This window comes from Vidua macroura, chromosome 5 (assembly GCF_024509145.1).
Source record: "Vidua macroura isolate BioBank_ID:100142 chromosome 5, ASM2450914v1, whole genome shotgun sequence".
Classification (NCBI taxonomy): Eukaryota; Metazoa; Chordata; class Aves; order Passeriformes; family Viduidae; genus Vidua; species Vidua macroura.
In genome coordinates this window covers 36,395,259-36,539,437 of record NC_071575.1, presented here as the reverse complement: position 1 = coordinate 36,539,437, position 144,179 = coordinate 36,395,259, and the positions used below count along the sequence as shown (strand labels likewise).

The window sequence follows — 144,179 nt, the reverse complement described above, 5'->3', positions numbered from 1 at the left end:
CTGACTGGTGAATCCATCTGTATTAGTGCACATTTTTATTATAGTAACTAGCTCATGATATATGTACTACCCTCTGCTTGGAAGGAAACACTCCTTTTCTGCACAATCATTTATTTATTTTAGCAGGGCCTCTAGTAATAAAATCAGCTGGGCAATGTTTCATGAAGAAGTAATAATAGTGTCTTAGAAAAGTGACAGGGGAAAAATGAAGAGAGGACAAAAAGAAAGGCCTAATATATTTTTACTTTGAATCAAGTTGGTCAACCTATAAAATTTCCATTGCCTTATTTTTTAGGACACAAGACCTTGCCCTGACTGCCCACAACAGCTCTCAGCATGGCAAACAGTAGCAGACTTGGGCTTTTAATAAAACACACATTTAACCAGATGAGACCTTGGGAAAACTTCCCCAAATCCCAACTATCCTGGGCTAGAGCAGCAGGAGCTTTTGTTAGAATTACACAGCCCTTTGGGATGTGTAAGAAAAGCCTTGTGATGTGTAAAGAGTAGCCACTGTGTTTATAAGGGATGGTAAATGAATCCCTTTCCCACAGTGACCATCTGTAATAATGTCACTTTAGAAGGATTACAAGATCTTGCCCTTGCTTTTAACCAGCATCGTTTAGCCATGGAGGCTGTACAACATGCACTTGCATACAGAGCCTAAAGAAAAGGAGCTCTTGAAGATCTTGGGTTTCATCTCTTTCAGATTGCCTCAGCAGGCCTGACAGATAGTTTTCTTTCAATTGCTCTGCGTAAGAAAGCACAGTGCCTTGGCTTTGTAATCCATTGTTCACACAGACATCGCCTGCCACAAGCAGTGCTCTGCTAATCTGCTGGGACACTTCATCATTCAGAGGTGAGGGATGTTTCTTCATGCTTTGGCTGGGGGTGCCTTGGAGGCCTTTGGGTTAAAAAAGCAGAACAGTGAGGCATAAGTGACAGTGGAACTTCAGAGCGATTCAGAGAGCTCAGTCTTGCACACCTGCTGTTGAGAAGAGTCCACCTGTTACGTTTTTGGCAGCCACTTTTCTGAGCTCTTCCACTATGCTTCCCTGATGGGAACAGAATTTCTTGCAGAGCGGGGGGGGGGGGGGGGGTTTCATAGAATCAAAGCTGAAAAGTTTGTTTTCTGCAACATAGTGTAGTCTATCTATTATGCTACAGGCTATTCTCAGTCACATTTATACCAGGGCTGCTTTTCTGCACCCCTTTCTGCCACCTGAAGGTATCAAATCCCAAGGGAAGGTCATACAAAACTGTCACAATATTGCAGGCCATTGTCCTTAATTATGTGTGATTTAAAAACATTGGCCTATCCTCCACACTTTTTTTGAATGGAAAAATCTCCTTCTCTACTGATCATAGAAAAGTCCAATTTAATTTTGTCTTTATAGTTTGTGTGATCAATTCTTGCTTCTTAATAGGTGAAAAGCAATTCTGGTCTTGCAGAAGCAGTTTATCAGCATTCATATGTCCAGAAATAACTGGTGAAAGCAACACCTATTGTAAGAGAGACAGAGAAGAGAGATTTTCAGGAAGACTGAAAATATTTTCTGGTTTTTTACAAAGAAAAAAAAAAAGAGAGACAATATTTGATGTGACTGGCAGGTAAGATTTTGTGTCATCAGGTCACCACCATAATGGAAATGAATTGGCAGATTTTCTTCATGGCTGTGGTTAAATTGATGCAATGGTACCTAGCAACATTAATTCAAATAAAATGTTAAAAAGAAATGCAAAAAATGGAGGACAATCTTTTGAAGGTGGTTATAATATCATTCTTTTATATACATCTATAATGGTAAATTCTCATAAAAGACATTTTTGTGGAAACTGTGTTTATTTTTTTTTTCAGACCAGACATGAAGCATCTGCTGTCGCAATTACCCTAAAATGTAATTCCTCATCATAAAATGAGATTTCTCCTGTGCAGAGCTTGTAAATTTTACTGCCTTTTACAACTCCAGCACTTACTGCATATTTATATTTTTGATTATTCTATTCAGAAACTAACAATCTCATCATTAATAAATAAACCTTTTTTTTTTTTCTCCACTGGGCATCTGTTGCTAAAAGAAGAGCTAATCTTGATATGTTAGGTAAAGACACATGAATGAGACCAGCATGCAGAAAGCTCAGAAATATCCAGACATGTTTAACACTGGCAGCCATTAACGAGACTGTCAAGTGCCTGTCGAATTTCAGATGTTTTCCTTGTGAGGCTTGGTAGTGCCTATGAGCACTGCCAACAGATTGTTAAAATAACCCCAGGAACACACCCTTTCTAGGTCAAAACCAACTGTGAAGCCGAGTGCACTGTAATTATAGTGCACTTACTGAGTTACAGCTTGAGCTAATCATACCCCACTGAACTAAAAAGCTGTAATTACAAGGGAGATAATGTGAGCTTGGCTGGATCTCCTATGGCAGCCTATGGCTTTGAGGGAAGGAAGCTTCATAGTCAGTTTGCTGGTCATTATAAGCTGGGGCTCAACAGGGCAAATTTGTAATTCAAGAGGTAAAATCAAGTTTGTGGTCAGCAGAGAGCAAACGTTAGTAGTATATACTCAGCTAATACAAAAATGTTCCCATTGAAGGTTTACTTGGAATTAATGATTTTTGTCAAGTCAACCAATATGATACCAGTTTTATGACAGCATTGTGCTCTTTGAAGAAAGCTAATATAATTTATTGATGTAACTAAATACAGAACTGGGGCCTCTGTATTGTTCTAGTGTTCCATATGTTCCTCTTATGTTCCACCTATGAAAGAGGTGTCTGGATGAGTTATTAAATTTAGGGCTTCACATTTACTTCTTGATTTCCTGATTTTCTGAAAGTCTCAGTTTTACTTTATGTTTCTGGAAAGGTACAAAATACTATTTAGGCAGATATAACTTGGTGCTACTAAATATTTAATTATTGGTTAGATCTTAATGAGTGGATGGATTTGGTTCTGTTTGTGATGCATATTGGCTCTGCTACAAGTAGAACATTTGACATATAGGACCTCCTTAGTACCACAGAAGTCCCACAGAGAAGAGTTCACAGAAATAACTATACTAATCTTCCACAAAATGCCAGACTGTTTTATTTGAGAACCTCATGGTGACCTCCTCTTTATCGAGGCGCAAAGCTGTGATAAATATAAGTAAGAGTGGTGGTATTTAATTTATAGTTACCAAGTATCAGCAGCCTGATCTAGTTGAAGCTGTCCCTGCTCATTGCAGGGAGCTTTGACTAGGTGACCTTTAAAGGTCCTCCCAACCCAAACTATTCAATGATTCCATGGAAGAGGAAGAGACTGGAGAAGGAAAAGCAATTAATGAAATATTGGGTGGCTAACATAGCAGAGAAGTCATACTGCATGGGATGCATCCAGGCTCTTGTTGGAACATTTCTGAAGACAGACAGGGAGACAGTGGTCCCAGTAGTAATGGCTTTTAGTCTTGATCCACTCTTTTAATGGGTGGAGAACTGAATTTAGACTTTGTATTCATTGACACAGTATCACATGCAAATTGTTCTGCTACAACAGTATCTGCTCCAAAACCTCCTGTCTACCACAAGTACCATTGTTGCTGTTAAACACAATCTAATAACTCAGTCAACTAAAATGCAGCTTTAAATTTAGAGCCTGTAGGTACTTCTTTTCACCAGGAGATGTTGTCATGTCACATTTTAGCTGTCCCCTTTGGCCACTAGATCAGTGCAAGAGAAGTTGCTCTAGTTTTCAGGAAAATGTTCCTTACAGAAAAGGATCAGATGTTCACTTGTGCCAAAAAGCAGAGGATAATGGAGGAACATTATCCTGCAGGAACAGTGGGATGGAAACAGCTCATTGTGCTTCTAAGTGGAAACCTGCATAACCTGCTCCCTCCTGGGGCCATAAGCCTCCAGCAGCAGGAAAGGAAGGTATCAAAGGGAGCAGATGCAGTGGGACATCCCAGGATAAAAGCCACCTGGGCAGAAAAGTGACTATGTGACATACACAGTGCAGAGGGGTCTGCCTGAGGCCAAGAGTGGAAGCAGGGAGAGTCTGAGAAGGTCTCTCAAGAAGGGTTTCTGCCAGGGTGGATTTCAGTGAGATGACCTTATTCTGTGGTTGTTGTAGCTTCTCTCATTCTCAGGAGTTTTGGTTTTTTGTGGTTTTGGGGTTTTTTGTTTTGTTTTTGGGTTGTTTGTGTTTTTTCATTTGTTTGTTTGTTTTTTGGTTTGGTTATTTTTTCTGCAAAGAGATGAAATAGAGATTTGCAGATGAGGTAGGAAGTCCTGCATATACCTGGCAGGTGGTCACCAGGAGATGGCACCTTCCAGTGCAGAAGGTGATGCTCCTTTCTCTCAGTATTGCAACTTGTACACCAGGTTCTCTTGTGAAGAGGAGGGTTTGGTACTGGAATGCTACATCATTCCACCTCAGGAGTAACCAGGAGAGAGAGCCATGTTCGAATCCTTGTGCTAGGAGCTGAGTTATTCTTCAGAATCAGTGAGCTTCTTGTCAGCCCAGGCCCAAGAGGAAAAAGACTGCTATGTGAAGCCATACAAAGATTGGCTATTATCAGCTGGTGAAAAGGACTTATTGAGTCAACAGGTTTGCAGTAGGCACAAGGGAGTAAAGTCTCTTGAAGCCCTCCCACAGGCCCTCAGTCCTTGCATGATCAGTGTCTGCATGTTTTTGGTGAAATGCATACCAGAAGAGAAAGGGCTATGATAACTATTGAGATTTTCATGATGCCCACATGGAAATGAGTGCCCATGAACTTGTATCCTTAGCAGAAGCGATTGGTTAGGACTTTGGTTCATTTATTGAAGTTTTACTTGTTTATAAGTATGAAGGCAAAAGAGCTGAAAATCTAGAGGATGAGAAGTACCATATAAACATGATATTCAACATAATTAGATATTTCCATTTTACATATTGTATTTATAAACCCTGTGTTTGTATTTTGGCATTAAGGCACTGCATAAATGTAAATATTAAGCTAGTCCCAAAGCTTAGGTATTTTTTTATGCTATAAAGAAGGTTGCAAAGTGGAGTTTTCTTTTTTAAAATCTCCACTAAAATATCTGGCTTCATTTTTATATTCTGAATTTTGTTAGCAAAAACACTCAATGTGTGAACAACGGTGGTTCTGCACTTGCCTTCCCCAGGAGTAGTTTCTCATTAACCTAAGCTATAGCAGTTCCCTGGAGCCTCAAAGTGCTACAGCAGCATTGGAACACTGCTGAGACAGGTGATGCAGGATTAAGCCACCTTCACCCATTGCATCACTGGAGACTTCCCTGGTTTTGTAGAGACCACTGTGTGTGTAAGATGACTTTCAAAACATCACTGTAACACAGAAAGGCCATGCTCACTCAAGGCTTTGAAAAGCTTGATTTTGAGGCTGGGGGTCAAAGTGGTCAGGCACTGGAAAAGGTATCCTCAGAGATTAAAGACTCTCCTTCCTTGGAGATGCTTAAGTAACTCTTGATAGGATTCTGAACTATCTGTTCTAGCCATTTGAGCAGGCAAATGGACAAGGTGACCTCCAGAGGGCCCTTCTAGCTTGAATTATTCTATGACTCTATGATCTTGGCAGAAAATCCCTCTCTACTGGGTCATACATAGGAATTTAAATTATTTGTAGATAGCTAATAAAAGATGCTTTTATTGCCTTACTTGTTGGAAATACATTTGGTTTCTTGTTACTGTAACTCTCAACAGTGTCTGTACTTGTTTGACCGCATTGAGGAGGTAATAGAGGTCTCTGAGGCACACTATCCATATATATTTTATACATGTTTAATTTAAACTCTGTGCTGCAGGATGGTGCTAGCTTTTCCAATTTTCTCCTCTACCAGGGCATGTAAGTGTTTATGTCCTAAGCTATATAACATAATAAGGAAAATAGCAAATTAGTTTCTTTAAGAAATTCTCGGCATTTTAATAACAGCACTCAGGCTGGAAATGTTTGAGTGCATACAGTGAAAGTTATTTGGAGTCCAAGGCCATTATGAGAATCAATGACACAGATTTAAAAGCACAAAAGACTTGCATATTGTTCAGATCATTTCAGGATACTATTTCCAATTCCCTTAAACGCATGGAAGAGTAAGATATTTGTGGTGTATCACTCAAGTGGGGTTACATCTAGGATAAGGTTGTCTATCTGTCACTGCCAACTGGGGGGTATTTCAAGCCGAGACCCCAATTAAGTGTACAGTATTCATGAGCTATGCCTGTGTTATTTACACGATTGCACTTCATAATAAACACAATTCTGTATTGCATGGTTAATGACAATCAACATAATTACTGTAACCTGGATAGAAAATTGCTTCTGAGTTATAATGAAGCATTTTACAAAAAGAAAATAAATTTATTCCAAGACTTGAGATAACAGCTTTAATGGAACATTACTATTTTATTTTTTTTCCTCCCTCCTCCCCCCCATCTTTTTTCTCCAAACTCCAGTACTTTTAAGGCAATTCACCTCAAATGTGCAATTTAGAAGACCATAATCAGCAAAGTGGAGGACTGGAAGGCTAGAATTTATTAGGATGCTATCTTTAATGCACTCGCATGTCTCTGGTTCATCCCTACTACAGTAGTAAAAGCATTATCAAAATATAGAGAAGTCTGTGTGTATGTATGTATACAATCTTATACACGCAACAGCATGACCAAATCCCTGTGTTCTATACTTTAAGGAAGAAAGAAAGTAAACTACTTGGTCAAGCTATTACTAGAGGTCCTTCTGTATCAACCCAGGGGGCATTTGATAGCTGCAGCCTGTTTTTTTGACAGGAAAGGGACAACTAAAAGGAAATTACTGGCTATTGTATTCATTTACATGGTCATGCAAGATTTGGGTAGCTTAAAATGGTGTAAACTCATCAATATGAAGAGCACTTCCTTTCCTTGGTCATGTTGTACAGCCAAAGGATGGCAGAAGCAGCAGCATAATCCCCTCAGCCAGCAATTCCCTTGCATACGGAGATGTTACCACCTGCAGCTGGACCCTGCAGCTGGCCTGTCCTCACACAGCTTCTCTCTCTGCTTTTGTGTCTCATGTCAGTTTTACCCATCCAGTTTTTCAAGAACTATTAATGGTTTTTTAACCTCAATTGCTAGGTTATTTCCCAAACTGTATACCAACAGACATGTTTAATTTTAGCTACCAAGATCCTAAGTTTATTAAAATTTTTCAATCCTTGCTTCAATTTGGAAAACAGATGGTCTTTCCTGAAATCCATTTCTCTTCCTTTACCCATCCTAAAAAAGTTAATATTCATGCTTTCCCAATTATTCCTTTTTGCAAGGAAGCAACCCTTAATCTCTGAGACCTTCTCTACCAATATTAAGCACTAAACCACTGCCAAAGATAAAAGTTCTAGGCACCTCTTAAAAATTATTTTATGGAAATTGGGGCTAGATTCCCCTTTTTGCTTTAGTCAGCATAGGGCTTACTTGAGAATGATTCATTTATATGTTTTCAGGATATATCATGAATGACAAGCTAAAAATCTTTCATCTCTTGTTTGTACATAGTGCAGCTTGTCAATAAGCAATTTGGATTTTGCCCAGTTCTAGCAACGAAAGGCTGAAACTTCTTGTTTAAGTGAAAAATATTTACTCTGCACAAATAATGGTATATTAATTACATATGGATTCTGAGCATGCTCATTTTGATTACATTGATTTTCTTCCACAGCCTAAGGATTATTTTTTATCTTACCTAGATATCATACATCTACTATAATTTCTTTTTTATTGAGTCACCACTGAACAAAGTTACCTTTTGATTTTTATTTGTGTGCATGTGTGTTTTGTTTGGTTATTGTATTGCATTTGCATGGCAAGTGCTCTGGTAGCAGGGGAGTGTAGAGGCTCAGAGAAGCTGATTTTAGTTACATCCCCCTCCCCTCAGGCCACACTGCGACCTGAGGAGCTACAGGGGTGACATCAGAGAGAAGCTGCTAGAAGCTTCCTCCATATCTAATAGAGCCAATGCCAGCTGTCTCCAAAATGGACCCACTGCTGTCCATGGCCAAACCAATCAGTGATGGAAGTAATGCCTCTGTGATAACGTATTTAAGAAGTAAAGAAAAGTTATTGTGCAGAAGTAAATGCAACCAGAGAAGAGAGGAGTGAGACTGTGGGAAAAAGGTCTCTGCAGATACCAATGTCAGTGAGGAAGGAGAGGGAGGAGGTGTTCCAAGCACCAGAGCTGGGATTCTCCTGCAGCCTGTGGTGGAGGCAGGCTGTCCTTCTGCAGCTGATGGGGGTCCATTGGGATGCAGAGATCCACCTGCAGCCCATGGAGGAGACCCATGCTGGGGCAGGTGGATGCCCAAAAGAATGTTGTGACCCTGTGGGAAACCTGTGCTGGAACAGGCTCCTGGCAGGGACAGAGCCATAGGAAGAGGAGCCCACACTGGAGCAGGTTTGCTGGAAGGACTTGTGACCCTGTGGGAGACCCACACTGGAGTAGCCTGTTCCTGAAGGACTGCACCATGAAATGGAGCCATGCTGGATCAATTAATAAAGAACTATAGCTTGTGGGAAGAACTGTTGGAGAAGCTTGTCGAGGATTCTGGAGCTGGAGAAGGACTTCAGGACTCCTTTCCCTGAGGAAGAAGCAGTGGCAGAAACAACATGTGATGAACTGACTGTAACCTCCATTTCCATGTCCTTGCACCACTGAGCAGGAGGAGGTAGAGAATCAGTAATGAAATTTAGCCCGGAAAGGAGAGACAGGTGGAGAAAAGCTGTTTTTAAGATTTATTTTACTTCTCATTATCTTACTCTGACTTTGATGGGTAATAAATACAGCTAATTTCCCTAAATGGAGTATGTTTTCCCTGTAATCAGTAGGTGATCTCTTGCCATCCTTATCCCAACTCATGAGCTTTTTCTCTTCCCTGTGCAACTGAGGAGGAGAGTAATAGAGTGGTTTTGATGGATACCAGTCCTTTCAGCCAGGTCAAACCACTACCCTTATGCTTTGTAAGCACTTTCATTCCACCTTTGCTTGAACTTAAGCAGTTGAAGCAAAGTTAATGAACTTTCCTAATTTCCTTGTCAGATGACTCAGGATGTTCATTGTGACACATGCAAGAGAAGAAGGGCATATTCACTTTGGGTAAGATTTAATGTTGACAGCCCATGAAGAGATAGAGAGAAAAAAACTCACCACACAAATCAAGAAAAAAGTAGGATTTGAGTTTGGAGAAAGAGGTGTCCAATATATATGAACAGATTTCAGAATAGTTAGCATAGTGACAATACTCAAAGCATGTTTTCATACACAATTGCTCAAAATGGATGTGCAAGCAAAAAAAGGGTATGAGTTCTGGGGAAAAAAATACACAATGCACACTCTAGGTTTTGGAAAAAAAGAAGTGGCATCCTTGGCTTTTTGCCTGGGATTGAATATTTGTTGTTTCTCAGCAGAGCCAAGTGAGTGAGCACCTTCAGGAAGGGAGCTGAACTCTGTTCAGCTCATTCCAAGTCAGCACTGCTACATCACACTCCATTGTGCTTTACAGACACAAGGGAGACATCTGAGGAAATAGCTGAGGGATTCCCTTAGGGAATCTCTGGCTGAAAGCAAATGAAAGAAAAAAAATATGCTCTTCCAAAAGGGAAAATGAAGGAACAATCATGAAGGAAGGCACAGCGCCTACATGAAAGAAAATCACTGAATCCCTCTGTAGGATAAAACCAATATTACATTTAGCAGCTCTGATGGGTGGTACTTGTTAATTAGTACCAGATACGAACATCTTAACATCACTGTATCCCAGTTCAGTGAAGAATAGGAAAAGAAATAGGCCGAAAAATGTTTACTCTGAGGGTAAAACATGCAGGTGACTCATTTGCTTAATAGCTAGTCAATGATAAAAAAGTTTTTGAGCAACCAAGATGAACATGGATGGTTAGGCAAGGGTCTATCAGGAAAATGCTGGGCTGAGTGGCCAGGAGGTTGGTGACATGTAGGTTGATGACCCGAAAATTCCTTGCTAGAATCAAGTTACACTGAACTTTAAGAAAAGGGAAAAAAAAACCAGAGAGCTTGTTAGGGTAGTATTGGAAGTCTCAACCACCTGTACTGGGCAAGTAAAAGCCACCAAAATTAGGAGCATGAAAGTCAAATTGGATGGTTCTCCCAGTTCATGAGGAAAAAGAAATTCAAGCAAGATACAGCTTTTCCAGTCTAATTAAGCACCTTGTTATTAAGAGAAAAATTATGGGAGCGATGACACCAGTCCTGTAGATAAAGAAGAATACAGACTTGGACACTGCTTTATTAGCTGCTGCTTTGCAGCAGGAGGTGCTAGATTTTTAAAATCCCAGTAAGAAAGGCATTCAGATTCTGACAAACACTGCTATTTATTGGCATCAGTGCTATCGAGAAAGACAGATAACATAGATAATCTCATGTCCTTCCAGATGCTGCAGATGCTGTGTTGCAGAGCTTCAGACAAGCCTCCAGATCCCATCCGTGTAGAAGCTTACACCACCTTTGATTTTTTGTTAATTCCTGCTCTTTCAGGATTTTCTTAAAGCAAAACTGTATTCATTGTTTGTGCTGTCAGATAGAAAGGATATTTCCAGAAGCACTTGTTGCTGCGGTTTCAGATAAAGGCGAGGATATGCAGGTGGTGTGATTACCAAGCTGCTTGCAGGCTCCTCCGTTACAAGCAAGCACCCAAGTTTACCCTGCAGCAAAGGGACCTGTGCAGCACAGCACAGGTCAGAGAACCAAGCTGCAGCAGGGCACACCTCCTCAGGTTGGATGCTGTGTGGATCCTCATGCCTCAATGTATAGTGATCTTCTGGTCGTGAACAGCGTTGGCTTGCTACATCTGCTTTCTGTAAATCAATAGTTGGTTTAGCATTTCTGTTACCATACTTTATACAATTAGGCAAGTTTTATGAGCAAATCATATAAAATTTACCACAAATAAGAAGGAATGTAATTGAATATTAAATAGAGAAGGTAATTGCTTAAGTCAATCTTACAGTTCACTTGGCAGAATGATATATTTGGCACGTGTGAAGGAAGAACTTTAACTGAACCATAAAGATTAGAGAGGTTAAACCTTTGAAACATGGTTGCTGGCAGGTTTGGATGCTTTTCTCTGGAGACCCTTTAATAAAAAGCCCTGTATATTGGTCTACTTGTGCTGCGACAGCCATAAATATGTCAAGAGAAATGCAAGCTAATTAGAAAGCACTTATTTGAGTTCTCCAGAGTGTATTAAGATGGAAAGTTCCACTCTCAGTTTACAACTTACTCCTTTCTTATTCAGTCCTATTTTCCTGTTGTATTGCTAGGATTCTCATCTCCATTCAGTGACAAGGCAGTATATCTAGCAGACTTTTCAATGTAGATTCCTTTCTGTGGTCCTGCTGAGTACAAGTCATTGTCTGGGGAGAGTCAGTCACAAAAGTCCTTGAGGAAGCATGGCATCAGCTCTTTTAGTCCATTCAAGATTGATTACCCCTTTCTCCCCCTTCCCCAAATCAAACACACATGTCTCTTTGAAACTTGGAACTGGTGGAACGGGGCTACCTCCAACTGGGGTTATGGGATTTATTAGACTTGCAAATGGTACTAAGTTCCTGCTGGTACTATGTGCTGCTCCCCAATGGGATAACATGGTACTGACTCCCCTACATTAAGATTACTCAGTAAATTTACTTGGTGCATTTGGTAAAGCAAACAATCTAATGAGACCAGGTACATTTATTTAATGACAAGCAAGTTAGTTGGAGATAGGATGGTGAAATTATTCAGAACTGAACAAACAAAATTAAATTATATTTTATCTTTACATTACTGATATTTTTGAGATAAAATATAAATGCCTAGAGTCCTTATAATTAAGCCACCCTCTTCTACAGCACTATCCTTTCCTGTGGTTCAGTTACTCGAGTAATACTTCAACTTTGGTTCTGTCTGCAAATTAGTTCTAAGATAGACTTGCTTGAGCTATTCCTTACAAGTGAAAATATTGACTCTATTGAAGAGGACTGGCATTTCACTGCAGGTGCAGTTGGAAAACGGATTGTTTGTGCACTGATCTTATTTCTCTTTATCTATAATTATGACCAATGACCTCATCTCTCTTGGGCTTCTTTGAACACCACCAGTTAGAGAAGCAGAAGGTAGCCTAGATTGGGCTGGAGTGTTTGAGTCTTAAAGTTTTGTATTTTCAAATTTAGGGAAATGGAAAGGGACTCTGGCCCTTTTTGCTACTGTTGACGGTTATCTGGCTAGAATTTGATTGGAGTTGGAGCTAGATCTGTGGAGGAGAAGAGAGAAGCCTTTGAGATGGATGGTCTTCAGACTGGCTTTTGGGTGACTGTGAGGATGGGCTGCTTGGATGACTATGAGTCCTCAACTGTCAGGGTATAATAGTGTAAATGAACACAGAGATTAAGTTTATTATTTCAGTTTTACACATTGAAGGCCTCACAGTGGAGGATCTGCAGAGGAAAGAGTAAGCTCCTTCTGGACTGGGTCTGGTGTAGGAACAGCACGGTAGTCACTGCATTGATTATGTGACTGAGTCAGGTTTTTGGGGCTGATGCACAAATCTCCCAGTCTTGCTACGCTTCTGGGAGAAGCAACTCTCAGGTCTGAGCTTGAGCAGGTAAGCAGAGGACAAATGAGGGAAAGTGCTATTTCATATATGCCACAAAATTTGAGCTTCTTATTCCTGATATCCTCTGCTGTGGGGGATATTTGGCAATGCTACCACAAGGTATTGGTACAGAGAAAGGTCTGTGATCCACTTTCTCTGACATGTTATAGGACTGGCCACAACAAGAGCTAGGTCAGGACTACAGTCTGACAAATCTCTCAGGTTGCTGGCTGCAATATCTTGCTCACATTCCCAGGGCCAAACTACTTGTCAGTTTTGGTGTTTATTTGAGGGTTAAATTTTTCCTTCATGTCAGATTGGCAGAGGCTCAGCAGCTTTTTGTTTCCTATAGGGCATAGTGCTGGGTCTGTCTGCTAGAAATTCTCCAGGGATGTTTCACTAATGGCAGTGCTGTGCCTCTCTTATGTTCTCTTTAAAGTGATGGCATGGTATAATTTTTGAGGCTTTTTGCCTTTTGCACTAGTGGTCTTGCATGGTCTCAAAGATTGCTTTGTGGTATGAGGTTTAGGTGAGGGAGAAGATATACTGAGGATCTGTCTGATGCTAATGGTGATGACATGACAGTGTGATTGCAGGCAGTTCAACTCAGTGATGCAGAGGCTCTTTGCCAGTCCCACCTGCTGCCTCACCCACAGCAAACTCACAGATATTGTGTTCCTCTCTCTGTTTAATTTTCCTATTTATCTGATGCTCTTCAATTTTCTCTTCTTTACATACATGCTGCTCTGTCTGATTAGAAGACTACCTAACAGTCTCAACAGAACATTGCTGAAATCATTGAATATGGTTAATAATAGCAACCTTGGAAACTGTAGTATTGTAACAATTCTCACCCATATCTTTAAATTCCTGAATTGGCTTTGGAGCCAGTATTTCCACAGAGTGCTGGAGTTGGAGGTGAATGCTTCATATAGCTTGGAAGCTGTGACTATATGTTTTCAGATCAAACATGGCATTGTTTAGAACATAAATCACTTGGAGGCAGCAGCCACTTAACTGGGTCAGAAGCAGTGAATCAATGCAAGCAGAGAGGATACTAGGGAAAGTAATGTGATTTTTGTCTTCAAATTATCATGAACCACTGAGCCTAGAAAACAAACTGCTGAACATCTTTGGAAGGCTGGACTGGATGATTAGCCTTCTAGTGGCATACTGCATTGATTTTTGCTCTTAAAGATATCCTGAGTCATCAATAGTCAATGAATTTTCAAATCAGGCGAACACATAGACCTTTTTCTGGAGACAACAGGATGTGTTCTGCATCTCAAGTGTCTTGAACCACTTACCGGATATCATCCAGCCCTGGTGAAATAAGGGCTACCCAGCAGGAGTAAATTGATCTTTAAATAAATCAGTTTTGTTCCTATAGTGTGGGAGAGTAAGAAATGCAGACTTAGGTGTATATATATATCTAAGAAATTGTCTGCATAGGGCTTTCTTTTCAAGGGGGTACAAGCTGCTCTTAAACATGTACCTCTGAGACAATGGCACTAATGGCACACTGTGAATACAGTCTTCAGTTTTAACAGCAGCTGCTTGGTTAAAAAGGATGTTCTGTTGCCTGATTTTCTAGTTCTGTATGTATTGGTTTTGGAAATATCCTTTATCTGCAAAGCCCTGGGGAAGAAAGTATATTCTTTTCCATTTTTGAGTGTGTGGGATTTGAGACGCTAGAAACAGGCCAAAGCTTTGATGCTACTCTTGACATTTTTGATGTCAGCTAAGCTAGAAGTCACTGCTTAACCACAGAGAAAGGAAAAAATATAGCCAGTATTGCACTTCAGATGCATGAGACCCCATGGCCTTGTTCCCCTTCTTCAGCCTGCAGGCTGTACACATTCTGTAGCAGAAGATTCAGTACAAGTGAAAAATTACAAAGCAGTGCCTTTATGATTAACAAACACTACGTGAAAAAGAAAACTTTGTTTCAAGAGAATATGGGTGAGAAGTCCCCTATTCTTTCCCTAGCCAACCTTCTTTTCCTCTTTAGTGCCCTTCTTTCTCTGCCATTTGCTGCCTGTTGTAACGGTTTGTCTGCAATTCTGTCTATTTCCTCCAAAGCTTTACAGGCTCATATTGTTTCCTTTCTACTCAACGGTCTTTTCCTGGTTTCTCATGTGCTCCCCCACTCCTTAATTTGCACCTTATCTGTTCCTCTTTTTATTCCTCAGCCTATTTATTCAGATTGCTGCCAGGTTAAGGCAAGGCTACTGGCAGAGGGTAGGATCACACTGGTGAGCTCTTTAAGGAACAAACAACTTAGGATGCCATTAGGCTTCAGTAATCTGCACTGTGCCCTTGGAGAAAGCATTGAGGTTCATTAGTGCCTAAAGCAATAAGCACAATCAGAACGGCAACTTGTCACTGGAGCAAAAGAGAAGAGCAGATGCTGATTTCAGAGCATTGATTAATGGGAGTCTTAAGTAACTCAATTTATATTAATGTTATCATATTGTCTACCAGTGTTTGCAAAGGTACCCACTGATCCTTTTACTTAAGAGGAGACCCCTGCAAATACTGGGCCCGATTCACAGCTATCTGCTGAAATTTTGTACCAGCAGAACTTCAGTGCTCTCAGTGGAGGTAGGGCAATGTGAGACCAGGAGCAGAAAACCTAGCCTGTACGTTTTCTGAGTGTTTTCCAAAGTCTTCAGTTGTGTTTTCAGAGTCTCTGCATTTCTGTTCAAATTCAATTATTCATGTTTGACAGAACCTGCTCTGGCACTATTGTGCTTTTAAAAACAGAAAACTCCTCCAAGGTATAGTACAGAAAAAAACCCCAAACCCACGCTATTGCCCTTGAAGAAAACACTGCAAGGCTGCTGATTCTGTTATTTCAAGCAGACTGATAGCTTTTTGCCCTATTGTGTCCATTCATAGTTGCTGAATATACTCTAAAACATCTCAATTACTCTCTATTTTACAGACATTTTTATTAGATCTATAATCTCATGCCTCATATCCTCAGAGGGTCCTCAGTGCTCTGCCATTGCTAAACAATTATCAGGGGGATGCATTTTCTCCCTGATGGATTATAAACCTTTCTTCCAGAGGCTAGATCTTATTGCACATTTTATGTCAGGACAGCAGAGTCTCGTTGTTGCTTCTTAATGGTACCCACTAGAAGTCAAAAGCATAAATACAGAGAGAAAAGCTGGAGTGATAATCCAAGCAAGAAAGAGTGAGCAATTTTTGATGTCCAACATTCTCATAAAAATTCATTTCATGTTCCTGCTGACCTCTTTCTTGATGATTCATGGCAGATAAACAGAACACATATCTCTTTTTTCCTCTGTCATAATGTATCAGAGAGGCCAGGCTCCTCTCTTCGCCAGCCTCTTTACCACAGAATAACAGGCTACAGGGTGGCAGATAATTTTGCAAACTTTCATATTTTTGCTGTTCATTCTGCCCATGCCTTTTACTTCATCCTCTTCATATCCTGAAAAACTTCACCCACCATAGGTAGTCTTAACTCCACAAAAATCACCACTGAAAAAGCATGTTAATGCTGTCCCCAGAACATGATATTTCAGATGTCGTGCTTGCACTTTCCACAGCAAAACTACACAGAAATATATTCCTGTCTTTCAGGTAAAGGTGCCAAATTCATTAATCAGCTTTCTAATTAATATTAAGTCTAAACCTCCATTTTCTTTCCTCCAGTCATCACAGTAGGAATGTCATAGATAAATAAGACTTCTTAGAAGCATTGCACATGACCTGTTTCATTCATATATGGGCACTTTCAAATAGATATTTTAAGGAATATATATCTTAATGAATTGAAAGGACAGCATGTGAAGGAATCAGGCTAGACTTCTCAGTGTCAGTACTTGGGAGATTTTCTACCAGCTGGCTGCTATGAAGTTGCCAAGACTACAGACTGCTGACATTCTTTAGGATCAAAGGAGAAGATGAGGAACCCGGAAGTCAACAACACTTTGAGAAATGAAACAGCAAGACAATCACCATAGACTTAACATAGTTCCATTCCTTACAGAAGCAAGTAAGAGTGTAGCATTAGATTTTACACTAGAAGGCCAATCACTACAATGATTCTACTGGTTTTGCTGAAAAAAATATAAGGTTTATGTCTGCAAAAGTCTCACAATTTGAGGCTACTGCTGCCAAGTTTTTTCATTTATTCTTCCTTCATTCTGAACACCTTCTTTGCCATTAATTTGACAAGCACTTGAAATACCACTACAAAACAAATGCACACATATTCAAGCCATCATCCTTTTGCATAAATGTATTATCTTTAGAAACACCTACATTACTTTGGAGCCAAAGCAATTTTTAAAAATATCATAAAAATATAGGGTAAAATTATATCACTCTCCAGTGGAGTGGCGAAGGCAGTAGCCTCTGTTGGGGGTCACTCATGAATTCTCCCATCCTAACAAAGCCTCTGGTAGGTTGACGTCTGAACAGTGTTATAGCTTTCACAGGCAGGATGTAGGGTCTCTCTCACCACCATAGAAACTGGCTTTTATCTGCTTTGGGTGCATGAGAGAAGTTGGACCAGTTCCCTCATTAACCACCTATCTCACCAGTAAAACTCTGAGATGCTTCATTCTTGCTAAGCAGCAAATTTGAGAAGGAGATAAATACTCAACGGTTAATATTAAAATATTTAGTGTTTCAAATTCACTCTTGGGTTTTTTCCCACCCAATTTCTTGCAAAGGTTACCTATTGCCTCCTTCCCAATTCTGGCAGCTGCCTATGTGTAGGAAAACTCACGTCTTGGTAAGAAAGGAGCTCATAACCATAGATCTGAAGTGCTCAAGCCCAATAAGAGATAGCTTTCAGGTTTAGAATGACCACAACTCCAATGTTGTGAGTCTTCCTGTACTGCTTCTTTAAAAGAATAATACAGTTACATGTGGCTTCTTTTGGTGTATTTTGCATTTCTGATCTGCCTTCTATTTGAATCTACCTATGTCTTAGGATAGGAACTGAACATTTGTGAAGAGCAAATTGTGAGGGCTGATTGAGTTTCCTGCCTAACAGCACAGTGCCTTACACAACTTAGTTTGCCATGAGTTGTCCTTCTGTGGGGTGACTGCATGCCAGTGTCTGAAGTCTCTTCATTTTCTCCTTTAAATTGAAGATCTCTTTTGATTTGTTGTCTCTGTCTTGTAAAAGTAATGTCATAAAAATGTTTGGGACTTGGTTCTGATGTGCATCTTTGACCACTTGCACAGCTGGCTCTGCATGATCCTGACCCCCAGCTTCACATGAACTGGCTCTGCTAATTCTGGAGCTGGGAGCCTTAGGGTGTTATCCAGCTGGCAGCTGCAGAAGTGCTGCTGCATTACTCCTTGTGCCGCTCAATCAGCACAGTGGCTCCATGCTGCAGCAGAGGGATGCTCAAACTCAGGTCAGCCCACATCAGGGCTCTCTATGCCCTGTTCCATCCAGCAGAGCTCTGCTGTCCCTCCTTGACACAGTAATACACAGAGAGGTTTTTAGGCAGTTGAGCTGGGTTTGATTCTCTGTACTTGGTTTTAATATCCTGCGAGTGGCAGAACCAACCTTGTGATGATGGACAATTGTCTGCAGAAAGTGCAGGTTTAGATTGTGTATTTCTATGGTTTTATCTGCCTCAGTACACTACCTTGGGCAGAAATGGTAGGAAAATATTTGCCATACAATTGTGAGGGAAAATGGAGTCAGAGAGAGGATTTTATAGATCTACTCAGTACATGAGGACCCCAATGGCACCACCAGCCCTGACTGTCCCTGCCCACACTCCTGGGGCTCCTCCACACTGTCCACCCCATGTCAGCCCCGCAGGGCCATCAGCCCCTGCTCCAGAGATGCCACAGCAGCACCAGCCTGTAACATCCTACAACTCTGTCCATCCTGTCCCCATCCCCAGGGCAGCGACTGTTGTTGGTGGCCCCCTGCTCTCCCTCTACCAGCCCAGTGGGTACCTAGGCAGCAGCAGCTCTGCTCCTTTGCCTGAAGCTGTAGGACATGACACTAGGAAAAATTACTGAGTTAAAAACTGGGAATGCCAGAGACGGGCTATCAAGCAAAATGAAGATATTCATAAGAAACTAAGCATATGGCTACTAGGTCTGTATTGTACATGTCATTTCACCTTCACAGAATTACCTGTTCTCCCTGTGAGACAGGCAGGGACTGTGTTAGTGTTACACAGGGGAGCTCACATCTACGCAACTGCCAGAGTATTCTCAGCTGCAAGATGCCGACCTGCAACTTTGCAGATGAAATTATTATTTTTGCTGTCAGCCTCCTCCTGCTCTATTAAAATTCAGTTTTATGGTGTAACTTTCCCTATGGACATGTTTTGTTATTTGTTTCCAAGATGTGACAGAAACATTAATGTGCTTCTAGCAACTGCTGAAACCTAAGAGAAAGAGCTTATAAATTAGCAGCAGCATGCTTTAGTATAATAAACTCCTTACTTCTTTTGCTACATTTGTAGCAGTTTTAAAACTCAGATATATACTCATCTATTAAATACCATTCTGTGTGCCAAACCTTTTACTTCCACTGTATTAAAGCATGAGTGAGCCTTTTTTCTTTTTCTTTTTCTTTTTCTTTTTCTTTTTCTTTTTCTTTTTTCTTTTTCTTTTCTTTTCTTTTTCTTTTCTTTTTTTTTTTTTTTTTTTTTTTTTTTGAGGACCACTAAAAGCACCAGCAGTAAATGAAACCCAAGATGACCTAGGTCCTGCAAGTTCAGAAGTGTTGCCACTTCCCATTACCTTCAACATGTGCAGTTAGAGTGCTGGGAAATCTTTTAAGTGATGATTCTCTTGACAACAGGGGATGAGAGTCTTAAACTTAGCATCAATTCAAGGGAAGTCTGTCTCATCAAGCTGCAAGAATCATCAATGCTATTTTGACCGTGTTACTTCAGCATCTGAAGGGAGATAACATAGTCATTGCATTCAAAATGTCTTAGCATCTAGAGACTTTTTTTTTCAGAGAAGAACCAAGAAAGACGGTTAAATCATCTGCCTCTTTCTGGAATTATCTACATTGCCCACGGTTTTTGATGTTTCTGATCAGGCGTGGTTTTTGACTTTGATCTGCAAGCTCAGAAAGGCAGACTTGGAATAGTGCATCTGTAGATTGCCATCCTCTCCTAATCCAGATCTTTGTACAGCAGATTAGAGCTGCGTAGCACAGCTGTCAGCTTTAATGTGACAGCTCAGTTTGCATGCATTTATTCCAGAAAGAGTGCTACTGGTTCATTCCCCACAGCTTCAAGATTTGATTATATCAACTATGCACCTCCTATACATTTTGATGTCTTTTATGATTCCCAAGCATACCATCTAAACATACAACTTTCTGAACTCCAGGCTTGTGTTTTGTATAATCAAAGCATGATGTTTGACATGGTGTATTGAATATTAGGGATGTTTGAGTTTGCATTTCAGATTAGCCATTTGCATCCAAACCTTATGAATGTTTGATGTATTTTACTTACTTTATTATTTTAAAGACTGGTTATGGGGATTATTTTTTCATTTGGCTATACCTTCAGTATTGTGGCACTCCTTATATGAATCTAATAAAGGAATTTTCCCCCACTGTATCAATGAGTCAGTGGAAGAGGTTGCTGCTATGTATCCTTGCTTAGTCAAGGGCAGAAAACTACAACTCTTTCCCATTAAAACAGAGTCAAAATTATATTAGCCCCTATGCTTAGAGTACTTGCCTGTGTGCAGCCATTATCAATTCACCTTAAATTCAGCAAAAACCTACATAAGATGGTAATTCATGCAATATTTTCCATCACAAATTTGGAAGTTTTTCATAAGTGCTGTTGGCTTATTTTGTCTGTCCTTAATTCCAGTAATATAATAAATCTAAAATACCTGCATGGCATGATTTAAGGACTTCAATAAGCCGATTAATTTTTCTCTACCAAAAAAACTCAAACAAAACCAACCATAGGGAATTTAAACATCTCCCATGGAAAGCAAATAGTTACCCCTGAGGTGATCAGGCAGTTGGACTAGATGATTATTGTAGGTCTCTTCCAACTGAGCACTTCTTGTCTCTTGCTCTTCTCTAATATCAGAAACTTTCTGGATTTAATATTTCATTTTCTTTTTTACTACATTTGATAAAGTTTCCCTCTTTTATATTTTTTTCCTGTACTATTCCTTTTTTCTCCTCTTACATGAAAGCAAAGTACCTTTCATGCTCAATGAATGAGCAGGTCCATCCCTGGCAATACACCTCTTGTGACAATGGGCTCTATATATTTGCTGCCATGACCATGATGACAATTCCTGAAGAGGATTATAAAACAGTAGTATTCTAGGACCATGCTATTTATAGAAGTATCTAATTAATTGATGTTTGAACATCACCTTAGTTGCTAAAGATTATTTTAATTCAGCTAGAAAATTCTCATTTTTAAAGGGGAAGGGTGTGAGTCTACCATGTTTCTCAGAGCTTGCTTTATATCTGAGCAGGGAAAATATTTATTTCATTTGATATAGAGTACCAAAAAGAATTCATTTATTTGCTTTCAACCAAAGACTGTAAATGAAACTCTTAAATGTCATTTTTCTCTTATTTTATCACTCAGCCCACTTCAACCTAAATTCCTGAGGATGCAGTACTTCCATAAAGCCATTGTTGAATATTTATTGCTTCATTCTCAATGACATCTTTTCAAAGTAGTGGAATTACTATTCATTTTATTTTATTGATTTGTCACTGGTTTTCATTTTGGCAGTGAGTTTCTGCCTCAGCAACTGCCCATGTTTCAAAAATTCATTCTTTGGATATATTCTGCACCTTTTCCAAAGACAGCTAAAATAATCAGCCCAAAGCAAAAGATATAAAGAAAGGTGTGGAACAGGACGAAGGATAATGAAGATGAAAATAGAAAAGGAAAAAAGTTCATAAAGTGTAATCTAGTCTTCAGTTTCAAGTCTGTTCATTTTCCTTTAAAAATATGGAGCATAATCCAGTGTCAGCTGTTGTACAGGGCTGCATCACAGTAGTCCTGGGTTTCCCCAAAAAATGAGCACAGTCAGATGTGTTAGTGGAACAAATTGGTACGCGTGGCATGCTACTGAATGTGCCAAGAACAAGCTCTGGGGGAAAACTCACAAGAGACTAACAGACTGAGGTAAGTTAAAAATTATTTTAGTGCACCTATTAGATCTACCTAGTCTAAGTAATGAGAACACTAAGTAATAGCCAATTTGACTGTAATGAACAAAGAAAGGAGAGATGGTCCTTTGACATAAAAGAGAGCAGCAAAGTCATCCATGAGTATGATATAGTATCAAGATCAGATATTTAAAACACGGTGAGTGGGAAACAGAAGCACATCACTTTAAAGGGAAAAAAAAATGGGTATAAGAAGTTAAGTTAGATAACCCCACCCATCTTCTGCACTTTTAAATCAATGCAGAATTTGTCAGCAGTGGAATTGCATCAGCAAAGATAATCACCTAGGGAAATAATATGATTGCTTTATGTCACTCAAGGGCTATACATATTTCATGCTAATGAGATTATTTTGGCAGAAAAGAAATAGACAATAAAATGCAAAACCACAAAAAATGAAGAGCAAGGGTGCTATGCTTAGGAGCAGCTTATGCTTAGTGCTTACCCCTCTGTGTTCAAATACTAAGTAATGTTTCTACAAAAAACTCATTTGAAAGCAACAGAAGTGACAGAAAGAATCTCTCCAGAAAGAGATATTGGATTGACAGGCTGATGTGCTTACTGTTTTGAAAGCACAAGATTAATGTAGACATTTAGGATTCAGCAAATACAATTTATTCAGGGTTTTTTTTTTTTAATAGATGTCTAGCATCTTGCAGATTGTCCCTATTTTCTCTATGTGCTTATGTCATCAGCACTATATTTCAATAACTCTATGGGGAAATCTCTCCGAGTACAATTTAATACAGGGATTTGGTGTCCAATTATACAGTGGGAAACTACATGTAGAAAAGGATCCCTTTAAATGAAAAGGGTGACAATTTCACCACTGGAAGGGCTTTTCCAGCTTCCAGTAGTCAAATGGAAAGCTTGTTCTCTTAAGGAAAGTGAGGGGGAAATAGTACAAATATATTATTTTTCTGATGTTTTATATCAAACATTGCCATTAGGCCTTTTTTAAGACTAGCAACCTCCTGGACTGTTTCTAAGGGAGCAAGAGGCTATGTAGCAAAAGAGAAGACTTCCTTAGGCAGAGTCATCCTGTTCCATAAAAGCACCTATCATTTGCAGACCAGCAGACAATATTATGGTTTCCTATGCCATCAAAAGAAGCTTGCCCCCAACAGATACACTCAGGAGGAGTAGAGAAGAAGGTGACTTTCCATTTTAGGAACCCTGTCCATACTGTGTACACTACAGGCTACAGGGAGGACCCAGACATCGGCTGATAGTTCAGCTGGGATTTTTCCAACATTTTTCTCCCTGTTTCAGGAGGATTGCTTCATGGTATCTAAAACTGCCTGGCATGATACATGTGCTATTTGGCAAGTAGTAAAGGATAGTATAAACACGGCATCTGACTTTCTTCTCTTCACAATAATGTAAATCAAGATGACCACCACTGGAATTCAGAAACACACTGATATAAACTGGCATAAGAGCATTGCCAGGTTCTCTTTGGTGATGCTCGGGAACAAACAGCCTAATGCAGCCACTGTGACTATGCAGAGAAGAACCTGACCACACTTGGTAGTGAGGGAAATCACAGGTAGTGAGGGAAATCACATCACCCACTGCTGCCTTGTATGGCAGCACTGACTGACATGTGGCAGCACATTACATGGTCACATGGCTGCTGTCCCCAGCCATCCTGGCTGACAGATGCTGCCACCGCTGAGTGAGGACACTTAATCCCCTCATGAGTCCTCTCCTGAGCTGCCATGGCTTTCAGCCCAGGATGCTGAAATGTCCATTACCTTAGAAGAGAGGGCTGAAGCCTGCAGTGGTTCAGTATTGGACCTACAGTGAGATCTGATGGATCTGCCTTCTAGGACAGTCACCTCTCTCAAGAGGGCGAGGCAGCCAGCTGGGACCAAAACCAGGTTTAGTCACGCAGGTTTCATTCATATCCACAGAAGCAGTGCCTGCAGCTACAGGAGGCACTGTATTGAAGAATTTCACTGTCTGATTTCTGTTTTCAATCATGCATATTTAATATTCTCTCAATGCACTTGCTTTGAGAGCATTTTCAGCCGGATTATATTTTTAAAAACAGATTCTGTGGAGCTGTCATGCAAACTCACAGGATTTCAGTCACCCAAACTGGTCCAAACTGTGAGAAGTGGATGTTCTCCATGTAGGAGTAAATGCAGAGAGAAATCATAGATTTGGACAAACCCATGCAGAATGACACATTTTATACATTCATTTTAGTATACACATTTAGATAGTTGGGTGTCATTTCCAATACACAAAGCACAAGGCTCAAACAGTAATGGGATTAGAAAATGAAGCATAGATAGAGAATAATAAAGATAATTACTCATAGCCTCTCTGCAAATATACTCAGAGAACAGGACCATGACATGGCTTCTCCAGATATTTCAGCCCTTGATAGTGAAGCTAGTTTTTTGGGCCACTATGCAAGTGACAATTATGGAAGAGAAAATTTCGGAGGCACCTCAGTACGGTGGCAAATCCATCAGATGATTTATTAATTAGAATAATATTAATCAAAACTATGTATGAAAAGTGAAGGATATGCACAACTGTTCTAAAGATACACATTTTTGTAGGGTTAGGTAAGGTACTTTTTACTTACTACATGTTTTTGTACTACTATTTTTACTTTAAGTTTTGACCTGCCACAAGAATAAACATTTACCTTTAATTGCAATATTTCGTTGCCAAGTTAAACACTGCTTATGCACATTTTTAGTTGGTTTAAGTGTTGATAGCATAATACAAAGCTACTACTAAGAAATATGTGTTAAAAGTCTTTTATTTCACTGTCAAATTTCACAGTCTAGTAGAATACAGAAGCTAAAAAAGCTGCACAGTCATGCCTAGTACTGAATCATGTGTACAGATGTGTATTCCATAAATATGTTTTGTCTCTGCCAAAGGGTTTTCTTCCTGATAACTTGTTAAAGAAGATAAAATTCATGTCACAGAATAGAGAATCACAAGACTTTGTGCTACTTACTTCCCAGTTTGGCTGTTGTTTGGTTTGCCTGAAAATTAAAAGGTCTCCAGGCCTTATGCCCCTTTTCACAGTGATTAACATAAAGCAAAACAAAGCAAGAAAATCTATGTGTCTGTGGTACTGGTGAACTGTTTTCCTTTTGTGAGAATATGACCTAAAATCATTTTCTAGTGTGTGTGGTATTTAAGCAATATTACAGACTTGTCCCTGTTGCTTGCCTAGTTAAGTAGAACTGGATAAAACCTCTTGGGTCAATAGGGAGAGCACTTCACACATCAGCTATGGAGCATTCAATGCAATCACATGGAAGAGTATTTCCTGCCATTGATCAATGAACAATTCCTGGCATTTACAAGGCATCTTTAATCAGAGAGATAAAATTGCTCTGCAATGGCAATAAATTCCCAGAGTACCCCCCTGAATGAGATGACAAAGTTCTTGATTTACAAGTGAGCTAAGTAAATTATAGAGAAGTGAAATACTTGCCTAAGGTCAGATAGTAATTTTTTTTGCAAAGTCAAGAAAAACATCTAACTTTACAGCCTTTTAGATTTGTGGGAAATAGGAGTAAACTTTGTTACTATAGCAGATTGCTGGGTTTGTATCTGCCATTTTCTTACACTGCAGAGACCATAACCTCTCTGTAATGACAATGCAAAACAATGAAGAATCATATTTCCATGTAATTATGTTAGATTGTATGTAGATTAAGAAAGGACAGGGAATGCTTGAAGTGTGGAAAACTTTTTAAACTTCTGAACCACTGCTAGCTTTTGAACGAGGAGCTCCAACGCAGAAGCACAGTAGCACAATCCCGTATTCTAGTTCTGCTGTTACTTGGCTGTAAGAGGGACACTTGCTCTGAAGAAAGATATAATAGGCTGCACATGAAGTATACTTACAGATGAGGCCCCAGTTCAAACAGCAAAAATTCTCAGTACAGATATATCTGGGAACAGAATTGGTTTGCAAATGTGTAGATCTGTGAAGAACAGGCTATAAATACCTAGACAGATGTCAGAGTATTTGTTTACAATCCAGTTCAGAGCTATGGGACAAAGCATAACTTCTTCAGAGTTCCAAGGAAAAATAATCCGAATAGTAAAAATACCATAAAGATTTTTAGTTATTTTATCATCCTTGCTTTTATTATAAATAGGAGTGATGAACTGTCATGATTAATAGGATTTCTATTTCTGGAGGTTGTAGGGGATTGAAAACCCTCTTCCTCATGCAAATCAAATTGCAAATTATATCTAAGCCTTAGTACATTTAATAATATAGACAGTTAAAAAAAGATCCTTTCCTGTATATTCAGGGTCTTGTTCTGCTCTTTTAGCACTTCAGCCCTAATGGCTTCAAATATGTGCTTTGAGACCTGTTTCACACCCCTGCTTTCTAAATCTTATGTCATTCTTCCTCACAATTTTGAATTTAAATACATTAAAAAAAGACATTTATGGTTTAACATTTTAATAATGCTGCAGTCAGATTTTATTAGTGCTTCTCTGTTACATTTTGCATGAGACAGGAAAGAGTAATGAAGAGAATATCATTGTAGAGTTTTAGGCTTATGAGCTTAATGTATTATGATACAACAAAATGTATTATCCAAAGGTCTCTTTCTCACAAAGGCAAATGAGGGTACCATAGATATAGCAATATAGAGCAGTAGTCAAAGCAGCAATAACATTCTGTAATTGCAAAATCATTTTTGATTAAAATGTAATTTATTAAAAAAAAGAAAGAAATAAAGTGCTTTAGGATTCCTGATCATGGCTGTATGCACATTACTCAGCCTGTGAGAATAGACATGACCAGCTAAACAGAGCTATTTTGTAACTTGTCCCCAAATCCGCAACCATCTGGGCCGTCCGTGTGTGCTGGGATGTGAGGACCCACCGGCCCAGTAGGGCACAATGGTTGGAAGGAGTTGCTTTCTCAGGGAGTTCTCAGGACTGTTGAGGGGTTTCAAACTTTCCTGCAGCTGGGAGCAAAAACCTAATTAAAACCTTCTTGCTTTCTTCCCATGCTCTCTTTGCTACTCCAGCAGGCATGAAGGTAACTCCCAACGAAAGATGGACAGAGATTGCTTAGTATGGAACCAAATCCCCATGAAAGGTAGAAGGTGAAGGGCGCTCTTTTCGCTCACATTCCAACTTGCAATGAACCTTACTCCTTACTAGGAGTATCTTCGCAAACCTGTACTATACTGAATATGATTCCAGGAGAACTGATACTGGTATCTCCGCAGACACGGGGGGTGCACACACACACGACACACGCTCTGTGTGTATGTATATGTACATCCATAAATAACCTGCGGCCACAGCTCGCCGCGCTCCCCTCCGTCCCTCCCGCCCGGGCCGCGAGAGGAAGCGGCGGCGCGCGGGGGCGCGGCGGGCACGCGCACTACCCGGCATGCAGCGGGCGCGGGGCTCGCAGGAAGATGGCGGCGCCGCTAGAGGAGTACGAGAAGGAGGCGGGCTGCGTCCCCATCCTGCACCCGGAGGTGCGAGCGGCCCGCCCGCAGGGAGCAGGGCGCGGGAGCGGGGCTCGGGGCGCGGCCGGGACGGCGTTCCGCCGTGGGGCGGGGGGGAGCGGGGCTCGGCTGGCGGGCGGGGTGCACGGAGGGCGGGAGGTGCGGCGCCGCCGCCCCCCGCCGCCGGCCTGGGTGTGCGCGGCGGCGGTGGGCCGGGGTGGGCAGGGTCGGGCCGGGCCGGGCCGGGCCGGGAGGCGGGTGCGGGTGGCTGGGAGCGGTGCAAGGTCCGCCGCCGGCCCTCCGTGCGCCCTCGCCGGCAGTCCTGCCGGCCCCCGAGCCGGGAGGTGAAGCAGCGACGGGGGCAGAGGCGCCCCGGGTGGTGCCGCTGCACCGGCCCCTGAGCGGCAGCGCCCGGCGCTCGGAGCCCGCCCCAGCCCGGCTGCCCGGGGGGAAGCGGCTCGGAGGAATAAGTGTTTCCCCTTGGGTTTGGATGGCACTGGTCTGCAGCTCACCCGCAGGTCGGGGCTGGCCCCATCCAGCCCTGCGCTCCCTGCGTGGCGTGGGCTCACCTAGAGAGCCAGCGGTCTGTTTTTTTCCAGTGTGTTGATGGTGGGAGGAGTGTTTACAGGTAATACGTAGAGGTCGTTTCGTGCCTTTTTTTTTTTTACCCTTCTTTTGTGCCGCCCACCTTTGTCAGCAGCACGTGTGTATTCTTGAGGACTGGTATGATTGTTTTGAAAGGTATTTTAAATAGTTTAGAAAAGCTTTTATATGTGGACTTGTCACCTGATATGTTAAGGACCGTAAGAATTGATTATTTTCAGCTTGCAGAACAGATAAGTGCATATGTCAGGCTCCAGTTTTTGCTAAACAGATGGTGTCTTTTCCTTAAACAGTATCTTAAAAGACTGTTAGTTTATTTGATGACTGAAAAGGCTACATAGGCCTCTATATGTGGTCGTATATCTTACCTGCTCTACCTCTCTAAACTGTGCTCATGACTTTAGAATAGACCAGTCTGTTCTGAAAGGTAGTTAGCGAGCAATAAACCCCAAGTGAATGTCTCGATTGTTTTTGTTGTTGGTTGTTTTTTTTTTTTTTTTTTTTGGGTTTTTTTTTTTTTTTTTTGGTGTTTGTTTGTTGTTTGGGTTCTTTTGGTTTTTTTGGGATTTATTTTAAGGGATGTGTGTAGACTGTTGCAGATGTTTTTTCAGCCTAACTGGAGTCAGACCAAATGCAGTACCCTCGGTAGCAGTTTCTCATGATTTTCAGAAGTGACACAAGTTTTCAGTAGTGATCCAGACTGTAGGATGTTGATGTTCTTTGGAAGAAAGTGTTCTTAACTTGTGGAAACTTTAGGTAGGCAATCTAAGATTGAAAAATGGAATAAAAAGCATTTACAGCTTGTCAGAAATTTATTGTGTTTTAAAGATTGAAGACTAGTGTTTGTTAACTTGGAGTACATATTGTATAGGAATAACGAAAATATCTCAATTTAAATTTGTAGTCTAGCTAGTTAATCTGGTAGAATTTTATACTGTTCCTTTGATGCATAAAGTTGAATATCTGCACAAAAGATGGGAATGGAAGTTAATATATATTGTGTGCCGTAACATCAACTGGAATCTTTTAATATGCAATAAATATCACTAGTTTAGAGGGAGTTCTGTTCAGTTTTTCCAGAAGTGCTGAGCGTCTGACTAGATTTTACTTACAAGATAGTGTCTACATGGATTTCAGTGAGTGTTTCCTTATTCCCTGAAGTCTTTGTACAGATAAACTTTAAACAAGAAGGATGTTTTTCATGTTGGTGGTGAGACAAACTGGCTGTTAACACACTTCAGAAACGCTCTTTGAAAAACTTAGGGATTATGTGCCATAGCAGAGCTGTATTGTCACAGACTTGCCCACTGAACAATGCAGTGCATCTGTGTTCAGTCTTTTTTGAAGGTCAGGGGCCCTAATACATGGTGATCTCCACTTTTTAAGAAAATAGCACCATGTCCTTATGTAAGTAGTGACGTTAGAGCATATAATCAGTTTCAACATTTGTGTACATTTAAAACCGATTTTTTTATAGGACTGTCAAATCTTAACCATTTTTTTTGCTTCATAGTGCTGTTGTTTATTTTTGGTATCTTTTTCAGGTATTTTTGTATGCCTTTTATATGAGGCTTTTGCTTCTTACTGTCATTTGGTATTGACTAATTTGGATTACTTTCAAATTGTTTGAAGTTTTTGCAGGTTTTTTTGGGGGTTTTTTTTGGGTTTTTTTTCTTTTTGTTGTTGTTTTTTGGGGTTCTTTTTTTTAATGGATGTGTTTGTTTTTATCTGGGCTCTAAGGCTTTGTGTTTTGCCATGAAATACTATGAACACAATATTAATGTTGTAGGAAGGAGGTTCTAAGGAATAGTGATATTTACTTAAATACCTTCATGCTGGGAGATCCGTTTATTTATTTATTTGTGAAAGACTCAGTTTAAAGTCATTCAGTAATTTCGGTAAGAAGAGGTAGAAACAGATGGAAATATGAATGCTTTAGGAAACTTACAGTGGGAGTGCTTTTGAGGGGGTTTGTGTGGTACCATGCTGAATTCTTGGGCCTCCCTTGCTTCCTCCCTCATGAATGCAAGCTGAACTTAAGTAATAGACTCTTCTTTCCAAGGGTATTTATTCTGCCTTTTGGCAAGTTCAGTTTAGTATGACAATGTAGATCCCACTTTTCTAGCTGTAAGATTGCTAGTGGAACAACAAAGCTTCTGAAGATAATTTTAGTGGTGAAATACAACAAATAATATTAATTGAACATGTGATACTTGTAGGAGGATCTCATAGTATGTGATAAATGCTTGGAGAATTGCTGGCTGATACATCTTGGAAGTAGTTGTTAGGATTATTCCTGAACTTCATTGTTCCTAAAAGTCTTGGAGGAGTTGGTTTACTAGACTCAGATATTTTCTTTAGTGATTTGGACACAATATCAAAATTGTCAATAATAAATCTTGCAGACAAATAAGATGGATGGGTGCTAGGCAGGGATGATGGAACTGTACAAAACCATTTAGAATTCACGTGAAACTATGCTGGTAAAGCAAGGCACACCTTAAAGCAGCTATATTCAAAGTAGTGCACTGAAGGTAAGAAGCATATGCATGGGATTGTATCCCAAAAGTTATTGACTGATAGGATACAAATATGAACAAGCAGTTCAGCAGAAGTGCTTTGTTTAAAAATGTATAAGAGCAAGGAGATGATTTTTGGCTGAACACGTGGTAATGCTCATGATGAAGTTTTGTCTTTAAAAAATATTAAATAGTGAAGAATATGGGGAAGAATTAAAAATTATTTTAATAATGCCTTACAGTAAGTAAAAGGCCTGCAAAAGCCCTGTTCACCTTGGGAAGTGAAGTTGAAAAGCACAAGTGGTAAACTTGGAGGGTGAGTAATCATTATAGTGAAGGAAGGAGAGCAGTAGTGGATTATCCAGCTGTTGATGTTTTCAGCAAGAGTTCAGGGATCTTTCTATAGACCCAAGATTTTATTTCCACAAATGGATAACTGAGCTGTGTGTCAAATATGTGAGTATAGAGGAGTGTAGACTGTGTTGGAGTGACTCTGATTCATATACATGAATACTTAGGAATTCTCAGCAGGATTGGGAAGTGCATGGTCGACCAAAGGGAGCCCAGTGGGTGTTTGTCTCCAAGTGGACATGGCAGTGGTTGACCTGCAGTGTGATATGGTAGCTCCATTATGAGGGATGCAGAGCACCCTGCCATGGCAGAGTAACACTGGGCTAAGTAGTCCCTCCCTGCTGGTTTGCTTCCTTCTCCCAGTGTTTAGGTTTCTGGTGACAGAATAGAAAGCTCTGCTTCCTTTTATACAGTGCAGCCCTGCTATGGGAATGCTGCTCATGCTGATTGTTTGTTGTCCTCTGATTAAATTATTTTAATAGGCCAACAGACCTTCTGACTTTAAATTCCTTGGATCTTCTAAATAAGAGTGAATTCCTGATTCTTCTGTGGTAGGTGATGATAGGTTTGGATGTTTTATTCTGAAATTCAAGGGGCGGGGAGGCAGAAGAATCTTAGAAAATGGATTTTGCTTGTAATGCTTCTTTGTATTTGAAAAATATTCTAGATGTTGGCCTAGTATGGCCCTAACTGCCAAAGGTATTGCAGCTGTTGAGAGCTGCATCTCTTCCTAAATGGTAAGAAGTATTACTGGGAAGGAATATCTGGTTTGTTACTTCAGTGTAGTGCATTTACCAGTGTCAGGCAGTGTGGGATATATTTGGGAAAGATGGAAGTTACTGTTTATTATAGACACCTCTTGGCATTAAAAAAAATTTTGTCCAAGAACAATCTTCCTGCAAAGTTGAAAAGCAATTTTAACAGTTATGGGCTCTGTTTGACAGGAATTTTTCCAGATGGAAGACATCATTCTTATCTTTGTTTCTCTCCTTGTGGTTCAATTTGTAACTACCAAGGAAGTTAGAAGCATATATACTTGTATACCTTGTTGGTGATTTGAAGAAAACAAGTAAACCTACTGTGAATAGCTTTGCTCTAATTTTTTCTGTTTGAAATTTCAGTGAAAGGCCTGACTTTACCATCCAGCTCTATTCTCTGTGGAGTTCTGTAGATATTGTTGGTGTTGTACTGGAGTGCAGATTATTCTTAATTGTCCTGTATGGATGCAGAACTTGCTGTGTGGTTTAGTCAGGATCACTCCAGAGACTAGTCTTGCATTTGTGAGCTCATTCAAAGATCAGGTATCACTTATTATACTGCTTAGAAAGGACAACAGAACTGTGAAGTCTCACACAAATTAGCATACTTTATTATTGAAGATTGAGCCTTACTTTGTATATCTTGTGTAGCTTCAGAGGCTGAAGATGGAGAGGACTGCAGATCTAATCCAACTTTATATCACAGGCGAAAGTTTTTTTAACTAATTATTTTTATTACCAGAGTAATAAATTATAAAGTAAATTATAAAGTAATTATAAAGGAAAAAATAAAATCCGATGTTAATAGGTCATATTGCATAACTGGGAAAGTTGCCCTCAAATTTAATTAGTCTGTTTAAGACTTAAACATGTTTCTAGTCTGAATTTAATTTATTTCTGTTCATTACATCTTGCAAGATATCTGTCCAAATATAGGTCTGTCTGTACCTATTTAATATACTGACGATTATCAGTTCCCTACACTACTGTTGTGGTCTGCAGTCCTCCTGACCCTTTTGAGTCTCAGTGCAGTAGGTGTTGCAGGCACCTGGGAGCAGTGCACTATTCTGGCTGTGGCAGTAAATACCTTCTGGATGCCCTATCCCTGGAAGTCTTCAAGGCCAGGCTGGATGGGGCTCTGAGCTCTTGTGACAGGTGTCCTTGCCCACAGCAGAGGGGTTGAGCTAGATGGGCTTCAAGAGCCCTTCCAACCAAGGCCATCCTGTGATTCCTGCTCATCATTCTCCATAGATATATTTGCACTGGTCTTGTTGGGAACTACGTCACACTGGAAACTTGTACTCAGATAATGACCATCCCTTCGAGGTAGTTTCTAGTGTAGGTCTTTATTTTAGATAGGACTTTGCTTTTGTTGATATTTAAAAACCCTAATTTTGTCCTGTCCCAGTATTTCCTAAGTTGTATTAGTTGTTCCCCTTTTTCTCTCTCCACACACTCCCTGCCCTCCCCTCCCAGTAAGAATTATCTCTAACTGTTGTTTACTTCTGGGTTGCAATGATGAAATAGGGTGGGTCAAGGTAAAGCCTTGACAATATGAAGTGTTTTCATATTGACACTTTTCTGGGGGTTTAAAAATGGGAGCTACTGAAAAAACAAAACGAGCTTTTTTTGGAGCCTATTTCTTAACTAGAAGAGTAGGTATAATAGTCACAAAGTAAATCATAAGAATAAAGCTTGCTCGCCTGTAGTTTTTAATGCATGCAAGATAGACGACATTATCTTTCATTGTATTCTAATTTCTTAATCAAAATATCAGCCACTACTAACCCAAACACTTCGGACATGAATTGTATTTGACCATTGCTACTAATTTATGAAAAGAAAATGCCAGGTTTAATTTTCTGTGAAGCCATGGTACTAGTCTTTATAGACTGCTATATTACTAGTATTTGCTTTTTTGTTAGTTTTATATCAAAACCTAGAAAAGCCAGAAGTAACTTAAAATGGGAACTGTTTATAACCCGTGTGATCTTGTATCCAGACTGCAGGAGTTTCTTCTGGCATAATGAATAGCAATATTCACATCTTTTGGACTATATGGTTGACCCAAACAACCTGTAATTTATAGAAATTTAATACTTGTTGTTCTATAGAGAGCATTTTATTGGGTCAATTTAAATTTTCTTTTTTGTTCTGCACTTACCGAACATTTTCAAATTTAGTAGGTTTGTGTTTTTATTGACAGTTCTATCATTCTTACTTTGTAGTCTTAACTTTCGTTAACTTCTTATTGCTAGGGTGGTGCTGGCCCTTCTAGGGATAGGGAGGTATTGTATCCTTTTGCTAGCATTTTGTTTTTTCATACTTTTCTAATTTGTCATGGTCATTGCCAATGCTTCATTTAAAATTCTTACAAGATTTTTTTTTTACAGTTGATTTGTTACAGTGGCCTTTGTAAATGGTGCAGTTTTTCACCACTCTGGTCTTCTTCTCAATGGTAAAACACTTAAACTAGTTTTCAACTATTTAAAATTTTTGTTCTATGTATCTTCTTCTGATTTGGGCAATAATTTATTTTAAAGTTAAAAATTTGGTTTGAGACAGGCCCTCTTAATGCATAAGAGATAAATGTCTGGTTTGATCCGAATTTCTGTTGATTCACTTGGTTTTTACTTATTAAGCACAGGCCTTATTTCTCAGATTTCACAGAAGATTAGTCTTTCAACAGTGCTTGTTTCACTGTGTTTGCCTGTTTGCCTAGGAAAGTAATAAGACTTTATGAATATGGAAGAAAATTCACAGAATTGAGGAGGAAAATGTTTGTTTGCTGTTTGCTTGAAAACTGAACAATGTTGCCATTGGTACTGACATGTTTAGATAGGAGGAGCCTCAGTAAGTGATATTTCCAGCATGTGCACTGTCCTCTGTGGCTTTTCAAAGACAGTATGAGATAAAGATTTGACTTTCATGGTATCCTTGTAGTTGAGATAAACGCTGGGGTATATTACAAATGAGACTGTGGAGCAAAGTAGAAAGCTTTTTCTGAAGTCAAAGGGAATCTGGCTGAATTGAAGCCTTGGGCCTGTCACATCCAGTACATGGTGTAACATTAGACTACAATTGTGCAATTTTGAGATCTGGTAATTTCTTCCTACACTTATAGGATGCCCTGAGGTATGTAGAAGTGTTTAATTGATTCTCTCTATAAGGGAGGCGGTACCAAAAGTGGAGGGTAGTGGGAATGCCGTGGTCAGAGCTTGGAAAGCTGCTCAAGATCAGGAGGAGATAACTCAAGCAGGAGGGAGCACAGTAGCAAGAGAGGAAGGACATCAGAGTGTACTCTGAGAACGCTTGCATTGATGCATCTGAAGGATGCAATTTTTATGATTGAGTTAATCTGGTCTCAAGCCATGGTGGAACCCAGACACAAGTCCTCACCCTTCTTGGGGTGAGCTTTTGCAATTGTGTGGCCAGTAGGTGATTTGGGTGGTATTTGCTTGGTGAGTCTGTGACCTGATCTGACACCTTTGCTGTGCTGTTGTGAGAATGGGTAAGAGGTAATGGAGAAGGTGCAGCCAGGACCAGGAGTGTGATCACCTGCCTGACTGCAGATCACTTTTAGCTTGTCTTAAGCTGATTGTGATTTAGGTGCTTCCAGCTGCGCTCATATGCCACTGGTGCTTCTCTAGTCCCAGGATGAGCTAGAAAATGCATCCAGTAAAAATAAAACCACTGTGAATGACTTTCTGCCAGTTCACTAAGCCTACTTCTGGAAGGGTCAAGTGCACTAAAGCACTGACAGAAGGTAGATTGTGAGCTGGCAGGCCTGGTTTGAAAATTGAGGAGTTGGAGAGAATGGGATCCTTCTGCAGTGTTAGACCATGGATTCACTGAGCTGTCTCATTTGCTGCAGAAAATTGTCTGTTAGCATGATTAGAAACACCTTTCATGCACTTCCAAGTTGTGGTGGGTTAACCAGCCTATTTTTATTATAAGTGGGAATGGGAGTTTGCTCCATTGGCTGCTAAAAAGTTGAGATGGGAATGGTGAATTGAATTTTTTTGTAAAGATTGAGCACAACTTGTACTAACTTTTTTTTCTCTGTATCTGCCATGGAGAAAAGGGCATCTGTAGCTAGGCTGACTGCTCATTCTGTCGTGTGCACTTGCTGGTGATATAATTCTTGATGGGTAAAAACCATTTACCTTTGAAAAAGACTTTTAAGAATATCCTTTTCTGTGAATTTGAAAAAGAGGACTGTTTTTTTTTCTCCAAGTAGCTGAGTATCAGTGTTGGGCTAGACACATACTTGGGTGCATTTTTGAAGTTTAGGACTTTAAAAGAGTGGAATATGCAAATGGTTTTACATTAATCTCATGACTGACTCTTAATGCTAGGTCTTTCAGAGATTTTTTTTAGGTTGATGGCTCTGTAAGCTTGTGTATTGTGAAACGCAGATCTGTGTAAATCACTTGGAAAAAGAATAGTTTTATTTTTGCCAAAGTCCTGAGTTTTTTGGCTGAGAATATAATTCAACACTCCTTGAAAAGAAAGTCAGAAAGATAAATGTACATGTCAATGTAAGTTGCTGACTAAACAAAAGCTTTATAGTGAGCTTTACACCATAGCATTTTAAGCTTTTAATTTTTTTAACCATTACAAATGCTAATAAATGTGACATTTTAATATAGTGCTTGCTTTTGATGCTGTGTGAGCAAATGCAAAGCCTCTTGAAAAGCCCATTTCTATTCCTAAAGTATAGGAAGCTATAGTTCAATTTAGGAGCATCTTTAAGGAAATTACTAGAAAACAGTTGACTGGTTGTGGGTGCTTGCTTTGAAGAAAGGAAACTTATCATTATCAGCTGTACTTTAAATCACATGAGCTCTGACCTCTGCATAGAGCAGTTGGATTAAGGGCTCTAGCTGAGCATCTCTAACTCGTTATGTAAAAAATTAGATCTGTGTTGGAGAGTATGCAGGATTATGGTCTCTGTGTGATGCCTGACTTGCATGTGGGTGGAAATCTGTAGCAGCAAAAGGACTGCTTTATGGTGTTTGAGGTGAGGCTTTTCTCAATCTATTTCACCACTTTTTAAAGAAAGCATTGTCTACTTAAACTATATATTGATTTAAAAAAGATTGTGTGTTAGGCAATGTTTTTTTCCCATTGTTTATGTATTCTATAATTAGCTACTCTATGGATTTTCATAAATGGATCTTTTTTTGTGGTCAGGAAACTGTGCAATTAGACCAAAATTGTAGGAGGTAAACTGAACAGACTTCACAAAATGCAGTAAAATGTAAAAAGTAATGGAAAACGGTAACAGAAATATTATTGAATGGAAGCTTATTTTATCATGTCATACTCATTTTGTGTAATTCAGTGCTATAATAGGAGTAGGGAGAATCCTAATGTTAATGGTTAAGGATCAACATAAGGCAAGTCTGATGGTATATATTTGCAAGCCAAACACTGAACATTTTTTTTTAAATGCATAATTTGATCAGTTAATCAAACAAGTGGTATGGCTTGTTTTTTTTTCACATGGAGAATGTAGTCTGGTTTAGGTGGAAATTTTCTAGCACGGATAGCTAAACTGAAGGTGTATATGAATCATTCCGGGCCAGACAATCTAACAGCTCATAGCTGCTGAATACTCTGGTGCCTCAAAGTTATGAACCTACATAGCCCTAGAGAATTCTTAACTTTCTGAGCTAGGTGTTTGTGTGAATATGAGAAGGATCAGACTCTTCTCACTTGACGATAGTCAACAGTTAGATTAGCTGTTGCAGCAGTAGATATTGGGAGAAAAGTTCTCTCCCAAGTAGAGAAGAAAAGGCTGCTCTTATGCCTGTAAAGAATTTATGGCGATTCTCTCTAATATTAAGAAATTTTAGCCTCTGTTTTAGCAGCCCTGTGAGTTGCAGAGTTAGCTAAAGGGGTAGGGGAAGGAAGAGGATCTTTCATTAAAAATACTAAAATACCAGAACTACCTCTTTTTTGTTGGTGTGTTTTATCAATCTGCTTGTTTATTTTGGGAGCATTTTTCTATTAATGTTAGGTCATGAGTGACTAATCTTTGTGTATATAAATGAATGTGGGTTTTTATAATATGCAAATAACTATATAGAAATTTGTCTGTATAGATTCTTGCACCTTTTTAAAAGTAGGAGGAAAATGGTAAGAGAAAACTATAAACCACTATATTGTAGTAAATGAAATATAGAGAAACTGAACACACAAATATGGGGGAAGGAATTCTTTAATACTAACCTCCACCAGTCCCTGCTAAATGTAATTCACATACATGAGGGTTATTATTTAGCTTCCCTGAAACAGTTGCAATCACTTCCAATTTGATAATGATTCTCTGACTACAGCCAGATATGAAAATAATGTAGTCATCAATTAAAGAAGAAATTATTTTGTTTCTGTTAAGAAACAGATGCAATAGTATGCAATATTTTATGGAAGGTAATACTTCGATTTCTAAGTTTTTATTTTGAAACCTGTTAGTATTTTCTCTTTAAGTCTCAATGATCTTGGTCACCATTCAGAATTTGAGTGATTTTGATCATGGTATAGCTTCCTTGCAGCAACATTGCATAATGTTAAAGGAAAAGCAGTCCTAGCCATCTGTCAGTGCCTCCCAGAGCCATGTGTGGCAGCTGTAAGCAGCAGTTCTTTCCTCCCTTCCTTATGTCCAAGCAGGTATATTGACCTATTCATATCCTCTTGCTATGTATAATTGTGAATCATGAAATTGTTATCTCCAAATAATTCAGTCTTGGTCATCTTATTCCTTCATGCATAACTTCCTATTTTTTTCTGTAAATACTATTCTCAAAATCCTTCTTAAGCTTGTTTCATTTAGGCTTTTTTATTGGAAAAGAATAAAAACTTGGAGTATTGAGGAGAAATGAGCATAACTTTATTTATGCGTTTGGTTATGAGGAGGACTGATTGGGAATGCTGATATTAGCAAAGCTTCCAAGAATAAACACTTTCCACCCCTCCTCTCCCTTGCACGTCATACTTTTTCCTTTGGAGTTATATTTCATATTTTGCATTATCTTTTCCCCATCTTAGCCGGTCCTGTTTTCCAGAGGAGGTTTGCTTTTTTTCCTGTGTTGTTTCTTTTTTTACCAAAACATGTCTTTTTTGTTGTTGTTGTTTTTAAAGCATTATTCTCTTTTGAGTTTTTTTTTTCTACATTGCATTACTTGTGCATCTGTTCAAGCAGTCTGCACATTTTGTGACTAATGAATAATGACAAAATTGTAACAGATGCACATGAGTTATTAGGGCCTTGTCAAAGGATATCCCACTGAAGTGGGAAGCTCATCTAGAACTGATCCTTGGTAGGAATGGGGGAATCAAATATTCTTAAAGATGAGCAAAATTTGTCTTTCTTGCAACTTTCCATACTACCAACTCTAGCAATTTCTAAGCAGAATAATTTTTTCAACCTGTCAGCCCAACTTCTTGGTTATTTAAAAGTTGAAGTGAGTTGTCAATGATTACTTAATCAAATAAACAATTAGCAAGTGCCGAAATGTTCCTGCTACCTTCTCTTGGGTTGCTTTCCCTCTGTCAGTGGCTCTGGAGCCCGTGTTTCCACTGGACAATCAGATTCACCTCGCTGTCCTACTAAAAGATAGAGTTTTTTCTGTTTCTTGTTGATCCCCCCTGCCCCTTTCCTGTCATGAGAGGTGGGTGTGATGTGACCATAGCTCCAAGTACCAAAGCTGGCTTGAGTTGGGCAGTAGGAGCATGGAACCAAGAGCAAAGAGTGGGCAGCAGAATGACCTTTCTCTTTTAGCAAAGGTCCTGCTTGAAAATGGCTCCTTGAAACAGGATGGAACAACCAGAAATCCAGTGTTTGCAACTTGCCTATTTTAAATCAGTGACATCAGGCCTCTGCTCTGCTACCTTCTTACTGGTTTTCCTGACTCACCTGGGGAAGAGAAATTGTCACTAAAGATCAAAAGAGCAAAAAAACAAATGCACTTGGGTTTCAATTAGCTTTCCATCTTTTAATTGGCTGTTGAGGTTTTTTAACAGCAGATCATGATTGAAAAATTAAATTTTCCTGGAAAAAATATTTTCATCAAAAAAGGGAAAATATTTTAACACTTGGGAAATGTTGTTGAAGCCATTTGTGAATACAGCTTATACTCTAGGCTCAAAATGTTATGTTGCTACTTTATTATCAATCTGTCATATGTTTAAAAAAGTCATAGTAGTTTCAAGAATTTAAAGTATATTCCGAAAATGTGTGTGAGGGTGTATGAATTTAGGGGAGGTTCATTCTTTTAAGTAGGAACTTAAAAGCCGATACTCATAATTTTTCACTTTTTAATGCTTATTTCAGTTCCTCTAATAGTGGGAGGCAGGTGATCTAGATCATTGTAGAATTTAAAAGTTGAACTTTCTCTTCTGTCCAGCAGGCTGAAGGAAGTAATCTCTCTCTGTGTTACTATTTTTTGTTAACTCTGAAAAGCGATACTGTGTAAATGTCTTAAGTGTGATTTCTTTCTGGTTTAGCTGCTAATGCAAAATGAATCACACTGGGCTAATTCCCCCCAGTGTAGCACCACTGCAGTTGGTCCTGCTGGGGCTGAGCAGGCTGTGTGATGCCTGGGCACAGGGAGCTTTGTTCAGGCAGCCTGCTGTCCAGTTAGAGAGGTGCCTGTCTGTGTTACAGGAGTATCTGCTGCAACCATTGTCTGTGGTAGCAATGTGTATAAAAAGAGATTGTGTTTAATATCGACAGGTTTTTAAATGGCAGTCTTTTAAAATGCTATGCTGAACATTTAGAAATGGGACATGTGGCCCCTTGAGCAGATAGCTGATTTGCATTCACTCATTGCAGGTCTTCAAAAGGTCTCCTACTTCAGGTTGTCAGTTGTTCTCCCGTTATTGGTAACTTGCCCAGTTAGTGGTGTAAGCCTATGTTGCATTCTCTTACTCTTTGGTTATTTCTTTCTAAATCATTCTTTCTAGAATAATTAGGGAAAACTACTATTCTGCATTTATATTCCGGTGCTCTAGCACTGCACAGAAATTCCAGAACCCTGAAACAATTATTTTCAGTTCCTAGCTGCTACCTTGCTTCTTTAATTTTTGCCTTGTCAGCCAAGCATAGTGTGTAACAGCATTTTTTGCATTGCCTTGGTACAAATCACCTATCACCAGGTGCATCAAGTATTACTGTGATTCACAAAATGAGATTTTCTTTTCTCCTGAAAGCTTTTTGACTTAGGAACCAGAGGTTACTCTGCAGGTTACAGTCATAAACTAGGCATTCATAATGCCAGGTAAGAGTTACCCCCATGGAATGGCACTTGAAGTAGCCAGCATGCTACTGTGACCTGCATGCAACTGTCAAGGTGCATAGATAATAATGAGTAATAAATTTTGAATCTGAGATTGGGAGTCTGTGTCCAGGCTGCAGAGAATTGACTATATTGGCTGAGAATTCAGATTTTATATGCTTTGCTGTAATTTAAAGATTTACTTCCAAAGTGGTCAGTGTCTGCATATTCTTCTCAAGCACATCTAAAGTCATCCTTTTTTACCACAGTTTACACTATGGTATAGAAGACTCCATGGTATGATTTTGGAGGCTGTGATGTTCATAAAACTTTGGGGATTTTAGGAATTGTTTCAATTATTCCTAATCATAAAATATGAACTCAACTCTGTCACTGAATTATCTATCTCTGGCCTATCTAGTAGCTGGGGAAAAAAGAGGTTTGGTTAAGCTGTTGCCTTTCTCAGATACAAAGCAAAGCTATGTTTCTGAATTGTAAGAGGATTGGTTGTAACATAGGATTTGGATGACAGCAGATGCCGTGTTACATTTTTAGGTTGTCTCTCCTGTAGAGATGGCAACAAAGCAACCTTCCTGCTGAGCTGGCAATGCTTATTTGGTTCATCTAGGTAATTTTTCAGGCTACGAAAGAAAAATTCAAGGTTGCAAAATAACATAGTGATCAAAAAAAAAAAAAAAAAAAAGATATAATCTGCTGATGACCTAGGTACTGTGTGAAATGGAAAAAATTCTTTTTTTTTTAAGGAAAAGTTATACATAAGAATAAGTCTGTTTTGAAAATGAAGACTTGCTACACTAGTTGTCAGTGTTAATTGTGTGCTAGTTTTAAAGTTCTAAATGCTTCAAATTTTTGAAAGTTTTTTTTTTAGTGTATAAATTTTCATAATTTTTCTAACTGTATAAATGACTGTATTAATTTAGTGCAACCAAATGTACTTAATGCATTAGAAATTCTTACTTGGATTTGTTTTCTTCCTGTCTGGAGTAGGTATATTGTATGTAATGAATACAAACATGCTTAACTGAAGTTACTCAGTTTTTAAATAAATATTGAGAGTTTTCAGATTTGCAACTAGACTAATTTCTTAATAGTTTACTCTATAGTTATAACTGATATCCAAAGTTTTTAGACTTTTGCCTAAGTGGTACTTTAGCATGTTGAAATCTAGAAATACTTAAAATGTGGGTTTCTGACTTATTTTTTATAGTCTCTTTAAACGAGATTATGTATGTAATAATTTTAGAGTAAAACTAGTTATTTTAAAATAGTGACCAAGATGAGTAACATCTGAGGGTTAGAGGGCAGTTCACTTAAGCTCCTATCCCTTCAGTGGAGAGCTGGTTAATGCCCAGGAAGCAAGACAACACTAAGGCTCACTAGCCACAACTGGGCACAGTACAAAGTTATTTCTCATTGTGCCCAACATCTCCTTTTGCAGAAATTACTGCCCAGCTGAGAGAACATGAGAGATAGAAAGGGCTGTTCCTGCTGGCAATTGGAACTCTCCCTAGCTGTAATACAATCTCTTAGTCAGTTGAGCTAACAGGACAGCATGCACCTTTAGGGAGACGTAGTAGTGGAGATTTGTGACTTATGAATCCTTGTTAAGGTTAGGTGCACTACATGATCATTGTCCTGACTCAATTATTTTTATTTAAAAAAATAAAAAAATTAAATCTGTAGGGTATAATAATGAACAAGTTGATTGCTCATTTCAGTGAAAGTAGAAGTTGGAACTGTTTTAATTAAACACCTTTCATAAGACGTTTGAAAGTTTTTTCAGGTATAGATGAAAGATAAAACTTATTCTAGTGGAAGTATATGTTGGGGAAAACTGAAAGTAAACCATACATTTTAATGAAATCAAATGAAATAAATTTTTAGAATTTGTAGAGGATTTGCTCCTTTTCTTTTTTTTTTTTTGCCTTTTCATCCATGTTGCAGTTTTCATGCTTTATGTAGCTATGCTGAATTGAATGGCTGATGCACAGAGGCAGTCAGCTACAGCATCTGCAACACATAGAAAATTGTCCAGAAGATGTATAAAATTAATTGTTCAATTTCAGCTTGCTGAGCTTTCATGTGTCTAAAGAAAAACTGTACGTTTCTGTCCTAGTGATATGTTAATAGTGTTTGAATATAGATTCCACCAAAGGAAGCACTGAGCCTGGAAGTGTTACCTTTCAACAACAGAATTAAATCAGAGAGCTGTATCTGCTGAAGAACATGTCATGGTTGTGCCATTTACTTTTGAGACTCACAGCTTAAACATCCACAGATAACCTCTGCTGTTTGAAATGCAACATTTATTTGTAGTAACAGTGAAACTTCATCAGTTTGTGGCAAATAGCTTTTCTACCTGTGTTATGTTGCCTTTATAAAAGCAAAGTAAAGCAAACCAAAAAATAAAAACCCAAACCAAATACTACCTAAAGAAATTTGTGCGTAGTTTGCTTTCTTGCTTTCTTAGTTTGCTTGTTCTTAGTTTGCTTTCTGTAAAAATATAAGTAGGAAAAAAGTGTAGGATTTGGCAGAATCCTGTGATTGTGAGTTGTGTTTTCTGTAAAGTGTTTGAAAAGTATACTGGGTAATATGGTGGCCTGCTTTCCAAAATGTAGAAATGTACCACTCTTACATTTAGGTGGCTTTATAGTACATTGAATTGTGTACTGCTTTTAGTTTTGCTTATAAAATTAACTTTTTTTTTCTCCGAAACTTGCTGATTTGGGTGTTCTAAAAGTAAGTTTGTCTTTTTTAGGAAATAAAACCTCAAAGCCATTACAACCATGGATACAGTGAATCTCTTGGACGGAAAAGCCACATTGATGATTACAGCACTTGGGACATTGTCAAAGCCACACAGTAAGTTTGTTTTTGAATGTTAGATTTGTATGTGTCTGTATCAGCTAGAAACAGTAAAACAGGTTGTTTTATTTGTGTAAAGTAGAAGATAAAAGGTACTTTTCAATCCAGTAGTGGAAGATTTCAGAAGTAAGCTGTACAAAATTACTGTTATGACAAATTTGTGATCATTGTATAAAAAATACGTGAGGACTCGTGGTAAGTTGTAAATATAGGTGGTTGCTGGACAGATTGCTGGAAGAGAGAATGGTACTGATGTTTCTTTTCCATAGGTGATAAGTAAGCAGACAACATTCATATGCAAACATAAGGGTTTAATCAATTTATAAGTTAGAAAGAATGTGTCTCTAACTTCCATTATCTCTGATTCTGCAGTCTCAGTTCTACTATGAAACTGAATTTAGTATTGAAGGAGGACTGTAGGGGTAAACAGAGTGCAGGTTTAATTGCTCTCTTTATGCAGATGTATTATACAGATTTGTTTGTTCCACAGTCCTTTAGCAGACACTAATTTACAAGACTTTCCAGAAAGTTATTACAACACTATTTTTTAGTTTGCTACTGTTTGCCATTCAGAAACCATCACCACCATCCTTTTCTTCAATGAGCTGAGATAGTTCTGTAAGATTTTTATTATTGTATTGTTAATTTGAATGCTTAAACCATTATGTATCTCGCAGAGCTATTTGCCTTTCTCTTCTTAAGAGAAGATTTTCTTGCATCTTTTTTCTAAAAAAAAAAATACCCTGTCTGAACTGAAAGCAGCTTTGCAGCTCTGCATGTGACACAGGCCCAGTTTAGGCATAGGAAATACGTACTTTCCTTCACTTTTTGTTTTGAGTTGTAAGGAGTTTAGCTTCCTGAAATAGATGTCTGACTCTGCTGTTGTTACTCTAAATACTTAATAGTAGCACTGCAACCTATAGTACTCACATTAGGGTATTTTTAGAAATTAAAATATTGGCACAATATCAAACTAGCTGCTTCTTATAAAAGTATGGAAGCATGTTTGACAGCAGAAGTGGTTTTACAAGTTACCTACTTCTATTCTTGTATGCTCATTGCATGTTTGAAAACCCAAAATATCTTTGTCCCTCTTAACCTTCAGATTCAGGCTGATCTGTGCTTTCAGCTGAGTTGTTACACTTCTTTTCTGGTCTCCTCATATAAGAACCAACAGCTCTGAGTTGACATCTCACCACAAGGACTGCAGTTTCCTATTGTAGCCCTAATGGTTATTATTGCAGGGAAGGGGGACTGTCAAGTTGTGGTATCCAGGCAGCACTTCACTGACTAGAAGGAGAATTCACAGAATCACAGAATAAACTAGGTTGGAAAAGACCTTTGAAATCATCAAGTCCAACCTGTGACCTAACATTACCTTACCAGCTAAACTATGGCACTGAGTGCCTCATCAAGTCTTTTTTAAACACTTCCAGTTGACTCAACCACCTCCCTGTGCAGCCCATTCCAATGCTGAAGCACTCTTTCTGTGAAGAATTTTTTTCCAATATGTAGCCTAAACTTCCCCTGGTGCAGCTTGAGGCTGTGTCCTCTCGGGTACGCCTTTATTTAAGCATTTACTAGGTTCTGAGGGCCATGTAATTAAAGATGTCTTTCATAAAGGGAAATACCTCTGAAATTTCAGGTACAAAATAAACCCATCAAATATCATAAGACTTAGAGTAAAATAAATAATGCTGCTGCTATATTAATTCAGTGTTCTTGAAAAGACACACTTTTCCTACTAAAATGATGTAGCTATTTGCATTTACAGAAACATAACCTATCACATCCATGTAGAAAAACAGGTGATCTTATTGTCTACCCTTTGTCCTCAATTACTAATATTCACTGAGATTAAAGTATCTGCTGATTTTTCCTTACTTTTTAGTTCAGTGTTAATGTAAGAAAGATGCCACAACATTTTTTTTTTAAAGGGCCACTTATCTGTATCCTAGAATTCTTCTCCCAAGCAGGTCAGTAAGTTCAAGCAAGATGTAGCAAAATATAATAAGAATTATTTTCAGTCTCTTGGTTTGGATGGGTTTTTTCCCCAAGTCCAGTTTCTCCTGGAAAAAAAAAATTAGTTATGTTATTGTTCCAACATACATGAAAATTGAGAGCATTGTTCCTTAAATCTTAAAAATGATGGTGAGAAAAATGGGATGAAAGCATGTAAAACTCACCTATATTTCATATACGCTGTTTGAGTTTAGAATTCTATTTTGACATGTTTTTATTGACACTAAATTACGCAGAAATAAAACAAAGTTAGTAGAATACTGTGCTCAATTTTGCTTCTCAGCAAGTAAAACCAAGAGCTTGCAAACTCCTCACAGTCTTCCATAAGTATTTGTATGTTGCTTCATATGTTACTGAACTGTTTCAGTGCTTTATCATCTTAATCTGTAGATTGGACACAAATGAACATGCCCATATGGTATGAGCTACAAATATAATAACTTCTTATAATCACATTAAGATTTCATATAGAAAGTAGTGGTTAGGCTCATTGAAAATAATTTATTGGTATTTGTATTTTTTTATCTATTACGTTTCTCATAAGTTCTCACAAAGACCTGGGGCCCTAGGCATATTTTGTATGAAAAACAGTAAGTCTCTGTTTTTTATTTTGCAGAAACTTTTGCTGGAGTAAAAATCATAGTGTTTGGTTTTAGTGCCTATTCATACAAAAAGCACTTTCCACTGACTTTGTTGTAAACATGTCCAAGAGCATCTAGATAGCTTTAAAAGTTTTACTGTCTAGGCCTTTCATGTTGCAGATGTTACAATGTATGTGTAATTTTTTGCCATCTTATATTTGGTTATAGCAAAGTTGGTTGGTTCATAGAAGGTCTCCACTGTGTTTCTGAAAGCAGAAGCAGGCCACTCATCTGTATTTGAAAAACTGTTTTCAGAGGAATAGTAAAAAAATCATCCGTGCTTGCCTTTGGTTTTGTTCCACTGTTACAGTCCAGAGTTGTCACTGGAGCTCCAGGGACGGAATGGAATCTTGTTTAAAAAAACAAAAATAAAACAAAACAGAAAAAAACCCAAACAAACAAAAAACTGTCACAAGTGATTTAAAAGTGAAATTTAATGGTGATATGTTGGGTGCATTTATTTCTATGTTCTGGCAGCAGTAGCCATATGTCATCCAAGGCAGCAGTCATAACCTTCAATATGATGTCTTGGGAAGGGTCCTGTGTTAATTTGACAGAGTTGCTGCCTTTGTTTTGTTTTAAATCTTTTAAGCTGAGAAACTGAGAAGTAGTTAATAAAATGAACAGGGCTAATGCCTTTATTAATGTTCAGCTCTTTATTAAAAAGATCAGCTGGGCAGGGGGCTCGACGCAGAGCTCGCCCCCGCAGTCGTAGCTTTCCCAGGCAGCCAGAAGGAAGGCGGCGTGCAGAGTCGGTCACTGGAGTCCCGAGCAGCAGCTGTCCTTTCTCCTTCCGTGGCACACCGGTGGCCCGAGGATGAGGAGGCGTGGTGTGCAGAGTCTGTTGCTGAAGTCCAGAACAACAGCTGTCCCCGCTCCTTCCGTGGTGGCAGCACCAGGGCTCTCTGTCTCTATCTCCCTGCTTCTCAGAGCCTAATATAGTCTGTTCTCTCTTAGGTGATGGCGACGGTTAAAAGCCAGTCAGGGGATGTGTTTCCCTCTTCGTCAGCTAGGGCATTTATCTAGACTCCTCTGTTGTGTTCAGTTTTTGATTTATATTCATTTTTATCTCCTAAAAATACTCCCATGATCCTAAGGGGTTTTTATTTGCATGTTAGTCCCAGAATGGCAGCGTGGAGGGGTGGGAGGCCAGGTAGTTTAGAGAAAACAAACAGAGCAATTAGCTAATTAGCATTTCAATATCGGTACTTAGCTAGAGTTAGTTGTTTTCTTTTAGTGTTGCTATGGGAACTAGGAAAGCCCTGCCCGTGTCTCTGGGGAACACCTGGAAACTGTTCATAACAAATCCCTCCTCTACTTCTTTGATCGGGCTTAAGCCCGCATCAACTTACAGTCTTTGGCTTTTGAGGGCTAACTTCTTTTGGCTTTTGTATGCTTTTACTCAGGCCTGAGGGTAATTCTAGTGTTCTTTAGAAACTAAGTTTTGTTTTTTTTTTTTTAGGTAACTCCTTTGGCTAAAGGACACATAGTCTTATTAAACAATTACTAAGTACTTAAACCTTTTCTATGGTACTTTAACTCAGAAACAGTTATTAACACCTTACTGTATATCAGCCTCTAGCAAGTCTTCTTTAAAGTTAATTTTAAGTCCTCTGGTTTCTTAATTACTGTCCATGCACAAGAGGAGGCGGGTGACACTGTTGGGTCTGGTCTGGCGTCTGGGGGTGGCACTGGTCCTTTAACTCTGGTGACATGGGTCCAGCCTTTTTCTTAGGTCCATACCGCAGTGTGTGTGGTGAGTAGTACCTGGAAAGGTCCTTCAAATTTGGGGGTTAATGGAGTGGTAGTGTACCAGGACTTTAACAACACCCAATTCCCAAGACTGATGTGGGCATTGGCATCCAGAGGGGAAGTTTGGGAGAGATACCCCTTCTTTCGGAGGCCTTCTAGGGATTTTACTATGACCTCTAAATATTTCTGAGTTGCTGCCTCCCCTTCCAGATAATCTGCTGTACTGAAAGGGGTGATTAAAAAAAAAGGGGGTCCAAACATTATTTCATAGGGAGAGACCCCTGTGTCAGACCAAGGTCTGGTTCTGATGCGCAAGAGAGCGAGAGGTAAACACCTGAGTCAATTCATCTTTGTTTCTTCAATTAATTTAGTTAACACATTTTTAAGAGTTCTATTCATCCTTTCCACCCTTCTAGAGCTTTGAGGATGCCATGGGGTGTGCAACCTCCACCTTATCCCCAGGGCTTTTGTTACTTGATGTAAAGTTTGAGCGACAAAATGTGGACCTTGGTCCAAGTCAATGTTATTGACTAGCCCATATCGTGGTATGATGTTTTCTAAGATTATTCTTGCAACTTCCTGCAGTTTCCTTTTTGGTTGGGAAAGCCTCCACCCAGTGAGTGAGGTGATCTACGATCACTAGTATATGTTTGTACTTTAATTTTCTCTTGCAGGATCAATTTTTTGGGCTTCTTTTATCAGGATAGCTGCTGGTGCTGTGATTACTTTCCTACTTAAATACATTCTTAGGGCTTCTTTGAGCAACTCATTGATGTTCTTTGCTTGCCAGTCCTCTATCTTTTCTGTTTTTTGTCTAATATCGGGTCAGGATTTGGTGGCAAACTAGACCTTTAAGAGGACTTGACCCTCTGGGCTATCTGGGTCTATATTTGAATATAACTGGAAATTTCGTTTTAGTTGGTTAAGCCAAATTGCCAGGGTCTCATCCTTCTCCTGAGTACCATCAAAGGCCAATTTCGTGTTGCTTCCCCTAGGGATACTCTTTGATCCCTCTTATCATGAGGGACCTATAGTCTCTCATGTTTTGCCTACCTTCTTGTTGGCTGGGACTCCAGTTGGGGTCCACCAAGGGCATCCCCTGGTTCCCTGGGGGCCCCAATCCACCCTCTCTTTCCCATATCTTCACCCCTGCTGCTCAGATCATCTGGACCTTTCTCAGAAAGAACAGAATGCTTAGAATAGCTCAGGTCTCCCCAGGTACAAATACTCAGCCCTAGAAACTGGTCCAACTGGCTAGATATTCCAACGGGGTCTTCCACTAAATTTCTTAGCTCTTTCCCAAATCCCCAGACTTCAGAAGCTGCCAAAGGTGTATCCACAAACCTAACTCCCCCAGCTGCTCTACCCATAGGAACCCCTCTAAGGGGAAAGAGCCCCTCCACCCTTGGTGCTTTGGATCGGGTGCTACAATACGGCCCTTTTTCTAAGGCACCAAGCAGGGAAATAGTAGTGGAGAGAGACACTGGAGGCCAGGGGGCATGCCAGGTGATGAACCAACCCTGGGCAAAGGTGGCCTCAGCTCCCAAGTGGGAGGAGGCAAGGAAACTCCAGCTGGAGAAGGGGAAGAGGGAGTTGGGGAGATGGTTGAGGAAACTAAGGGAAGGGATGATGAAACAGAGGTGGGAGAATGGGGGAAAGAAATCAGGGACTCAATAGGAGGGGCTGAAGGACCAACTGGGGAAACTGTTGGGGAAGTAACAGGAGCAGAAGGGGACAGGCAATCGAGGGGGTCCCATTCCTTTATTTTTCTAGTCTCCCCCTCTCTATTCCCTTTGTCTTCCTCTCTATTTCTTTGTAACTTGCATATTCTCACAGTCTCATTATTTATAGAATTCTCCAGCCAGCAAGCTGCATGAGATAGTTGTTCTATATCAAGGCCCTCTCTTCTGATTACACATCCACTGATCTTGGGTTCCATACCACGGCCACTCTCCCCGTAATTCTAACTTCGGCCATACTTCCTATACTGTAAAGTATCATCTTGCTCTTGTCTAGATCCTTCATGATCTCCCGAGAATCCCATTAGTCTAACAGTTGCCCCAAGGGGCTGTTAGGGGGAATTCTCTTTGCTTTGGAAGGATTTGCTCTTTTACTATAACCTCTTCCCATTTTCAGGCCTCAAAAACAAAAAAAATATATACCTTAAATGGTGCTTCTATCTAAAATGGAATATACTGACAGGCAGCTAAAGCGCATCTGACCCCTCCCAACTTCGTATTTTGAATCACTTGACTAAACTTAAATCTCTTTTAACTAAATTCCCCTCTTGGCACTTTACATTGTCTCTTGGCCAGGACAATCACTAGTCATACTCTTATCTATTGTCTTCTGTTCTTTTTCTCTTTGGCCTAAGTTTTGAACTCCTTGATGGACTTTCTTGCCTTGTACCCCTGCTAAGTCCTGCCCAAACTCTTACTTGGCCTTTTGCCTAACCTTCTTACTAGGCTTGGGAAGCTTGGTCTCCCTGCCGAGGTAAGGTCGAACGTCCTGCCGAGCCTTACACTCGAACTCCGGCCAAGCCCCCTTGCCTGACCCTACTAGGCTTGGGAAGCTTGGTCTCCCTGCCGAGGTAAGGTCGAACGTCCTGCCGAGCCTTACACTCGAACTCCGGCCAAGCTCCCTTGCCTGACCCTACTAGGCTTGGGAAGCTTGGTCTCCCTGCCGAGGTAAGGTCGAACGTCCTGCCGAGCCTTACACTCGAACTCCGGCCAAGCCCCCTTGCCTGACCCTACTAGGCTTGGGAAGCTTGGTCTCCCTGCCGAGGTAAGGTCGAACGTCCTGCCGAGCCTTACACTCGAACTCCAGCCAAGCCCCCTTGCCTGACCCTACTAGGCCTGGGAAGCTTGGTCTCCCTGCCGAGGTAAGGTCGAACGTCCTGCCGAGCCTTACACTCGAACTCCGGCCAAGCCCCCTTGCCTGACCCTACTAGGCTTGGGAAGCTTGGTCTCCCTGCCGAGGTAAGGTCGAACGTCCTGCCGAGCCTTACACTCGAACTCCGGCCAAGCCCCCTTGCCCGACCCTACTAGGCTTGGGAAGCTTGGTCTCCCTGCCGAGGTAAGATCGAACGTCCTGCCGAGCCTTACACTCGAACTCCGGCCAAGCCCCCCTTGCCTGACTCTCCTACTAGGCTTGGGAAACTTGGTCTCCCTGCCGAGGTAAGGTCGAATGTCCTGCCGAGCCTTACACTCGAACTCCGGCCAAGCTCCCTTGCCTGACCCTACTAGGCTTGGGAAGCTTGGTCTCCCTGCCGAGGTAAGGTCGAACGTCCTGCCGAGCCTTACACTCGAACTCCGGCCAAGCCCCCTTGCCTTACTCTCCTACTAGACTTAGCTTCCTTGCCTTCCTGCCTTTCTGCTTACTTGGGTTATTGCCTGCTCTGACGGGGACATCCTGCCCTGCCTTCCAGGGCCATTCCCCTATCTGCTCTGACGGGGACCTCCATCCATGCCTGCCATGGACATCCTACCTGCCCTGTTATCCTGTCCTGCCTGCTGGGGACATGCCCTCTGCCTGGCGGGACTTGCTGCTCCTGCTTGCTAGGACATCCCGCCCTACATGCCCTGTTATCCTCTCCTGCCTGGCGGGGACATGCCCTCTGCCCGGTGGGGACATGACGCTCCTGCCTGCTTGGACATCCCACCTGCCCTGTTGTCCTGTCCTGCCTGGCAGGGACATGCCTTTTGCCTGTCGGGGACATGCTTTCTGTCTGCCAGGTACATGCCCTCTACCTGCCAGGTACATGTCACTCCTGCCGTCCTATCCCATCCTGCCGGCGCCGGGGACACGTCCTCTAGGACCTCCACATCCCACCTGCCCTGCTGGGGATATTCCCCTTGCCCTGATTGCCAGGGACTTACTTTGCCCATACGGCACCTCCACACGCTCGGAGGAGGGCCTGCTTTACTTCTAAGGAGACGCCTCAGTCGCTCCTCTATTCCACTCACTTCCCCCCGTTCCCGGCCGGCCCCTTCGCAGGAGTCCGGAAACGCGGTACTAGCGGGTCCCTCTCACTTCGGGGGTCCGAGCTGCCGGCCCCCATCTCACTCACTCACTCATTTGCTCGTCTCCCGGTTTTTCTTACCCATCTGATGCTCCTCTGCGTTGCTCGTCTCACGCGGATCCTAGGGTCCGAAGGTAGCCAGCAACTCCCGAGGGTCCCTCGAAGCAGATGGTTGAGCTGTCCAGCTGTCCGGGGGTCCTCTTCGGGCGTGGCTATCCCGGACGAGCCCCCAAATTGAAATGAACAGGGCTAATGCCTTTATTAATGTTCAGCTCTTTATTAAAAAGATCAGCTGGGCAGGGGGCTCGACGCAGAGCTCGCCCCCGCAGTCGTAGCTTTCCCAGGCAGCCAGAAGGAAGGCGGCGTGCAGAGTCGGTCACTGGAGTCCCGAGCAGCAGCTGTCCTTTCTCCTTCCGTGGCACACCGGTGGCCCGAGGATGAGGAGGCGTGGTGTGCAGAGTCTGTTGCTGAAGTCCAGAACAACAGCTGTCCCCGCTCCTTCCGTGGTGGCAGCACCAGGGCTCTCTGTCTCTATCTCCCTGCTTCTCAGAGCCTAATATAGTCTGTTCTCTCTTAGGTGATGGCGACGGTTAAAAGCCAGTCAGGGGATGTGTTTCCCTCTTCGTCAGCTAGGGCATTTATCTAGACTCCTCTATTGTGTTCAGTTTTTGATTTATATTCATTTTTATCTCCTAAAAATACTCCCATGATCCTAAGGGGTTTTTATTTGCATGTTAGTCCCAGAATGGCAGCGTGGAGGGGTGGGAGGCCAGGTAGTTTAGAGAAAACAAACAGAGCAATTAGCTAATTAGCATTTCAATATCGGTACTTAGCTAGAGTTAGTTGTTTTCTTTTAGTGTTGCTATGGGAACTAGGAAAGCCCTGCCCGTGTCTCTGGGGAACACCTGGAAACTGTTCATAACAGTTAAAGCTCTCATGTAGAGAAGCATGTGATGGGCTGTCACTAGGAGAACAAAATCTGAGAGACATTAATCCTCACATTATGTTCTTCTGTTGAGAGTGAATAGACACTTTCAGCTTGTAGGGAGTTCGATCAAATTCCAGCTTTGTTGAAAGTAAGTTAAATGTCCATTATGAACATGGGTATTAAACATTAATGGTATTAATAAGTGCTTTTGTGACATCTGGAAGATTGATTCCTTGTGCCTCAAGTATTATGATTTCATTATCACAAGATGAACTTTTCTGTTAAGTTTTATTCAATGGGATCATTCAAAATGAAGTTGTATGCATTGCGAAATAGTGCAGCATAAAATATGAACTATGTTGAATCTTGGCAAGGAAAAAATAGTTAGATACATGCTTTTTTCATTACTATTTCTCATTAGTCATAGGGTAACTGATTTAAAAAAAGGTATATATGGAATAATTAAATTGGTAAGAGTTGGCCAAAGGAGCTCCTGGCTCTTTTCAGCTTGTCACATGAGTGGACAGACTGTGACACAGTACATATCCGTTATTCCTAGTTATTTGTGCCCGTGGGGTTGATTATATTGCTGAAAGTGAAATGTACTTGATTCTCCTGTGGAAGGGTGAGACTTTTTTAACCACATTAGTAATATGGCCACAGCTGTCTAGACAATTTAAGGCTTTGGAACAGTATTTAAGAGCTGAATTTCTTTTATCTTTCAACACTACTGTTAATGGCCTGTTAAGTAGCTCTTGAGTTAAACCTTTTCTCTTGAAATCAAAACTGTCTTACTGCTAACACAAAAACCTTGAGAACGTGTTAAAGGCTTTATTAGTATTTACCACTGTTATTCATGGGAATGAGATTTCCAAAGAGGAGAAAAGATCGTTTTTCTGTTAATTGCAGTTTCCACTTCAAACAGCTTTGATTTGAGTTACAATGATAGCAAGATGAGGGAGTGAGTTCCTGGTTTACCTACTCTTTGTTGGCATGGTGATGTGCTCACTGTAGAGAGATTCCTTCCTATTATTGTGACCAAATCTAATGTTAATCGTGCTGCAGAGCTGACAGTGTCTGTTTTCAAGAGTCTATGTATTTGTAGACAAAAGAATAGAATATGGATTACATATTTAAAATGCAGAAGGCAGTAGGGTACTGTTTTTCAAGATATTAAGGTCTGAATATCTGTAACCTGTCATGACAAATAAAATGTTATAGGTTAGTTACTGAAACAGCTTAGAGACTGTGGTAGCAAAATGAGCTTGCACAATGGTATTTTTGTCCTGGACTAATCCCATTTATTTCAGAACAAGACAAACTCAAATAATAGCTTTAATTATGCTCCATATTGATGTTTACAGCATCACCCTCTAGAATTCACTCAGATGCTGAATATTTATTAGATTAATATATCAGTCTCCTGTGAGGATTTCAGTCTTACTCTCCATTACCCTTGAAGGGCATAGAGCCCTTTATAACATTACAAGCGTGATTATGCTGAGTGTCTGAAATAGGTGACTTTGTCATTTTCTAACCTAACAGTGCATCATGAGCCTTTGGAGAAGGCAAGGTGAAGTCAGCTGCAGCAAATTGATGGAACAAGACTGTAGGTTGTATGTGAGAGAAGAATGCTGCACTTCTGGGAGGGATCTGAAGAAACCATAACTGCAGCAGATTCAGTGTTTTATTTAATTGTAGAGAACCTGCTGCTTCCAGGAAGAGGAGCAAATTGTTGTAAATACTTAATGTTTTTTCCAGGCAGATTTTGTCTGTCAAGATCCTTAAGTCCTCTTCTGACAATAAATTGAAGAGTCATAAAATTATACCTTGTGTGCTGCATCTTTAGTAAACGGTTATGATTGTGTTCAAAATACTAAATGTAAATTGCTAGAAATGGACAAACTGAGGGTAACTTAAATTAAAAAAAATTGTATACCTCATTCTCTGTGTCATTTTTGGAAAGAGCTTTATTTTCCTGTAAAAGCTGTTCTGGTGTATTGCAGAATTTCATGTTCTGTTTTGTGGCGAAGTAGTGCCATGTACTGTGACTTCTGGTGGGAAGAAAGGGAAATCTATGATGCTAAGCCGAAAAGAATGAATCCATTCCTACTATTCCTTCTTGTATCTGAAGCCATGCCAGCAGTCTTTGCCCAGGGCTTCACCACAGTGTACGGGTGAATTCTAGAAGGAGGTACTTGTAGACATCAGTGGAGCATAATTGGAGCATTCTATGGGAACTGGCAACAGCATTCTGCATCAACAGGCTGCAAGGTCACTTGTGACAGCTTTCCTTGGTTTTCATACATCTTAAGCCAAGTCCTTCAGAAAGAAGCATCCGATTTTCTCTAAGACTGGAGTTTTGCTTTTAATTAAATAACCTGACAAATAACCTCTCCAACCTCCTCCCCACAAAAATCCCCAAAGAAAAATCACCCCTCTTCCCCCTTCCTCTAAGACTGTCAGGGGGCTTCTTGGTTATTCCTATCTTGGCAGCATGGCCTGAAAAAAACTTGGGTAGCAATCAAAGGTTACTTTCAAGGAGGTTCATGCTGTGTTGTGTAGTCAACTTGATAGGACACTCATCTTCAAGCATATGTGCAGTTTGCCATAGCTGGCCAATAGTGATGTAGTGGTTTAACTGCTATGCAGCTGAGCCTTGCACAGCTGCTTTCTTGCTTCCCTCTGCTGGGATGGAGAAGTTGACCAAAAGGGTAAATTTACCAAAAGGGTAAATTAAACAAAGTTTAATACATAAAGTAAAAGCTGCACACCAAGCAAAGCAAAAAAAAAGGAATTAATTTGCTCCTTCCCATGGGCAGGTGTGTGTTCAGCCATATCCATGTAACGGTTACTTCGGAGGGTGAGCACCTTCACTCCAGATGTCCCTCCGTTGTCCCTCAGCTTTTATTGCTAAGCACACTGGATATCTCTTCGATCAGTTGACATCAGCTCTTCCTGCTGTGTCCCCATCCAACTTCTTGTGCACCCCCAGCCTGCTCACTAGCAAAGCAGCATGAGGAACAGGAAACGTCTTGACCCCGTGTAAGCACTGCTCAGCAATAGCTTAAATATTGGTGTGTTAATCAACACTGTTTTGGTCACAAATACTAAACATAGCCTCACAGGAACCAGTCTGAAGAACAGTAACTTAATCCCACCCAAAACAAATATGTGTAGGGAAAATTCAAATCTATTGCATGAAAGCTTTAGATGATTACCTCTTGCATTTTATAGGAAGTTAAAATTATTGTATTCTTGTGTTCTTTGTATCTTTCTAAAAACTTAGATTATTTTATTTAAAAAATTCCTACTTCTTGTTTTATATTGATTACTTAAGCAGGATGAGAGCCAGCTAAACTCAGCCTTAGGCAATACATTTTTTTAAGCTGGTGACTGTTAAAACTGATAGCAGGGCTTAGGTGAATTATTTCTTACATAATGGTTTCAATTTGTAGTTTAAGTGAAGGCAGCAAGCTATCTCCAGCAGGAAGGAGTGTCCTAACAGCTGACTGGGGTAGAACAGCTTGTCAACAAATGGTTTGCATTGCTATTCTGTATGAATCACTTTCCAGGCTGCCTTCAGACACTATAATATGGCAGTGTGATATTGTACTGTAGGAGGATCAGAATTCGCTGTCCTGGTTTCGGAAGTCCTTCTTTCCCCCATCTCTCCTCCTTTCTCCTGACCCCTTGTTCTTGCCTGACCTGCCTTTTGTAGTCCTAACCTATTTCAGTGGCCCTTCCGGCTGACATGAGAAGTCAGGAATGGGATGTATGCGTTAAGCCATTTGTACAGGCCCTCATCAGGCCACGCTACTGATCTAAACTAGGATTTGGTAGATGGTGTGCTTCAAGGCTGGATTGATTTAGAACCTTACCAGTTTTCTTAGCAGTTGTGTTTGTCTGAGTATGTGTAACTCGTCTAGCTGGTTGCGTATTTTTAAGTCATCATAACCCAAACATCATCTTTCCACCTGCCTCAGTGTATTAAAAAAAAAAAAGCTTTGTTGTCAAAATTGTTCATGGCTGTTGCTTTTTTACTTAGTCTGGAGGACCACATTTTATCAGTGCGTTGCCAGTTGGTATGTACTGCGTGCAATAGTCTTTGTTCTGATGTCTTGTAATGTTTGCAAAGATAATAAGTATGACAACAACTTTCAGCATTTTTCATAGTTTCTCATGCAGATTTCCTCAGAAATTGAAAACAATATAATCAAAGTGGGCTGTTACAGCTAGTACTTTTTTAATAGTGTCCAACTATTTTCTGTGTTTCAAATCTGTGATAGGCTTAGAAAACGTTCCTGAGTTTTGTTGGCTTCAGTCATTTGATCATTCATTATGGGAGCACCATCCAGATTGAGGTTCCATTCAAATACATGAAAGAAAAAGTAAGAATGGTAACTACCCTAGGAAGAAGGTCTCTGCATCAGTTATGCAAGCTGATCAAGTGGAACAGAAGAGCCTTTTCTAAGGCTGTCTCTTCTGCAGAAAGTAGAACATAGAAACAGCATATGAAAAACTTAAGTCCCAACTTTGAGAGGCTGTTAAAATTCTGTTTTAGCAGAAGTTGGATATCAAAAACAATTGACCTTGATTTCAAGGCATTCCCACATTCTCCTCATTGAGACATGAGCAGTCCCTATGGGATGTACAGATTTTTGAAATGTAATCTTTACTTGCTTTTCTGCATTACATTTTTGACACTAAAAATAGGTGGTAAAATAGTGTAAACATCAAGGTAAAAATTATTTAATGCTGGAGTTACTCCTACATTGAATGCCTAAGTGATTTTTATGCTTCCTGATTTCTTTCAACTTTCAGATATGTGCAGAATTTTTTTTTCAGAAGGCAGTACATCACATTTAATAGTTCTCTTTAATAGAAGAATAAATTTTGTATTAATGTACAGAATTTCAAAGTGCCCTAAAAAAAGAAAATTATACTAACTTGTATCAGAAAGATTGCAATTTGTTGTCTTTAGAAGAAAAATGGGAAGTACTTGAGCTGCTTGTGTTTGTGATTGGCTTGATGATCTTATCTTCTGAATTTTAGGAAGATACTGTCAAATCAGCTGACTAAGTTTTATTTGCTCTTCAAGAACTGGAAAGGAAGGAGAAGCAAATGTAGTGGAGTCCCTGCGAAGCAAACAGTTACTTAAATTTAGTATACTACTGAAAGATGTTGCCTTGCTCTGCAGTACGGTTTTCTGTTTTGTGTGATACCTTGATTTAATTAATGTCATTTTTGCCAGTGGAAGCTGCTTGTTGCAAGACATTTGTAATCATATAGAAAAAGAAAGTTAAGTTTCTTCTTCATTTCTCTTCTGTTGAAGATTTCGTATTGTGACCAAAAGTATGGTGCTTGCTGAATGCATTTTAATCTAAGGTAAGCATTTTGACAAATCTTATTTTATTCTTCAAGGTATGGAATATATGAACGATGTAGGGAGTTGGTGGAAGCTGGTTATGATGTTCGACAACCAGACAAGGAAAACGTAACGCTTCTCCACTGGGCTGCAATCAACAACAGGATAGATCTGGTGAAGTACGTATTACACTTTAAGTTACACTTTAAGTTTAAAATTAATTATGTCCTGTTTTTAAGGCAATTGAATGTCTTTAAATTTAATGTGTCTAATTTGTCCTTTTTTCCTTGACAGTATGTCAAATCTCTTGTCCATTAATGCATCTCTACCACTGTGACAAACAGCATTGCATTTTCTTCCCACTGTTTACTAGAGTGCATGTAACTACTGATGTGTATAACTGCATTTAAAATTCCCGTCTCTTGATGCAGTTCTTGCACTTTAGATTCCTCTGTCTTTAGAGGATCTTGTTGTTTTTTTTTTGTATCACTCACCTTATTGTGTGCTCTCTCACTTTATTTTTGCAAGACACTAGTTAATTTTATTTCCTCAGAATTAAACTATTTAGTGTTTTTTTCTTTTTGTTCAAGCCTATCACATCTTTTCTGAAGTGTTCTCAATTTCCCCATTATGTGCAGTGGATAATTTCATTGAATATGTTGGCTGTTAACTTGGTACTACAGAGATAAAGTTGTCTACTCTTGTGATACTAGATCTCAGTGTCTTGCTTAGTGGGTGTTGACTATGTAAGTTCTTTCCAGTGAAGTAGCTTAGCAGCTTGTCTGTCAGGGGTGCAGGCTTTGAATTAGACTTCTCTTATTTTTAGTATTTCTTCATCCCATCTATTTTGAGACTTCAGATTCAGTGTACATAATGGTGAAACTCATTGATAAGGAAAACTACAGAACCTTTTCATATTTCTGTAGAATCAGTGATAAGTGTCTACAACACCATTCTGTTTTCATCATGACACTGATCTATTGGTATGTCTTCAACTCAGCTTTGTAAAAATGCAAAAAATTGGCCTTATGTCTCTACAGTTACTTACTTCCTACAGTATTTCCCCATCCCCTGTGTCGAGCTTTCTCCAGACGAGGATTTCTCTTCTACTTTACCTTTTTCTAATAACAGTGACTGCATGCACTTTGATTCCTCAAGCACTGAATGAAAGCTGAAGTAGCTTTCAAATGCCTGCCAAAGACTTACTGATCCTAATGTGGAGATCAGTGGAAGTATTTTCTTCTTAAGGTGACCTCTTATGAGATCTGCTTACTTTGAGTATAAGTAGTTTGCTTAAATAGAACTTGCATGCCTGGCATCTTCTGTTGGAAGCTTAGATGACTCGCTGAGAGTGGGATTTTCCAGTTCTTTCTTTCTTCAGGGACCTTCTCACCTAGCACAAATTTCCTTCTGCAAGATCTGCTCAGTTTGGTTTTGGAGAAAAATCTTACCATTTTTGTATGCTGAAACCAAAATGCAGTGATAAATCTCAACCAAGTCTCAAAACACCCTTAAAGAAACATAAAATGTTATTTCAATGCACCATCTGGCAGGAGGTTGTTGCCTTGTCTTTTCCCAGTTGTCAAACTGCAAGTTCTTCCTTCTAAATAAAACCTACTAACCAGTAAGTAGTTCTGCTGTCAGTAGAATCTGAACGTATTCTGCATTTCTGCAAGGATCAGTGTTTGAATGAAAACAATCTGTTTAGTGTTCACCTCCCCATGAGTGGCTGTCACATCAGAGAGATGAATCCAAGCTTTGACTGTGAATTTCTCTGTGCTGTCTTTTTATCTAGACAAGATTTCCTTTGGAGCTCCTTCCCAAGGAAGAATAAATAGATCCTCAATTAGTAGCTGATACTTCACTGTAACAAAATTACTTTGTTTCTTTACCATATAATGTGCTTCGTGTTTTCACCTAGGTGGGACAAAGACTTTCTTAAAATCTCTGATTTTTCTCATGGAGAAATAAAAAAAACTTAATTTCCGCAGAAAGATGTCGAAGTTTTGTTCTTTTAGTGTTGGAGACCAGTGGAGTGGACTGTCCTGCATCAATCAGAGCAGATCTTGTCTTTCACACTGTTTCGTTTTACTTTGGCGAATCTGTTGAAGTACGCCCTTGTGTCTAATGGCTCTAAAGCAATTGTATAAAAACTTTTTCTTTAGATGTATTTAGTCTGACATGCATTTTTTAGTTTCTGTTCATAAAAGTTCCTAAAAAGGCTGGTTTTGAAATTTTATTCTCTGAATCAATAAGCACTCTATAAAATGAAGGTAGTTACTTAAAATAATGTTTTTCAAGTTTTTCTCTTTGTTGCCCTTCTTGCCATGTCTTGAAACACTTCGCAGAGTTTGAGATGGCAGAAGTTCAATGCTGGGGATTTGAAGGACAGCTCATGTGGGTGGGAGAGCAGTGTTCATATGTACCTGTCAGGTATTTTGAAAGTGAAAAACTGTAGGCACAGGTACTTGAAATGTACAAACGCTTACAAATCTATAGCTAGGTATAGACAAAGGTTAGACAGTGGTGAATGAAAAGCTAGAAGCCTTCCAGGAAGGCTTGTATTTGGAAACAATAATTCTTTATAAAGCATGCATTTTCTTTTACAAAGGAAAAGTAATACTGTTAGTTTAGTGCCCCAGACAAAACAGCACTGACAACAGTTCACAGAAACAGTACAAATGACTATGAATATGAATTGTTGCAGTTAAAAATAGATAGCTTCTTTTGTTCTTACAGATAGCTCATCTTTTTGTAAATGTTCTGGAGGGAAAAATAATGTCTATCCCATCATTTAGTAATATTTTTTAAATACTCAGATGATTTTTCTTCTTTGATTGATAACAGTTGAAAAGTATGTAAAAATCTGAGTCCTTCACTAAATGTGTAACTTAAGATTGATCTCTGGGATCAATGACTTCAGCAGAGTTATATTCCAGTGATGATATAAGCTGCAAGTCTAATGGCATATAATTTTACAATTTAGCCAAAATTCTCTAAAAATTATAGTCTTCTAGCACCATAATCTTTTACCAGTAATTCAGAATTCTATTCAATGCAACAGCCCCATAATATTTAAGAATAGTTTATTAAATACTTCTGTGGTAGCACAGTTTGTGCTATTGTACCTACTGTACATTGTATATAGCAATTGTTCTGTTTTACCTTAGAATAAAATTAGGAAATAGCATAATGTTTAAAACACTGTAGGAGGCATCTCTTGTCTCCCAACCCATGTCAGAAATGCAAGAAAATTGAAAGTATATGCATGACCTCCAAAAAGGAAGGTTATATGAAGGCAAGAAAAGATTCTGGTCCTCTGATCTCTAGCTGCCTATTTTGCGTAACATCAAATGTGCTGACTTATGTCCTTTCTATTTAACCAAAACTATCAATAATGTTTACTATTTCTGTTATTCCAGGTACTATATATCAAAAGGTGCTATTGTTGATCAGCTCGGAGGAGATTTAAATTCTACCCCACTTCACTGGGCAACAAGGTAGGAAAAAAATCTGAAATTTTCTTCTCTCTCTTTTTTTGCTTAACATGGAGTACTGATGGTTTTATGGAATTGTCGTATTTTATGGAAATACTTTGTACTAGAACTAATTCAGTCTTTGATAACTGGGCTCAGTGTGAATGTGGTATGTTTGAACTAAAAGAGCTTTCAGCATATGGTTTTTTCTGATATAGAGGAGGATGGCTGCTGCAATAGGAAAACAAGTGAAGTATAGGCAACTTACCTTACACTTACTTCTGAGATCATATTTTTGTCAAGCCATCTGAAGTTCAGTTAGCACTTCTGCAGATGGGTTGTAGGATGATTTGGTGTGACATTGTCTTTGCAGTGTTCTATTGCATATGTGGATTTTTTAAGAGATGAACTTAAAATCAGGGTTCTTATGTAGAAGATGATCAGAGAATGATAAATGGCTGGAAAAATTGAAGACAGCCTTCAAGCAGTACCTGCTCCTTCAGACAACCACCTAGAAATAAGTGGGAAAGAAACCATGTCCATATTAATATTTTTAACTGTAGATGGCAAAAGGAGACTTGGAAAATTAGCCTTTACAAGATTTAATGTATCAAAATAATCTGTTTGCTAAAGGTGAGGACTTGCTTCTTAGCCTCTATTAAAGATTTTAGCTTCTATATTTCGTTTTGTTACAGAACACAGTCTGTGATTCTGTGTTAATAGCACAAAATCTTGACTAAATTTCCTGGTGTTCGTTCATACCTGTAATCAGTTCTGTGAAGCATTGTACGAAGTTCAAAATTTAGTTCTGCAAAATAGAAAAGGTCTTTTGCTTATGTCAGAAACGGTGTACTGACACTTAGGCACTGTGTCTAAAAGGAGGATATGCCTATGCTCATTACGCCAAAAAGATGCATAAGCTTTTAAGATAGTGTGGAGGAAATGTAGACCTTCAGTTTTCCTTTTTTCCCCTACTTTTGTTTTACTACAGTTTTTAATCCCCACAAAAAGCGAGAGTTATCTAGCTAGGTTGACATCTCTTAAAATAGCAGGTTTCATATGTGGTTTGTAACAAGTCACAGTAGACTAGATTTCTCTATCATAACTTGGTTTTTTCATTGACTGTCTTTTTTGCTGTGCAGTACAGTTAAGCAAATTGCATGTGATCAATGCACTATATGTACAGAATTTCTCATATTAATGAGTTTGCTTTCTCACTTGGAAAATCAGATCATGGCAGTTGCTGTTTTTAAAGTATGTTAAAGTGTGGGAGTTCTGATAGTGTAATTAACTGCTAAACATACTTGTTGTATTTCATTATTCAAATTTTAATAGTTTTTCTGCATATAATTTTTCAGTTGTTTGTTTTTTGTGTTTGTTACGTTTAGACAGGGTCACTTATCCATGGTTGTACAGCTGATGAAATATGGGGCAGATCCGTCGCTAATTGATGGAGAAGGATGTAGCTGTATTCATTTGGCTGCCCAGTTTGGACATACTTCGATTGTTGCTTACCTGATAGCAAAGGGACAGGTAAATTTTAAATAATACCATATTTAAATAGATTCTAGTAAATTTTAGAGTAGGAACACAGTTGAAACTTATACCGGTCATTAAGGAGATGCAAAATATTTGCTTGAATAAATATAAAAATAATTCCATGTCCTTTTTTGTAGACTACACTGTTGATGTGCCACCTATTAAATTACTTTCCTGCAACAGTCATCTGAGTACTTTGGCTTTAATTCACACATGCCTAATGTAGTATATGGAAATTCTGATTCTTTATTTCTAATGAATTTACTCTTTAAACGTAGCTATGACAATAGTAGCAAGTGTTGTAGAATTCTTCAATGAAAATGAAACAACCTCAAACCTTCTTGCTAGTACTTTAAATTACTGCTAGATCTGTGAAGTGTGTACATAATGTGTATTCATTACTGTTCCTGTTTTGTCTCATCTGTCGTTCTGTCTGCTCAAAAACTTGATGGTGTTTTTGCTACGTGCCCTGCACTGTAATTTGTAGATTTACTCACCCATAGGCATGTGCCTGAAGCACAGATTTGATTTACTGTGTAAAGCATATAGAAAAGTCAAAACCCTCCTCTTGTATGACAGTGCTGTTCACACTTCTGTATTCTGTTTATTCTTTCAAATACCAAGTGAGATATGATCCAGTGAGTCATGTAGAATATGAAATCAGTGAGTTTGGTTTGTGTAAAATAAATACTGAATTTGCTGCAGAAAATTACTTATACCTGTACACGTGAAAAACCCCAAGCTATTGCTCCAGGCAGTATTCGGTTTGTATCTGTCTGGTAAAACTTAGTGTATGATAAAGAGTAAGCTAGGCAAAAGAAGAGTCTGATCCTGTTCTGTATAACTGCTGTTTTGTAAGAAATAATGATTGGAGAGGAGTGTGTTTTTATGAGGAGCAAGTTTTGTAATTTTTTCTCAAATTATGTATAATTGTATGTGGGTTTGATGTTACCAGAAAACTCTTGCTGGTATTAAAGAAGTATTGAACTTGTTCAACGCATAGCATTAATAAAGTACTAATAGCCTTTAAAGCATTCTACTGTGATTATGAAGTCTCCCTGTGTTTGTCTTCATGTTTGTATACAGATTTGTCCTGTTTATTTGAACATATAATGCTTCAATTGAAAAGAAGCTGCATGTCTTTACATGAGTACATACATAAAGACACAAAACTTGCCTTAAAATTTAAAACTTGTTAGTTTGAAAACAGCTCTTCTTATCAATAGCTTTTAAAACACTGATTTTTATTAAATCCCTCAAATATTTTCAAGTATGATTTTGGTATTCTTTTTGGGATGTAAATTTAAATTAGATAACAATCCCTAAATGATTGTTCTCTAGCTGTATTACATACAACTACAGAAACCACATAGTTTATCTAGAAGCAATGGGAGATACATTATTCTATTTTTAAATTTTCCTTCAGTTAGTACTGAGGTTATTAATTTCTTCCCTTTATTTCTTTCCCTACCTTTTTTTGTGGTGCTGAAATTTGGATTTGGAAACTTGAACTGCTTTTGCTTCTGTGGGCTTACCCCATATACTGCTACTTGTTTTCCTTTTGTCTTTACAGAGACCAGGTTCCCTTATATCCAAAGAGTAGGCTAGCCTTTGTTCTGAACCTAGTTCTAGTACCTGTGTGGCAAATAACAGCTAAATAAATGTCAAAATAAGGGTCGAATGTCAAAAAATGTCAAAATGTAGGCTGTTGTGCTGTGTTGGTTCAGATCCTGATGCCTTTATGGATGAGTGTGGTCAAAGAAAAGCCAATTTTCATAACAGAATAGAGGACTGACAGGCGGATTAAGAAATTGCTTGTAATTGCTACCTTGTCTGTTTTTGAGACAAAACTGGACCCAACTTCAGTGTTGCCATTTCACTTTCTTCTGGGCTGCAGCAGCCAGTGGTAAAATTTGCAATCTGAGGCTTGAGTCCAGCCCTTCAACTTCTGGAGTGTGGTGAAGGGGAAGAACTCTTGGTCAGATGCACTCTGGCTTTGATTGGAACTGAACCCATTTTCATGCCAGCACGTACTACTCAGGCAAGAGGCACCAGTGGCTGATAGATGTTGCTTTTTGTTTAGTCATGCCTCTTACTGAATTCTGAAAGACTGATATTTGGCTGTATCAGAATTTGAACATGTTTGTGTCAGTGTTTGTGTCAGCCTGGGTCAAAATCAAGCCTGGTACAAGTACATGATATAAATATGAGAAATCAAGTAACAGAATCTGTAGCACAGTTCAAGTTTAGGTAAGATCTTTATTTTAAAAATTGTGAGAAAGAAAAAACTGAAAAAGAGCTTGAAGGCACTTAATAATATGCAATGTACAATTTGACTGCTTGATATTTTGCTTAGGCTACAAAAAATGCCAGAGGCATATCAGGAGCTTGCATGCACAAACATTCACCTGGAATGAGTTAAGATATAGATGTGGTATATGAATGGTTGAATAATGTGTTCTCATCCTGTGCATGTGTGAGGTAACTTAATCACAGTTAATAAATTACTGTAAAGTTGCTCATAGGGTAAAATTATAGTTTAACTATTTCATACTCATAGCTCAACTATCACTTTTATAGTTTAACTAGCACTTACTCATCAAGTACTTTTTTTTTATTTTCAGAGTTTCAGTTTTGTATGTTAACTAATGTCTCGAACTATGTAGGGTCATCTGAGCTATGGCTTAGAAGTAGGTGGCATCTAGGTTGAGAGCATGGTACCAGCAGCTGTGGTTACTTGGGTGCTGTGATCCATAAGCAGTGCTCCTAAGCATTGTCACCTCAGTTGCCACTGAGGCTTCTTCTCTCCACCAAAGCTCAGGCTAGCATTAAGACACTGAACCCAGTATTTTATTTCCTAGACCAACTCAGAGAATTAGAGAATTGTAAGTCCAGTTGTGTTCTTCCTTATGATTCAAGACTGACTGTGTTTGATGGACTAGGGCATTCAGAACAGAGTTTTTGTTTGAAGGAATGGAGTAGGTTTAGTTCTGTGTGTTGTCTTCTTTGCTGGTCTGTGCTCTGTTCTACGTGACTCTTACAAAATCTCTGCTTTTAGTTGGTAACTAGCACATCTTTTCTAAATTAAGAAATATTGTCATACTTACATCAGCCTTACTGATAAATCTTCTTTAGTATATGCTTTTAAATCCTTTTTTCCTTTGCCTGGGCAACAGTTCATGTGAAAGATCTTTTCCTTATGGAGAATAGGATTCTGAGCAAGGATGTGACAGGTCTTTTCTATGAAGGTCTGTGTTTTGTGAAACAAGCAGTAATGGTTCTAAAGAGGATCAAACTCCTGGTTCCTTTCTGTTTAATGTAATTCTAAGTGGGATCTCTTGATGTTTTCTATGCTTATTTTATCACAATACTGGTTTGACCATTGCTTGTTAAATGTCCTGGTAAGCCTAATGCTGCTCTGATCTCTAGCTGCTCTTCAGAATCCTTCCTTGTCAACTCTTGCTTTCAGAAAGTAGTATTAAGCAGCAGAAGAGTTGCTGCAACTCCTTTTTCACGCAAGCAAGATCTTTCTTCCCAGTATTTTTGCCTCACTAAAAGCTTTTTGTGCAATTAGTGTCCTAGGATTAAGTCTGGTTATCTTTGCATGTGAAAAGTTTTTTCTCCTTCAGAATCAGAGTTGTACTTTAGAAACAAGAGGATATTTTGCCCGTTGTGGTCCACAGAATTCACACTTGAACCATGTGCAGAGGGCCGCAGTACGTGCAACTTTTGATCATTGCATCATTTATTGTTTGAATCTTTGGTTCTTGCAGTGCTTGCACCGTGCACAGGCACACCCCTCTATGAGCACTGATCTGTCACCGAGAGTTAAACAAGAAAGTAATGCTAAAGTGCCTGTTGGGACACCACAGAATGGAAGAACAGTTTCTTAATATGAACCAGCTGCTGAAGGTTTACTTTTTTGCCACAGCCCTCTCCCAGCAAAAAGCAGGAACAGAGCTTCCTTTCTGAAATGTCTCACTCAATCTGTGGCTATAGTAATGATCTGGAGAAATAACAAGAATTTTTGATGAGAGGTTTGTTAGAGCACATGTCTGCTATCCACAGTTACGTCATCTTTGTTACATCTGTATAACAGTGTGCAAGTGAATCTTAGCTGCTTTGCTTCTCGTTATAGTTCCTTTGCAAAGGGATCTGCTTCAGCCAGTGTAGTAGCTGCAGCCTGCCTAGGCAAGTTATGTGTAGGGAATACTCTGGAGCTGATGGGTTTGGGTTTTTTCTTTTAGCTGAGTGTCATCTAGTGTGCAAAGTGTGGTTTGGATTTGTCGGGTGGAATCATTGAAGGAACTTTTCTACTTACATCCAAACACATTGCCACTGTCACAAAGAGATGCTTTTCTATAAGAAATCTAAAGATGAAAGAGTGATTGTTCATGTTGCAGTAATTTGTACAATCCTCCAAGTATGTTGTTCACACAGTGTGAGCTGTGAATCAGTCTCACTTCTCAGGGATGAATGAACTTGAGATTGGGCTGTGGTTCTAACTTCCTTCATGATTTCAACAACAGGGGGTTAAAGCAGTGCCAGCAGTTGCATAGTCCTGGTAGGCTCAAAAAGATCTAACCTAACTGTGGGCAAACAGAATTGGATCCTGATCTCAAACCATATTACTCTTCTGAACAAACAGTACAAGCAAGTGAATCAAGTAACTGTTGTTCTTCCCTTCCATCAACTGTGTTTTGTTAATATGCTTTTTTGTTTTTTTTAATTAAGCAACAGAGTAAAAACTCAGAAATATAAAGTAATCTGTGGGCTAGAGGTGTTTTAAAAGCAATTATTTGAAGGAGCTAAGTTGGATTTTCTGGGAAACAGCTGCCTAGGTCAGGTTAGCAACAGCGTGAGTAGGGTTCCCAGGGTGCTGGGCATTTTGTAGACTACTGGAGCAGAGGAGGTTCTGGGAATGACAGAAAGCAACATCAGTCACTTTCTGGGTTTTTGTCAAGAATTTCTCTAGCAGAAGACTTCATTGAAACACTTTCCAATCTAATTTTCCTAGTAAGAACTGAGACAAGCTATGTTGTCATAGCTCTGGTGCCTCTAAGGAAAAGTCTTCATGTCCTGCATTATGTTAACTTGCAGTTATTTTGTTAGTGCTGGTCTGTGAAATCTGCCCAAATGTGCTTGAGAGTCTAATCTGCCTCAAAGTATTTAGGAATTACCAATTTCCCTAGGCAGGAGAGGAAAGAGATTGTAGATCAGTTTTATTCCTGAGGAGGTTGTTTTTATTAATGGCTTTTTTTCAATCTTAAAATTCTCTGGCATCCATTACCTGGGTATCCAGATACATAAATACCTTTGGAACTCAGTGAACTAAAGAAAAATTGCTTTGAAAGTGGAAAAACAGGTGCAATAGCATTTAGTAGGATGTAGGATTCAGACAGTGGTATTTATAGTAATTTATCAAGTATCTTTTCAACTATTGGTGCAGTATTTTAATTTTCTTCTGCTTTTTAATGCAATAATACACCACCTATATATATCTTTAATGTTGAAGATGAATTGTGAGTTAGAAATTACTGGTCTTACACAGCATGACTGTTTAATAGTTTCCAAAATAGATTGGAACAGTTTTTATTTTTTGGCAATAGTGGCATTAATGTTTGTTTTCATTTTTTAAATACTATTTGAGTGCTAAAAGCTTGCCAGTTTTTCTTCCAATTCAGATGATTAGTCTTAGAACACTGCTTCTCATTGCAAACATTGCATCTGCTGGATCTTGAGTATGCTTATTTACCTCACCAACTTTTTTTTCTTTTCTTTTTTTTAGGATGTAGATATGATGGATCAAAATGGAATGACACCTTTAATGTGGGCAGCTTACAGAACACATAGGTAATACATGCAGTTTTGACTTTATCTTAGTGTTAACCAAGTGGCATATAGTAGTGAATATATGGTTTGGGGAGTTTTTTGTAAGTTTTTTTCCTGTTCTTTCCACAGTTGCCATTTTATCTTTCTTCGTATATGGTTATTGTAAATACATCCCTCTTGGTAGCTCAGCCCCACACAGCCACTTCTTCACTGCTGCCAAGTGGGATGAGAAGGAGAATGAGGAAGGTAAAAATGAGAAAACTCATGTGTTGCAATAAAGACAGTTGAATAGATAAAGCAAAATAAGGAATTCATTTGTTGCTTCCCATCAGTAGGCAGAAGTTCAGTCATTTCCAGGTCAGCAGGGCTTTGTCACCTGTAACAGATACTTGGCAAGGCAGATGCTGTAACTCTGAATGTTCTCTGCTTCCTACTTCTCTTCCCCAGCTTTTATTGCTGAGCACACTGCTGAGCACACTGGATATCTCTTTGGTCAGTTGGCATCAGCTGTTCCTGCTGTGTCCCCATCCAACTTCTTGTGCACCCCCAGCCTGCTCAGTGGTGGGGCAGCATGAGGAGCAGCAAAGGCCTTGACCCTGTGTAAGCACTGCTCAGCAATAGCTAAAACATCCCTGTGTCATCAATACTGCTTTGGTCACAAATCCAAAACACAGCACCATAGGAGCTACTGTGGAGAAGATTGTAGTGTTAGATTTTGGTAAACACAAAACTAGAGTTGTAGAACAAATGTTTCTTGATATCTCAGAATGAGCTGTCTTAGGGAGATCCTTTGAAGTCAACAGAATGGTGGTTGATTTTGTTTCAAAGAGATTTTGAGTCATTCATAATTGGCAGCAAAAAACGGCACTTTGCTATTACATAATGTACCTGATCAACAATCTTCATCGAAATTGAATGCATCAACAATAAGTTGGGATGTATTTTAGTTCATCTGTAGATCTAACAAGAATTTTCTTTTCTAGTGTGGATCCAACACGATTACTACTTACATTTAACGTTTCGGTTAATCTGGGAGACAAGTACCACAAAAACACAGCATTGCACTGGGCTGTGCTAGCAGGAAATACTACAGTTATTAGTCTTCTGTTAGAAGCTGGAGCTAATGTTGATGCTCAAAATATTAAGGTAAATGTTTGGTCTGGCTTTATTGTAAGTAGTTTGAGGCAGAAATAACAGAGACTATGATAAATCTCAATAATAGGTTATTATTGTGGGTATAGTGGGATCTTGAAGATGGAGCAAAGCAATGCCACTAATGTGTCATTTCGCAATTTTTTTCCTAACAGTGATGCATGACCACTAGATTTGCACCATAAAGGCTACTCAAGTAAATTATTTAACAATGATTTTGTGTAAATATAGGGGAGTGGGATGTGCAATTAGACTGCATATGTGAAGACTGGTGTATATGGATGCAAAACTGGAAACCTGACCGAATGTCTTCTAGTGAAATTCTGGGATGACTGTTTGTTGGAGTGAGATGTGAGACATCTCAGTCCTGTCCAGGGAGCTGACAAATGCTCTAGTCGGTCTCCCAGTGAAAGTAAGCAAATTGGAGGCCTGAAAATACCAGTAGGAGTAAAATAAGTAAATGGGCTCTTTTTTTGCATGTGAACTTAACTTGCCTGATTGCCAGAACTTCTTAACAATTAATTTAGATTCTGTACTAACAGAGCCCATCTCCAGCATATGTTAGACCAGTAAAACAGCTCTTAGAATTTCTGCCAGAGACTTGGAGCTCCTCCAGCCTTGGAAGGTGTGCCTTTGGAATGTGGTTTTCTCCATTACTTCCAGATACTCTGTATATCAAATTAGATGCATTTTGCTATCCAAGCTGTTTCATCTATGGTGTCAGAGAAGAATTCACTTTTAGAAAAAGAATTCTCTACTTAGTTTCTCTTCAAATATTTGTATTTTCCACTTGAAGAGTGTTACAGGCAGAGTAGTTATGTTTGAAAACACAGCTGTAACTTAATTTATTTGTCCTTTCGCCATTTTTCCTACTGATTAAGATGGCTGGGGCCTACTTTTCTTGGCCACAAGTGATAGAAATATATATTAAAAAAAAAGTACACATCAGTTATCTTGGAGAGCATGGAAGAGCCTTTTTAAGGGAGCAGCCAAATTTTGCTGGCAGCTTTTTAGGTCCTACATCCACTTCAGAATACCAGAAATGTTCATAATCATGAATGAAAACTCATTACAAGGAATCACCTTTATACATGCTTAAATAATCTAGCCCCTCTCATGGACTGAAGATATATTAATTATTCCTGGTCTGTAAGTTCAGTTGTGTGAAGGAGTAATGATTCTAGTCTCACTTCTTGTGTTGAAAAGTTATTTTCCTATGCCACCTATGGTAAAAAATTTAGGTATTTTTGTGGGAAAGAAATCAGTATGTCTTACCTTAACTTGTCTTGACACACTGATTAGTGTGACAAGAGTTCTAAAGTCATCACCATACCTACATTTCTGGACTCCTATGAAATCTGTAACAAAATTTGCTGTGTTTGGCTATATGAAAAAGTATATGCTAGCCTGAAATAGTTCATGGTCTTGCCTTCTTTATTGACAGACAGCAGCAGTCAGTAGAAGAATAGGTTTTTGAACCTGCTGGATCATGATATCTTTCCAGTCATGCCAGAAGACATGTGTCTGGTTTCACTGACCACTGCCTATCTTCTGCAGTGAAGTCTAGGTTTCTTGAATGCCTTCCCAGGTTTTTAGGATCTTCAGAGCATCAAAATCATTTGAGCAATGGCAGTTTTGCCATCCAGCAAATGATTTTATAACAGATGCTGATTTAAGTTGTAATAAATATACAGGAAATATAAAAATTTGGTTGACTCTTAAAGGTCAATAGAAACTCAGTTTGGTGCCCCTCCTTTGACTGTTCAGCAGAAGTTTTCTTTGAGCCAAAAATTGTTTGGCTCATGCTTCCTCACAAATAAAAGGAACTGAGAGAAGCTTTTTCCTGATGCAATTAGTTCCAGATTTCTGCAGCACCATCTAGTGAAGTCCTTTTCTCAGATAGCTCATGGAATTGACCAAGAATGGTGGTAAGACAGCTGATATTACAGAAATGCATTGGCTGAAAGCTGTTCGTCTTCTTCAAATGATGACGTGACTGAAATATTAGATGCGAACTTTGACTTTATTGTTATCAGCTCTAGTCAGTCTGTGTTAGAAAGGTATGTGCTGCTGGCTGCCTAGGCTTGGAACAAATTGGGATCAGTCATCTCACTAAGGTTGTCTTTACTTTGCATGACAGTTTGTGAAGTATTTGAACAATAGCCCTCCCATTCTAGAGCAAAGCTTGATACAAGCAGTGAGTCAGTCCTGTTTTGTTATTTACCCTGTACAAGAAATGCTGTACAAGAAATTAATATTTTCTTTTGGTAGTAAGATACTTCTTTCGTTCTTGAGAACTAGATTAATGTTAAAGTTGGAAGCTGCATTTCAGTAATCAAAGTAGAGTGGGTTTTTTTGTTTGTTTGATTTTTTTTCTCAAGGAAATTTTCTTGCTACACCAATAGACAGATCAGGTAGACGAAGACAGATTTCCCAGGAAGCTGGGTTATCCCTGGGGACTTGGGGAAAACATGTAAATTTATTTAACTGTGAGCAGAAACTCCTTTTTTTAGTAGAGAGATATAGAGACCTAAAAGAGCACTTATGGTCTAAGAAAGATTTTTTTTTTAATCTATGAGTGAATAATTTATTGAACTTTAAATATAGTTTCTTGATTATGCAGTGTATCTTAGGCTTCTCCATGGAAGTCTACATGTACAGTTCCCTATTGTAATGACTCTTCAGATTATTTTTTCTATCTAAGTACTTCAATTATATATTATTGAAGCCTTATTCCTTGCTGACAATCTTAAATGTGTTACTAGATTAGGCTCCCCAGTACATTTTTTTTAAATTTTTAAGGAAGTCAGCCATCAACTACTTCTTTAAAGACAAGGAAAATATTAAAATGGCCAGATGATGAGAAGCATAGTTAAAGACTTCTTCAAAGCTCCCTTAATTTTTCTATCTAGGCAGTTCCTAGGTGTCTCATGGCCCTCTAGTGGAAGGGATACTTAGCTGGACCCCAAGACAACTTCAGGATTTACTTGGGAGATCAACTCCCAGAGGGGATTGCTTGTCCACAGGTAATCTTTACAGTCTGGAATATAAGGTACTAAAACAACAGCATCTCTGGAGTTTCCCAGATATTAGGAATTCAGGGTGCTATTGAACCTGTGATGAAACAGGCACAAATAGTTTAATTTCAGGCATTTCTGTTGAGAATGGAGTTAATTTAATCTGTCTTTTTAAACATCTGGCTAAATAACTTTGAAGCCAAGTTAAGTCAGAAGGTTATTCCTTTTTAACTGATTTTGCTAGTTAAACTTCTCACACAGGAGGTGTGAAAGGTCCTGTTAAGTAGCAAAAAGCTTCACCTCATAATTTATATTCTATGCTATTTACTCTCTTAAAGATTTGGAGCAAGATTTCAAAGGCAGAGATGACAGTTAAGTACTCAGTTCCCGTTGTCTTTCTATGGGATATAGGTACCTAACTGTAGTTTTTAATCTTTGAAATCACTTCTGTCTATAGTAATTATTGCCCTTTCTGGGTAGTTTCAGTTTCTAGTACCTGTCTCACTTTTTTTTTAGGAGGGGGCCGAGCGATGGAGGATTCAGCCATTTTTCAAGCCTCCATGAATGATTTGTTTAGGAGGGGAGTTAACTCCAGTAGAAGAGAGGAAGAGTCAAATGCAAAACTGAAGCTGGAGGTACCTGCAATTGGTTGTCTCTTGCCTCCTCTATAATTTTAGACCAAGTCAATAACTTTTTCATTTAGCTCTCTTCCTAAGTGTTTAAAAAGCAATAAAATCAAATCAGTTTGGTAGGCACCTTTGGTCCCTGTATCTTTCCTCTGTGTTTCTCTTTTGCTTCATCTGTTAGTCCTTTCTGAAATTACAGAAATAAAAACATGAGCCACTGCTGGCTTAGCACCCAAAATACATGAAACACAAGCTCAGAGTAAAACTTCAGAATTCTGAAATAAGTTGGACATGAGCACTCAGTTTATTCTTTTATGTTTTCTTCCTAGGACTTCCATAACTGAAATGAACCTAAGAACATTAGTCTTGTGGAAAAAAAAAAATCTTGGAAGCATTCCATAATACTAGTAACTTCAGTCTGCCAGAAGGCAGAGAATTAACTCAGAAGTCAGGCTTTAGACTTGGGAGAGTTTCCATGATCCAGTGGGTCACAAGTTCTTATTCTTTGCTTGATTTCTGCTGCCTGTCAATAGCTGAGGGGGAAGCACAGTCCTTCATTTACAGACTAGTAGACTGTGTGTAGAATAGTGGAACATAGATTTGTTCTCTGCCAAAGGCAACAATTACTGTCAGGACATACATCTTACATTTAATATGTGACTTGTGCACACTTGTATAGTTATGAAAGAGTGAAAAACCAAAAGGAATGAATGTTGTTTTGTGTCAAGTAAGCTGCAGAGCAAAAACTAAACTGTTTTAAAATGTGTTAGTTTTAACAGCCAATCTTCTGTTTCAAAAGTGCTCCAAATGCATTTTATTTTAAATTGGATGTTTCCCACTTTTATACTCTTTGACAGGGAGAATCACCACTTGATCTTGCAAAACAAAGGAAAAATGTTTGGATGATCAATCATCTGCAAGAAGCAAGACAGGCAAAGGGGTATGATAGTCCATCCTTTCTGAGAAAACTGAAAGCAGATAAGGTAAGTAGTAGCATAACACTTGTGTAAATCAATCTTAGGGCTGCTCTTGGTTTGGGGACCTGTGTGTTCGTTTAAAAGAAGTTCAGGACTGTGGTTTCCTCACATTTCAGCTTTAAGGAATGTCTTTTTATTATGACTAAAGTGATTGCAAAAGGAAAAAAAAAGTGCTTTATTTAGGGCAGGAGGAAATAAAACCCTAAGCTTCCATATGCTTACTTTTATTTTTTGTGCTAACTAAAAGAAAGTGTTACAAGATTATTGTGTGGTCACATATTGTTGGGGTTAGCCAAGACACTCCAAAACTGACTCTCAGGTAGCTGAGGAAAGAAGGATTTTGGGTATCCTGAACTCTGATCTCCTCTCTAGTTCTGTATTGTTTATTGTTATTGTGTTGAATGAAAGAAGCAGTCAGTCTTAGCAGTATAAAGTAATACGTGAATCTCTAATGTGGAAGCCTTTTGCTTCTCAGAGTATTGTTTAATACTGCAGATAGGAAGAGGGTGTAAGGGTTAACATACTGCTCTAGCATGAAGAACTGTCCTCCTGCCTATTGTTTGATAATTTAAAAAGAGTTAATGTTTTCTTCTTAGTATCCGTGAACACTCAGGCAGAGTGCTGTGCTGGATATTAAATGTTGCTACCACTGATTTAATTATTTGAAATAAAGATACATTGCATCAAGATGCTCAAAGTACTGCTACAGTCTGGGCTTTAACCCTGTGGTACTTGAACAATACTGTGCTTATTGACCTGAAGTGGTTTGTACATTTCATTGTCACTGTAATGAAATTATTTGAAATAATTTAATTATTTGGAAAGAGTTCAGTGCTCTCATCAGGAGTTGTATCCACACAGTGTAAGACAAAAATGGTCCTATCTTTATTCACAGATGCTTCAGTATGACATAAGAACTGCAGTTACATGAGTAATAAAAATTTACTGACATTGTCATATGCTGTGTGGCAGTTCATACACTTATGGGTTTGTTAAAAAGAGCTAATGTTGCCTTGATTCTGGATTAGCAGCAAAGTCTCTAGAAGACAGTTCTAAAACAAAGTTATTGATTTGTAATATAATTTTAGGAAGGTTTATTTTCCTTTTAAATTCATTGGAGGTGTGTAGAGACAAGAAATGAGAAAAATTTGTGAAGATTTATCCCCCACTGTCAAGCTTCCTGAAAATTTAAGTTTTCATGACTGTCCTGTTTATTATACAACCTCTTCCTCTTCCTCTTCTTACTTACTGGTGTTTGTTTCTATATAGGAATTCCGTCAGAAGGTGATGCTGGGAACTCCTTTCCTAGTTATTTGGCTGGTTGGGTTTATAGCAGACCTAGACATTGATTCTTGGCTCATTAAAGGGCTGATGTATGGTGGCGTTTGGGCTATGGTGCAGTTTCTTTCAAAGTAAGTGTTTTACTGAGACACGGTCTGTTTAGTGTGCATGCAAGAAGTATTTTGCTGGCATCTTTATTGAATAGATAACCTTAAATTTCCATTTGTTGGAATTGGTCTTTATTTCTGTGAAAGATCTTGTGCAACTATAGCTCCTGTAATGCTCTAATGTCTTGTGAAACCTGGAATTATCTTGGGTTGAATACTGCTGAGCTAACAGAAGCTAACAGCAGAACAGAAATTCAGTCATTATCCAGAGGAGGGTGCTGAATGTCTGTCTGCAAAGAGTTATCAGCATGCATATTCCAGAAAGCAGACAATGGAAAAGTTACTATAAAATAATAAAGACAATGTGCAAGTGTTCTATTAAAACTGTTTTATTTCAATAATTTAAATGCACAAAAGAGATTTAGAGAGAGAAATTAAGTCAGAATCAGATTTTGAAGCTTTTGTTGTTGTGGAAATAAGTGACTAAAGAAAAAGGCTGCTTTTAATAATGTTTTTTGTACATCTTGTCAGACTTCTAGTTGTATTTATGATTACTTTAAATGTCTGTAAAGGCACCTACAAATACACACACACACACACACACACACACAACACGTATAGTCATGCTCTGGTGGATTTCCAAGATCTGTTGGCTACATCTCTCCTTTGTTTTTCATTATCATGTCTGGCCAAGATAGGAGAACTGGTTGTATCCCGATGCCTAGGAGCTTTCTGCTTTTCTGGGGTTGGATGTCATATTTATTTAGAGCCAGTTGCTTCTCTTTTCTTTCTGTATAAAGAGGAAAATATATCTGCTCCTTAAACCAAGTTCAGAAGATTTTAGTGAACTTAGTAGACCGGGAGGGAAGTGGAAGGTTATCAAGCTTTTGCAGGATCTTGGAGATGATCTGTTTAGTCTTTTTGTCACCTCTGAGGCTTTGCAATTTGCTGACCTCCTCCTACAAAAAACATATTTGTCAAATTCTCAGCTGTGCCTCCTACAGAAAGGGAGGACCAGATTTCTTCCAATCTCTCAAGATCTGTGTTGTGTCAAGTTGTATATTTTTGGCCTAACTGACATGAGTTCAGGATTAACATTTTTTCTCTTTATCTGTTGCTTAATATTTAGTATAAATAATTTTTGAGGTGTTTTACACAAAGCCCAGGTTTGAATTAAACTTGTGCTGTTATTCTAATAGTGTTTTCTTTCCCGATTTTAGCTAATCTGCTTAGCTGTCTTTTCCTCCCTACTTTCACACACACAAAAATGTACAGAAATCACTGAAAGATTATGCAGAGTAACTACTGTGTCTCCAAATGTACATTCACTTTTTATTCATCAAATGAGCTCATGTTCCTTACAGGGTTTTCTCCAAAGACCTAAGGAAATTCCACTAGAGAAGAGAGAGTTACTGTAAGGGAGTAAAGAAGTGAAATGGAAACTACTCCCTGCACTCATTTGTCTGTGGCAGCCCTGAGGGAATCACCAGCACAAAAAGTAAAATGGATCAATATGAGGATGTTTAGGCAGATGATACAGAAATTTTATTTCAGGGAGGTTAGTTGTTTAGAGTGTCACTTTGCATACGTTTCGTAGCAATTTCCTCTTGAATATGAAGTAGCCTAGTTATTCACCTGGTTTGTCTCACAGTATTCATCTTTATTCAGAAGAGTCTTTAAAATGCAAAAGTGTAAGAAAGTGAAAATAATTCTGATAGCTTAATTTTTTAAAAATTAATGTAGCAGCATTTTATCTTAGAACTTGGCAAATGTAGTGATATATGGGAAACTAATTTGTTTGGATTTTTTTTCAACTTTATATTGGCAACTGTAGCAGAAGCAAAATTTTGAATAATCTGAAATATTTCAAGTATATAGGCTGATAACATCAAAGTCTCTGAAGTTTTTTTTCTTAATGACGTAATTTTAACATACAGTTTTCATTGTATGGCTTTCCAAAATGTCTTTAGCACTGGAATATCAAAACTTAATATAGTTTGCAACCACTGTCCATGTTGCTAAGAATTTCACAGGTTCCTAACTGCTTCCACAGTGTAGTTTTAGCATGAGTATTTACTCATTCTGCCTGTCTTGACAGGTTATAAAACGGAATTTCTTGTGAACTTTGAACAGAAAAGTGAGGAAAATGTATGTATGGCATATTTTGCAATATCCCATATAGTACATATTTTATAGGAAGTGTTTTCCTGAAGCAGTAGTTCAGGATTTACATGTTATAAATCAAAACGTACCGTGTGACATTGTTCCTACATTACAGGTCATTCTTTGATCACTCCATGCACAGTGCACTGCCTCTTGGAATATATTTGGCAACAAAATTCTGGATGTACGTGACGTGGTTCTTCTGGTTTTGGAATGATATCCTTTTTTGTGTACAGTAGTATTTTTTTTCATGCTCATAGTATGAGGAATTACACAGGTATATCCTGCATATAACACTAAGTAAACTAATAACAATTTAAAAAAGGGAATCACCACTAAAAGTTGCTTTCTGTATTAATGTTAATTATTTTATTGCTTTAAAAATGTGCATGCTATTGCTGTGCTTCAGTAAGTAAAAGATTTTCCTCAAAACTTACTTACAGTACTCTGCAGAATTTCTTGTGCTTTACCAACTTCTTATGTGGAGGAAATGTTAGCAACTTTGTAAAATATTCTCTGGCTGTGAGGGGACACAATGTAATTGACTGCATTTTTAGACACTATTCTGAAAACAGTAGGCTGGTTCATGGTCTGTATCAATTCCAGTGGAATTGGTTTCATAGTTAGCTCTTCCTAAAGATCTTGGAAATGCCATTTTGAACAAATTTTAGATGCATTTGATAACTATGTTTTCAGTTATTTTGAAAATATGTTTATGAACAATATTAGTTTATAGAGTTTCAGCATATTGACATATTTTTGTGGTTCTGATTGTCTGTCTAGATCTGAATTTCCCTTACTCATGGAGGTAGAAATTGAGTCAGAGTTCAGTGAGGAATGTTAGTTTTCCATGGCAAGGAAATAGATTCAAACTTTTAAACAACTTTCTTGGGTACTGTAATTTCAGTAGCCAAGAAAACAAAGTAGAGATTCCATGTTTAATACAGTTCTTATAGTTATAATTGTAAGGTTTTTATCGTGAAGCTCATATTTCATATATCTACCAACTTGCTTAGATTTTTATTTCTGTTGGTCGTTCTGATTAAGTAGCTTGAAGTTTGGCATATTTTTTTTTGTCATAGAATAATCTTAATTGTTCACTAGAAGTATAGACAATTACCCTAATAAAACCTGACTTCAGAATGTCAATAAAATGCTGTCCTACTTCTGTCCCAAACTGGTGTCTCACAACCTTTGCAACAGTCTTTTTGTACAGAGAAGTAGTTGTCTAAGACCTTCTGTTACTAATTCCTTTCATTAAAGCTGACACAATTCTGTGACAAGCAGTTTTAGAGACCAAGTGCTTGAGGCCATCTTCCTTTAATTGGTGATTTTTAATTGGAAATCTTTGTAATAAGATTCCAAATTCATTCTTCTTCTGGAAAATAGGCCTGTAGCTTTATTGCAAAAAAGAAATTGCTTGCCTCCTCTATTTTTATAACATGAAGCATGGCCTTGTGGTTGGATAAAGAATTCCTGTATTTTTACAGCTTTATATGATTGCTTACAGCAGACTAGAGTGCTACTTTATACTTTGTAGTGTTCAAGTGATAATACCTGTACTAGTAGTTTTTACAAATTCTGACTATCCTTTGCTTGGGGAAGAGAATTTATAACCTATTTATTTTTGGGTCTAGATATGAGTTTATGGTCCTATGCCTCCCTGCCACTATTTTGCTGCATCCCTGTAACTATATTTTGCTTGTAACAAAGGATACATATGTCTTGCCCCATTAGTGTATTCTACTTTTCTAGTGTTTGCAGAGTAGGAGCAAAAATGCCCTCAAAAATCCTACACACTAAGTCACTACATTTTAATTTAGTTTTATTTTTAAAAGAAAAAAACTTATTTAAAATTACACTTTTAATAACGTGAGACTAGAATTTCACATTTCATTCTTTTCCATTAGTATTTGTAGGTATAATATTCTCTTGTGTCCTGTAAATGTCTTGCCAAAATTATACCTCAGTTGTTCATGCAGTCTTTTCAGTTCCAGCTGAACAAATACTGCTTGTTATGTCAAAAGGTTCTTACACTGCTCTGTTTTTCTAAAATGTCAGAGTTTACTGTAACCCAAAATAGTAACAGTATTTTATTTTCTTCTGCTTCTATTTGGTGAAAATGGGAGTGTGCAGTTTTAATTAAGCAAGGTTTTATGGCTGTCCCATCCTTTCTGCAATGGTGAGATTTTAAGATTTTTTTTGTGTTTTTTAAAATAATTTATCGTTGACTAATACTGTATTGATTATCTTATTTCAAATATACTTCACCAATTGCTGGGTTCTAGGTTAAAGAAAAACATTGCACACTTTTTCAATTAGTGGTCATTTTAAAACTGGGTGTAAGAGAATTCATTATGATTTTCATTCTTTCGCAAAGCTGATACAATTTTATAGGATTTAAAAAACTGTAACAAGCTAATTAGTACAGTTAAGCAGTTAAAAAAAAATATTACCAAAATTAGTTTCAGGAAAAGAGCAAAAAGCCTTCATGCAGGAAAAAAAAAAGACATCAGCAGCTATTTTGCTGCAGGAACCAAAGACCCCAAAAATCCAAACTCTGGGCCCAGCTGTCCAGAGCTTCTGTTCCCATGTCTAAATAAATTTAAATCTAATTTTTTTCTAAAGTTAAAACAAAAGTTTAAAACAATTTTCTGGGGTGAAAGAGATAGGCTAGCTGAGTTTATTTGCAAGCTAAAGGATTCTTTTATGTCAGATAGAAATGAAGATGGAGGGCTTTTGCAGAAGTTCAATTAGTTACAAACTGATTTTGTCTTATAAATGCTGAATAAAAGAGATCAAATTGGTGGTAAGGCAGGAGATGTGAATGCCTGGTATATTATGCATTTTGCAGCCTTTAATAATACAGTAATGTACTTTTTCCTTGTGTAGCTGTAAATGAGGATGTTAACACGAAATGAAACACACTCCCTAGAGAACCAATTCCCTACTCTACTCTGAGCTATTGCAGACCTACAAGAATTTCTTACATGTGAAGAGTTTTGAGAGATGTCTGTGATGCAAGTTGCTAGGATCTCTTTCAAAGTAGACTTCAGAAGGGAGTTCAGTATAATTTTAGATACCTCTAGTGTAGGCATCTGTACTGCAGTTTAAATACTCTTCATAGCCAGTGACAAAAAATAGCCACTTGTAAGGCTCTGCTTCTCTTACATAATTTAAATATCTTGATACTGAAGATAGATGAGACACGGCTTTTTTCCTTCCTGATGTCTGCGAAGGCATACTGAGTTATTTAAAGTGGGTGAGATTAATCCTACACCTGTAATTGTTTACTTATATCACATGCTGGAAACACCCTGAAGAAAACTTTAATTCTCATGTAGTCTCCCAGCTGCAGCACAGAAGTCCCTTGTCTGCCACAATTTACATTGTCAGCATTGCATTTATCTGACACCACCGTGATAAAAGGACAGGGAAAACGGGTTCTGTGGGGTGTCTCTTATGTTCTCTCTGTATTTGAGGGAGTAAAATGGGGGAGGAGTCCATTGAGACAATGGACTGCTGCTTTGTTACAGGTTATCCAAATTGAAGTTAGTAGAAAAACAGTTCTAAAGCATTACAGTTATAAAAACCTTCTTAGTCTTTTCTCACATCTTCTTTAAAAGTCTAGACATGACATATATTATTTAGAAATGGGTCAGAAAATTGGTTCCAGTTGTACCTTTATTGTTTGTAATGGTTGTCTGATTAAGGTACATTTAATGGAAAACCAGTTTTCACTGTTGTAAGAAACCCAGCAATTATTTTAGTATTCTAAAGAAAATGTAACCTCTCTAGCTAAGCAGTTCAGTTTCACCAGCTTATTCTTGGCAGCAGGTAGCTTTAGAAAAAAAAGGAAGAAGTTGGATTGTATAAATTTTGAAGTCAGAGCTTTTCATCTCTAATGTATAAAATAGAGCCATGAGTGTTATAGCTGATGTTTTTTTCCCCCATTATAAACTTGCAGGAAACATCTTGTTACTGGGAAGATTAATTGCCTTTAGTGAGCTGATACTAACATTCTGCAATATAAGATACATTATTAAAATTTTAATTTAGCTTGCCAATATTTTTTAATTAGAAAATCACAGCCAATTCCTTGCCCCAACAGGAGGAAAACAAAAATTATTTGGGATACACTTTACATGAACAATGAGACTTCCTTAGCATTTCAGAAATCAAAAAGAGGCCTACTTGTATTTGTTTGCATTTCTGGGTTCTTTTGCATTGCAAGCTATTTAGCTGAATGTATCTAAGTTCGTCAAAAATACAGGTTTGTAGGTTTATGAGAGTAACCTTCCTTTTGTGGAAGAGAAACATCTGAAGGATTTGGTTTTTCAACATCACTGCTAAAAATGTTTTAATTCTCTGAAGAAACGTCAAGTGCTGTAAGACTTGCATGTTACATGGCAAGACATTGAATGCAGGAAATGTATTTTAAAACAAATGGTTATTTTCTGTCTTTATGGTAAGTGATTTTATAAACACTTCCGGAGAATAACAAATCCTGTGGTTTTTTAAGTGTTAGACATATTAGTATGTTAAAAATAACTTTCAGTGATGCAAAATATGTGTATTGCCTTATTACAGGACCAGGTTTCAGACACTACCTTTCTTGGAGATAAGTGGTGTTGGGACATGATTGCCATGCAACAGTGGTCATTGCAGCAAAATTCCTTCTATGGCCAGAAACAGACTGTCCTGTGATATCACAGGAATGTCAAGCCACTGAAGACATAGGCAGTCAAATGTCTGTCTTATAAATAGAGCTCCAAAATGTTTATTCTGAAAACAGGAAACAGTTATTAAGAAGATAAATTGTATGTGATTTAATTTAATTAAAAGGGAAAACAGTTACAAAAACTGAACTATCATTATTCATCCTTTAGAAGGATAAATGCTTTAGAAATACTTTATGGAACATGGAAGTAAGTTTCGAAGGTCAAGAAATGGAAAATGGAGAGTACCAAGCTAGTTCTTACAGCAGTGGTGAATTTTGTTAATTCTGAAGACAGTGACTCAAGGACATTAGTTAAATTTAAATTTAGTTAAATTTTGTTTCAGAATTATCAGTGAGAATGTTCAAGAGGAAATTCAGTTTTATACTTGACATTCCTTGACTGTAAACACATCTCAATTTTTTCTTTATACATCTTCCATTCCTTGCTAATAGTGTTGCACTTTTCTACAATTTTGGAAAATCCTGGAAATCTGATCCAGGAATCATCAAAGCCACAGAAGAACAAAAGAAAAAGGTAAAGCCAAGAAATACAAACTTGTTCTTCAACAGCCTTCCACCAGCTGATCAGAGCATTTAGTTTACTATTCAGTACATTACATTTCAATAAGTTGTATAAAAAAAGATTTGAAATGTTGAAAAGTCTTCCAGATGTATTTTTTTAACATGTGGAATGCATTTCAAGTCTTAACGGGTGCAAAATTACATATTAGTCATTTTGAGTAGCAAAATAAAATTGTAGCTTGAATTTTCAATATTAAAAGTTTGAAAAGCAGTTAAGTGAAAAAGCAAATGTGAAGTTTCAGACTTTTGTGATACTGAAACAACTAGTCCATTATGGGAAAAATGTCAGTTAATTTTATGAAAACTTTCCAGACTTCTAAGCACCTCTAATTTTCTTTACCTTTGTATATAAAAGTATTGGACTGACAAATATTTTGAGGCTAAAGCAGCCAAAACCGAAGGCAGTTTGGGGTGAGCTTTTATTTTGGCATAAATGTCAGAGAAAATATGGGTGATCTAATGATATCTAAGATACTGTATCAATATTAGCATCTCATATTTTTATTTTAAATTAAGTGCATTGTTCTCAGCAGCCAAACTGAGCATTGAATATGCCAAAATTATACAAGCAGCAAAAATGTTTTGTTTTGTTTAAGTTTCCTAGAAGCCAACGTTCCACCTGAAATGAACTTTAAGCTTCTTCCTCGTGGTTATTTGTGAAAAGATCTGTGTGGATCAAGATCAGACTACTTGGAGTTGTTTCCTTATGTGGGAATGAAAATATAATAACCATTAAAAGGATGGTGTCAATGAAATAATTTTTCTGTTCTGCAATAGGTTATAGCTGAGTTCAATGTGCAGATTTGGATTTACTCTGAAAATTCCGTTTCTGTTATTGCCGGTTTGCCAAAGTAATTTCCCAACTAAATTCTCCTCCTTCAACTGGACTAAATTAAGTAGAATAGTCAACTATAACACTTTGGATTGGATTCAGCAAATTGCACACATATGTAGTTTATTTGATCTACTTGCTTAAGTAGGCAAGTGTGGTTCCAAAAGCCTTGATGAACTGGGTAGGAATTGCAAAATGCAACTTCTTGATGCAAATGCATATGGCTGTGAATGTTTTGGATTTCTTACATTGCAGCTAACCACATAGTAAAATGTTCTGTTACCAGGGGTAGGATGTGTGTGTTACCTTCATGCAGTGTAACACTTCCTAACATTTGAATAATTTGTCTTCAAGTATTTAATGCTGAGTTAGCCTTTAGCTTTGAAATAACTAAGAAAATTCTTTTCATGTCAGATGACCATGTTAAGTATGTTTAGAAACATGTAGTAAGCAACCATTTCAGATGTTTTTTGTTTTAATATGTCATGTCCTTTTTTCTGTGTTACAAAATAACCCAAGTCACTCTTAAAGCAAGTGAAGAAATAAATAAATAAAATATTCCTATAGTTCAAAAGCATAGAAGGTAGACAATTGTTTACAAAGCACAATTATGTGGATCTAACTGAAGTGATCCTGTGTCTGCACAAGACTTATATTTAAAAGCTCTTCATCTGCTCCAGTTCTGTTCTCCTGAGGTTTGGGATTTTGCTTGTGGACAATACTGAACTCCAGTGTTGAGTATCAGACCATGCACATTCCTTTTTGCATCCTTTTGTTAGTCTGTAGTGTAATGCTATACTCCCACTGAAATCAGAGGGACTCATAATGAAATTGTCCAGACTATCAAAAGTCACACCAGCAGCACTGAAATCACAGTAAGTGACTGGAATAAGTATAAACTAGAATTAATTTAGAAGTAAATATGCATGTTGGTTTAATAAAGTAGATTCAAAATCACTTTCCTCTGAATTGAATTTGTTCCTGTGTGTAGAAAGTACATGACATAAAGGGTTCACCACCACAGGTCTGAAAATGCTTGTCACCATTTGTTTATATGCTAAATTCTAACTTTTATTTTTCCTGCAGACAATAGTAGAACTTGCAGAGACAGGAAGTCTGGACCTCAGTATATTCTGCAGTACCTGCTTGGTAGTATATTTTTTGATCAATTTCGCTGTTTATTTTTTTTTCCTTTAATGCTAAGCCAAAATTAGTGTTCCTGTAATGAACACGTATTTGACCTTTTTGCAGTTTCAAAGGCAGAATTTATTTGTGCTCTTTTATCTAAGCAGTGTTTTCAATACGAAATATGTACACAAAAAAATACAACAGTGAGAGGAAAAAGATTATCACTTTGGAAATAAATTGCCAGTGTCAAAATTCAAGTATCCAGTATGTCTGCCAGGTTGGTTGGTTATACACCTAGCAAGTTGTAAAAATCACATGTGACATTCCGCTACCTTCATCACTCACAGTAAAATTATGTAAATTATGTTGTGCTTCTAGTAAAATATTTTTTCAACAATCAAGTGTGTTTCCCTATCTGGCAATAGTCAGGAGTGGGGGTGGGGGGGGAATCTTAATTTTTGTAAAACATATATAATGTGCTTTTTCTTTGGAAGTTAACTAGCAGATACAAGCATATCAGTGTTAACACTGCAAAGCTCTGATGTATGTGGAACATGAATGATGTTTGTATCCCCAAATTTGAAGCTGGAATTATATACAGATGTGGCACCTTAAAAAATATGCGTGTGTGTATATATATATATTTCAGACCACTTCTTTCAAGACATAACCTTCAAGAAAAGTTTTTGGGAGTAATTTAGCATTTTACATTCCTTCAAGTTCTGCTTATTGAGTCATATTTCTGTCTTTAGAAAGTAATATGAAAGTTTATTTTAGAGCTTGGTTATAAATGATACACAATCATGGAACTCAAGCTCATTCTCTCTTTTCATTGTTAAAAGCTGAAATTAAGCGGTTTGCTATACAAAGCTCAATAGCTGGAGGTGATAGAAGAACTTTGTATGAGAAAAAGAATTCTTTGTATGAGAAAAAAAAAGTGAAAATCATTTCAGTGCAGTTCTAAGGAAGTTTGTGTTAAATAGTGTGTAGATTAAGCTGAATAGCTAGGATTGCCTTAAGAATTAGCTTCAAGTTTGAAGTTCTCTGAGGAATTAACAACAGCACAATCAATTCACATTTAAATTGAGGGTTTGTGTTTTCTTCTATTTAAAATATATCAGGGTAACTTGCTTTTCTAAACAAATGTTTATTGTCCGTTACAGATACGGAAGCCAGTGAGGTCCAAACACTGCGGTGTTTGCAATCGATGTATAGCGAAGTTTGATCACCACTGCCCGTGGGTGGGGAACTGTGTAGGTGAGGAATTTGCTAAAATGCTCTGCAAGGTCTTGCCTGTTCTCATCTCACAGGGGAAGAGACTTGGCTTCTGAAGAAAAGCTTTTCAGTATTGAGCTTAATTCTTTTTCTACATGTGATTCTCTGCATTATTCTCATTTGTATTGTTTGTTATATACCCGTCCTCAAAATTGTTCTGTGTCTAATTCAGTTTGCAACATATGCATTTTAATTGACATAAATTTTAGTAATAAAAAGACGAAAAGCTTAACTGCTGAAAATGCATGTCCCAATTCCACAACTGATTATTATCCATTACATAAGATGAAAGCTTTCATTTTGACCAATAATATTCAGTAACTTATTGGTAAAGTATACATATTTAAAATTGTTATGACTACATTAGTTAGATACAGAACAATTTCCTATTGAGGTATTCTTCTCTTTTTGACCATCCAGGTTGTCTTTTGTTCTCCCCAGTGATTATGAAAGGAATGGATATAGAACAGAAATTAAGTCTCTAAATGCTGCTATTTCCAGTCATACTTTTTGAGAAACTTATTTGAAAACCATTATTATGCATGGAGTACTGAAGACCTCTCAGCTAGGAAATGAGTGCAGCTTGCTTCACATGTTTAATTTTTTAGGACACAAGCAGAGGTAACTTTAATCTTGGGGAGGAATTAAGACCTGGGTTCACTGACAGTTTACAGTTTCGTAATGCTTCATTGTAGTCCTTTCAAATAGATATAATAATGAATTACCAGAGTAGTTTGGTCTGAAAATCAAGAGTAAAATCTTGGCATTTAAATTGTAATAGAACATCTCTAAAGTCTCATTGAGATAACTTATATCACCCCCTTCTGTTCTATGTTTCCTACAGATGTTACTATCTGAGATATTTTCGGTTTATATTTTAGATGTTTTACAATGAACAACTAAGAAAATTTAAATTCAGACAGACAGGGGAACATGGGCTCAGGTTTTACAAGAGTACTGAGGAGTACTTGTCAATGGGACAGAAACATCCAGTATTTTAATCAGTAACTGGAAAAAACCAAAAAACAAACGGGGGAAGGAAAGACCTTTATTTGTGTGTATTGAGCAAGTATATGAGTGGTGGGATTAGGGTTGGTGGAGGAAATGGTTTTTAAGTAACAGTGATGATGGAAAAGTAGAATTTGTCTTTTAGTGGTGGTATACAGAGTGGGGTAACTGGAGGTAAAAGTAAACATTAGGGCCCTTGAAAGTATGCTGGAAAAAAGCACTAGAAATCATGGTATGGGAGCTGGAGCTGAACTGAAGAGAGTGATGGTCTGAACAACCTTAAATGGCTTCTGTGTCTCAGATTGGTACGTGGTCACTCTAAGCATGGGATTGCAAAACAGAATCCATTCTTAAAACAGCATTCGTGGTATGTTTGCCAAAAAGGGAAACATGAATCATGCCTTTCTGGAAAGGTGGAATTTGGATGTGTGTAGAATGTGTTAAAGGGATAAGAATGTTGCTAAAGATAGGACTGAGAAATCTTGTAAGAGTGTTTACAGACACTATAAAATAAATCCCTTGGGGATAAAACTTGGCACGTAAAGAGACCTAGAATATTTTTACCATTTTTAAGAGGTTGACACAAAGTGGAGACTATTTGAAAAATAAATTAATTGGCAGCTAGGGCAAATTGTTTTCCTCAAAATTTTAGTTAAAATACAGCAAGCATGTTTCTGGAAGTTATTATATTTGTGTTCTAAATGGTGTATCGAAATAGCATTATGTTTTTCTACAGGTTTTTTTTTTAAATTTTATTTTAACTGCAGAGGATGACTGTATTCCTGCCAGTCCAGGAGAGCACAGTACTCTGTTTTGCCTAAACTTATTCAAAATACAGTTTCTCCAGTTTCTTTTTTCATATTTTTTTTCTTTTTATACTGTGATCAAGATTGTACTATTTCATTTATAGTTTTAAATGCTACACTGATGGTTTTCACTCACACATATGGATTTCCTGTTAGGCAGAATTTGGTTTAGTGTCATTAAAGATGTTGCTGGAAGAAGCATCCCATTAGATGCCTCTCAGATGGGCTTCTAGGCCACTGTTTAACTTCTGTGTTCTTTATGGAATGTCTTTTATGAAACTTAACCGTTCTGAAATTTAGAATGCAAATAAAAGTGATACCTTAGAGACATTCCCAACACTTTCTCATATGCCCTTAGGTGATCGAAGGCAATATTACAACATAATTTTGTGTTTTCAGGAACTTTGATTTTCAAGGAAGTGTCTTATGTTTAGTCTAGTTTGTGTTATATGTATGTTTTTCCTCATCTCTTATTTGTACAGTCTTTCAGCTCACTTGCTAAAAGCACTTGATTGTTTTCTGCCTCCAGAGGATGCTCTTGTTTTAGCAGGGAAAACATTTGACATAATAAAGAAGTAAATGCTGTGCTTGTAAATGATGACAGCCAAATCTTTTGTAGCCCATTATCATCTCTGTGGGTTTAGTTTAGAGCCTGGAGCTGTTGGAAGGTTGCAACACTGGACATACTTTACAAACAGAATGAAGGCTGAGTACTTCAGAATTATGATGTACTCTCATAAGAGGCATATTTTTAGTTCTACTACTGTTAAAAATAGATCAGACTTCTAGTAACTGAGTTTTCTTGCATTAGAATTCTGTCTAAAGCAGAATAGTTTTTATCCCATTCATTGTTATAGCTAGGTTCTTAGGCCTTGTCTGTTGAGTTACAGGTATTTGTTTTAAAAGTTTTACTAGATATTTTATTTTTAGCTAACTTTATCAAGCATCCAAACATAAGATGTGAGTTAGCTTATTATCAAGGAAAGTTGTATATTTGTTCATATTTCTGTTACTTTTAAGAAAGTGAGCTCCGTAGTTTGATGATTTTTCAGTGGCTTTTAAAAAATACTTAGTAATTTGTAATTCCTGGCTGTTAAGGCTCTGCAACAGCTCTTACCAACTTTGCTCTAAATATTGTCTGTCAGTAATTTTATTTGTTCATGAATGAGGTTACAAATGAATTAGTGAATTGCAGTTGTAACGTGACAGAAAATTAAAGAAAAGTTGCTTTGTTGTCTGAGAAATAAAGGAAAAATCATAAGTAAACCAGCTAATTTCAGTGTCTTGAAGTTATAGGGGCTTAATATTGTAGCATAATATTTCTATATACAATAATAAGCAATACTTCTAAGCAAGCAATTAAACTTTCTGGTGTAATGTTGTTTTTCTCCTGCTTTCTGAAAATGTAGTAATTTGGTTCCTGTTGTGCAACTTTAGGAGCAGGGAACCATCGCTATTTTATGGGATACCTGTTCTTCCTGCTTTTTATGATCTGCTGGATGATCTATGGATGTATCTCTTGTGAGTAAATGTGATTTTTTGGCGCTTTTTTAATTGCTTCTAAATACTTTATCTCCTTGTATGGATTTTTATAGATCTTTGCCTTAGCAGAGTTTTGGTTATTTTTATCCTGGAATTGAACTGCACGTTAATATTTGATTATATTGGGTATTTTAATTTAGAAGACGATGTTTTTCTTGTTCTAGATCTTTGTTTCTTCATCACAGACAAGTATGTGCATGTAACATGTATTCAAGGAGTTGGGAAAGGAAGAGAGAGCAAGTAAAGCTCAGAATTCTGGCACTTGTCATTTTCTTATTTAATTTAACACATTCTAATGTGGGTATTATATGTTGCTATAAAATAAGCATACCTTAAATCTTCTGTATATTTTTGACTTTTTTTTCCTCTAGACTGGGGTTTCCACTGTGAGACAAGTTACACAAAGGATGGATTTTGGACCTATGTTACACAGATTGCTACCTGTTCTCCGTGGATGTTTTGGATGTTTCTAAACAGTGTGTTTCACTTCATGTGGGTGGCTGTGTTACTCATGTGTCAGATGTATCAGGTATGGAAGAGCACTTCACTCATAATGCTGTGTCCTGGGAGTGACATAAGAATATCAAATAGTTCTGTCATTTAAATTTTCATGTTCATTGTGCTAGACGAAGCGTTTAATCTCTCAGCCTTGCTGGAGAAGGCAAGCATCTGCTGTCTCTCAGTATTAGGCGTCATTCAGCTCTAATTCAAATGGCCTTTTTTTTTTTTTTTTGTGCAAGTGGTTGGAATACCTACCTCCTGCTTTCCATTCTCAGAATGACAAAATGGTAAAACAGACCAGAAAAAGACAATAAAGACTAATAGAGGATAAGAGCTGTAGGGCCAACTTATAATAATGCTGTATGTTATTAACAGAAAGGGAGTGGTAGCTTGAAAGAGGATACAAAGATTTCTTACAATGCTTCAGTTTGAGTTGAGGCCGTATTATTATACTCTAATCTGACCAAACCCAGGTTTTCTTTATCCTAAGGAAATAAAAGTCATACTGAAAGCCTTGAAGTATGACTTGTCATTAATGAACCTTGAGATTTAATCTCTCCAGAAGATTTTGTGGAAATAGAAATTATTCTCTAAAGCTTAGGTAAAACTTTTCAGTAAGTTTAAGTTTTGTCCTCCATTTTTACAGTATTTGTTACTTACAACATATATAAATTTCAAAATCTTATGGTTTATGTTTGCTCCTGATAATTTTCCTAGTTAAAAGCTCATTTGTCAAAGAAGGACTTTAAACCAGTAAATTTGATCCTTTTTCAGTCTGTCTCATGCAGTACTTGGTTGCATGTTTTTATGTGAGCTAAATTACTTATTCTTCTATCTTAAGATATCTTGCTTGGGTATCACAACAAATGAAAGGATGAATGCAAGAAGATATAAGCACTTTAAAGTTACAACCACATCTATTGAAAGCCCATTCAAGTAAGTTTTGAAGTATATACAAATTTCTTATTTGTGTAGCCTTGCATACATTTGAATCATGTTGCTTGTTGAAACAGAACACACCTAAGTACTTCCAGACTATTTTCTCTACTTGGAGTGCTGAATCTTGTCAGATATTTTCACAGTCACACATTCTATCCAGTTAAAGGAAGTGATTAATGTTTTGTAGTGTAGGGTGCATAAACACAGAAAAGAATGCTTTCCAGCAGTGGTTGTATTTCACTGTAGAGTTGATGGGGAAATAAATATTCTCTTTACAAAGCAGATGCTCAAACCAGAGGTAGTTGCTTACTGCAGCACGTCTATTTTGACCTGGACATTCATTTCCACACTGGGCACTTTCTCCGGAGGAATACTTACTGTGCTGTTGAAGTTGCTCTATGCTCCCCTTTCTCTCTACTGTGAGAAAAGAGGCTTCACTTTCTTCCTATTCATGAGGAAGAGCATGGCCAAAGCTATTTGTGGGGAAGGGAGCAGGATGTCCCAGGAACTGAAGTGGGTGTTGCATGGGTGAGAGCAAGCATACAGTTTTTGGGCATACAGTTTTTGGGCATCAATATGTAAAAGAGTAGGTTGGGATTATGGTTTCTGTAGTGATGAGGGTGCAAGATGAAAGATGGGGGCTTGGGGTTGAAATAGCCCTGAGATGGAATATGGGGTCATGGAGCAGCTTGTGGAGCCAAAGCAGGACGTAAAATGAAGGCATGAAGCTGGTATATTGATGGGTTGAGAATATGTTGCAAAAGGAGATGGAAAAAGAAAAAAGCACATCTCATCCTGCTGCATGTGCTGTATCTCCTGTGGGAGCTGCTGCTCTTTCTGGTGCCACACAGGGTAAAGGAGATAGGAGATGGGAATTGTGATCAGGAGCAGTTGGCATGGATTCACACAATCCTGTACAATGTGCTCTAGAATGATCCTGGTTGAATCAGGGACCCACTGTGGTCTCTTTCAACCTGCCCATTCTGTGATTCTGTTATGTAGCAGATAGATTTCTATGCTAGGAATTTGTGTGGTATTTTTTTTAATATCTCTTCATACAAAACTTGTAGTGAGAAACAGACAAGTTTCACAAGAGAAACTGTGTAGTTAGAGTGCTCCTACAGCATCAGAGTTGTAACAAAACCAGTTAATTACTTTGCCTGGAAAACACAGGGTGGTGCACAAAATAGGAAAAAAGTGCTGGTTTGATCCCAAATTGCTGTCACGTTCACAAACTATTTTAACTGAAATAGCTGCTATTATAAAAATTATGCCTGAAAATAACACCAGATGTCTGAAATAACTGACTTAGCATCACCTGTCAGATGAAGCATTGACATAAAATAGTTTCATCTCCTTTTTGCTTAGACCTGCTCTCTCATATATCATTACATGAGCTGCTTTTCCAGAGAACTGTGATCTATTTAGCCCATGTATAATTAAGTTAAAAATCCCCAGCATGTGGGGAGTTTTTATGTAGGTTTCTTAAATATTTGATAGTTAATTGATTCAGCCACAGAAAGTGCTTGAATAGTTCATTTAATTCAGATCATGCTTTCTTAATTTTGTTTCATCAAGGGACCTGGTTGATTCTAGACCTGCAGCTGGTGAACCAGTATGTATGCAGAAACAAATACCAATAAATATGGGACTTATTCTAGGAAGACATTCACTTCATGCTGTTTTGTTCTGCATCCATCTGTACAATGCAACTATCCTCTTAGAACAGGATCTGAACTACCAGGATGTGCCACACAGTGATGGACTGCTAAAAACATGTTTGGTAGATAGTGGAATAAAGTTGGTGTGTTGATTATGCCCAAGGATCAAACATTTACCAGTCTGGTGACCACTTCTTATTTCAGAACTTACTTACACTTCTTATTTCAGAATTTACTCATCAACTTGCTTATCAAGTACTAGAAAAATTCTGAGCAGAGCTGCTTTTCTAAAGTTAGAAACTTTAAGGGTGAAGAATCAAATTTGTAGGTAGTCAAAAGATTATGTACTTTGTTAGATGAGCTATGATATTGCTTGCTAATGTGTGTTTTCCTTTTGTTTTTAGCCATGGATGTATAAGGAACATTATAGACTTCTTTGAATTCAGATGCTGTGGTCTTTTTCGGCCTGTTATTGTGGACTGGACAAGGCAGTATACAATAGAATATGACCAGACTTCAGGATCAGGCTACCAGCTAGTGTAGCACCACCTTCATCCTGTGAGCATATCATCCTGAGTGGTGCCTGAAAAAATTTTCTCTCTCTCTCTCGACTCTGCATCCCTTGAAGAGTAGCATGCTATGTGTAGGGCTGATGATGAATCATAAAGGTACCTTCTCTTCATCAGAATTTTATTAACAAAAGTAAAAGTGGACAGAATAAACTGCCAAATCTGATAAGGAAGAGGAGGAAGATCAAAAAGGGATTTTAACAGTTCTTAACATGAGAATTATTCATGACAACATATTCACAGTATTTGTTATCAGGTTTTTTATTTAAGGTCTTTCACAATGGAGCATGAGATTATTGAATATTGACATAAGTAGTTATATTGTGATGAGCAGAAAAATTTGTATCCCAATATCAATAATTCCACTGAAACAAGAATCTAGACTATAAAACTAAATTTCATGATACAGAGTTCACTGACCGCTGTGTTGTAGTTCCTGTAATGTGATTTTTTTAATACAGATTTTCTGTAGTAAGATGTACATTGAAAAATGTGCTTTTCAGACCTGTTATAAACATCCTATGGTGGGGATCCCCTGTAATATGTTAAGTTATAGCAGTAGGGCACATCAGGTAATGTTGAGTAAAAATATGTTGCCCACATTTTTTGGTGATTGTTTTTGCCACTGGTTAGTGGTACAACTAAATACTTGTAATAACTCTGTTCTGAAATAATGTAGTCTGAAACAAACAACTGCCAGTAAGGAAAGCTTTTCTGTCAAAGTTAAAGCCCTGCCTAAATGCATGATACACCTGTAAAATTAGTTTACAGTATATAATGTTCAGGGAAAACAGTGGGGAAAAAATAATTATCTTTGAATTGTATAAGCAACTTAAAAACTAGCAATGTTTTAGTATTAGGTTTGGTCCTCACACAGTATAGGGTAGTGTATTTGGAGACAAGTTGGAAGAGAAATTACATGGGGGATACCATAGATGTAAAAGCAAATGTCTCAGTTATAAAAAGACAAGATAGTTTTAAATCGAATGCAATTGGAGAAGAAGAACCCAGAGTTGCCTGAAATGGTTATTTAATTTGGATGTGAAATAATGGAACCCAAACTGTAACAAAACCAAAAAATTACAAATCCCCATAACAGTATGTGTGCACAGAAAATGCAGAGCAGTGTTCTGAAGAAGGTGTATTGGCACGTGGAAATTGCCCTTAATTTCTGTTTTTAAGTTCTCATGCTACAGATATGTTTGGAAGGTAAGGAATGATCTCAAAATGCATTCCAAAGGGGCTTTTCTTGAATGTGATGCACTGATTTTTGTTATGGTGTTTTCATATACTCATAGTGAATTGTTCACTGCTTCCTTAACTATTGTTTACAGAGAGACTGAGAATCAGTTTAGTTCTCTTCTAAGTGCTGTAGCAACCCAGTGGTTCAAGGAACCTGTGAGGGGAGTTTGGGGAGGGTCCTGAAAGCAGATGTCTGAGACCAGTGTAAAGAATGTGTATCTGTATATAAATAATTTATCAAATAGTTTTCTCTATGTGAGTGTGTGTTTAGTGTATTTAAAGCTTCTCATTTTCATTTTATTCAACCAAAAAAGTATAGGAAGATATCTAATGAGCTTTTAGTGATGTTAAATATTGCTGTTAATAGGCATTATGCCCTGCAAATTCACTGCATGTTTGATGCTTGGCAAAATTAGCGTTTTCTGTAATACGCAGATTACAGGTAATAAAGCAATCTAGTGGTATTCCCAGCCCTTGCCGTAGTAGGAGGAGCAGTGAAACTGTAAATAGTTGATGTTCAGTATTTGCAAGTAAACATTTTTTCTGTAGTTGTTCATTGATCTCAAGACACAGACTTAGTTTGCAAGTACCAGATATCAGGATTTACAGAAGTGCAGCATTAGAGTCCTTGAATGTTTAATACTGGAAAAATCAATGTTGTCTTGGACACTTTTAATAGGAGAGGTTTGGATATAGTGGTGAAGAAGCTTTGGCTACTGTTGTCAGACAAAATTTGTAATCCTAACAAAAACATGCTCTATTTCTGTGAAAACAATTGACTTCTGTTATTCATATATTTTTCTAATCAGAAAAAAGCATGAAAGCTTTACACTATGGTTTGTTTTAATCACCAATGATGTTCTGCATATTTGTTCATTAATTTCTTTTTTCACATTTTAGTTGGGAGTTGGTTGAACTTGAGGAGCTCCAATACACTTCATAAAATATCACCCAGCCACCCAGCCAGAAGAACAGTTCAGTGCATGATGCAAGTTTTGGTCATATTTGCCCAGTAGCATTAAATGCCATGAATTGCATCATGCACTCGATGTCAAAAATGTTTGCAACAGAAGAGATGATCTTTGGTAGCACATAGCAAGTTCTGCACTATTTACATGTCAGTAGCTCTCTGGTGACAGATTTGTTGAGACCTGCAGAATCTGAGCGATAGTAGGTAGTTGTGAAAATTAACATGCATATATGGATTTGGGATGTATGAAGTTTCCAGTGCAAAATGTAACTTGTCTTGAGTAACGCTGAATTGTTGATGTGAAATCATAAAGCAAGCAGGGGGGAGCCAACTATGCAGCATTTTTTCTGTCAAGTTATCAAACTTAAATTAAATTCACTTGTTGAACCAAAACTGCATTGCTTCTGAAACTTAAGCTGATCCAGACCAACAGCAGATCAGAGCAACTTAATCTGACATAGGTAGAATAAATAGGAATTTTGTCTTGGCCCTAAACATGTGCTGTTTCTTTGTAGGTTTTTGTATTCTTTGATGTCCACCAGATTTTTTTTTTCAATTAATGTGTAAAACAGCATCACTACATTTTAAGCTGTGGATTTTTTTGTATATTATTTATAACTGTGCCAAGTATTATTTTAATACTGTTGAGATCTTGATGTGTATTACATTGTGAACAAAAAAAAATCTGTAAAATGTTTAATAAACTAGCTCTCCTTACATAAATTAAATCTGTTAAATTTTGTAAGTTATTAATCAAATAAATATTGACTCTTAGATGCAGTGTTTGTATTGACTTGGGGCGTGATTTCATACAGTGTAGTTTGTGTCCAGTTTTAGAAGCCTTTCTGGAAAAATGTACAGGCATGAACCCAAATTTGTACAGATGCAAAATCCTATGAGTTACTACAGTGTGGTAAATTACACCTTTGCACTACCAATTAAAGTTAGCATTCACTAATTAAATATTCCTGTCTTTTCAATGAAGCATGCTGGCAAGGTAACATTTCTTAAGGGAGAACTCCATCTAGGGGATGTTTCATGTGGCCTAATGTATTTATATAATGACGTTCAAGTTATTCTAAGGATCAACCAGACATCTACAAAGGGCTAGGATGTGTCACCAAGATGTCTTTTTCTGGGTGGCACTTGCAGGAGACAGACTAACTTGTCTGGTCCTTGCTAAAGGTTAAAGTTTGAGTAGAAACAAGGTAACAATCCAATTTTGAATCTAATCAGGATATTTATAACCAGCAATATGTATTAAAGTGTAAGGCTAGAACTTAGGAGCACATCTAAAGGGAAGAAAAAAGTGGTTTCTACTGAGTATTGTTTTGGTATTGACATTGAGAATTGGTGGTGATTTTCTCCCCTTCCTCAAGCAGTGTTCCTGGTGAGGCTGTGTCCAGGCTGACCACCCTTTGGCTTGTCAGGAAAAGACCAGGGAAGACTTTTGACCTGTGCTGAAGATCTCCATCCAAGATTTGCAGTGCTCCATCAGAGGAATTGCTATGCTTGGGAGTCCTGATGATTTGAAAGCTGGTTCCTGGGTTTAGGGTTTTTTGAAAAGAAGCCAGTCCTCTGCACCCTCATTATGCCTTGACTAGAGTTCAGTGCCTTGCACCTCCCATTAGCTGCCGTTTAGTAAAATCAGACTTTCTTGCTATGAAAGCTATGTCGATGATATGAGTAGCAGGACTGAGAGTTTTTTCTAGGTTTCCTAGGCTGTGATGTTGTTTGCTGCCTCTCTCCCACCTGAAATGTGCTGCTTCAGAGTTAGTGTTGTCTTTTTCAGCTCTAATCTTTCCTGCTCTGTGAACTGGACAAGCTCTTGGGTCACTGAGCTGGCTTGTTTTTCCTCCTATCCACATGGTTCCTTTATAACCTGTACAAAATGCTCTTTGTGTATTATTTTGAGTAGTACATATTTTTCTAATTAGGCTTTTGGCTTGACCTGCTTCATTGCCTCAGACCACGGTCACAGATGTTACTTGAAACTGCTTCAGAAAATACTGACACACTTGCTTAATGTTTCATTGCAGCAGTCCCAGTCCCAGTTATATGTGTTTCCATAAATTCAGTGTTGTGAAAGGTTCTTTTATCCCAAAAAAGTATCAGCTTGCTTCTCAAACCAGACAAGAGTTTCAAAGTTCTTTGTTATTTTAACCTAACTTCTTAATCTGCAGCTGTCTTGGTGGAGTATTCCTGCGCAGTAAGTTCTGTGCATAACAGTACCTCAATACCAAAGCACACACAGCGCCCCAGAATATTATGGTTTGGTTTTCATTTACTAGAGACTCTGTACCAAAGACAGGCATCCATTTAGGCACACAGGTACCCCTTATCTGTCACTTGCAGAGTTGTGTCACTGTGCAGAGCAGTAGATTAAGATTTATTACTTTTGTGCAGCGAGCAGCTTTTTGCCTTGCACAAGCATATATTATGGTGTGATACTGGAGGAGAGTTATTCAGCTCTGAAGGCCATGACTGTGTCTGTCCAGCTTTCAGCAGAGCTGTGCATCAAGTCTATAAAGCATCATTCTTCCACCCCTGAAGTACCCAGCAACACTCCCCTTACTTTTATTGCTGACAAAGTAGGCAATACTTAGATTTAGGATATATCAACAAGCAAAGCTTTATTGAATTGATACTCAGTATTAAAAGTGTTACAGTGTGATACACAAGGCGAGGAAAAAAGCAGTGTGTGTGTTTGTAAAATCACTGGCTGAAGGTACACTACAATAACTAGTATCTGTTTCACAGTAGTTAGTAACATTTAGGAAACTCTCTTGTTCCTTCTAGCATGATCTCTGCAGAGCTGGAAGGTGTTTTTAGCCCCCTCACTGGGCATGAACGAGGGCACCTGCTCCCTGGCCATACCCAAATCCCTTGGGGCCAAAGTTCTTCGCATAACAACCTGTGAGAAAGATGAACACACTTTAGCTGAGTCTTCTGGCACATTAATTAAGAACAGCACTGTCTAGGCTAAGCCTCTCAGTGGCTTCTCCTTAGCCACTAGAATATGCCCCTGGGAAGCAACACTTAGAAACGTTTTGTTAAGCTGCATAACTAACAGGACTGAACTCAGTAGCCAGGACTGTTCAGTCTGTGTAGCTCCCAGCCCACTCTGTGAGAGCAATTCACAGGTCAGGTCTGTGGCTTAGTATCTGTTAAGGCATTTGTTGTCATCAAACCACTGTGTGGATCAAGTTTATATCCACAACCACTCAAGAAGGCATAGCATGATACTTGCTGGCTTGTTTCCTTACTCTGATCAGGCACAGAGCAAGGCTGCTGCTGCATTTGCTGTATGTGATGTTTTACGTGATGCAGATGTCAACTACATCAGCAGCTTCAGTTGTATCTATTCCATTTTTTACTCTATTCCTATGACTTACAGAGCACTTCCATGTGAACATGAGCCTGAAAGTTTCTTATATCAACAATATATTGACCATTTCTCCTTGCAAGGCATCTTGAACCATAAATAAATGGTCTTTACTTCTTTTCTCACCTTTACAATAGATCTCTCCCTCTTTTTCAGTTAGGGTTGTAGATTCTAGGCTTTTGCCACACTTGGCACATCGAAAGCAGTTCTTGTGCCATGGCTAGAGAAAAAATAAAGAAGATAGTATTAATACACAGGATGCCCAAGTTGGTAAAAAAACACATTAACTGGAGATACCTGCATCACTATTGATTAGAGACTGGTGCAATGAAAACTAGCTGAAGTGCACCAGTAGCAGACGAGCATTTACATTTCTGCGAGTAGCACAAAGCCCCAGATTCCACCCAGCATCATGCTCAGAGCAGCATTATGAAAGGTTTGGGCTTGCTGTGATCAATTCAGAGCACATCTTGGCTCTGCATAGCAAGTGAGTCGGACAGCTGGCAGACTGACATGCAGTTTAACATGATATTTTCAGAGACCATCCCCCTTTAGATGAAACATTCAGCCTCTCTCACAAGCTGCACACTTCAAGATTGTTTCCTTTTCTGGGTGAGAGGGGCTTATGTTGTTTGCTTCAAGTCTCTAGCATGAGACAATATTAAATCTTCACCTCTGAAATCTAAGGTGGTCACTCATCACCCTGCATTTAAAGTGCTTTTTTTTTTCAATTAAGTTGATTGATTTGACTATTTCCAGTGCAAAGAAATGCAATTTTAAGGTAACTGCCCTGCAGTTGATTCGCTGCTGGGACTGACGTAACACACCTTGCTCAATTTAAAGTCCACATAGCAGGTACAAAACAGCACATGCAGTTCCTTACCTTTCCAGCTCCTATTACTTTCTCTGCTGCATAAACAGAATCACCACACCTAGAGCATTTCTCTGTCCCTCCAAACTTCTGAGCAAACTTGGAAGGGTTTGGATTTGTGGTGGGCCGGTGAGGAGAAGGTGTGCTGAAAAACAGGACATTTGTTTTCTCTATGCTTTCACTAAAGATCTCTTGCTCTGCTTAGCAACATGTACAGACCAACATCCAGCACATGGTACAGAATAAGTACTGCTGCAAAACTGGAGAAGTAAGTTACCAGCAAGGCTATCCAATTACACTTGGTAGGGAGAAAACCAAAGCCACAACAACAAAAAGAGAAAGGCCATGCTTTAAAGGATAAAAAGAAGCTACTGTAAAGGCTATTTTCCTAAGGAGCCTTCCCCTTTTCACTTAACTAGAAGAGCTGAACTCCATCAGAACATAGATTTTTTTCAGCTAGTAAGCTACAAGTAATTCTTTTAAGTTCCTGTCCACTGATTATAATCAGGAACCTGAATGGATCACTGAACCTGGCTGGAGAGCATACATCATATAAACATTAAGCGATAATTTGGGAACTTGCATGAAGCAAGTTTTGAGACATACCTCAGCTCTGCTTTACAGCAAGAACTAAATCAGATTAGGAATGTTTACTATTTAGTGTGACTTTTGATTTTGGCTATAATTAAGCACAAATGGTTCTTCATTTGCTAGTTAAAAATTAATTCTGCTTGTAGCGCCAGATTCTCAGCTGTTCAAATCCATCCCTGCAAGAACCTGTTGAACATCACCATTTCCAGCTTATTTAGGAGAGCAATGTGAGACCCACAGTCACCTCTGTGAGCTCATGCAATGCCATCAGCAGCTCTATAATCCAATCCCCTATGGCTCATTCATGAGATGAGTGTATCCTTGCTTGCACTAACTCCTGCCTCTACTGTTCTGACTCACACAGTCACCAGTGGGAGCTTTGTGCAATGCAGGTTCAATGCCCTGCATTCAACTAGACCAGGGTATTTTTTGTTTATGTTCTATTCCAAACATGAACATAAACAAAATCCAGCCTGAAAGGCTCCTCTGAAAATAGTACCGAAGGACAATGCACCCCCCAACTCAGTTCACTCACCTCTCAGGCTTGATGCCTAGTCTCTCTCCCCTGTCCATGTTCAGTGTGCCTGCCCCTTGGCCATATCCATAACCTTTTGGGCCATACTTTTTCCCATAGCAAGATTTGCAGTAAACTTCAGCATCATGAATTGCTACAGTTGTGCTGTCCAAGTTTTTCCGGCAGACCACTGGAGGTAAAAAAAAAAAGTTAAACTGCCTTAAGGGACTATTTCCATCAGCACACAGAGTAAGCCAAAAATCAAGTGAGAAGTGAAGTTATGCTTTTCCCTGCCCAAAATTCTTCCCATTAGGCATTGGGACCACCAGAGATTAGAGTTGCTGTTTGAATTCGTGAATTATGCTTAGCCCCATAAAGGGCTCTATTCCCTCCCACCTCTTCATGACCGTGACATTTAAAGCCTGGAAACTTGCCGTGGTTTGATGAATGAGGTTGCTCAGAAACCTAGAGAGGGCAGTCAGCAGATTCCCTTGACAGATGCCATACAGCATGAAGCAAAAGCCTATCAGTACAGAAGAGCCCCTGCCCTGCTCTTTTAACCAGGGTGGGGCTGGGAAAAAACCCAAACTTTCAAGGTTTCCCCCCTCCCTAGTACTGCTTCAGGGCAGAGCTGGGGCTGGTTCACAGCTGTCACCGGAGGGGCTGTGCTTTTCTGGCATTCTCACATTGTCCAGCACAATGCAAGCCCTCTACTCAAGGTTACAGTAGAAGGGAGAACTATTTCCTTCTTAAACCTCCTTTTGTAAGCCAACTGGTATGCTCTTTCCATCTGCAACAGCATTATGGCCATGAAAAAGAATTTGGGGAGAAAAAAAGAAACGCCCTCATGAATTTTTTGTTTAAAGATTTTAATGTCTGCAAAACACTGGGTGACTTTTGCTTATGGCAATCATTAGTTCCAAGGTTCTTTTTATAAGACACTAATATCCAGTAAGTAAATCAATTAATGCATGTTTGTTAAGTCTATGGACTTTAACCCCAGCAGAAGCGTGCATTAAGGAAAACCATGTATTCAGACACACTAGAGCCATTGTTTGACTGCAAGTTCTAGATTTCTTTTAATAGTAACTCCCATAAAAGGCTGAAAATGAGGCAGCCAAGGCATCTAATCTTTGTTTTTTGTGTCCACTGTAGAGCTCAAGGAAAGGAGTGTAGGTGTGACAAGGCTCTCAATGCCAGCACAGCACACCAAGGTTAGACAGCAGACTTAACAGCAAACTTGTTTGAGAGGCCCAGCTGTAACTGCAGCCAATATAAGAAGGCTAAACCCTAGCTCTGCCCATATGTATTAATCACCAAGAAGTGGGGCAAAACAGTTACCTCATGTTTGCAACAAGGTAAAATTCTCTGATTCAGACAGAGAGGCTGTCTGCTTGCAAAGTAGGAGCCTCCGATTCACAGAGACCCTCTGTTCCCTTCATCTAAGCAGAGGTATTTTCAGCAGAGAAAGCGATTTTCAGTGCCTCACTGGGCTTGTTGGTTGGACTGGAAAATAATGCTTTGGACACCTTTCATCTGAAAGAAACCACAGGCCTCTGTGCCAAGAAAGTTTACGCTTTCAACAACTCGGCTGTGCTCGTGTGCACTGCTGTCCTGGTCTGCACAGGACTCCAGGGCAGCAGTTTGATAGCTGTTCCTTGAGCTTCTGCCAGCCCCAGGACCATGGGGAGAAGTCCAGCTGAGCTCAGATCAGTGCAAACAAGGCTCTGCCACTGGGCTTCCTCCTCTGCATGAACAACACTTAAGCCAGGTTTTCAGCCTCAGGATCCCTTGGACTCCTGAAGAAAAGGCTGGCAAGAGTGCAAATGGATGTATGTGTTTTGCTCTGAGACATACATCTCACCCCCGATATGACAAAACCTCTCCAGGAGGTGAGCTCTCCCCTCGGGACTGCCAAGCCCAGGAAGCGCATGGGGAAGCAGGAATCATGATGGACAAAGTCACCTCTGGCTACTGCCAGTGTCTGGGTCACCTCCTGTGGACCAGCCCCTTGCTGCTGTGACCTCACAGCTGTGGCAGGAGAGATTTTGCAGGAGAATACTTACTGCAGAGGAAGCAGCACCGGTGGAAGCTCCTCCCATCACACTGCACCTCCTCAGCATGGTAGACAGTGTGGCCACAGGCACCGCATTTGTTGCCACCTCCCCAGTTCGGCATGGTGGCTCTGTGTGCCCAGCCAGGCTGGAGGGGTGAAGGGGAGACATTTGTTAAATGCAGTGTCCTTCACCACCCTGGCCCCAGGACAGCTGGGCTTACACGCTCCTTTAAAACAGATCTGTGAAGTTTGTGTGGCATCAGAGCACAACCCTGTAATTTCATTAACTGCTTAAAAATGTGACCTTCCACTGCGTGAAGAACTTTTGGGACCAGTTCAACTTCCCAGCTCTTCAGATGCCAGACCAGACTTAAAGGCTTAGGCAGGCTCTCTACGGCTATTTGTAAAAGCAGACAAACTGGCAAGGGGAACAGAGACCACTGCTGCTGAACAGCAAGAAAAACAGACACAGTCTTCACAAGCCATGTCCTCTGTCCCTGCCTGGGGATTTTGAAAGTTTCATAAATTGGATATGCACTAATTACAGTTTCATGCACAAGAGTTTTACTGTACCTGGAACGAATGCCCCCCCCAGATGGACAGAATTTCAGTTTCTGTGCTTCATTAATGCTGGGCCTCTTGTCCGATAGAAGCAAACAAATTGTGCCAACAATGGCATTTTGTTTTACTGCAGGGCCTGTCATTTGGATGTGGTACAAGCCAAAGTTCATGTCACCAGAAAACCACTTATTAGGGTTGTAGGAACATTCTGAACTCAAAGCTTTGAGATCACACCTGCACTTCAAAGAAGTTTAAGGGGGACTATTTTCCAGGGACTCCGCCCTTGTTACATAAACTGCACCTTTACCAGGCTGGTATATCAACCAGACCAAATTGCTCAAGTAGCCACAGCTGATTTAAAAGGAAGTGAAACCCCCTCTCATGCATTACTTGCAATGGACACTCAGAAAACTCTGGGGACAGGCATCTCACCCACTGTGTCAACCTGTAGCCTTGGGAATAATCTCTTTCATTAAGCCAGAAGCAGTAGTTGTCCCATCTCAAGCTGATCTGCTCCCTCTCCAACTCCCCTGCACTCTGTGTCACCACCAGCAGCGGTTCTCCCGCAGCTCGAGGAGGAGCTCCTGCGGCTCCTCCCATTAACTGTCTGGGGTTAAAGCTCCAAAGCGGAGCCCTGTCCATCACCGTCGAGATTTCTGGGACTTTCCTCCCGCCGCCACCACCGTGAGCTAACACAGCTGTGTTTGCTGAAGGCTCATCTCGCTGTCAGCCCTGAACTGCCCTTGGCTTGTGACTGCTGTTTAATGCTGGTTTGTTCTCCTGCAGCTCAGCACCACTACCTCTCACCAGCGTAGAGTCCAACAGCAGCCAGACAGAGTTACTGCCTCCATGAGCTTAACCCAGCAGAGCTGCTAGCAGTCATCACCCAGTGCTCCTTACTGATCCTCATTTCACTCGTGTTTTTTGGACGAGGACCATGGTTTGCCCACTGGAAGTCCAGAGGGCACCTCCTACCACTCTACCCCACCAGCAAGAGCATTCCCTCCCTGCAGAGTTCCCACAGCAGCACTGCAGTACAGGTCAATTATCAGGGAGGGAGGCTGGGAAGGAATTTCTTGGGAGCTTCTGACTTTTCTGTGCAAAACTCACCTTCAGTTACCCTGAGAAGCTCTCCTAGGCCTGACAAGGAGAAGATACACACAACATCATCCTCACACAAAGCCCACAGCCCCCTGCCTTCAGTTAACTCTGCACTCATCCTTCTGAACCAGAAGCAGAGGACTACCAATCTCCAGTTGTCTCTCTCATCAGTAGAGAGGCACTGGAAGTGCCACCCCAGGAAGCCAGAGAGGAGCACTTTGCTTCAAGGGCTCCTTTCTCTAAGGGGCTCTTCTCCCAATGTGTGGGGCAGGCCTCAGTGCAGAGCGAGCTGCCTGCACCCCAGGCAAGGTAGAGCAGACTCGCAAATCACAACTGAGAGCAGCAGTTTTGGCTAAGCCTGGATTACATGACACATCTTGCTTGGTAAAACAAGCCTCCCACCCCAGTGGCATGAGCAACAGTTCAGCAATTTTAGGGATGCAAGGTAGGATGCATGGTTCCCAAGTAAGACATGCTGCCAGGTAGCTGCTACGAGACCTTTGTCAAAGACAAGCAGCCAGCCATTCATGGCATGTGGGAAAATAAGATTAGTTTATTAACCTAAATTGGAGCACCTTAGGTACATTCCTAAGCAACAGCTTAGGAAACTTCCTCAGAGTGGCTCAGCAGTGCCATTTGCACACTGACACCAATTACTGAGATACCCTTTGTTTAATATTTCCATGGGATTAGCATCATTACCGCTCCATGGTTTAGCACTAATACCCTGACCTAGCTAATAATATTAGTTTTATGACATTTCCCACTTTGTTTTTGTCATTCTTGGCACAACTGTACAGTCTAAAAATCAAGATTCCATTTCTTTTATCCAAGTGCTTGGCTGTGCTACTGCACAGCAGCTGACATCAATCACAGCAAAGAGCGTCCTTAGTTAAAGAGAATATAGACTGCACAACGCTTTGGAAAAGGAATGCATGGACTGGAAAAAAAAAAAAAAAAAAGAGAAGAGATTCCTTTCCACTCTGTATGCTTTCCAAAATGTAAATTCTATTTGGTACAAGAACTACTTCAGTCTTTTTCTCTCATCACCACCATGCTCATGTTCTATTGTGCATTTACATAAGCCTACATCATTTTAATCGTTTTGTTAGCAAACAATAATTTCGTTTTCATGCAAACTAGAGCTGAGGACCTGAATCAGGTTTCTCCAGCTTTGCCCCAGATTTCACATGCAGTATTGGGCAACACAGGGTGCAGCTCCACCCTTTTTTCCCCGAGAGAGACACAATACTAGACGACCGGACAACCATTATCTAACTCAAAACTTCTGATAAGGGCTTTGGGAATTCATTAAATGAAAAATAAAAAGGAACTGAAGTCGGTACCCGTCAAGGGTCAAGGTAACCGTATTCTATTCCAGAGAAGAGAATACCTTCCAGAGAAGGTATTTCCATTTATCCTCCCCATGATGTTCCCATGACGCTTGCGTGGGAAGAATGGCAATATTTCCTCAGTTACTCAACAGCAGGAGCTCCCTCCTGGCAGCGGTGCTCAGGAGGCGCCTCAGGGGCGAGGGGCTGGTGCCCTGCAGCAGCTCTGCCCCGGCGCAGCGCAGCGCACCGGCCCGTCCCGCCGCCCGCACGCCGCTCCTAGCAGCGCCCTGGAGCCTCCTGCTGCCCAGGGCTCCTTCCCCAGCCCCACGGGGAGCAGGTTCAGACCTCCAGCCCCGCCTCAAGCCTGCCCTGCTCCCGCAGGACTCTCTGGCTAGTTCATGCAAGCCTCTGGGGAGCTCAAAAGCAGCAATTAAACATCCAGGTGATCTCACTGCCAACACCAACAATTTTGGCTGTCGGCTGCGGCTTGATGGCAGCTGCTGCCAGCACGTCATCCACGGGACGAGCCACGGCAGCCGCCAAGTCCTTTCCGACCCGTTTGTTAACAGCGGCTCTAATTCATGAGACCTAAGCCAGCCGCAAGACAGACACGCAAGAATTGCCGGCTATCCGGTTATCCTAGACGGCTTTTTCGGCAGCCGGTCGGGGAAGCCCGATGCGTGGCAGTTCCATCATTAGAGCAGCCAAGCAGCAGGAGCGGATGAGCATCGCCCGCCGCCGCCTCCCCGACAGCGACTCGCCTTGTGCCGCTCGCCGCCTCCGACCCCTACCGCCCGTCACTCACCTCGGCTCGGCGCGCCTCAGCGCGGCGCGGCCCCGCAGCGCCTTAAAGAGCCGGGGCGGAGCCATGAGGGGCCCGGCCCCGCTGGTGGCGCGGCGCTGCCCGCGCTGGGCCGTCCGAGGGCGAGGGACGGAGGGTTCGGCCCTGCCGGGGCCACCCCGGGCGGCAGCAGGATATGTCCCAGCTGCAGCCTCGGACCGCAGGACCCCAGCTTGTGGTTTTACCCAGTTTTGGGATTTTGCTTGACATACTTGCAGGCACACTTGACCGTGTTTCCCCAGAGCACAGGGAAAGGATGCAGGGGTCGGGGAAGAGGTTTCCCAGGACGTGAGGAGCGGGCGAAGGCAGGAAGACGTGTCCGGCTCGTGGGAGCCTCGGGGGACTCGGCACCGCAGCTCCCGCTGAACCACTGCTCCAGTGGGGACTGATCAGGAGGGGCCTTAATAGTTTTCACAAAAAGCCGACGATTAGGGCTGTCTACAGCATGCTGGAGGAAACTGCCCGAGGCTTCAGCTGCCTTTTATAAGTGTCCCCACCTCCCAGTTTCCCAGGGCTGTCGCACACTGGCTCTGTCAGTTTCAGGATTATGCACTGGGCTCCCTATGTCTAGAGGGAGATACGGGTTTATCCCCTGCTCGTTATTAATCCAATACCAAATCACCTACTCGTTGCCCACAGGAATGACAGGCAGCACGAGAACGACCTTTTCACACACACCAGAGATGGAGCTTCAGGAATGAAGCCCAGCGAGGTTGCTGGAGGCAGCACCTCCTGCACAAGCACTCTGCAGTGAGATGGGCTGAGTGCTGGCTGGGATGAAAGAGATCCCGTGGAGCTGTTGGCACAGACAGCTGGGTGACATGCCACCTGGGCCCAAACTGCCTGTACTGTGAGATGACTGAAAATTACCTCCACACTAGGTCAGAGAATGAGTTACCTCTTCCCTCCCCTTAAAATGTTCTTTCCATGTACTGCAGCCAGTGTGCTAGCAGCTGCAACTTGCTGAGATTTTTTGCTTTCCAGTTTTTAATTTGCTGTCATGGTTGGACACTGGTGCAATGCCAGCGTTCCCATGAAAATGCACCTTCCTTAAATAAATGCTGTGAGATGTTATCAGGAATAGAGTAGAGCAGGCCCAAGCTTAATAACAAAGGAAAAAAACTTTATTAAACTACTACTAATACAGAAAACACATAAACTAAATTTAGGATGAAGACCTTTTAAACTACCCCTCCTCCTCTTAATTCTAAAAACACCTAGCTATGAAACATCACCCAGGATTCTTGATCAAATTACTACCCTTCAGGTAATTTATACTTAAACTATCAAGGGAGAGAGAAGTCTCTCTTGCACTACAGACCCCCCAGGAAACACAGCTGCCCCCCTGTGTTTCCCTGTCACACATGGCAACTGCCCGGAAAAAAAATCTGCCAGTGTGACATTCTCTATTCCATGTCACAGTGCTCTCACTACTGTGCATGGACAGACTGCTCATAGGGCTCTTGTAAGGATGCTTTGCTACGGAGCTAAAAATACAACAGTTTAGTTTCTTATCTTGGGACTACAGTCCCCCCCATTTTCCCCTGGGGCCGAGGGGTTCAAACAGGACTCATCTTCTTCCCGAAGACAGAGGGTATCACCATTCCCTCTTCAGCTTTTTTTGTTTCTCGCCATTCTTGTGCTGTTCGAAGCTGAAACAGGTCTCCCTGGGTCACCACTGCATCTCCCTAAAATGTAGTCTCCATTGCAGGAGATTTTGGTTCAGTCTATGGTTAACAAGAAAAGTCTAGCTAAAAGCTACTTCATCATCTCTTCTTACCTAAATATTTCTTCTTCTAACATCTCAGTTCCCGGACTATCTCTCTTCTACTACAAATCAAGGAGGAGTAATACTTTTAAAAAGCCCTCATTTCTTGGAAAGGGTTAAAAGTTCAGACTCTCTGGACGGCTGATATCTCGGTCTGGCGTTCCGCCTCCCACGCTGGGCATTCCCCCCCCCCCCCCTTCTCTTTTTCCTCTGCCGGCAAATTTCCAGGTGCCGCCAGGCTCTCTGTCTCTTTCCCTCTTGGGGGGGGGGCGGGGCAAAGGCATCTCTACTTCTCTCTACCCTTCCGTCTACAGGAGCTGGCTCGGCTCCAGACCCCCAGCCCTTCGGCCTACCCGGACAAGGCTGCATGGCTTCCCCTCCCCCACCCAGCCCGAAGCCGGGCAGGGGAAGTCTGCACTCTCTGACGACCAGAACTAAAAGAGAGAGTTCTCCTGGGAGTTCTTGCTTTTAACCCTCTGTGTTCTCAGAGGCGTGTCCATACTTTCAGTGGTCACTCTAGGTGCTAATATCTAAACCTGACCACTGATTGGTTTGACCCAACTTCTTGGAAAAAATTCACTTCTATGTCAAACTACGACACCTGCTTTTTTAATTTGTAATGAATCTTGAATGAGCAGACTGTGCATGATTTATGCACATCTCGGAGTCCTGCTCCATAAGCAAAGACAGTATCTGTTCCTGTGGAGCAAGTTGGTGTTTGCTGTGAGCAAGACCAAGAGTCTGACCTCAAGCATCATAGCAAAAACTTTATGCTAGGCTTTGAGGGAAGCGAGCACCAGGAGAAGCAGAAGTGTTAGCAACTGTTGTTTCTTGAATTGGAGGTTGCATGAAGGGAGAGGAAAAGTCGGAGATGCTATGCGAGGCTATGAGTCAGAGCAGGCTGACTCCATTTGCTGCAAGAAATGCCTGTGCTCTCTTGTCCAACTTATCCTGCTCCCAGCCCTGCTGGAACTGTGTATGATGATGCTAAGTTATTTACCATGTATCCTCGGGTAGCCTCCAGAGCTAATAGATTTTGTCTTTTGATAACATTTCCTACAGACTATAAAAAATAATCAGCAGAGATCCCCATGGGGAGAGAGCTTTGCAGACCTCTCAAGGTCTGACCAAACTCAAAGAAAGGAAATTCTCACTGTGACTAAGGGGCCATGCTGGTATGAAATAAAACACTTTTCAGTGGTGAGGCACTGCTGAGTGAGCTAGAAGACAATCTGACATCCACTATTTCATTTTCTCATGTTTAGTACTTAGTTTGTCAGAAACAGAGTACCCATGAGGGTCAGACATAAGTATATCAAGCAAGTCTATTAGTATAGGAACAATGTTAAGGATACATTACTGCAACACTTGGGAATAATACCTTGGAATGAAGAAAAACAAATGAAAGAATGAAACAATTTACCACATACTTTATTGATATGGACTATTTTTGTCAATAAATTTTATAAATATGCATAGGTATATTTGTTATCTATAAATACATAGTTATTTTATTTATAAGCATACTTATTCTCTCTCTTCTGCAGGTCTCTTTTTATCTGTTTCTTTCCTGAGAGCATAGTTCAGAATTCATTTAAGATAAAGCCTGGATCCAGCCCTGCTGCATTCCTCCTTGCTGTCCTGCACTCCTTCAACCTGTGTCATGGTTTGATGCTGACGCAATGCCAGCGCCCCCATGAAAATGCACCTTCCCCAATAAGTGCTGTGAGATGCAATCAGGAACAGAGCAGAGCAGGTCCAAGCTTAAAAATAAAAGAGAAAGAAACTTTATTAAGCTACTACTACTATAATAAAAGACACACAGAATTTGGAATGAAAACCCTCCAAAACACTCCTCCTCCCCTCACCCAGTTTCCATCAAACCACAGTGAGACAAAACCCTGGATTCCTGATCACATTACCACCCTTCATATAATCAATTCTTAGTTTATCAAGGAAGAGAGGAGTCTCTCCTGTACCATAGCCACCCAGAAAACACAACTGCCACCCTTCTGTGTTTCCATGTCACACATGGCAACCGCCCAGAGAAAATCTGCCAGTGTGACACTCTCCATGTCACGGTGCTCTCACCACCATGCATGGACAGACTGCCCATAGGGCTCCTTTAAGGATGCTTTGCCAAGGACCAAAAGAAACAACAGTTCAGTTTCTCATTTTTGGGACCACAGTCCCCCCCCCCATTTTCCTCCTCCCCTGGGGCCGAGGGTCTCAAAAACAGAGATCATCTTCTTCCTGAAGACAGAGGGCACCACCATACCCTCCTCAACTCTTCTCTGTTCACTCCATTCCTGCGCTTGCAGTTGCTAGAGCAGGTCACTTGCACTCCTGCACTCTCTTGGCCCAAGTCATTGCATTCCCCTAAAATGCAGTTTCTGTTCCAGGAGAAATTGGTTCAGTTTATGGCTAACAGGAAAAGTCCAGCCAAAAGCCACTCCATCATCTCCTCCCATCTAGAATTTCTTCTTCTAACATCTCAGGTCTCAGACTGTCTCTCTTCTCTTTCAAATCGAGGAGGAGTAATAGTTCACAAAGCTTTCATTTCACAGGAAAGGGTTAAAAGTCTCGGATTCCCCGGACGGCTGGAAACTTGACTGCCCAGAACTCCAACTCCCACAGCTGGGCACCTTCCCCCCTTTCTCCTTCTCCTCTGCTGGCAAATTCCAGGTGCCATCAGGCTCTCTGTCTCTTTCCCTCTGCGGGGGGAACAAAGGCATCTCTGCTTCTCTCCACCCTTCTGTCCACAGGGGCTGGCTTGGTTCCAGTCCTTCAGCCCCCTCAGCCTACCTCCCTCAGGCTGCATGGCTTCCCCTCCGCCACCCAGCCCGTGGCTGGGCAGGGGAGATCTGCACTGCACTCTGACCAGAATCAAAGAGACAGTTTCCCTGGGAGTTCTTACTTTTAACCCCCTGTGTTCTCAGAGGCGTGTCCATGCCTTCAGTGGTCACTCCAGGTGCCAATATCCAAACCTGACCACTGATAGGTTTGACCCCAACTTCCTGAAAAAATTCACCTCTGTGTCAAACCATGACAACCTGTCATCCTGAACATGCCTACCATTGTCCAAGCAGCCCCACTGCCCCCTCCACCTTCCGCAGCACCCTCCTGACCTGATCCTATCCTTCCCTGTGTTCCTGCCTAACACCTGCTGTAAGCTGTTCTTTCTGACTCACCCAAAATTTCAGATGATGCCTCTACTCACTGACCTGAGAAAAAATTTCCACCTAACCACCATGGCAGGCTCCTGTAGGCAGCCTGGCTCCTGCAGTCTGCCAGCTTTTAGTCTGGCTTTTGCCATTTTGAGCTCAGCAGATTATAATTAGGACAGTTTATTTCTGAAAAGCAGTGTTCAAGTGTATTAACAGCTCCTGTTCCTTTCCCCTGCTGATTCGGCAACTCGGGGGGGGGGGGGGGGGGCGAGGGTTGGGGGTATGTGTGTTTCCTCTCTGTTCTTCTGCTTCCTTAGCCATGGGAAAGTCCACAGGTTCTACACTAGTTCTCCCTTCACATGTAAAATTAACCTGAAGCACGTTTGTCACCTCAGAACAAATTTCTCAAGGTTTTAGCCATGCCATAATTTTATGCAAGGACTCAGCTTGTTTGACCTAGTTACTTCTCAAAAGACTTGGCACACATCAGTGTACTCAGGTCTTTTGCATCCACTAAGTACCTTCCACTCACCTGGGATTATCCTTGTTTGATCTGGTAAGCATGGCCCCACGCCTGCTTATGGCAGAGTCAATCTGCTCTGCTGGTAACCTTTGCTATCATTTTCTGAAAGTTTATTCTAGTTTGTCTAGATTTTATTTTGCAGGGGGTATATTATATTCTGATACTATTTTTTTGCCAAAACTAGTTTTATCCAAATACTGTTACTACTGACTAACTACCTTAAGTATATTCTCTCTCATAAGAGCATAATTTTAGCTATTTTGCCTATTGGGAAAGCTATTTTGAAGCTAGCATAGAGTTTATTATTTACCAGCCTAGGAGGGCAGACACTGTGCAGTGCTTCCCATGGTACCTTGGTTAATTTCTCAGTGGCCATCCCTCAAACTTGCCCCTCATAAAAGAGATTTTCAAGGGCAATATCAGCAAGTGAAAAATTAATTTGTGCCCAGCATTACCCAGATTTTGTCCTATCACAGAGGGAACTATGTGTTTAGCTAATTTCCTTGTCCAAGCATCCATGCATCTCAGCAGTGTTATACATTTATTCTACTATAAATACGATAATGATAAATTTGTGAAGTTTGCACAAATTAATGAAAATACAACAGACAATTCTAGAGTTTACCAGAGCTGAGATTTTTGGTTTTTGTCCCTTCAAGTCCAATGTACAGATATGGAAAACATTCTCAGTATGAGAAGATTGTGCTTTCTAAGGTTATTGATTTCTTTATTATTGGTCATGTTTTTTTTTTATTTTGCTTTAGAGGCTCCAGGCAGAAATGGAGGCAGCTTCAGAGCTGCCTGCTGTTACAAGTGAGTGCTGGTGGGATTTTAAGGAGATTGAGCATCGGGTTTTGACTCAGAGGCTCTTGGATTCCTCTCCAGTTCAGCAAAGTTTTTGGGACCCAGGGTGTTCCTGGTCCCCCAAGGAGATGGATCTGTTCATCCTGAGGGTCTTGCATGCAACACTTCAGCCTGATGTGAGACTTATCTAAATGAAACACATGGTTTGCATCTAATCCTAAATACATTTAGCGAGGTAAAGCACAGTGTAGGCTGCCAGTGATGAAATTATCAGATCACAGCACTGTAAAAACCCAGAAAAACATTGAAGTTACTATATTGACGTTCTAAGGGTTTGAATGGAGGTTTCTGAAAAGTCTGGGGAAACATGATCTCTATTTTAAATGCCAGCTCAGCAGAATATGAATACCTGGACTAGTAATGATGTCACCTCCCTGGCAGGAGGCATAATCAAGGCTGAAAGTATTGGTTTCTTTAATAAAGCTCATTTTTTTTCACTGTATGCTCACAAGGCCAGATTATCCCTTGTGTTGTGCCATGGAAAAACCTGCAGGCAAGAGCTTTAGTAATCTCAACCATGTACAAGTTCTGTTGCTGACTGACAGGATATCATTAGCAGAGGACAGAATTTGAGGACCCACACAGCTTGTTCTAATAATACTGTTACTGATTTTGAGGAGGGCTGGGAAATGTGTTTAATATTAGATATAAAGCAAAGAGGGGATAGCCAGGTGAAACTCTCTGACTCTGCTGTTTTCAGAAAGCTTCCCAGCTCCATCAGGCTGCTGAGGGAGTTACCTGGATAGCAGATAGCAGTTTCTCCAAATACATAATGTCAAAAAGCACTAGTTGGACTGAAAAAAGAGCCCATATGATCTTTTTTCCCCCATTTTGTTCCCTTTCCCAATAACTCTTAAGACTCTAAACCCTTCTGCACCATGCCAGCACCTCTGCATGCAGCTTCTTGTCCTGATAAGAGGAGCAAGCTCAAAGGCATGTTATGCCAGGGTGTTACATCACCTGTGAGCAACCTTCCTCAGAGCCACTGGCAGTCTTGTGCCAGAGCTCTGTGCTTGAGTATTGTGAGAAAGAAGAGGGTGGACAGTTTCCAAGTTGCATTGTGTTGCCATTACGTGAAGTTTCCAGTGTCCTTACATCAAAGGAAAAGCATTTCAGGCTCCACAGAAATAGCTAGGGGGTGGTCAACAGTAAACCCAGCAACGTGCTGATGCTTGCTGCAAACCATTGCTACAAAAGCTGTCCCTGCCTGTGGCAGCACAACACACTAAGATGTAATGATGCTTTACCTTTCCCAGGCTAAGAACATCAGATGTAGAGAAAGGAAGTGAAAAATTTGGCAGAAAAACTATCCCCTTGAAGAAGAATAAGCTATTGAGTGTGATGGGGCTGGTAGTTTCCAGCATGTCTCCTTGCAGCCAGCAGTGCTTTAATTACTCTGACTCTCTGCAGAGGGGCTTGGTGGGATTTTGTTCTCATCTGAACAAAACATGACAAGACTCCTTTTTACTGACTCTAATGCCAGTGACAAGCACATGTCATTTGGGAGTGTATGAGCATGCTGTGAAGCCTGTTTTTCTTCAGCAGTAGAAAAGGAAAGGGTAAGCAAACCTTGCCTCACATTCAACCTCCTCGGGGGAGAAAGTCAGGATTCTCCATAAATACAATTGTGCTTCATCAACAGCCACTGAAGGGGAATAGATGGCACTGGTCACCACCTTAGTGGTGCTTCTAAGACTGGGTGTGGCAGCAGCAACAAGAACCAGCCATAAGATACAGCACCCCTCTGATCCCTTTGCCTGAAAACTAAGCACCTGAAGCAGGCTCTGTCTAAAAAAGCAAGGCTATTATGGCTGCAGACAGCTTGCCAAGGGAGACCTGTGCCTGAGAGCCATTCCCAGCCTACAGAGCTGCTGGCTTGGTGCCTAGCAGCTGTGAGTCTGAGCCCCTGTGGTGAACCAGCAGCAGCACTGTATTTGTGTGATGTCTTGCTCCAGTGGATACCAGCTACAGGTGAGGCTGCATTAGCTCCTGCCATGAAAGTGAGCTTCTATTAAGCTGTGGATGGACCCATTTCTGTCTCTGACATATCCCTGGTGTGCAGGATCCATGGCAGCAGCTGTGTGACTGTCTTGGTTTAAAAGACAAATATCTTCCAAGGAAGATGGAAAACTTCCTGGAATGGAAAGACACTCCCTCCCTCTCTCCAAATTATTGTGACTATGTGACACAGCAGTAATACCTCACATCTGCATTTTGACGCTGAACTGCTCACCTCAGTGCCATCTGAGAAGGAAAGAATATTTTGTCAATTCAATCAGCTAATCTGGTTATTAATTAATTTAGTTATCATCACTGATTGGAGTATTTTAATAACCTCTATCACTAAATAATATTTGAACCAGTAAAACCAGATAATAACAGTACCGTAGAAATGCTGATGGTATGCAAAGGTTTCAACAAGGAGAAGATGTCAGGACTAAGTGCTTGGAGATGTGTTTGTATTAACCTAAAAGCCATTGCAGTGCACAGCGAGCACCCAATGCGAGCTGCCCAGCAGAAACTGCTCATTTGGGATGCTATTTTCCCCCATCAGCAGATATATCCATCACCCAGCACTGACATTGGAACTCCCCATATCCCTTGGCCCCAGTGCTCATTCCTACTCCCATTCTTTACCCCTCTTATTGGCCACAGCATTAATCTGGGTGTTCAACAATCCCCAGTTAAAACCAACTGCAAAAATCCTACTTAGTGGCAATGCTGCATCATCAGGAACAAATCATTGCAAGGCACTCTGCTTGTCTGTGGTTTCTTTGGATAGCAATTTATGACCCCTTCCACACACAGCGAGTGAAAACAACTGTGCTTGGGAAGAGCACTTTGGCCAGCTCTTGCACATCACAGAGTCTTGGCAGTGACCCTTTTTTCTTGGCACAAATACAGAAGCTTTGGGAGGCTGGGGGTGTCAGAACCTCGTCTGCACGGCGCCGATGGTCAACTTTCAGTGCTTGGCTTAGTCATTATTATTAATGCTGCGCTCAAATTATGACAACCACTGTCATGTAATGCGTGGTCTGTGACAGCCACATACCGTCCTGCTATGATAGACCAGTGCCTGTATAGTACAGATCTCTTTTGCTGAGAAATGTGGCCATAAAAAAGCAATGAAAGAGCTGAAAGGATTCCTATGGAAATTTTATCACTTGGAAAGAAGATCCAGCATCAACAACAGTGAAATTCCATGGTCAGGAAAAAGCCCAAACAATTTCCAATATTTTCCTTAATTGGATTACAAATGCCACCTTTGGAATACATTTTGAAATCAATTATTCTTTTCTCTTTGTTGTGCTGTCAGTTTGTTTTTTACACTTCATTAGGCAAGGCAATGAAATGAGGCTGTTGTGTCTCTTATTGATTCTGCTTTGTGTTTGAAGTCGGTTTATCTTCCTACATGTTAGGCCACAGTAAACTGTTTTCTTTTCTAGCACAGATGAGATAGCTATCTGCACAAACTTTAAAAATAAGGGAATTAATTGACGAACACAGAGTAATTTCTGGTCTTCCTTGAAGTCTATGTTCTTCCATACACTTAATTAAAAGACATATTACACCATAAAAGAGATTGTAGGGAAGTTGAGAAGACAGCCTGCTTAACCCAACCCCAAGAGGAGATGTACTAACAGAGATTGAAGGGGAGGTGGTTGAGATTTATTATCTAAAGGGCAGGGATTTAAAAAGATTTTTAAAAAGGAATGTTTTGGAGGTTGTTTTGTAGGCATGAGTGGGGACACCATGGCAGGCAGAAGAGAAAGTGTCAAGCTCAGAGTAAGCATAGGAAGCAAAGAGAGTAAACAGGGTAAATGTGTAAATAGGGGAAACAAGATGAGTTGTACTAAGGGAAACTGGAACAGGGATAGGTAGGAAGATAATATGCAAGATCCTAGTGGAAAACATTCTGGAAGAGGACAAAAAACCAGCATTTAATGCTGTTTGAGACTGGAGACTGACCTAGGGAGACAGTTATCAGCATGAGAGAGGTTTTAGTAATAGGTTAAAAAATATTTTAAAATTCAGAAGTTTATTAACTCCAAACTGGTAATGAGAGGCAGGAATACATGTATTTTCTGCATTCCTTGCAAGTTATGTTACTGCTTGTACAGTTAGATTTATCTTTGGGGGTTTTTTTTGTTTTTTTGGTTTTGGGTTTTTTTGGGGGTTTTTTTGGGTTTTTTTGGTGTGGTTTTTTTTTGTTTGTTTTTTTTGTTTTGTTTTGTTTTGTTTTGGCTTTTTTTTTTTTTTGTCCTAAGGTTTTTTTTTCCTGCAGCAGTTCAGATGTCCAAAAGCTTTAATAAACAACACATTAATTTGAATTTAAGGGTGATCTTTTCTTACCACTGAAAGGCCGGTTCTCTTAACTGAAAATAATTTGCACATTTCATCAGAGACTGAATTTTAAGTCAGAAATGTATATAACCCTATCTATCTATCTATCTATCTATCTATCTATCTGGATACAGATGTGGACCTGTTGGAATGGGTCTAGAGAAAGCCAGAACTGATCAGAGATCTGGAATACCTCTTGTATGAAGGCAGGCTGAGAGAGTTGTGGTTGTTCAGCCTAGAGAAGAGAGGACCCCAGGGACACCTTATAACACTTTCCAGTGCCTAAAAGGGGTTGACAAGAAAGCTGGAGAGGGACTTTTTACAAGGGCACGTAGTGACAGGGCAAGAGGAATGGCTTCAAACTGAAAGAGGGTAGGTTTAGTTTAGGTATTAGGAAGAGATTCTTTACTGTGAGGGTGGTGAGGCACGGCAACAAGTTGCAAGAGAAGTTGTGGATGCCCCATGCCTGGAAGTGTTCAAAGTCATGTTGACTGGGGCCTTTTTTGAGCAACCTGGTCTAGTAAAAGATGTCACTACTCATTGCAGAGGGTGTTGAACTAGATGGCCTTTAAAGGTCCATTCCAACTGAAATTAATATATGATTCTATGATATGGATGTCTGTGGTTTTTTGATCCTAGGCTATACACATTATTATGTATTCTGTCATTTGCTCAGCACTAGTACACACCCACCAGTCCAATGTAAATCACCCAAACATTTCTGCTCTCAATTGAAAACCTGTAAGTTATCATGCTGTACCCTGCAGTTTAATACTATGCTTTGTGTGCACATAATAGCCTCAGTGACATGGTTCAGAGTGGGAAGAACAGCAGAGGGTTTTTGGCATTTCTCTCTCCCAGGGGCTGGTGTAGGCCATGCTAGAGCAGCTCTGGCTGCTGGCTGTTGCTGGACTGCAAAACCCTCCTAAGAGTAGGTGATCCTCTCATCTAGCCAAGGCCGAGGCCAAATCAAGAACCCACTAATCAGAGAATCATAGAATGGTTTGGATTGGAAAGGAACTTAAAAGTTCACTGAGTTCCAACCCTCCCCACCATGGCAGCTAAAAGAAGCCCATGGATTTCATTAAGTTTTGGATGGTTTTTCACTCCTTTTCCTTGGCCATCTTACCCCTGTCAAGTGAGGATGGCAGCTAGCACTGTGATCACTGAGCAGGGGCAATGAGTTTTAGAGAGCCATATCCCTATCACAGCTGGTTGCAACTGTAATTAAAGGTCACTAATTAAAGGTCAACAATCTAGTCTGAAGATTTAATGTTAGGCAATACTGTTATGGTTCTGGTCATTGAGCAAGCAGCCTGCTGTGTGTCTCTCCTCCACCAGACGTGGTTTCAGTCTTGTTCCTGCAGTGAGCCACAAGTTCTCTTTGTCCAACAGCAAATCCTCAGCACAACTCAGGCCAAACCCTGCAGAAACAGCAGTGGAGCAAAAGTACAACGAACACTGAAAAATTTCGGCAGGTATTGCAGCATTAAAAGCTTATGGATTTTTCAATCCAAAACCTAACTGTTGTGTTTGCTTTACAAAAGAAATAAAAGACGTTAGTTTCCAGCCCCTAATAATTTGGTGTGAATCAGGCCTTGTAAAGGCCCCTTGGTGTTGTATGCGTTCTTCCAAACCTGGCTTTTAATGTTTTAAGAGTAATTATGTGGGCCTGAAATTCACAGCTAAAATTTGTTTTGATTTATTTACATGTCATTGTTGTCAGGCAACCAGATACTGTTTTCAATTAGGTATTATGTTCCCAGCAAGAGGATTAACAGAAATCAAAAGTAATTAGCTCTCCTAAAAAGCAGCCATTTTATGCCAAACAGAAGAGGATTTTCATTTTTGCAGAGATTTAAGGTAAAATAGAGCTGCTTTACAGGTTAGCAGAATTTTTACTGTTTGGTGATACTTTCGATGGTCTTCAGAGAAGGAAATTGAACAATTCAATTGCCTGTGGTGAATTTGGAGTCTGGTGGCAAAACCAGTATGGAAATCAGCTGAGAGATGAGTATTCAACCACTGGACAAGACTCTCACTGATAATTTGGGGTAACCAATGCTAGTAGTTTCCATCAGCTGTTTTGCTTGAGCAGAGGGCTTCCCAAATTTAGGGCACACAGCAGAAGCCCCCTCATGTGCATATTGCCTCCTCTCTCAGCCAACCTGGCTTGCTCTTATCAGTTTGGTATTTCAGGAAAATGTTCCCTAAGAGCTGGTGTGCTTCAGGAGTACAGCTCTTGTTTGGAGAGATGGCAGGCAAGCTGGTTAGGTACTAAATCATTTTTTGATCAAGCAGATTGCTGTAGGGCATCTGGACACCGTGGAGGCTTGGAGGTGTTGGAGATTTCTATCAGTTTCTTTCCTTGCTTCCAGCCCATTGTTTCACAGCCCAGCTGGAATGGCGCTCAGCCAGACATTTTTTGGCCTGTTTGCCCATGTTTTGTTCATTGTGCTGGGATCTGATTGTATGTGCTCAAGCCTGTGCCAGCTCAGTGAGGCTTTCACCGTTGAGGATGGAGACCCTGCACTTGCCTGTGGATGTTTGTGGGGGTCAGCACATCACTGGGGCCTTGTTTGAAATGAGTTTGTATAAATGAGGAAACAATGGGTTTCCTGGTCCTGCCAGTGGAGACCATTGACAGCTCGCCTGCCATCAGGCATCAACACTGCTCTTGTTGCTTTGGACTTGTACAACCAGACAAACTCCTTCTTAAATGAGGAAAGACGGTGATTCTTGGAGTTGTTTATTTTAGCTACCGTAACTTTGTAAGATATTCAAATCTGTGTGAAAGTAATCCTTGTGTTTTCTATACTGATCACCTTAGTAATGTGTATGGAAGTAGTTTCTAGGCACTGTTCACTAACCTATACAAGCATTTCCTGATACTCATTTTGCTTTCATTGCCTTTTTGCTTCTCCTGCTCTCGCTGGATGGAAAATGCAGGACATTACATGTTGCTTAATCCTTTATTTTCCCCTATGCCTGGCAGTCTTTTTTGCCTCCTTCACTCCAAAGCCTTAATCTGACGTATTTTACTCCTCCTTGCCTTAGACCAGCCCTCACATGCACAGACGCATGTGCACATCTATACATATCTATATACAAATTTATTATTTTCACATGGATTGGGAGGACAACGTGGTTTACATCATCTCACATCTATTGCCCTGACCTTTTCAAGTAACTCATGTGAAGTTTCAGTGCTATTTTAGTTTGTCTTAGTAGCAAGTTTGCAGTTGAATTTATATAGTATTTTATAGTTCCAATCTTTTTTCCATAGTTCAACTGTACTTCAGGAAAGAAATGTTGGAAAAAATAAATATATATGAAATAAAATTATTGTGCAATATACCACTAATATATGAATATATCATGCAATATACTCTAATGTTAGAATTTCACTGTGCTATAAATAATTTCATGTATAGATGAGGAACAGGCTTTCAATTTACTACTGTCTGTCTGAATTAGTCATATATGGTGAATTTCTCTAAAGGGGTCATATTTGACCGAAGGTGTCTGTTATTGTTGGCATTAAGTAATATGCTTTCTAGAACTGCTAGAGTACTCATGGCACTAGACCAATTTGTTATTTTGGGAGTAGATAAAGTCTTTGTTTAGCCTTCTGGCACTCAGTGCAGCTCTTAAAAATGGTTTTCTTTGTTTTGCTAAGGTTTTCTGTTCCTCTTAAATCTATTCTGGTCTATGGAGTTTTGTCAAAGGAGACAAGAGGCCTGAGTATTAGGTGTTCTCTTTCTTGGATGTCTTCCCAGAAGGCTCAATTTCGGGTGGGTGGGAGGGGGACACGAGCAGATAATGTACAATACTGTGTTTGTACATTGCAGTGTCAGCACTCCAGCATTTGTCTAAAACCAGCAGCTGTCACTGTTGCTGACATTCACTAGATGTCAGATAAGATTTTCATACTATACAATAGTACCTGGAGAAACTGCATAATATTTTTTCCACTTATAAGTGTTACCTCATTGTGTAGAACTTGGAGTCAAATCTGGTAGAGGACTTGGGCAGTTAAAGTGTGGGGATTTTTACATGATGGCAAAACTTACTCAGTTCCTGATTTTAAGATGGCTGGACCTGCATGTTTACACAGACCCAGAGCTGCACCAGCTCTGGCACAAATGTTACCTCGGGGTGTGGAGGATGCCGGAGACCAGCTGGGATCCTAAGCAAAATGTTCCTGCCCCGCAGCCATTGCTTAGTACACAGGCAGGATTGTTCTCGCAGAAATACCCTTGCCAGCTTCCCTGAAGGCAGCTTGTGGTGCTGCTGTGTGCAACAACCTTGCAATTAGAGCAGTTAACAAGAGTCTGGGAAACCTGGATTTAGATCTTTTTCCAGGCAGAAGGGATGCCAGCTGTCCCCTTGCCAGGCTCCAAGCTGACCTGTGGGAGGGGGATTGTCACTTGTGGGTGCAAAGGGGCCCATGCTGTTGGAATAGAGGCTTATTCACCCTGCCTTATGCCTAGGCCTGCTTTAGTGCATCACTCAGGGACTGTGTCCTGAGCATCCACAGGGGTTTGAGCATATGTACTGCTCCCAGGTCTGTGGGCTTGATCCCAGCTGAGGCTTTCATCCTGTTACACAGTTAAGACAGACTTTTGTGAAGCTCAGGAGGTCAGTGGGCTCCACTGATTTACAATCCAGATCAACTTGCTAGATTTAGGCTCTGTACTTATGCTACTTACGCTTTTTATTGCAGAAGTTGCCAACAATGCCTTTTGTTTGGTCAGGGCATTGTTTGGTCAGTAAGTCTGCTCCCTGATAAAATGCCCACTTAAGGACATACTTAAGTCCCCATCAGCTCGAATGAAACTTAAGTAGGCTCTCCGTAGTTTCTTTGCAGAACAGAACTATGACCCACAGGACCTGAATTCACTGTCCCTGCTCAGGCACTGTAGTCGGTAGGGGGCTGGTATTGCTATGCTATGGCTCAAGTCTGGGAGCTGAGTGAGGGTTTCAGGCTTTGATTCTGAGTCAAGACATGACCTGTGGATGTATAGCACAGAAATGGCACTGTGCTGTCTTTCTGTACTCTCCTGCCATGGCATGTTTTCTAGAGAGTTCAACAAAGGTGGGAGACTTGAAACATTTTTTCATTTGAGGCTCATAAAATATCTTTCAGTCCTCAGCCTTTTGAACTGAAGCACTTCCATATTTTCTCAAGGCACTTATTAAAATGCCAATCAATGAAAAGATCTCCAGGAATCCAGTTTTCCAGGAGACAGCTCCTCATTCATCACGAGCTCCAACTTACGCTGCAAAAGGCTCAACTCAGCAAATGTAAACCCAAAAATTTACCTTAAGTACCAAGGGAGCCTTGCTGGGTACAATTCTGGCTTGCATTAGAATGTGTTTGAAGAGCCTGAATGCAGAGACTCGATATTGGAAATATTTATGATGGTTTGATAGCATTTATTTGGAAATGTCACTCCAACAGCCTGTGGATCTCAGTCCAGCCCTCAGGAAAGCAGCAGGTGGGGGTCATTGATGCCCTGTGCTGCAGGTGCTCTGATAACAAAAGTTTAAATTATTTTTAGAGGGATGAAAATATGTTTCAACCCTTGGTTAATTTTTATCCAGTATGCACCCAGTCTGTACAATTTAGATGGCTAAATGTCAGTTTGCAGTGTTGCTTAAAATGTAGGGCTGTACTTTGTAGTCTTTTAGTGGTTACTTGAGGCTTAGGCATCTGGATCTTCTGAAACTCAGCTGAGGAAGCTGATGTGGACAGTTCTGTGTCACAGGTATGTGCAGTACCCCAACATCCCTGTTTTCCTGAGACCTGGGCTTCTGGCTCTACCCCCAACTTTTGGGGGGCTTGATAGGAAGGACATGTCCCAGCATCCTTTGTATATAATCTCCTAATTCTGGAATCAAGGCTTTGAAATCTCAGATATGTCCTTTGGTTTGTTTGGAGTTCATGTGAAGTGACAAGAGAGGGAGTGTTGGATGCAAAGAAGGGAAGCCACCCAAAGACAGCAGCACTTAGCTGATAGGGGCAGGCTGGTGGCAGCATTGATGAGGGCTTGAGAGGTACCAGTGTGCTTCAGGCCACATCCTGAAGTTCTCATGCTACTATTTGCTCAAGCAGACTGTTAACATCAGATGGTTTGTCTGTATGAGGTGAGGTATAGACAGAGTAAGAGCATCAGTATTTGATGTCTCACAGTGAGGGAGGGAACGGCAAAACTACAAGTAAAGAGTATGCTTTAAAAACAACTTGAAGGGCAAAGAGGGGTTGAGGGGTTGGACAGGAAGGCAGGTCTCTTGGCTAATAGCTTAAATGGATTTTAACACGGAAGAGCATTGTGGGTACAAGAAGATTCAGCTGCTTTTTGATTCAGTGTTTTGGCCAACTCATCGCTTTGCTTGTTTTTGGCTGAGTGGCTGTAGTGGCTTGTCTCCATGGTCATTGTTGGCTCATCAGCTTTGCTCAATTGTTTGGCACTTTCAAAGGCACCAATTAAGGCCATTTCCTTGAACTTCATCATTAGAGACAGTGCTCAGTTCGTGCATTCTGGTTACTTGCCAGATCTGGTGCAGCTGTCCCATGTTTGGGGACTTATGTGCAGCTTTGTTTTGCGGAACTGAGATTTCTCCTGTCAGCAGAAGAAAAGTTTTCTACCTGACTTGAATTTCCCCAGGCCTGGAATGCTACCCAAGAGGGAACCCATGTTTCTTTTAGTTTAAATAGATCTGCACAAACATCTGCCATAAAGGGGGCTTTGAATTACTGGGAGCAGGGGCAAATGGTAGAACTCCATAGGGTATGGGAACATTTTGTAATGCATAGGATTTGGGTCTTAATTTGAGTTTAGCCAAAAGAAAGGTGTCAAAATATTGATATTTCCAAATTCTCTGCAGCATGTATTAGAGTTGGCTGCTGAGATTTTACTTCATTTTGCATCAGGATTGTTGATACATGTCACTAATATAAATATTACTAAAAGTTTCATTTTTCTCCTTTAGCATGGCTTCTGGTGCTCTGGAGTTTTCAGTTTCATAATTTTTTCCCTGACTACTACTTACTAAAAATACACTTTTAATGGGTTACCTTTTTGGCTGGATAGATATTTTATGGTGTCATCAGTGATGTTTATTGAACAAAGCTACAGCCTGGGTCAAAAGTGGTACAAAATTGCAAGTGTGCATTCCTAATAACTTTTAACAGGAAAGTAATGTTGAAGAAATGTAGTCACCATCCTACAGTACCTGGCAGTGGATGCATTCTCCTACTTGAAGATTTCTTAGCATCACGTGTCATGTAAGGAAATAAAACATATGAGTTTTTTTAGATGAGAAGAGAGGTATATGGACATTTTAATCACAGTTACCCCAGCCAGGAGCCAAGCCCCACACAGCTGCTCATTCATTCCCCCACCAGTGGGATCAGGGAGAGAACTGGAAGGGTAAAAGCCAGAAAACCCATGGGTTGAGGCAAAGACACTTTAATAGGGAAAGCTTAAGCTGTGCACACAAGCAAAGCACAACCAAGAATGAACTCATCACTTCTCATGGGCAGGCAGGTGTTCAGTCATCTCCAGTAGAGCCCCATCAGGACTTGGAATCACCAACATCATCACTCCAAATGTCGCTCCCTTCCCTCCTTCTTTCCCCCACTTTATTTACTGAACATGATGTCAAATGGTCTGGAATACCCCTCTGGTCAGTTTGGGTGACATTCTGGGTGTGTCTCCTCCCAACACCCCAGTCCCCTCATCAGCATGGCAGGGTGAAAAGCAGCAAAGGCCTTGGGTCTGTGTAAGCTCTGCTCAGCAATAACAAAACAAAAAAATCTCTATAACAATAACAAAAAATCTCTGTATTATCAACTCTGAGTTCAGCACAAGTCCAAAACACAGCCCCACACCAGCTACTGTGAAGAAAATTAGCTCTACCCCAGCCAAAACCAGCACACTGTTTAGGAAGTTAGGATCAAAGAGCAGAAATGATGTTTCATCTTTGCTTTTTTTCTTAATGAATTAAAAAAGTTATTTGTTCCAGTCCTGGGCTCTGGCAGCTTGAAATGCATGGGTCTGGTAATGGCTGTTTTGCAGTAACAGCCTTCTCTCTTTTTTCCTTTTCTCAGCTCACCTATTTGTTTCAAATCTATCCATCAATTTCTCTAAGTCCTTGTAATAGGGTTTAATTGAAAGATCCGGAAGTTATCTGTTTCCAGATAGTAGTATAGTTAGGAATGAAAATTCAGATTGGCTCAGGTTATGCTGTAGAAGCAGTAAATGTACTTCTGCTACAGAAAATCACTCAATTTGCAATGTTTTGAATGAATGAGCAATCAAAGTGATAAATGTCATGCTTTTATAGTTTGTTTTGGTTTTTTTTTTTTTCCCAGAAAGGGCTATTAAAAAAAAAATCATACATCTATTTTCAATTCAGTACTCACGTGGATTCTGTTCTGAGATATGCAGAAGCTGCATCCTACTTGTGTTTCTGGTACCCATTTCAGCAAGTCACCCCAGCTGAAGGCACTGGGGGTTATCCCACATGGATATGTTGGTCTCTGCCCAGGACCACATGTATATTCCCCATGTAGTGTGTACAAACACCCTGTGGTGAATAAACACTGGTCCAAGGGGTCCCATCAAATGTAATCATTGACAGAACTGGTTTTGGATGAGGCAATGAACTTGGGCCTTCCTTTGCATCCATGAAACAATCTTCTGCTTTTGGAAAAACTGACTAAGAAGCTTATTTGCCAGTAGATTTCCATGCTGAACAAATGAATGCAGGAAGTAAGGAGAACTAAGTACAACAGCAGATGTAGGTAAGGAGTTAATAGCCCAGAAGGAGCAATGAAAGTTTTAGAATGAGGAGGTTTTCCCCCACTGCAGTGTTACGACTCTCTTATATTGTGAAAGGGAAGATGATTAACCATAGCTGTGTTGCTATATTGTTGTAAAATGCATGGGATTGTATCTTTCAAGGAGACTATCTAATGATCCAGTAGCATGGATAACTAACTGCAGATTTCTCTGCATGACAAGACTAAGTTGTAATAACAACTTGGGAATAATTCTGGTACATTTTTCCATTAACAAAAGTTTAATTTCTGGAACTTTGACAGATTTTTACAGTAACATAGACATTTCATACCACTGAAACCCACATCTTTATTACAAAGCCAAACTGTTCTCTCTGAAACCACATTATGCATGTTGTAACATTACTCTCTCACAGATGATGAATACTTAGGACATATTTTTCCATGTGAATCATCCATTCACTTAAAAATAAATTCTCTTTGCATAAAATACAACCAAGTGACATGTTTTGTAGGTTTCTCTCTCCTTTTCATTAGCTTACCAATGGTTTTTTACTGCCTCAAATAATTTTCTGATGATTTCATTATTTTTCCTCCTTACCCCTTTCTTCTCTTCTTTTCAATGTAATATAAAGCAGTTTCCAGCCTCACTTTGTTGCAAGCACAGCTCAGTAAAATCAGTGACTAAGAACTGATCTTGCAGCAAGATGAGTGCAAATAGAACTGTAGTGTTCCTTGAAACCAGTTCACACAGCTGTATATGAAATTGCCCAACTGCATTTCTCTGCTGGAAAAAGCCCTTAAAGAGAGAGCCATCATTGCAGTTCCCAAACCTGGTCCCTGAAGAAAACAGTCTGCACAATTTTTTTTTCTTTCCTTCAAAACTGGAAGGGGGCGTGAAAAGCATATGTTGTTGTAATGCTGGCGCTCTGGGTGAGCATCCATCACCAGATACTAAGTCTTGCCACAGGTGATATGGTTTTCATGGTTATTATCTGACTGTTTCACAGCCCCAGATAAAAGATAAACAACATCCTAAGTTCCAGGACTGATTAGTTTTGACAATTGTTCTGGTGCTTGCTTTGTGCAATTTACTTCTATAAAAACACGCTAGGGGAATAATTAGTCTAGTGTACCATGGCACAGTAATTTCCTATATAATTTCATCCAACTGCTGCAGGAACCCATTTGAGCAATTGTTAATTAATCATTAGCAGTCATTAACTTTGGATAGCAATGATTGCTAATCAAGATTTTCATGCTGCATTTTTCATTTCTGAAGGTTCCTAATTAATCAAATTAGTAACATTTCTTGTTATTTGAGAAAAAGAAACAATATGTTTCTAGCAGAACTGTTAGTTGCGTCTTTGCCTTTAAAATCCTTGCATGCCTTCACTCTGGCTGCTTTTTTGCTGCATAAATTGCTGGAAAATATTTTGCAATTTAAAGTAACAACGCTCTCTCATTGTTCATGCTATTGGCAATTATGCTGCTAGGAATAACCATGAAAGTAGTGACACCACTCCAACTCTTCCCCTTATGGTTAATTTTCTTTGCCTTATACCTCATGTCTTTGAAAAAAAAATTAACCCCCAAATATTTATAGTACTTTTAATGCCAGCTTTTTCTCAGTGGTGTAGCTAATAATAATCTATTTTGCTATTAGTGTACCCTTGTGGCCCATCACCACCATGCTTGTAGATGAGGTATATGTTGCTACCTCAAGATTTTGTGCACCTCCTCAATAGAGGAACAATTAATTCTTATTTTCTCTTGCACTGAAGTGACTTTGCAGAGTCCCCTTAGAAAGAGTAGAGTGGCACAGCCCATGGATGACACTGGGGTGGAAACTTTCCCTTAGGGAGAAAGGTTGGCCAAGTATCTCTGCTTTCCTTCCTCCACGCCTTTGCCTGCTACCCTGGATAGCAATGGTGGTGGGAAGAAAGGAGTAAAGGTTGAGCAGAGCTACAGCTGGGCTTCACCACATCTCCAGCAAGGACCTTCACCCTCTGTAGCTTGGCCAGGCTGCACCAGGCCCACATAGAACTTAGGGTGATCACGTGGGACAAATTGGACTTAGAGAGTCAAATACTTCCCCTTTCTGAGGCATTGGAGAAGCAGCCCAGAAGCTGTCAGGTTAACAGTGGAACCTTTGCAAGCACTGGGAGGAAAAGGGCAATGGGCTTTCTAAACTAGTAACAGCTCCAGCACCCTGGCTTTAGGCACGAAACTCCCATATATGTGCCTTCACTTTGGCCAGAAATGTTAATAATTAACTCTTGGGGCATGAAGTACTTGAACAAGAAAAGAGTGGCATATTCGAACAGCACCTAAATCCAGCTGAGCCTACGTCGGTGACGCCAGAGCAAGCTGCTGGATGGGTGTGACCCACCAGCCTTGGGATGAAGAGATTAACCACTCCTATCACTGTGGTTAAAACTGATCACACACTCACCTCTCTGGGAGCTGCAAAGACTAAGGCTGGCAAGTCCCTTGACAGTGAAAATGCTATTGAATTGCACTAACACTTTATCACTGCTGCTTGCTGCACAAGTCCTTGCTCTTATATCTATTATGAAAACACATTTCCTATAGAGCTACAGATTGCAAGGCTATGAAAGTAAAAGGCTGAAATCAGGGTGATCTTTTTTCAAGAAATTCCAGAGGAATGAACAATAATTTGCCACTAATTGCAAAGAAGCTTTGATAAAAACTCTGAACAGATTCCCAACAGCGCATACTTTCCAGAGGCTGCCTGGTAATTTTCAGTAAAATCCAAGAACAATATGACTTGTATGTTAAATGTCATCCAGATTTGTTCATATCATTCTCCTCTGCATTGCATCTTTTCTAGGCATGTTTTCATAATTTATGGTGTGTAGCCACATTTGGGCTCGCTCAGTTATACACCCATGGAAAAACACTAGATGAAGGTCAAATGAAGCTCACAGGGATGGCAATTATCTTTCCCATTTAAGTCTTCTTTAAAAAGTACCAAAGTTACCTTCTAGCCTGTGGGTTCATTTGTAGACAGATTGCATCTGCACAGACCTCTTCCCACATAAAAGTGGAGTCAATACTTCCTTGAAAACAACAAGGTCACGAGCAGTGATGGCATTTGATGGCACGGTGAACCCATGAGGGATGGCTTGTGGCACTGTGTGCAACATGTGCGAGGGCACGCTAAATAACAGGATGTGTCTGTTGAGAAAAACCCCAAACATCTTCATGCTTGGCTAGTGCTGCTGATATTGTTTGATGGCTGTAAATGTTCAGAAAATTGCCAGCTATTTGTGAGGCTTTGCTGAAGGTTTCCCAATTCTAGTAATGCTGTTTTGTTGTTGTGAGCATTATACAAGGTACAGGTTGGGTCTGGTTAGATTTGTTGCCATTTAAATTTCCAATAGCAGTAATCAATACCAGATGACTTAAGTTACCAGCCAAAAAGACCGATGGATGATTGAAATAATTTGTAATACCTCATGGGAAAGTTAATTGTTCAACTTATTCAGCTAATATTGCAAGTTCTCAGACAAATGGAACATTTGAATATTTTGTCATCATGAAAGACCTATGTCTGTGCAGAATATTATTTTAAATTAATATTTCAACTGACTCATGTTTTATTTCTTCTGTGTAGCTGGCCTGGTTTTGTCCTATTGATAGAGGAAGTAAAAAATATATGAACGTGTTCTGATTCCCCAATTCCTTATTTAATAAAACTTATTAAAAAATTAAAAACAAGCTTTAAGGCACATCCTGCTGTGTGGTTAGTTCTCTTAAGAAGATTAGCAGACAATCGTAGCTGTGCTGTGATCCCAGCTGCCAGTGGCTGAAACATTGGGATGCACCAGTCATTAAAAAATACAATTGTTCATATGTTTAAGTTGCCTAAATTAGGAGAGGTCCTGATATTGCCTGAACTGGGAGATATGCATGATAGTCATTAGCTCAAATTCTTTGCTGACATAAAGCCACAGAAAGAAATACAACTGACTCTAAAGATCTAGAAAGACCTTTAGCACAAGACTTTTTATTTCAAAATAAAAGTATTTAAAATAATTAATAATTTAAGTATTTGAATAAAAGTATTCAAAATAAAAGCTATTATAGTTTGGTGTTTAAATAATAAGGGTCAGTGCAGATGAGATTCTTTGTATGATACATTGTATTTCCTAAACATGTAGGTAAGGTTTATTGTCTGTGTCCTGATTTAAGGTGTCCTCTCCAACTCATGACTTTGGTGGCCACCACTCTTTTCAGCTATTTGTTGGTCTGAAGGTACCAAAGAGAAATTTTGTATGAGTCTCTTACAATTTAAATGTACTCTGATTTAAAATGTAGAAAAATGGTAGATGCTGATGTATTTTTTCCTGAAAAATAACATGCAGCTTGTCATTTAATGAAGCTTCCTCAAGAACTTCTGTGTGAAAGAAAATGGCTTGTACCCCAGCAAAGCGCTGACACTTTGCTGGGACATGTTGGTCTAATTTTTTTGTGGATGAGAATGTGACCAGGTAGAGCAGCAGTCTGTACCAAGAGAGGAGAGTGTGTTTTTTTCTGGGGACAGGAGTTTTCCCTCTACAATAAGTTACAGAAGCTGGTTTGTGGGATAGAGCTGAAGAGCCAGGGTGTCTTTCCTGTTTCTGGAAGCTTTTGCCCAAAAGGATGTGCTGGATTTAACTGCATTTGAACGTTCAATTAAATGATAACTCAAGCTTCCTAAAATACCTGAAAATCTGGTGTGGATGGTGTGGATGCTTTCCACATACTTGATCAAAGGTGTGTATCTTACCCATGGGATCAGCAAACATAAGGATTGAATGCTTGAAAACCATTGCAAATGTTTTCTGCTAGTCTTTTTTAATAGAAAATCTATTATAGATGCAGTTCTGGGGCAGGCACAAAGTAAAGATGCACAGGTAGGACTGTGAGACAAGCCCTGGTAAAGAGCTAAGAGGGTCAGAGCTCGTGCATCAGCTTCCCTCGTTCACATCTCAGTCTCTGAGTAGGTTCTGCTACAAAAGACAATGGTTACTGACATATTTATTGAACTGGAATAGTCAAAATGCAATTTGTCAACTTTAGTCTAACAACAGGGAAAAAACAGAGAAACAATATGCCACAATAACACTCACTATTAAACAAAAAGCTGATTTTCATCAAGACCAATTACAAATCTGCACCTCAGTTCTCCTATTGTCAGAAAGCACTAAGGTGACAAAATGCTTATCCTTTCAAATATTTATGCAAAAGGACATAGATAGCTCTAGTATCTTCATTTTTGCTGATTTATGTCCTTTTGTATGACAAGATATTTTTAAATTACCCCCTTCTGATAACTTTATGGAACGGCTATAATTTCTTTTCTCCCTTTTTTGCTGTGTCACACTACACTGCAACATTTAAAGCATGGACAGAATTTGACAGTACCACATACCAAATGTACTTTTCAGGAACAAAAATAATAAATGCTGAGGGAATTGCTGTTTTTACTGTTATTGTCCATTAAATCCATTGAAAGGGAGAAAAATACACTGCAAAGTTGATAAAAAACCCCACCAGCTCAATCTGGTTTTTAAACACAGAGGAAACTTCAGCAATGTTTTCTGCAAGCAGGAAATTCTTGAACTAAGAAAATTTCTTTTAGACATTACTAATATAAATGCTAAGCTTATTTATACTTTGCCCTCTATTCTGCAAGTAAGTTTTCCATGTTTTTGTCCTTGTATTAGGTGGTCCATTTAAGGCCAGGCAGATTTTGTAAGGCCAAAACCTCAGCTGTCATTAGATTTATTAATCAATTTTGCTACAATAAGGAGGTCTAAAAGACGTGATCTGATATTTCTGCTACATGAAACAAATAGTCTTCCACAAACTCAAAAGCTTTTTTTTTTTTTGGTTGCTTAATGATAGTATTATATTCTCTTCCGAATTTACGTTTTGGCCCTTCCAAATACCCTTTATCTTCCAATTAGTTTCCTCATTACATGTATAATTAAAGACAAATCAGATTATAGTAATTAGCATATATTATAAGTCATTTTACTAATTTCAGAGGGCATATTCCTACAAGGGATAACATAGAAATTAGAAGACTAATTAGGCCAAAATTACCTTTCTTAATGAATCTAAGCAGTAGTTAAATCCTCGAACAAAAGAGACATTTTTGCGCTTTGGAGGTTGAAGGTATGGTTCTCAGGAACCAACTTTAGGAATAAATCTGTGGAGTTTCAACATCTAGAAAGGGTTCACCTCCAAAACACCTGAACTAATTCTCCGAAAATCTGCTGCCATTGGGTCTAACTGTGGGTGCTGGAGACTTTCATAAAATAGCTCTCCATGAAGTACAGCTCTTTCCTCTGCTCTTGGGACTCACAAGGAAAAAGAAGAAGCGTTCAGGAGTGAATGCCAAATTTTATTTGTGATGTGAGGTTATGATCAGGCAAGAACAACAACACCCCACCAGCAGGGTAAAGGCAGGGTGTGTGTCCATGTGCTTGCCCCTGTTTCCTAGGCAAAGAGACATTGCATGAGCAGTTGATGCAGGATCGTAGTCAAAGTGTCAAAAACAGAAACCTGCAGTGGAGGAGTTCCTCGTGCCTGTCTGTCCATGTCATGTGCGCACTAGTCCCACTCCCTCATTGAGCAAGAAAGTATTCTGAACTTAGAAACAGTTGTAAAAGAATAAAACATTTCTAGGTGTCAAAACACAAGCCCAGAGTTCAGGAAACCCATTGTGATTTGAGGCCATGCAGTGGGTACACAGCCTTTGAAGGTTAGCTAATGCCAAACCTTCACATGCATTTGAGTTGTTGACTCTCCTTGAAATTAGGAACCAAAATACCTTTGAGGGCTTGCATCTCAGTATTCCCATCATAGACTGCTCTATCTGTATAGAGGAAAAAGTTACTTTCTACTTCAGATATGCTAAGTATGCTGAAGAGGGAGGAGTGGTTCAACAATAGAAATGAAAGGCAATAAAAGTCCTTAAGATCCACCAACTAAGAACTGCCAGAGCTGTTGCTAGGATAGGTATCTGTGCTCAGCCTAGAACAGAGTGCTTCTTCCCCTCATTCTTAATTGGAATGTATGTTCATTCCTGTTTAACAGCTCTATTTTCAGAAGATAATTACTCACTAAAAATTTGGGCCTCTGATCTTAAGCTTTCCAGACCAAGTTTCCACCCCAGATTAATGTTATTTAGACGTGTAGTTAACAAAGAGCAGCTATTCTTGTAGGCAGGGAAAATCTCCCGTCATCTGAAGGGAAAAGGAAAAAAGCGATAGATTGTTCTGAACAGCTTTGGTGTCAAAATGGGTGGGAGCAAGTAAAGACTGAAATAGTATAGGAAAATAGTCATTGGAGGGGTGACAAGACTTTCGGAATTCCAGTGAAGCTAGCCAAGGTTTGGGTATGATCGTTTCCATATGTATAAGTGGTTTGCACAACCATTTCCCCATTTTCTGCATGAAATGAAGCATTGCTGCTTGTGGTGATCCTGTTCTTTGTACATACTGGAAAACCTCCCCAACTGGTGAGGTGGGCTGCATCTCCAGTGCTCTGCTACAGGTGAGGGTGTGGGAGGAGTGAACAAGTAGAAGGGAACAAGCTTTAACTTGCAAAGGTGTCCAGTGGAAGTGATAGGGTTTGATCTGTCCGACAGCCAGACAGCTTTTTCCTTAAAAAAAAAAAAAAAACTAGGAAAAGACCTGCTACTGCAGTCACTGAGCATGTGCATGTGTGTATGTAGGCAGAGTTGACTCCCAACTATGTGCCTCAAGCTGTTAAGATTGAGGCAGCATGCAGTATCAAAGAAAGTGAACTACACATTTCAAGAGGAATATCATGGACTCAAAAACTGAAAGGAGAAGAGAAGTAGGTAAAAGGGGTAAAAGGCTTTTTGGGGGAATTGAGTCACATGAAGGGCTTGTAACTGATTTTCAAATCTATCTCAAGTCCAAGGGCAGTTTTCAATGTGACACTGGCAAAATAGCCTTGGCTTTGGAAATTAGTTTAATTTTTGACACATTAACATAATTTTTTTATTATCAATTCAGATTTTGAGGAAATTAAGATGATTAAAAAACCAGGAAAACACCTTTCCTCCCCATTCTCCTAACTCAGCTTAAGCCAGACAACTCCCAACCCTCAGATTCCTTTGTTTCTGCCAGTCCTCACACCCAACCCCTTCGAGTCCTGTGGTGAGGTGATAGGCATTGCTGGATGGTGGATCTGTGCATAAGGGTTTCTTTCAACTACTAGTTCCTTCTTACTTTTTTTCATCTGTTCACCAGCTGCAGGAGTGTCCCTGCCCAGACATGGGTCATGAGTCCTCTGAGGTACTGCCCCAAGCACAGAGCAGCTTCTCCCAAAACTGCATCACCAGAGTGCTGCCAAGGAGGGGAGAGCTAAGTATCAAATGTGAGCAGTAGTTGCAGAAGAAATGCAAAGGAGGTCAGACCTGAATGCATGAGTTACTTGGTAATGGTTTGGAAAGAGGAGGTAACATCCTCAGTGCAGAGCAAGCAGTGTGTCTGAGAGAGGGGTACACACTCCTGGCCAGACAGCAGGCCAGGAGGGGCTTGGGCTGGAAGTCCAGCTCCAGGAGTTTACAGGAAGACATCCAAGCCCAGGATGAGGTTGACGGGGTTAGGTTATATTACGCCCTTCCTTTAAGCATTTCCTTTTGACTAGGTCAGGTTTCTGCCTCTTAACTTCCAATGCTGGCATAGTCAAGGACTGTAAATCCCTCTCTGGAAGGCAGCCAGCTGAAAAGCTGATCACTACTACAGCAGCTTGTTGTGGTTTTAGGTCTGTTTGCCTGTTCAGAAGACACTACTGCCATCTCTGCTCCATGTACAGTGGTCCCTAAGCCCAGTTTTTGTGGAAAAAAGCTAAATCCTAGCCAGAATTAGGTGAATGGTGTTATGTACACTCTCACTGGGCAGGGACTAAGAGACTATATAAAAGGAAAAAGCTGAGAAAATCCTGGGGGTGTAAAGCAAAATTTCCTTAGGGAATTTATTGTCTTATATCCTGAGTGATGAATGGATGAGTTCACTTACATTTTCCCTGGACATCACTGCCAGTCAGCACCTGTGCTTCCTCTTCACCACAAAGTTTTCCTTCCTATGGACTTGTACAACAGTTTGTCCTGGTGCCTGTGAGATTGCTGATGGCCCTTTGGCAATGACATGAAGCAGCCATAAACCACAGCTTAGGCTGATCTCTCTGGCACTGGGAAAGCCTGGACACCAAAAATTACCATTTTTACTTGGAGGAGACCTGCCTTGAGTCCAGCATGAGTGGAGCAGCTACACATCCTAAGATGTGTAGTTCCCAATATTTTTTACCCCTTCTTGCTGTGCTGGGTATTGCTGTTGTTTGATTGATCTGTTTTGTCCTTGTCCTCTGAACTGGGCACCCCTCAGAGGGGTGTCCTTGAGCTTCAGGGAGCTGGACTTGTTCATACTGTCTATAACCATCACTGCATCACATATTTAATCTCTTTAGAACATTTTCTTAGCTTCAGCAAGGTTTTCTGTTAGGGCAAGCCATAGGAGATAGTCTGATTAAGCTTGAATGAGTGTAATTTTACCACCTTGGAAAGAAACAGTTTCTGCAACATTACATGCAACAATTTATAAGGCTTTTCTTCCCCGTGGCACTTAGACAATATGTCAAGTGCAGAGAATTCCAGCCAAACATAGAATTCAAAACACAAAGAACCTTAATTAATTTTCTGGAAGAATTTATCATGGGGCAATCAGTGTGAGGTGAGAAGCAGAACTTTTAGCTGTGTTTTATTTTCCTTAGCTGTATGTGATAGTAGCTGTCGCTCATCATGGTTCTTTCTTGTAAGCATGCTCAGATGCAGCTGGAGTGACAGATGGTGCCAAACCTCGATTGTTTGACTGGAGGTGGGTATTTTGGAATGGTTTTGCTTTGAAAACAACTCTCCTCCAAACTTTCCATTCTCTCTGAGTTCCAGGAAAGGTTTACAGTGAGACTGGAATCCTTGTAGTGATGTAATGAGTGTAAATCTACCATTACTCTGAGATCATTTCTATAGGCTGAAAGATGGAAAAACTCAGAAGCATTCCCATGCCTGGTTAAGCATTACTGCTGAGCCACTGCTAGAACATCGTGCTCCAGGACAAAGCTTTCACCAAAGAGCAGATGGATGCTGCCGATTGCGGACAATTGCAGCTGGCTGGGAGCTCCAGCTAGGCTTACCCTAAAAATTTTGGCTGCAGTAGGAATGTTGGCTGGGGTAGAGGCATGTGTTTTAATACAGAAGATCAGTGCCAGCATCAGCCGTAGTGTAGATGCAGCCATGCTAACACAAGTGCTCTTGCCAGCACAGTGTATACAAAGTATAAAAGCCACAGACTCCCTTTCCAGAGCTTGGCATACACTTGAGGAATTGAACTCAAACCTCCTGTGCAAGCTGCAGAACTGAAGCCTTGGAGGAGGAGTTATTGTCTCTGAACTGGGCATAACACACTTGCCAGGGGATGGTGGCTACTGCTGCTGTCCCAAGCACAGCCCCAGAAACCAGTGGTTCCCACTGGTGGAGCAGGTTGCACCTTCAAACAGGGACAAGCTTTGGGTGCAGAAGGAGCTAGTTCTTCCTGTGCACTGGGGATTGCATGGATGTGCCTGTACTGACGTCTGGTCTACTGAGAGCTCAAATCAGGACTAATCCCCATTATTGGTAAGTCCTTACAAAAATTCTGCTAAGTGTAAATCTCAGTAAACAGCCTTTCCACTTGGCAAGAGTCACAGCCAGCTGGCTGAAGCAGGCTAAGATGCTGACTGTTTCTTCAAACTGAGCACTCGCAAGGCCCTTCAAAAAGCACTCCCATCAATATGTTTCCAGAGCCAGCATATTGCAAAAGCCGAAGGGATCTTGGGTAGAAGAGTTTTTTTTTTGTTGCTGGGGAGCTTGACATCCTGTAAGAATGGCTTACCTTGTTAGAGGCTAGCAGGTGCCAGTGGGAGGGAATTTGTGTTCACTAGACAAATGCAAATTCCAGTGAGAAGATTAAACTTGTAAGAGTCTTATGGAAAATAAACATCCTGGTTAGGGAGGGAGGCTGGAGAAACTACACTAAGTATAACCATAACTTTGCTTCAGTGAAGAGTATTAATGGGTAACTTGATATCCAAAGTGCTAAAGAAAACCTCAAAAGCCCATTTGAAAGGAGTTAAAGAAACTCTGTGTCTGTATAAGATAAGGAAAGAGGCCAACAAACACAGCACTGTTGAAGGTGCTGGGAGTGATTTAAGAGACAGGAAGAAGATCCAAAAAGCTGTTAAGGCTGTAGGAGACCCTACTTGCAAAGGTAATGGGATTCTGATTTTCACAGTCTGAGGTGCAGGATACAAGCAGGAAAAAAAATATTTTATTCTCAATGAAAACATAACTATTTGAGTAGAAAGGAGCAGAGCCAAAGCCCTTACACCCTTCTATTATACACTGCCATTTTTCTGTCTAAAGTATATGCTTTTGGGAAGGAGTAGGATGATAGGGCAGAGGGTAAGTCCTGCCAGACCTTTCATTGAGAATCTCTCTCTCACACACATGAAAGAGGAGAGGAGAGGAGAGGAGAGGAGAGGAGAGGAGAGGAGAGGAGAGGAGAGGAGAGGAGAGGAGAGGAGAGGAGAGGAGAGGAGAGGAGAGGAGAGGAGAGGAGAGGAGAGGAGAGGAGAGGAGAGGAGAGGAGAGGAGAGGAGAGGAGAGGAGAGGAGAGGAGAGGAGAGGAGAGGAGAGGAGAGGAGAGGAGAGGAGAGGAGAGGAGAGGAGAGGAGAGGAGAGGAGAGGAGAGGAGAGGAGAGGAGAGGAGAGGAGAGGAGAGGAGAGGAGAGGAGAGGAGAGGAGAGGAGAAGCAGCAAGTATTTTGGCCAGCCAACTTAACTTTTGTTCCTGAAAAGATTATGGGATATGTCTTCTTGGAATCCATTTACAGACATGAGATGGGCAAGAAGTTACTCAGAAATAGTCAACACGGATTGCCTTCTACAACAGTGTGACTCTGTGGAGAAGGAGATAGACATGTAGACAATACACCATGACTTTATTGATGATCTTGGTGCCATCCATCACCCACAGCTTTCTCATTTGGAAGCTGAAGAAATATGGGCTAGAGAAACAAAATGCGTGGTGGACTGAAGAGCAGCTGAACTTCTGGACTCAAAGGGTGGCTTACATCTGATTGGTTGTCACTTATGAGAGGAGTACTGAAGATGTTAATTAATGTTTTCATCAGCAGCCTGAATCATTTCACAGAATGAACCATCAGTGAATTTATACAAGATATTTAATTAACATTTGACAAGATGAGTGGCAGAACTTCAATCTAAAACCCCTTTGCTAAACATAAGGACCAGGCCAACCTAAATAGCTCAAATAGTTTAACAAGGAGAAATGCAGAGTTTTGCACCTGTTGCAGAATAACCCCATGTATCAGCACAGGCTGGGAAGTGACTGACTAATGGCAGTCCTGCTCAAAAAGTCCTGGGAGTTTATGGGGGATAGATGCTGACAGGGCACTCTCATTGCAGATAAGCCAACCACTATCTCACTTGCAAATAAGACAAAACCTAATGTAGGTTTCCATCAGGAAGAGTCTTGGGATGGCAACAATCCTGCTTTGAGCACGAGATTGGGGTAGATGGCATTTAAAGATATATTCTAACCCACATATCCATGATTCTGTAGCTTCAATATCAACAACAGCTTAGTCTTTAAATAGTTTTTTTCCCAGCAAATAGGTATGAAAGACTCCACTCTATAGGTATACATCTAGTGTGGAATTTAGACAGTACTTCAATTTTCCATATAGAGTCATCTCCCTCCCCAGGCAAGAACACTTACCATGAAATCATAAGGTAGACAGAAGAATATTAATGTGTTGTGTGAAAGCTGGGAGTTGGGCCAGTTACACTCCTACCCTGGATATTTCTGGTTGTATTAAAACTATTTCCTTTATAGCTTAGCTAATTGATGTTGGTTGTTATGAGTCTTGATAGCTGGGAGGGACTGGGTATGGTTCCTTCTAGTTTTCATTACTGACTTGTATAATTACAGTTAATAAAAGCAGTGATTTCTTAAAATGCACTTAGTATATTCCAGGTGTCCTCAAACAAGAGAACAGTACATCTTGTTAAACACTCAGCCTTTACAGCAGCAGCATAAAGTCTGATCTTCTCCTCTGAATCATGGGAGAGGATAATGGAGCACATCCCTTGATGAGAACAGGACTTTGAAATTATTTTCTCCATCTTGCTCTGGTTACCCAAAACCCATTTTGGTATACTCATTTGTACGCCCACTCTCTTTCTAAATTGCAAATGGAATGCTTTGTGGTTTTGAGGATTAGTGACTTGAGCAGAGCCACTGAGATGAGATCAAAGCTCATGGGAAAATGATGAGCTGGACTTGGTCCAAATAAAAACAGAACAGAAACCTTCTCAGAGTCCTGTTGTTGCAGTGGCATGAACACCTTTGGCCCAGCTTCATCCTATCACATCATAGGCAGTTAACGAGGCAACTAAATTAAGAGTCTAAATGCTTTAAGTTCTCTTACTCCTGTAGTCAAGGGACCTGGAATGCCATTTATTCCTCTTGCAACCTGAATTAGTCTTTCAGACTGTCTTTCACTGGATGCTCAGGAAGCCTTGTATGACTCAGGGAGGCACTCCAAAACTTTCATTTTGGTATGAAACTCAGGATCTAGATATTTTTCTATGGAAAGATTACAAGCTGTGCTTAATTCTGTTGATTGTATGATTTGATGCTATGAGCCAGCCCGGGGCTGACACACTGCTGATTTACTCTATCCCATCTAGAGGATGCTACAGAGGAAATGAAGGAGTCAGTAACCTCAGCGACTCTGCTGTGGACAGATGGGCAAGAAATTAGCTAAGGGTAAGATCAGAACTTGAAAAATAGTTCCACAGCTGAGCCTGCACAGCAACCTAGCACTGCCAACATGCTGCAGCTGTCCCCCCTCCATTTTCTTCCCTTTCTTTCCTTCTCGGTGGCATCAGACAGGCTGTGAGAGCAGTATGGTTTGTTGTATCGGTCTGTATGTATTGATGGAACAGACTTCCAAGATTTCCATGAGCTTCTCTGTACATACAATGACTCTGACTCTGTTGCTAGCTGTTTGAGACTCTGAGACATAAATAGGTGGAAAAAGACCTGCCATAAAGATCTAGTAGCATCTACCTTCTTGCCTCTCCACTTCTTTTACTTTTGTCTTCTTTCAGTCTCTGGATGATCCAATCCCACTGGACATGCAAGTATTAAGGAAACTTCCCAGCCTGACATGGCTCTTTGCCCATCACACTCCTAACAGATTTTCACTGTTGGGACCAAAGCCCCTTCACAGGGGCCAGCTTCAGGGAGCCCATGGGTGCCCTGCTTGACTCCCTGCAAACTCCATTTACACTCAGACCAGGTTTCCTGACTGGTTTGACCCTGGGTTTTCCACAGCAGCATCTCAGATGTCTCGTTCCATAAAACCATTTGTTCACAGTGCAGTATCACAGAAACAGCCCAAGCTGGTTTCTCTGACGAGAGATCCCCCAATCAAGGAACCCCATGCCGTTTATACCCTCACAGTCTACTTGTGCACAAGTCTTGCTCTTCTCCTGAGACCTCTCCTCCTACTCTCTCCATCAGTGTCCATCCACCTGGCTGATGCCTCTGGTCTCTGTTATCCAAAGGGTTGGCAATTCATGGCCTCTTGTCTTGGGCTCCCACCCAGAGCTCAACCTACACCTCAATCTGCATCTCCCCCAGCAGCAAGTTGTCTGCACCAGATGTATTCCTCAACACAAACGTAAGCTAACGGGCAGTTCCCTGACTCTGTGCCCCCTGCCAGCTGGACTCTTTCAGAAGGCTGTGAGATGGTTAGGGTAACATCCTTCCGTACAGCGTTTTGCACACTAAGTGTGTTGAGGATAATAACATTCAGCTTTCCTTAGGGTTGGATTGCCTCCTCCTAACGGTTTCTTTACCAGCGGCTTATGTGGACTTCTCTTGGAACTGAGCTGATGCAATCATGTTATTTCTCAGCACCATCTCCAAATAGTTCTGAAAGATGGCACTGTCTTTCTTTTCCCATTCCAAGGAATGCAGTGATGTCTCTCCTTCCATTTATCACACTCACCAGGAATTTTTCTGGACATGCTAGTTGTGTCATACTTTAAGAAAAGTATTTATTGCCAGTGTATGGACAGAAATGGAAAGGAGCACCACAGAGACAAGCATTTGCATTGACATCAGGGAAGATTTCTTAAAAACTGTACTAAAGAGTCCACTAAATCAAGCTAATTCCAGGTGGCAGTTGGTATTTTCTAGCTTTCTTCAGAACATCAGAAAGTGTCCATCCTTCTCTATTGTTCACCTATTCTAGACCAGGGCAGGACTGTACCATGACTCCTGAAGTGCTAAAGGAGGTTGTCTGCATCCTGGAATTCCTCCTTCCTGCTGTCAGCCTAGAAAACACATCCCAAGCCTTAAGAGTTGATTCTATGAAATAATGGTGTTGGTACCCATAAAAGATGCTGTCTTTCCTGTTCAGATGTCCAAATACACATTTAGCTTTTGTTTCATGCAGATACCCACTTGTTTGAAGTTGTAAGCACATGCTGAGTGTTAGTTTCCTTCTTTCCTTGTTTCAAAGTGTACACTCCATGTCTGTAAAAAAGTATCTCTAAATGTAGGAAATCCTTCTTCCTTTCATTGTGCATCTATGGGACATGTGATCCATTTGTGTAAACAAAAAGGGAAATTTTGAAAAAGTGGAAGGAAAATCCCAAACATTTTATTGAATTAACACATTTTTTTCCTTTCAATAAATTGTATTTATCTTTTTCCAGCGTTCCACTCCTGAAACTTTCCACACATTCCTGAGGGACCCGAATTTTCCCCTAGAGACTCAAGGTATTGGATTAATCAGGAATGACTCAGATGGCTGTGTAAGCCTGGCTGCAGACAGAGTGGGCTCCACCTCACTGGAAATCATCTGGAGGATGTCTATTATATAAAGAAATAGAAATTCTTAGTTCATCTAGACAGAAATAAGTAGTGCAGAGACATGTAGCTGTTGCACTACTCAGAGGAGCTCTTCTGCAGGGCACGTGCTCCAGCCATGGGGAGAGCCAGCCAGGCTGGGCAGCAATGGCTGTGCTGCCAGCTGCAGCATCCACCCTTTCAGTCATACAACACCAGGAACCTGGAGCAACTGCACAGCCTCCAGTGGCCACAGCATGGCTGGCCCAGCACAGGGGACAGCAACAATGGCCACTGATGTGTTGCCAAGTGTTTCCATAGGACTTTGAAGTGCATTTTTTCTTTTTCATAAATAGCTTGCTGCCTTGCTTTCCCAAAGAAGCACAGAACATGTTTTACTTCCCAAGGACACCCATGTGCCCGTGGGCAGGAAGGAAACACCTGTGGAGGTGATCGAGCATGGTGAGGAGTTTTTGCTCAGTGTTGACTTCTTGTGGGAATTTATTGCAAGCCACTTGAAGGTTTTATATAAAATTAGTATGTGCAAATGTCCTGGCCTTGAGGAATATTTCAGGACTGGGGTTTTCCATTTGTTTTACTTTTTTCTTGTTGTGCATGAGATGCCAAATAACATTACTTGGATAATGCTGTGCTGGCACTGTCTGAGCAATGCCCACCAGCCTGCCTGGAGCCCAGGCCTGTGTCTGGTCAGACTGAAGAGCATGCCCAAACTGATCAGGTGCAGGCCCCTTCCAGGGCACCTGGCAGCACCTGGAAGGCAGCATCTTGGCACTCCCACTCTGTACAATGCCCACACATTGTGTGGCACTACCACACATGATGTGACACAAATGGCAGGGTGCAGGGGTCAGGGCCTCAGTGCACTCCCGGCTGCTCCAGTCCCCAAGGTGACTTGGCACAGCCTGGGCAAATGAACAGCTGAGAGAAAGAGGCCACAGAGATGAAACACAAAGCTACTCTTGAAATGCTGGCTGCCCAAGCTGGCTCTGGAGAAATCTTTGGAGACTCATGGGGC

At 40.0% G+C, this 144,179-nt stretch overlaps 2 protein-coding genes across 3 annotated transcripts; one reads left to right on the top strand and one right to left on the bottom strand.

Annotated features, from left to right (window-relative positions):
• The first annotated feature begins 27,264 nt into the window (after window positions 1–27,264).
• Window positions 27,265–98,093, top strand: ZDHHC17 (zinc finger DHHC-type palmitoyltransferase 17). The gene is made up of 17 exons (XM_053977530.1): window positions 27,265–27,339; window positions 43,601–43,704; window positions 58,496–58,618; window positions 61,862–61,939; window positions 63,304–63,448; window positions 69,243–69,307; window positions 70,270–70,432; window positions 74,939–75,064; window positions 76,328–76,470; window positions 78,725–78,825; window positions 83,740–83,864; window positions 85,830–85,892; window positions 87,035–87,128; window positions 90,398–90,481; window positions 90,874–91,031; window positions 91,845–91,939; window positions 94,008–98,093. Exons 1-17 carry the CDS (start codon window positions 27,277–27,279, stop codon window positions 94,144–94,146), a joined length of 1,869 nt encoding a protein of 622 aa, XP_053833505.1. The 5' UTR covers window positions 27,265–27,276; the 3' UTR covers window positions 94,147–98,093.
• An 898-nt stretch (window positions 98,094–98,991) lies between these two features.
• Window positions 98,992–104,380, bottom strand: CSRP2 (cysteine and glycine rich protein 2). Of its 2 annotated transcripts, none has more exons than XM_053977527.1 (5): window positions 103,812–104,380; window positions 101,767–101,935; window positions 100,653–100,785; window positions 99,896–99,989; window positions 98,992–99,298 (listed from the first exon to the last, which is right to left on the bottom strand). In XM_053977527.1, exons 1-5 carry the CDS (start codon window positions 103,921–103,923, stop codon window positions 99,222–99,224), a joined length of 585 nt encoding a protein of 194 aa, XP_053833502.1. In that variant the 5' UTR covers window positions 103,924–104,380; the 3' UTR covers window positions 98,992–99,221. The 2 variants fall into 2 exon arrangements, with proteins under 2 accessions (XP_053833502.1, XP_053833504.1); XM_053977529.1 differs by lacking the exon at window positions 103,812–104,380 and adding an exon at window positions 103,603–103,719.
• Between the last annotated feature and the right edge of the window lie 39,799 nt (window positions 104,381–144,179).

Coding starts and splice junctions, on each gene's coding strand:
- CSRP2 (XM_053977527.1), bottom strand. CDS start 103,923: ATGCCGAACTGGGGAGGTGGCAACAAATGCGGTGCCTGTGGCCACACT. Junction 100,786..101,766: donor CTAGGCATCAAGCCTGAGAG/GTGAGTGAACTG, acceptor CCTGTTTTTCAG/CACACCTTCTCCTCACCGGC. Junction 99,299..99,895: donor GGGAGAGATCTATTGTAAAG/GTGAGAAAAGAA, acceptor TCTTTCTCACAG/GTTGTTATGCGAAGAACTTT.
- ZDHHC17 (XM_053977530.1), top strand. CDS start 27,277: ATGGCGGCGCCGCTAGAGGAGTACGAGAAGGAGGCGGGCTGCGTCCCC. Junction 83,865..85,829: donor CAGAAGAACAAAAGAAAAAG/GTAAAGCCAAGA, acceptor TTTTTCCTGCAG/ACAATAGTAGAACTTGCAGA. Junction 91,940..94,007: donor TCTATTGAAAGCCCATTCAA/GTAAGTTTTGAA, acceptor TTTTGTTTTTAG/CCATGGATGTATAAGGAACA.